This window comes from Polyergus mexicanus, unplaced genomic scaffold (assembly GCF_030449975.1).
Source record: "Polyergus mexicanus isolate NDT 795.1 unplaced genomic scaffold, iyPolMexi1.0 SCAF_16, whole genome shotgun sequence".
NCBI classification, from domain to species: Eukaryota; Metazoa; Arthropoda; class Insecta; order Hymenoptera; family Formicidae; genus Polyergus; species Polyergus mexicanus.
Window position 1 is genome coordinate 7,030,862 of NW_027223336.1, and position 129,813 is coordinate 7,160,674.

The 129,813-nt window shown below is 32.4% G+C and overlaps 11 protein-coding genes and 1 non-coding gene across 36 annotated transcripts in view; 7 read left to right on the forward strand and 5 right to left on the reverse strand.

Annotated features, from left to right (window-relative positions):
* LOC138940188 (uncharacterized) overlaps window positions 1-1,644 on the reverse strand; it is a 4,799-nt gene extending 3,155 nt beyond the window's left edge. The window contains exon 1 of one of the 4 annotated variants that reach the window (XM_070308807.1): window positions 1,554-1,644. The gene's annotated coding sequence lies outside the window, so the exon portion shown is untranslated. Of the gene's footprint in view, window positions 1-222; window positions 464-1,553 lie in introns of those variants that run through there. The other 3 variants (XM_070308806.1, XM_070308805.1, XM_070308808.1) reach the window with 3 other exon arrangements.
* Window positions 1,645-4,605: 2,961 nt separating this feature from the next.
* Window positions 4,606-33,647, forward strand: Mctp (multiple C2 domain and transmembrane region protein). Of its 15 annotated transcripts, XM_070309229.1 has the most exons (15): window positions 4,617-4,718; window positions 4,978-5,104; window positions 9,190-9,434; window positions 12,704-13,117; window positions 15,659-15,940; window positions 16,269-16,411; window positions 16,748-16,939; window positions 21,268-21,416; window positions 21,745-22,150; window positions 22,723-22,865; window positions 23,044-23,403; window positions 23,620-23,749; window positions 24,889-25,062; window positions 25,950-26,275; window positions 26,973-33,647. In XM_070309229.1, the coding sequence occupies exons 3-15, from the start codon at window positions 9,377-9,379 to the stop codon at window positions 27,070-27,072; spliced, it is 2,877 nt and encodes a 958-aa protein (XP_070165330.1). In that variant the 5' UTR covers window positions 4,617-4,718; window positions 4,978-5,104; window positions 9,190-9,376; the 3' UTR covers window positions 27,073-33,647. The 15 variants fall into 15 exon arrangements, with proteins under 15 accessions (XP_070165327.1, XP_070165326.1, XP_070165333.1 ...); XM_070309226.1 differs by having other exon boundaries at window positions 4,606-5,104; window positions 9,064-9,434; XM_070309225.1 differs by having other exon boundaries at window positions 4,606-5,104; window positions 9,108-9,434.
* A 17,290-nt stretch (window positions 33,648-50,937) lies between these two features.
* Window positions 50,938-66,004, forward strand: LOC138940367 (uncharacterized). The gene is made up of 11 exons (XM_070309204.1): window positions 50,938-51,026; window positions 51,701-51,767; window positions 56,116-56,460; window positions 56,817-57,209; window positions 57,849-59,689; window positions 60,100-60,352; window positions 60,479-61,204; window positions 61,486-61,962; window positions 62,765-63,202; window positions 63,435-64,052; window positions 64,359-66,004. Exons 1-11 carry the CDS (start codon window positions 50,938-50,940, stop codon window positions 65,838-65,840), a joined length of 6,729 nt encoding a protein of 2,242 aa, XP_070165305.1. The 3' UTR covers window positions 65,841-66,004.
* A 1,335-nt stretch (window positions 66,005-67,339) lies between these two features.
* On the forward strand, window positions 67,340-88,499 carry Wwk (white walker). 4 transcript variants are annotated; one of them, XM_070308603.1, is made up of 16 exons: window positions 67,340-67,822; window positions 74,400-74,485; window positions 77,809-77,969; window positions 78,053-78,329; window positions 78,485-78,673; window positions 78,834-79,019; window positions 79,252-79,404; window positions 79,858-79,993; window positions 80,428-80,483; window positions 81,580-81,654; window positions 81,719-82,036; window positions 83,849-84,046; window positions 84,524-84,815; window positions 85,091-85,387; window positions 85,525-85,786; window positions 86,005-88,499. In XM_070308603.1, exons 1-16 carry the CDS (start codon window positions 67,594-67,596, stop codon window positions 86,510-86,512), a joined length of 3,423 nt encoding a protein of 1,140 aa, XP_070164704.1. In that variant the 5' UTR covers window positions 67,340-67,593; the 3' UTR covers window positions 86,513-88,499. The 4 variants fall into 4 exon arrangements, with proteins under 4 accessions (XP_070164704.1, XP_070164706.1, XP_070164707.1 ...); XM_070308605.1 differs by having other exon boundaries at window positions 85,094-85,387; XM_070308606.1 differs by having other exon boundaries at window positions 81,719-81,991; window positions 85,070-85,387.
* A 2,421-nt stretch (window positions 88,500-90,920) lies between these two features.
* Window positions 90,921-92,268, forward strand: LOC138940078 (NADH-quinone oxidoreductase subunit B 2). The gene is made up of 3 exons (XM_070308611.1): window positions 90,921-90,975; window positions 91,368-91,919; window positions 92,027-92,268. The coding sequence occupies exons 1-3, from the start codon at window positions 90,957-90,959 to the stop codon at window positions 92,122-92,124; spliced, it is 669 nt and encodes a 222-aa protein (XP_070164712.1). The 5' UTR covers window positions 90,921-90,956; the 3' UTR covers window positions 92,125-92,268.
* Window positions 92,269-92,723: 455 nt separating this feature from the next.
* On the reverse strand, window positions 92,724-98,400 carry Mau2 (Mau2 sister chromatid cohesion factor). 3 transcript variants are annotated; one of them, XM_070308609.1, is made up of 9 exons: window positions 97,247-98,400; window positions 96,881-97,154; window positions 96,440-96,619; window positions 96,076-96,354; window positions 95,723-95,969; window positions 95,393-95,640; window positions 94,975-95,180; window positions 94,625-94,827; window positions 92,724-94,546 (listed from the first exon to the last, which is right to left on the reverse strand). In XM_070308609.1, exons 2-9 carry the CDS (start codon window positions 97,103-97,105, stop codon window positions 94,350-94,352), a joined length of 1,785 nt encoding a protein of 594 aa, XP_070164710.1. In that variant the 5' UTR covers window positions 97,106-97,154; window positions 97,247-98,400; the 3' UTR covers window positions 92,724-94,349. The 3 variants fall into 3 exon arrangements, with proteins under 3 accessions (XP_070164710.1, XP_070164709.1, XP_070164708.1); XM_070308608.1 differs by having other exon boundaries at window positions 96,881-97,167; window positions 97,247-98,384; XM_070308607.1 differs by having other exon boundaries at window positions 96,881-98,384.
* On the forward strand, window positions 97,474-115,562 carry LOC138940079 (proline-rich nuclear receptor coactivator 2 B). Of its 2 annotated transcripts, XR_011447941.1 has the most exons (3): window positions 97,474-98,540; window positions 100,310-100,918; window positions 114,099-115,562. XR_011447941.1 is itself a non-coding variant. In XM_070308612.1 (2 exons), the coding sequence occupies exon 2, from the start codon at window positions 100,390-100,392 to the stop codon at window positions 100,840-100,842; it is 453 nt and encodes a 150-aa protein (XP_070164713.1). In that variant the 5' UTR covers window positions 97,475-98,540; window positions 100,310-100,389; the 3' UTR covers window positions 100,843-105,910. The 2 variants fall into 2 exon arrangements, 1 of the variants encoding a protein (XP_070164713.1); XM_070308612.1 differs by lacking the exon at window positions 114,099-115,562 and having other exon boundaries at window positions 97,475-98,540; window positions 100,310-105,910.
* Window positions 114,194-118,436, reverse strand: LOC138940077 (cytoplasmic dynein 2 intermediate chain 2). Its single transcript, XM_070308610.1, has 9 exons — window positions 118,122-118,436; window positions 117,940-118,024; window positions 117,383-117,598; window positions 117,076-117,310; window positions 116,776-116,977; window positions 116,058-116,257; window positions 115,850-115,992; window positions 114,973-115,175; window positions 114,194-114,440 (listed from the first exon to the last, which is right to left on the reverse strand). The coding sequence occupies exons 1-9, from the start codon at window positions 118,178-118,180 to the stop codon at window positions 114,371-114,373; spliced, it is 1,413 nt and encodes a 470-aa protein (XP_070164711.1). The 5' UTR covers window positions 118,181-118,436; the 3' UTR covers window positions 114,194-114,370.
* An 809-nt stretch (window positions 118,437-119,245) lies between these two features.
* Window positions 119,246-121,179, reverse strand: LOC138940168 (astakine). Its single transcript, XM_070308755.1, has 3 exons — window positions 121,097-121,179; window positions 120,114-120,260; window positions 119,246-119,875 (listed from the first exon to the last, which is right to left on the reverse strand). The coding sequence occupies exons 1-3, from the start codon at window positions 121,128-121,130 to the stop codon at window positions 119,685-119,687; spliced, it is 372 nt and encodes a 123-aa protein (XP_070164856.1). The 5' UTR covers window positions 121,131-121,179; the 3' UTR covers window positions 119,246-119,684.
* A 1,899-nt stretch (window positions 121,180-123,078) lies between these two features.
* Window positions 123,079-126,757, forward strand: Emei (transmembrane protein 161-like emei). The gene is made up of 11 exons (XM_070308640.1): window positions 123,079-123,617; window positions 123,756-123,859; window positions 123,953-124,208; window positions 124,381-124,460; window positions 124,573-124,788; window positions 125,151-125,267; window positions 125,340-125,480; window positions 125,555-125,729; window positions 125,853-125,949; window positions 126,017-126,171; window positions 126,289-126,757. The coding sequence occupies exons 1-11, from the start codon at window positions 123,615-123,617 to the stop codon at window positions 126,406-126,408; spliced, it is 1,464 nt and encodes a 487-aa protein (XP_070164741.1). The 5' UTR covers window positions 123,079-123,614; the 3' UTR covers window positions 126,409-126,757.
* Window positions 126,758-127,720: 963 nt separating this feature from the next.
* LOC138940206 (uncharacterized) lies at window positions 127,721-129,646 on the forward strand. Of its 2 annotated transcripts, none has more exons than XM_070308837.1 (3): window positions 127,721-128,085; window positions 128,280-128,554; window positions 128,770-129,646. In XM_070308837.1, exons 1-3 carry the CDS (start codon window positions 127,779-127,781, stop codon window positions 128,905-128,907), a joined length of 720 nt encoding a protein of 239 aa, XP_070164938.1. In that variant the 5' UTR covers window positions 127,721-127,778; the 3' UTR covers window positions 128,908-129,646. The 2 variants fall into 2 exon arrangements, with proteins under 2 accessions (XP_070164938.1, XP_070164940.1); XM_070308839.1 differs by having other exon boundaries at window positions 128,757-128,846.
* Trnat-agu (transfer RNA threonine (anticodon AGU)) lies at window positions 129,295-129,368 on the reverse strand. The gene has a single exon. It is a non-coding gene; the product is annotated as a tRNA-Thr (tRNA).
* Window positions 129,647-129,813: the final 167 nt, after the last annotated feature.

Genomic DNA, 129,813 nt, shown 5'->3' on the forward strand with positions numbered 1-129,813 from the left:
AATAACATTAAAAAAAAGAAAATTTGATATAATTTCTGTTATACTTTTCATAAAAGAGTAATCGAATATAATCTTAATAAATACTTAATAAAAGTAGTAATTCTATAATTTTATCTTTCAGTGAGAGAATTACAGGAAAATATTTATATATATTTTTTATATGTGTATTTTATATGTGTATATATATGTTAAACATATTTTTTTTCGTTCTGTATACTACACCTTTCTCACAAGTATTTATACACACAATTTCAACATACGCTCAATAATTTTCGGTATAATAAAATATACGAGTTTGTTAACGTCTTTACTAGTCTTTACGAACTTTGTTTCTACTTCCTTTATCTCATCTCTCTCAATATAATACTACCGAATACTACATATATGTTTATATCCCACTCCTTTGTCTTCGAGCACAAACTGACGACTGACGACGTAACTAGTAATAAAGCGGGGAACACACACTTTTGCATAAGCGCATAATCATAAGCATAAGAAAATTGACCAATCAAATTTCTTATGCTTATGATTATGCGCTTATGCAAAAGTGTGTGCTCCCCGCTTTATGCTGTATTCCGATTCCCCACTTGGGTACACCTGATATTATAGTATATGTCACGTATACTATAATATCGGGTGCATCCGGGTGGGAAATCGGAACACAACCACACATGAATCACACGATGGATCTGGGAGTTGATTGTGTATTCTAAAATGATGTGAAAATTAGAAAAATGAGTAAATTCACTAGAGTATCTACGATTTCATTTGTCGAAATCTAGTAAATCTGTTCACTTTTGTAATTTTCATCTCGTTTCAACGAGAGAGAAGTCTGAGAGAGGCCACACTACTGTTTTTCGTGAGACCGTTTTCCTAGCTGGTACAGTGGCGCTAACTAGATCTATTTTAGAGCCAGCGAAACTGCAAGGCCAATTCCACTTTTTGAGGCCATAGAAAAACAACCGGTTGATGCATGTCCGTGTTAAACACATTGTAGATAAAAAATGCGGAGAAATATTATAAATTTATTAATGTTTTATTAGTTGCGCATGATGTTTTGTCATTCTAGTATATATTATAGCGATAATAAATTACAATTGAAGTATTTTTATGTATACAAGGTTTAGTAACTTTGTTATTTTATCTTTCAGTGAAAAAGTTACGGAAAAATATTTATATACAGGATGTTTTAAAGGGATGGGCAAAACTAACATTAACTCAGAAACTAATCATTTCCGGTCCTATATAATTGATATAACTTTTTCTTCTTCTTTAAGCATTAGAAATCCATTACTGAAGTTTTGTCCACAATTTATGAAACATCCTGTATATATGTTAACCATCTTATATATATGTTAAATATATAATATTTTTTCCGTTCCGTATACTATTATACCTTTTTCACAAATATTTATACGCACAATTACAACATACGCTCTTAGCAACAATTTCTGGTATAACAATAGTTATATCCGAGCCTATTACCATCTTTACTAGTCTTTACGAATTTTACTTCTACCTTTTTATCTAATCTCTCTCGATATAAATACTACCTATACGTGTTTCCCCTTTGTCTTTGGACACACAAACTGACGTAACTGCTAACTGGTAAATTCCACACAAATGACATATGAAGCATCTAATTATGGCTGCGTTCCATTATTAACTGCCAGTAGGTCAGTATGCTGAAAACGTATAGTTTACGTCACGTATACAATAGATTTTTAGTATGTGGCAGTGAATATCGGAACACAACCTACATCAGTACCAGTACCAGATCGACTAGAAATGCAGCGACCATGCAGCATGCATTTTCAATAATTTTACTAGCAGAGAAAAGATTGAGATTTGCATTTTTAAGACATTTACCTTAAGCCTTATATAATGTTCTATGAAAAACGCCGGAATGATCGCGGTTAGACATCTCTATTACTAATTTATACGCGATGTGTAGCATGGAAACATATATGTGCCTTAATATTTTGTTAACATAAAACATGAATTCTGTCAATGTATTAAAATAATTATTAGATATATCAGTAAAGCATCGTAGTCATGATCTACTCTCTTATGAATTATTCAGTTTATTCGTGCTGTGTTTGGGGAAATACAACAGAAGAATCTTAGCTTATTTTGTTAGAGGAATGGAAGAGAGAACAGAGCACACAATGCCTATATCGGTAAATTTTCTACTGTCGATAATAATGATACCTATATTATTGATCAATTAGGATAGTGTAGGAAATGTAGGAAATATAGGACATAAACTTAAATATAATTATGAATTTTATAACAGGATTTTATAAAATAATAAATTATATTTTATATATAGGAAATATGTGATGTGTCAATCTGTTTTCGTGAACGATCGCATTTATATGTATATTGATTATATTCTCTTATTTTTCACTCGATTCGATTGCTCTTAAGAATTTAAATCGAAAAAATTAATTTTAATTTCTTGGAATTATAAACAGTATCAGGAGAATATAATAATATAAGAGATGATTTATAAACTAGAATTTTCTCAAAATGCATTTTAAAAAATTCTAGAATTTCCTAGTCCGATTATACTACTTTATACATAGTTCATCGAGAAAATATAAAGGACGCACGCTCGATCTATATCGCTTTCTCAATTTTCCCATAAATGCTTTTTGTTAGTCGCAAATCTTTCTACGTAATTCAGTTTAATGTTATTCTGCCTTTTGGGTTGATATGCCTTTTAGGAATTGCATCACTGATATCTTGTTAATTGGTATCCAGGAAAACGGATGTTCACGTAGGCACAAGATTGCGATATCACACATCCGTTGATTAGGTACCAAGATATACGCATGCAGTTTTATATAAGAAATTTATCGAAGAATACTTTAAGCTTTAAGGAATAATTTTTTGACAAGTTTAAGTTGTTTTAAAGTTAAGTTTGAAGTTTCTTTTAACCAAAATATTGAAGCGCATACATCATTTTTACGTTGTATGTTACAATGACAAAACGTATTTACAAGGACAAAAAAATGCTACAAAAAAGAAACTAAATTAACAGGAATTATTGATACAAAAAAGATTAGACTTATCGTCTACATGCATATTTTACCCATATACTTATATATATATATATAAATGTGTGTGTGTGTGTGTGTGTGTGTGTGTGTGTGTGTGTGTGTGTGTGTGTGTGTGTGTGTGTGTGTGTGTGTGTGTGTGACTTTCAGACTTAAAAATATTTTTCTTGATAAAAAATAAATTTTTATTTTTATTAAAAAAAGATATATATGTGCGCAGTTATGAATGAAAGCAGTACGTTATGAAGTTTACAAGAAAAACCGAATTAAAATTTCAGACAAAATATTTTTGTCAAAATTTTTTAATATTTCGTTGTGATGTAATTTTTGTAATTTTATAATGTTTACGGATTTATTACGGAAGAGAAAAAGTAGATTTACGAAAAAATCGGGTCAGTTTGTAATCTTGAAAATAGAGTCTCGCGAGTTCTTACAAAGGAGTGGTTTTTACCAGTAATTATTTTAATGTGTTTCTCATTAATTAAAACATGTCACCCGTTCGCATCAGGAGTATCACGTGCTTTGGATAACTCCCTAATAGTCATGTTTAACTTTGTAATATTATTTGTAATGTCGCTTTATATTTACAAACTCACGATACAATTTAATTTATCCTAAAGCAAAATTATATTACGACTAATGGTTTTATTACGATTATATTACGATTGATGGTTTTATCATAACACGGCATATATAAAATTGATATAAAAGTGGTTTCTATATGGTATTGTAAGAGAAAATGATTCGATCTTGTTGATTATTGCGCTCTATATCGCAGAATTGCAAGGTATTGTTTTAGCTTTTTCGATTGTTTCGGAATCGATTTTTTCTCAATAAGAATATCGAGACATCTATAATGATTGAATAAAAAAATTAAGAATAAAAAATAATCGAATAAGCAAAACTTTAGAAATGACTCTGGCAAGCTGAACTTTAGAAATAATATCTCCAGGAGAATCCATTCTGTTGAAATTAATATATTATATAAAATTGAATAATTTTAGAAAGTATTGTATCATACACATCACTTTCTAAAATTCTTATTTTTAAAAAACAGAAAGGAACATCTATTTATATTAATATAAAACATTATTTTACGTTACGATGTATTACCATACCATTCTATGATTGTTTCTTTTGGAATAAAAGTGTTTTTATACATAAACCATAATTTAATTACTTCAAAAAATAATTTCTCCGCAATATAAAATTTCTCGATTGATTTTGATACTTTATATTTACTTTAATGTACCAAAAATTTGCCTAATCATTATCTAAAATAGTTCTAAAGAAGTTCTTCATCAGTTTCTTCTTCAGCAGTTCGCTCTTCTCATGAATTCTCCACTATTTGCCACTTCAAATGAAATCTCAATTTCCCGAAGCCACCAGGTTCCCTTCTCTTGACCGGCCCTGTTACGGGTCGATAAAGCCTCTCACTCTCTCCCGCTTCCACATCGCGCACCCTCTCCACGGCCTCCTTCCTGACACTCCGAATGAGAAAGAGGGAGACGGGGACGGCCGAGCAGGATGGAAGATTTCGGAGTTCTGTCAGTGGCCTCTCGGACACGGAAGCGTGAAAAGTGGAGAACGTCTGCGAGAACGTTTCTCCTCGTCCTGACATCCAGAGGCACCGCCGCGTGCGCGAAGATCCGCACGGTAAATTGATCATCGTGAACGTGGAGCGCTTGATGAACGACGTTGATGTGCGCGAAAAAATCGACGATGGCAAAAACGCATCCGATCCCAGCCACGCCGACGTCCCGCGACGTCGTCGTACATACGCGTTTACATAGGGACATTACGAAACGTCAAATCGAATATTCGATCGGTTTTCTTTATTAAAATGCTCTTCTTCTTGAACGAGAAAGACACAGTTTCCGTTTAATCCGCTTATGGGATGTTTCACTCCTTCCAGCTTCCTCGAGAAACATCCACGGAGATGATCGGCGTGTGATGAGATACATGACATGACAGATCACGAAGTATCATCTTTATCAAATTCAACGAGAGCATGACGAGCAATTTCCTCTCTGTTTGTCAATGTAAATCAATTTTCTGTATCCCTGTATAGTTCTTTATGTGTTCTCCAACATCCACCAAGTACCCTTGACGATAGTCAATATCAGACCGCTGAACGCATGAGAAAAATATGTTTAAGGCAGTTGTGGAACACCGTTGGCGCGATTCTCTTTACAAGTTTGTCTACAGCTGTTCTACACACGAAAGTGTTCTAAATTTCCCGTATTTTCTATCATCTTGAGAAATTCTTTGATCAATCTGCAGCAAATTTTTCTTTTTAACTACTGACTCAAGATGTTGATGATATTTCCATATAAATATGTGAAATTTCCATATAACAAAAAATCGGAATATTTCTAGTTTTAGAGATTCTTATACAAGCAATGGAAGAAGAGATCTTTTTTTAAATTAAAAAGCACGAGTAGATAATAAAGAATGGATAAATCTTTCGATTAGTTTTGGATAGAGATTTTATTATCTTATTCTTTATTTCTCTCTATCAGACTAAACGCATTATTTTCAAAGAAAAGATTGCTCGATTTGCAAACACTTGCAACTCTTTCAACGCAAACAAGATTAATATTTATCTGATGCCCTTTAAAAAATTTTATTACGGATTGATCTATGAATTCGTGAAATCATTAGAGAAATACACTGAATATTTGAATTTTCCTTGATAAGTTTTTTTTCTTTGGTCAATGATTCATGTTTATATATTTTTCCGATTTTTATTATAGTATATGTTTATAAATTCTTTCGCTTATTACCAAAGCTTTTGCCTTAAAAAAAATGATAATACGCTTCAAGAGTCATGGTGATAGTAATAAACTGTCGCAAAATATAGAATCGTAAAATATTGTGCTCGAACACATTATTAAAGATATAGGTATTTCATTTTCATGATAGTAACTGCAATTTTCTTTGACTAATTAAACAAAGCTCTAACTTAAACGGTCGCGTTTTAAATTGGCATATGAGGATAACTGCAAGGATAATTGTAAAACCAAATTAAATATATGCAAAAACATCTCTTTTCTTTTATCTTAAAACTTGGATTTTATCTCATTTGAAATTTTTACAAAATTTAGTTATATATGATATAAAAAATTTGATTGTTTACATAAAATCTTACATAAAATTATTGTAGCAAAATTGTTATTAAATATACATTTTTCAATATATATATATATTGATGTTATGAAAATACATACTAGTACTTAAAGGCTAAAATAGAGAAAAGCGTAATACAGTTAGATATGACGTATACGCGATCCATCTTTTTTCTTAATTTCGAGGACTAATTCATCTTTTATTATCTGTTATTACATCTTCAATATATAATAATAGTTGGAAAAATTTAACATTAAAAGATGATAGATGTGAGTATTTTTAGACAATTGAGAAAGTTTTTCAATCAAGACGCGCTATCGATCCCCTGGCTATCCGAAGATTCGTTTACGCGTTTCAACTTGCACTCGTTGACTTCACGGAAAAGTTTTATTAAATCCCTTGTCACACACTGAACAAAGCAAGATCGCTTTCACAAAAGCTAAATCTGACGAGGAGATTGTGCGCTGAGAGTTTTGGCATGTTGAAACTGATAGTTCTAAAACGAGAATGCACTTTATAGCCTGCATATGAAAGCCATCGCGCAAATATTACGAGTAATTATGCTATCACTAAAATAGTTCGTTCCAACACTTACATAGCGTATACAAGAAAGGATGATTTGAGAAATCAAGATTAAAAGAAACTTGTGTAGAGAGTGCGATCAAGATCGTGATACAACCGAGAAAGAGGTGATTTCTTGTGCGAAAATACGTCGAAATGGTAGAATAAATCTTCTTTTGAGACATTGTTTTAAAAAAGATCGTTTTTTCTTCATTATTGGAAAATTAATATCTTTTATTTTCTCTCACAAAAAAAATCTTTAATGATTTTTTAAGGCATAAAATATGGAAATACATTCAATAATTTTATAACATTCTGTATATAAACTAACCCAATTATTCTCTAAAATAATACAGACTATTTAAAATTATAATATATTCTTTGTCGAAACACACACATCCCGCATGTATTCTTGTTATCCAAAACTTTGATACTTGCATTTATAGCAAATTATTTTGTATTTTACACAATATCAAAAATTTCTAATTGTTTTTACCTTATACCACAAAATTAAGGGATTCTATGTAACATATCGGAATAATAATGTACCGGATAATAACGTATCATGTATAACGTAACATGCAATTGTGCGTGGAAAAGCGTAGTTAGTAGTGCGTGTTAACGATCGATGTGATTAGATTAGTGCGGCAGTGTGGCGTGTTCTCTATCGATGGTGCCGTTGCCGTATATGTATATCGATCTATGCGTTTCAACCCTCTAACGCATTTTACGATTTCAGTCCGTTACCTCTGGGAAATCTCTGAAATTTCTCGCGTGATGAAAAGTAATAAAAGAAAATATATATATATATATATATATATATATATATATATATATATATATTCAAAATAATTAATTGACAAATCTTTAAGTTACTGATACGCGCTATAATTTTGAAAGATGTTCTAAATATAAGATATCCTTTATAAATAAAATATATATATATATATATATATATATATATATATATATATATATATTTATAACAATGTTTCTATTCATCCCTATATATATATATATATATATATATATATATATATATATATAGGGATGAATAGAAACATTGTTTTTCTCTTTAACGGAAATATCGAAAAATTATAACAGTTCTTAAGTTATAAGCGATTAAACAAAATCTTTGCAAATTAAATTTTAAGAAAATATATACGTAACAGTCATTTTTTTGCAATTAATTTTAAGTTGATTTTATTTCAATAGAATTTTAACTTGTGGCTTAATTGTGCAAAAATATAATATTAAAAATTAAAAAACTACGCGATAAATAAAGACTTATTCTTATATTTTTGTAAGTAAAAATTGTAAGTTAGAAAATGTATTGTTAAAATTCGAATTGCAAATTGTAGAGCGCTGTCTACATATTATGTTATTTATTACACATCTGATTTTTTTATTTATTAAATTTCTACATGGAGTATATATATACGTCATAGATAATCTTCCGTAATTCTATCCCGTGTTATTACCATCCACCCAGCCAATAGGTTTCCTCAAAGTTCATCTCAAACGCCCTAATTGGATTCTACGACCATCCGACAAATATATCATCAAATATCACGAAAATCCTGGCTCGACTAATTATCATATATTCCGTATTTAATTGTAATCGTAAAATATCATTGCAAACTAAAGATAAACAAATAGCGGTTTCATTACAAATCTGAATTCAGCAAATAATAACACATTTGCTTAACAAATTAAACGATATTTGTTTATAAAAAGCAATTTCTATAATCGGAGCAAACTATTTGGAGAAATTATTTCATAAAATGAAAGGAGAACAAAAAAATATTTAAGTGTTTTTCATATAATTATTATTTTCTACCAATATATTTGTGTTAAATAAAATATACTTTTTATATAAAATGTTCTACAACTTATGATTTTAATTTTAATGCCGGATTTAAAATTTGTGATCATTACTCATTCATTATGATATTTAGCAGAAAATCAGTAAAAAGACCAAACTTAAAGAAGAACGCAAAAATATATATTATTAATTTTTTGATTTTCAAAATTCTTTGCGAAAATGAAATTTTGCACGAGAAAACTTTAATTTTCATTTTCTATTTATTGTTACGTGTAAATAGAATCATGTCCTCAGGATCAGTTACGAGACATTCTGTATTTTATCTAAAAATCTAAAGTTATTTATCCGTCGTTCCAAATAATTTTTTCAATTTACAATAGATTGCATTCTCCCAACATTCATTCGTATTTGTTCGAATGTACACATATATCTTCCTTATATACAACAATAGCAATTAATGGAAAATCTTTAACACCTGTATCTTAGAAGATAAACGTTAGAAAAGGAATTTTTTGAATCTCTAACTTTAGCTTTGTACTAAAACGGACGCTGTAAAACTGATTTACAACAATCTACAAGAAAAAAGAAAACACTGTGCTTATGGTGCTGCAGAAATCATCGAGCATCACGTGGACACTGCGAAGTCGGAATATGTGCGATTTGATCAATGTTGTTGAGATTCATTAATTCATCGACGGAATCATGCTATCGGAATGCGGCGGATTAATGCACTTCAAGAAGAGACTAAAGCCTTGCAAGCAACGGTCTCGAGAACTAATTCGCGTTTTCGGAGGATAAGATGAGCAAAAGTGTGGAGTTACTCGCTGGATCGGAGGACAGTGAGCCAACACCTGCAGGTAAGTAATGTTACAATATGTATATTACGTTAAATATGAATTTTTACGTTTTTATATACATATAATTGAAAATTATTTCTTTGAAAATTTTTGATTTTAATAACTCTGTTTTTATAGAAAATAAACTCGACACAGATTCCATTTATAAGAATTTAACAAAATATAATTTCTTTGTTATGGATTAATATAATAATTAATTAGTGAGAAATAATATATGCTTTTATTCCGTGAACATTTTTTCCAGATAAAAGATGCTCTTTTTATGCAATTAATTCTATATATAATATCCAAGTCTTAAAAAGGTCAAATAATAGGACTCACAGATTGTTTAAATTAAATAAGATCATAAGATGAAAAGATTGGGCCATCTTATTAACTTACCTAACTTTATCTTTTCTTTTCTAGATAGTTTACATAGTTTATTTTTTGATCTAAAATTTTTTGTGAACTCCAAATGGGATTATAAATCTTTATATCGTAAAACTGTAATCAGCGATATTTCTAACGTTAAATAAAATATATATCGTATTTCTTATTTGTTTGTAAATATCAATATCTCATGCAATATCCCAGTTAGATGATTGGAATACCCAGATTGATTTCCGCAATGCATTAACGTGTTAAGATCATTTCCGGAGAAAGGGAAATAAAATCCAATAAACGTTGAATGCATTTGCTCTCCGCACGTCCGGACATCATTCCCACATCCGGAATGTACACGTTCATTCTGCATTGTGCATTAGACTGCACAATATTTTTGGTAACGAAAAATAGACTTTCGTCTGAGAATGTTTCATTAAAACTAAAATTACGGATAGTTGAATTAGATACTCGTTATGTTAAATTTGTATCAAGATATTATAATTCCATTTTTATTGTTAAATAAAATATATATATATATATATATATACTCATTGTAATACAATAATTTATTTTTGTTGTGAGATAATTGAAGCAAATTAATTTAAAGGTTCCAATTTAAAAAAATGTTTAATTATTTTTAATATGAAAAATATGTATCTCAATAAATAAATATTGAGCCGATTGTTATAAGAGTCGGAAACATATATTAATTGCTCGACACGTGTCATCATTTCTGAAGTATAATGAAAAGCATGCTAAGTCTTTCAAAGTCAGATGCGTATTACACTATGTTTAATAATACAGACGGATCAATATGCTTACATGATATGCGAGTACATATAATGTACTTCCCTTGTCATTCTTTTAGAGACGTACATGTATTGTTTTATATCCATTCACAATCCAAGTTCACCCTATTTTTCCATCCTGTTACATCGATTTTCAATTCAGGTACTAGGGTAAAAAATATTTAGGTATGGGTCGAAATAGATCTAATTTTGTTGTTTCTTTTCCTATTATTTTTGGTATATTGCATAGATATTAGATGGAACAATCGTGTTATTAATAATTGCATTAATAATAGCATTAATGGCTAGCATGAATTTTTTCATTATATTGTAAATAAATTATATAATATATGTATAAGAATTAAAAATAGTTTATAAAAACAATTATATAAAAACTAGAGTTATAATTTTCCCAAAATAAATTGTTAGTGTATAGCTAAATGCAAAATAAAAACTAATATTAAAATATAAATTTAAGATTATTTATCTATAATACAGGAATGTTATTAAAATATTATAAGTATTTTGGCCAATAGGGGACTCAAACCACCAAATACCATAATAATTTAAAAATTCTCTAATAAAAATGTCATCTCTCTCTCTCTCTCTCTCTCTCTCTCTCTCTCTTTCTCTCTCTTTTTCTTGTACATATCTGATTATACATTAAAATATCTAAATATCTAATTAGTAAAAAAATAATCTAAATAAAGTAGGAAAATTATAGCAATAAGTTTCATCAAGTAAAAACTGTATAAAATATTCAACCCAATCGCGTACTAATATCTGCGACTAATATAATTTCATATTCTCGATATCTGTTTTCTCGATAAAAGATTTTACAACTTCCGTTGCTAGAAATGCTATTTAAAAATGTTTCGAACTCTGTTGGCATTTCGCAACATTTTATCGACTATAAAACTGTCATTTATTTTATTTATGATCGCGTAATATTTAGTCACATCTTGCTTTTCGGAATTCCGTTTTTTTTTTTTTTTTTTTAAGATATAAACTGTCAAAAAATCTGAGTTTAATATTTAATTTAAAAGAATAACAAAGAAAATTTTCTAGAGTTTTATAATAAAATAGAGGTCATTTTTATTCTCTAAAGATTTAGAACGGTTTGGGAATAAGCTTTTTAATTAAACACACAGACATTTAAATGACCGCGGAGAATCAAACAAATTTAAATGGACTTATTATTTAGAATTTAGGAGTTCGTTATACAACTACACTTATACGTTTCATTTAAGCTTAATAAAAAAAAGCGTGTTCAAGTGAGTTATCCAGATGCGTTAAAATTATTAAATTGCTATCTATACAAATATCAAAATACACATATATAAAGTTACTTTATTGTCTTTCTGAAATTAATTATATGTTTTTAATTTTACTTATCTAGATGTTGAGTAATTAACCGCTAGATTGAAATGTTGCTATAAAGATAGATTACATTATGGACATCATAATAGAACATAAAAAATGCAATATTAACCATGGATATGATTTTCTACTGTGCAAATTTTCTTGTTGTAAAAGCTTTGTTGAATTTTTAATTTAATAACCAAAAGAGAAAAACTGCAAAAAATTTGATTTTATCGTTTATTTTTCTTATAGAAATTGATTTCTTTCTTTCTTTACAATGTATTTTTATCTTTTAACAGAATTGGTCATAGCTGGCCGAAAAAATCTATCTGCAGCCATCAATAACAGCATATCAGTTTAGCGTTAATGCTGCGTTAATATTGTCTTTTCGGTATGAATTTTTCATATAATATCCATAACGGCATCAATTATTCATGTAATATTCATAAAGCATGCGTGTAATATTAATATATTGTTAATATCACTATTCATCCAGCTTGTTAAGAACGCGAACATGAACTGTTCTTTATTTATTGAAAAATTTGTTGTAAAAGAGTAGTTTTAATATTAAACTAAGAAGAGAAAAAGATTTAGAAATTAAAAAAAATCAAAGACACATCTCGTACTCTAGTAAAATGAGAAATTTTATTTTACATCTTTATGTCTACGATAGCATGAAATATTCTGTACCAATAAATTTTTCTATCTGCTTCGTAAACGCGAGTAACTGATCAAGACCCTTGTTTCGACTTGCAGGTAACACTTGCATCCAAGAGAGATCCAGACTGAATCTGAACGGAAGCCGTCAACTCTCGAAAAGCGCCACGGAGCTCCGGAACAACGAAATCACGAATAGCTCGCCATCGAGACGGGATGATGGATCGAGTGGATCCGGCATCATCCATCATCATCGGCATCATCGGCACCACGGTCCGGCATCGGTGGCACAGCGCACCCACACTTTCTTCGCGACTTTGAAAAGTCGTTGGGTGCGCAGCAGGAGCAAGGAGCGAAAAAAGTCAAAGGATGCCAGCAGCGTGCAGTCGCAGGATACGGGCCAGCTTAAGAATCCTGGCATCGAGTCCGATTATGCCGCCGATTACTCTTCCGAGCACAGCAGAAGTTCCTCGGCCACTCAAAGCCCGGCCAGGCATTGCCTCAATCGTCCAGGTGAGCGATATTCTTTTGAGTGACTTGTGCGAGATTTGTCTCTCTCTCTCTCTTTCTCTCTCTCTCTCTCTCTCTCTCTCTCTCTCTCTCTCTCTCTCTCTGTGATTCTATTTTAAATATAACTATTTTAAATAATAAAAAATATAATTTTGAAAAGTAAAAAGCAATAAAATGTTAAAAAACAATATGATGCTTTTGTATGCGCATTGATGACCCAGTTGCAAAGCTTCATCTACATATATACAATATTTATATATTGCTATATTTACTGGCGTATGGTCCGACTGTCAAATAGAACGCAAGCTTTGAACTGATATATAATCACGTACCATCCAGTTCAATCAAAAAATAAAAAAATTAACAAATATGTTAAACAATTATTTTTATTAATAAAACAGTTTCGTAAATATTTAGAGAAAGATCTGCAATTAAAATGAGTTATTAAATAAAAGCATAATCTAGTATTAAGAAATATATATCTGTGTTTAAAAAAATTTTAAATATATGTATATATAAATTTGTTGTATTATTACGAGTTGCGATAGAAAATTTTTAGAATTTACGAGCTATTTGATCTGTATACATGGCGGAAAAGTTCACGGTCGTGATGACATAATAATTGTGTACGGACAGTGTTATGACACGCTCGCTATGCATCGAATACACTCGAATACACAATGAATTGAATCACTGTTATGCAATGAAGCTCTAAGTGGCGTCTTTGCTTCCCGCTTCATCGCTTATAGTAGCGCTTTTCAAACTGTTTTATAAAATATCAGTTAAAAACTCATGCCAATTGCTTTATCCAATGTCGCGAGAGAAATTAAATCTTTTTTTATAAATATTCATATTTAAAGAAAAATAAAGAGAGAGAGAGAGAGAGAGAGAGAGACTATTTACTTTGTTTTTATATTAATCATTATTAATTTATTCCAATTTTTCAAGCATTCTCAATACTTTAAAAAATTCTGAACCATTTCTCTGAACCATATCTCTAAATTTTTAGAAGAAATGTGTGAGTGTGTGTGTGTAATTCATAAAAAAACTGGCTGTTCATTTATATTAATATCTTAGCAAATTTTGAATCTATGTTACGTTCAAGTATGCTTTTATGCAAGAATGCTATTTGTCATTTTTTCATTCCAAGTTATTTTACACAATAAAAGTCGAAGCGCATGTGTCTATGATGTGCAAATTATTCTATTAAAAAGTTAAAAAACTTGGCCTTTGCAATTTTCTGTGTGTGTGTATATCTAGGTTAAATGGATGCGATCTAGAGTATCGAAGAACTAATACTTATCAAACTCATTTAAATAACTGACTGCTTGGAAGTGAGTTTCTGAATTCTTCAGTGAATTAATTTATTGACAAACTACTCGACTTCATAATTAAACCATCTTGCAAAATAGTTATATCATGAGAATTACTTTTCGAGCAAAACATTAAAATAGGGTAAAAAATATAAATAAATACACATACTTTCGAAAGCAAACTGTCTATCATTGAAAATATTTTTATCATCCTATTATATATATATATATATAATAGGATGATATAAATATATATATATATATATATATATATATATATATATATATATATATATTGGGCAAATAACAATTGTGTTGCTGACAAGCAATAATTAAAAAATTAATTATACAATTAATAATTAAAGCAAAATCGCGAATAGTTCTGTGTTCATAATTGCAAGTGCAAGTAATTATGTTTCGAATAAAGTTTAGCATTATTTATCAAGCTTAGCATTTAATTATTAAGAGCGTGCGAATAAAAATATCGAGCGTGCGGTTTACATTTAATCCCGAAAGTCGATATGTGCAGCACGTTTAGACCTCATTATATCAATTGATCCAAAATGCTTCAGCACGAATGCCTGCCTGGCGTGTCTTGCTATACTTAGATAGATTAATCTGAAGGACTTTTCATGTGCTTACTTTATAATACAAGCGTCGGTATATAAAAGTTTTTTGATATATATGAAAGCTTCATCTACGAGAGAGATCATCGCGTAATTATATTTTCATTTAATTACAGTTTTATATTTGCTACATTTTTATTTTGCCTGAAACTTTTTTCATATAACTCGATTTTTTTTATTCAACTTTGCAATAATATAAGAAATTGAAAATATATTATGAATTCTAAGAATATTATGATGCTCGGCTATATATTCGATGTATCTCGTATAACAATTTTTGCACAATAATGTTTACATCAGTGCTTCGAAATTAAAAACGATATGAGTAATTAATTGATATAAGTAATTAATTAAGTGCAGTGTCAATGATTATATAATAAAATAGTATTATACATTATTTGAATTTTTCTTTAACAATTTTAGATTATTTTGTAAAAATACATCTCAAGGTTAACGGTTATTAACGGGAATCTTCTATTTTCTATAATCAAGTTTGTGGCAACATTATAGATATCGCTATTGTCAGGATCGAGACTAACCGAATATCAAAACTGATATATTGTAGATACATGGCACGTGCATTTTGGTACATTTTATATGCGCAGAATCTCCGTTGGCACGTGGTGGCCGAGAAAGAGTCATGACCATACAAGAGGACAACTTCGGAAAATGCGGCGAGGGATTTTCGAAAGGATCCGTAAACTTCCAGAGCCAAAAAGAAGGACACACGAGCGAAGGACCTCGGAACTCCATCAGCCAGGATGGAGGCGAGTTCCTTCAGGACGAGGTGACGCGAAAGAGAGAACTAGCATTGAGGCAACATGCCTTCTTCCAGCTTCGCTTGCATATAAGGAGAGGCGCGAATCTCGTTGCGATGGATAGAGGCGGTAAGAGATTTTTAACAATTTTAATATTTATTTTATCGAAGAAAAGATTTACAAAATATATATAGGATATAATATACATATACAATATTTGTATATGTATGTATATTTATAAAAGAATGCGCAAACAATTTTCACAATTATTTTATGAAGTAAATAAATTATAAAAAAATGTTATCTTAAAGTCTGTAAAATCATTTAAAATTATTTGAAAATGTCATTGTTTTTATATCGATACATAAAATATAGTTTGGGACGTTCAAGATCATTTGTGAGAACATAAAGTATCTTTTATATCCATCGATATAAAACTGTTAATTTCCTGTTTTAGGGGCCAGCGATCCTTATGTAAAAGTAAAATGTTCAGGACGACTATTACACAAATCGCGAACCGTTCATCGCGATTTAAATCCGGTTTGGGATGAAAGCGTGACCTTGCCCGTAGAAGATCCTTTTCAACCACTTACTATTAAGGTATATTACTATTTAGCGATTTTCTTATTACACAAATCAAAATTTCGAATTAGATAAAATATCGCAAAAAAACATAAATATAAATGTATCTCTTTAAAATAAACCAATTTTTATAAATACATATATACATATATAAAGTTTAAAAAAAAGAAACAAAATTTTTTGTCTTTAATTTAAATTAAAATAATTTAATTTGTTTAATAAATATTATGATATCTAAAACATAATATGTATTTTGGATATAAAATATTATCGAAGAATTAGATTAAAATATTAGAATCTGATAAAAATATTCTGACGAGAAATCATCAAAGAACTTCGTATATATTATAACAGGTTTTCGATTACGATTGGGGTCTGCAGGATGACTTTATGGGAGCTGCTCAATTGGATCTTACGCAACTCGACCTTGGACATTCTCAGGATATAATATTAGAACTTAAAGATCCGGGCAGACCGAAGCAACATTTAGGTGAAATCTATCTGACGGCTACATTGTGGCCAAGAAATCAACAAGAAAAGGAACAGGTATTTCTTCTTCAATGCGGAAAACTTTTAATTTATTCAAAACTTTTTAATATTTTAATTCATTTATAATTTCACGAGAAAAATGATTAGCTAAACATACGTAATGTCAGTGAATAATCGAGAATAGCATGTATCGGAGATGTATCAACTACGGTTCTATGAAGGATATAAGAAGAGATAATAAACTAACAATAAGCGATCGCGAGACGTCATGATTCTCGGTCGCGGTAAAGAGATAGATGTGCCGTGCGTATATTTATAGCGTATATATGAAGAATATGGAAACTAGGTTGTGAGGGAAGTATCCGCCCGTATTACGATATCGACTTGACGGCTTGTCGTTGAAAGTGGAGTGCAAGGCCTGGCCCTTATCACGGGAGTTCCACTTACATGTTAACTATTATTAAATGCCATGTCGCGATAAATAATTAAATGGAAACTTTGGTATTACATTATGCATGTCGAGCATTAAATCCGCTTTATTTAGGAATTCATAATTAATTTGTGCAAGAGTTCTACAGGCATAATAATGCAATATTTATTTCAGATGCGTTGCACTTCGCTCTTTTAAATTTTGCGCTGCCTAAGTTAATATTTATATCTGGATCTACCGTTTAATTTTTGTGCTACTTAGAATGTTAATATTTTAAAATATTTTTGATTTTATTATTAAATTTAACTGCGCTTTATTATTGTTTTAAAAATTTAATTTAATATATTATTATCGAAATATTTAATGTGTTCAATAAAAAGTTGAAAGATTAACAAATTATAATACATAGATATGAAAATGTTTCTGATTAATCTTCTTGTTACTCATATATAACGATATAAAATTATTTACAATAAATCATGGCACTTTATTTATTCTTGAGAGTCATATAAGTCGATTTTCGAAAACACAAGAAAGATACAAATAATATTATCTATATATAATTAGATGTACTTTGCTTTTTTAAATTGAGCAAATTTAATATTGTTCTATGTGATGTTTCTCTTTCTTTCTCTGTAAACGAAGAAACACCCACGCTAGAATATTGAAAGTGAATCGGGCACAAATTTCACATTGTGTTATGTGACACATCTCTGTCTCTATCTCTGTGAATTGAGAAACGTTCACGGCAGAATATCGTGCTGTGCGGTTATAACATCGTGTATATACTGTGTCTCAATATTTACCGACGTAACAGCAGTTTCCCAATGCGAATGGAGAGGGAAAGAAAGGCCAATTGGTCAACATATTATGCCAGTTGTCGACGAAGCATGCTTAATAGTCGGACGAGTTTAGCCATTCGACTTACGGGCGATAAGTGCATCGTCGCTTATCAATGCAAATACGATGGAACGATATTGGCGCGTGAGTGAATTTCATTATACAACAGATTTACCGTTGTTCATGATAAGAGACTTCCGATCGTTGCCCACGTGATTCACTTGGTTGCCCGTCTACATTTCTTATTATGACTCAGCGATGTTAATCAGCAATATCGAATATCGTTATCATTGTAAGTAGAAAGCCTAATATTTGCACTTTATGCGTTTCGTAAACGGATAAAAGTGAGTCAGCGCGTACAAGTGTTTCCTCGCGAACGGTTTCTTTCACATTCTTGTGTGCTAGCGTCAGTTGACATCAGTGTGTTAAGTGAGCTTCAGTGTATCAAACAGCTCTTTCGATTGTTTGTCGATAGATGTTTTGTTTTATATCGCGCGAGTACTTATTGCAAGAGACGTATAAAATGATATGATGCGTATAAAGTGTGTGATTAATATTCCAGATTATAATGTTTAAAAAAAATCATCAATTTGGAGGAAGACTATAGGATTTCTCAAGATCACGCGTGTCGGATCATCGCGTTGAAGTACGCTGTTCATTTCCACTGCATTATGCAATTCATCCAATGATCTTTTCATGCGAAAACTATTTGAATGCACTCATTAAGAACCGCGACAAGTTAAATGACGGTGCTCTGACGGATGAAAAACGGGGAGCAGAGGTGATATCGGACATCTGGTTCCGTTATGACGTGAGTCCATTAGCAGAATGAGAAGAATGCAAGTCAATCGGACGAAACGTGATAGCAATGACCTTGGATTAAGGAGCTTTTATGAAGAACATCGACGAAAATAACACGTTGCATACTGTTTTTCTCTTGACGCGGAATAGAGAATTTATAATTCTCATTGAGTTTATAATTCGTTCGGTGTACTTGCAGAAGATTGGAAAAATTTCAAAACTGAGCGTTACTCTTAAGAACAGTTTCTACGCAGAAGGAATGCTGTATTGTTGAACTTAGACGATATATTCAATCTAAAGTCAACGCACACACAAACTCGATACCACATCGAAAAGAACAGTGATAAATATAGTGATAAATCGTTGCGAAAGTTAATACCACGCAGGAGACCAATTTCGATCGAAATTGCAGTCGTCGCATCCAAGATGAATGTTATATCGGAAGATTTTTCATCTAAAGCGAATGTCACGAGCGACATTATCATCCCAGAGATCAATGTTACGTCGGAAATTGATGTCATATCCAAGATCACATGCGAAATAGATGACGTACCGGAAAAAAACCTCGATGATGACGTGTCTAAAGTCAACGATGTATCTGAGATTCACGTAATATCTAATACGGATATCGTTTCTAATAAAATAGAGAAGACGTCTATCGATAAATCATCTAATATTGCAGCGCCTCCCAGAAGATTGCGTCGAAAATTTTCCACGGATCAACGAGGATGTCATTCTCTTGCGGTATTAGATCCAACCGTACCAAAACAAAAATTCGAAAATGACGATACGGATGACACTAATACAGAGAGCGAAGCTGAAATTAGAAATGACGTCTCGGCGTTGGATGACAATTTTTTAGAAAATAATTTACACGAAGAGAATTCGAGAGAATCGAGCTCTCTCGCAGACGAGAAATTGAAAATCCAGCAAACTTCTACGAGTGAAGAATTATTTGCCAAAACAATTTCCGAAAAGGAGGCGGGATCGAATACTGTTGAAAACGAGAAATCGAAGTTAGAGCGAGCGTCTGCGATGATAGAAGCCTGGAAGGCGCGAATGGCTGAAGCATCGATCGAAAGGCGATCCGAGATCAAGAGAAGGAAGACAAAGCTAAAAAGTTCTGTGGAGCGAAAAATGGAATCGATAGAGAAAATACTGGAGGATCGTGTGGAGCGAATCTGGGAAGAGAACGTGGAGAAACATTCGTGGCTGCAACCAATTGACACATGGATCGTTGATCGTTGCAAACCTTCCTCCAGCTACACAGTGACGCATTGTCAACGAGATGTCAATGAAGACGTTGCGCCAGAACCCTCGTATGATTTCAAGTTCACGTCGGCGTCGGCGGCGACAGCGAACGAGCAGCCGAAAATCGAGAGCGGATCGATGGATAATCGACGGACGACGATAATCGACGAATCAAAAATCGAGAGAAGAGTGATTGAGCATTTGCGGAAACTGCGAAATCGAGCCGGTTCTCCGAAATCAAATCGATTTGAGCCCGCGAATCTAACCGCGCAGCTGAAGAAGCAAGAAACCATTCCCACGTACGAAGAAAATAAAGAGGAAAATCCCGATGTGTTAATCGATCCCGATGTTTTGGAAGTAAAGGAGGTCAAACGCCACGATCTTCTGGATAAGCTAAAGGATAACGTTAAAGAGAAAATGGAAGACATTCATAGGGTATAGAAAACGAATGTCTTTTTTATATCGGTAAAATTTATAACGAATTATAACGGAAGTTATATCTAATGTATCTTGTCAAAACGGGTTGCTTAAAGTTTAACTACTCTTTATACGTCAATTGTATAATATTTTACTGATATATCTTGGCTTTCTTATGTATATAAAAGTATGTAGTTAGAGCTATTCTCCTCGATTATTTAATTTAAATAACTTTTTTTTTAATTAATAAATAACTTCTTAGTTGTTTAAAAAATCAATAGATAATTTAATTTTATATTTACATATAAAAAAAAATTCTCAATAAATTCTCTTTTTAAATAAAGTTTTCTTAATAACAATATGTGAATTATATAATGGATATGTGTATTAAGCATAAGAATATCAGTAAAATTAAAAAGTTAAATAATCGATTTTATAAAGAATTATTTTTCACGTATTATTTCTCTTATTAAACTTGTCCTTTGTCCTTTAAGTCTATGAAAGCTTTTTTTATTTAATCATATGCGCGCAATCATTGATTATTATTTCCGATTTCCAATAATTACATACATTATATTAATATTATATTGCAACATATATAAGTTTTACAGTAGTTCTGGCAGTGAGAATTTATTTAACGTTGCAGTATTTCCAGAAGACCAATCGATTAGCGGACGTAAATAGACGTTTAAAATCACAAATATGGAGTTCGGTGGTTACAATTGTGCTCGTGGAAGCAAAGAGTTTATTGCCGATGGATATAGATGGTTTAGCGGATCCTTATGTGAAGTTTCGGTACGTAAATCCGTTATCACAAAATGGAACTACGTAAATTAAACATGATTATTTATTTTTGTTAGTGCAATTAATATAAATTTAATTTAATTTTTTCGGATAATTTACTTCAAAGAAGATATTCTATATGATAATTAATTCTGAAGTTGTCTATTAGCTTTGCTGTATTTACTGTAGATAAAAATGCAAAAATAAATTCTGCTCTCGATGTTACTGTAAAATTAAATTGACTGAAATTTTGAAAATATATTAGCAATTCAATCCGCGATTGTTCAAACAATAGAAAAGTTTGACTACAAAAACAGGAATTTCGCGTTTTAATTTGCAGACTCGGCACGGAGAAGTACAAGTCGAAAGTCGTTAATAAGACGTTGAATCCAATTTGGTTGGAACAATTCGATCTCCACCTGTACGAGGATCCGTATCTGGGGCAAGAATTGGAGGTGACGGTATGGGATCGGGACAAGGGTCATCAAGACGATCTGATGGGCAAAACGGTGATCGATCTGGCGATTCTCGAGCGAGAGACCACGCATCGGCTATGGCGCGAACTCGAGGACGGTTCGGGCAATATTTTTTTACTCTTAACGATAAGCGGCACCACGGCCAGCGAGACAATTAGCGATCTGGCCGTACACGAGGAAACGCCGATAGAGCGCACTCAATTAATCCAGCGCTATTCGATCTTGAATACTCTGCAGAGGATACGCGACGTAGGTCATCTGACAGTGAAGGTAATTAAAGACAATTAACATTCATTACTAATGTACTGCCATATTCTAGAGTGCTAATTTTCTCAGAATGTTATCTAGAAATGATAATTAATATACAGAGTGTCTCCGAAATAGATTGTTAAGATAGTCTGGTCATATTAATTTCTGGATTATTATTTAAAATTCTTTTATTCATGCAATTAGATTTATATTTTAGATTTATTTCTTTTTGAATAACTTTTTAATAAGTTTATACTTTTATTTTGTTAAACATATGTATATATATATATATATATATGTATATATGTATATACATGTGTGTATGTATATATGTATATATGTATATGTATATACATAGCCAGAAGTAATTATATATTCTGATTAATAAAAATTATATTTAAAAATTGTGTTGTTTTGTTTTTGTTATTTAAAAAAAAATATTTTTAAATATAATGAGCTACTTTATTTAAATTAAAAATTAAGTAAATTGATTTTTTTAATAAGATTTTTATAAATCAAAATAAAAGAAACAAATTTCCTTTGACAAATACTCATATTATGAGTATCTGCTACTAATTCAATTTTTTTTTCAGGTATATCGAGCACAGGGTCTCGCAGCGGCCGATCTCGGAGGTAAAAGCGATCCATTCTGTGTTTTGGAGCTTGTCAATTCCAGATTACAAACGCAGACAGAATATAAGACTCTGGCCCCAAATTGGCAGAAAATTTTTACTTTGTAAGTTAATTTAAATTTATATATAATTTAAATGCTCTGTTAAGCATTTAAAGATATTGAATTATCAAATACGTGTCATAATAATTGTCAAATACGAAATAGAAAAAGTTAGAATATGATCAGACAGTCCGTTTCGTTCGTATGTAATCGAAAACAAGTTTTGTTGTTGTTTCAATAGTAACGTAAAGGATATTAACTCCGTTTTGGAAGTGACAGTGTACGATGAAGATCGGGATCACAAAGTGGAGTTTCTTGGGAAAGTGGCGATACCATTATTAAAAATTCGTAACGGAGAGAAACGGTGGTACGCGTTGAAGGATAAGAAATTAAGGGGTCGCGCGAAGGGTAACTGCCCTCAGATTCTTTTGGAATTGACCATCGTGTGGAATATATTAAGGGCATGCATCAGAACGCTTAACCCGAAGGAAAAAAAGTACATGGAGCCGGAAATGAAATTCAAGAGACAAGTCTTTCTGCGGAACGTCCTCAGGCTCAAGGCTATTATCGTCGTATTTATTGACATAGGAAAATATATACAGTGAGTGGGCTCAATTTTTCGCATGATTTAATTTTTTTTTTATTTAGATGATAATAATGAAATATAAATTTTTCTATATTTGAAAAATTATAATCCTAAAAATTTGATATTATACTTTTTAGCAAAAGAATTGTGGATGAAATTGAAATAGATTTTTTCATTTTTTAAATTGTTGTATCATTTACGATACTATTTTTCGCTTTTTCCTACGGTTAGGAGTTGCTGGGAATGGGAAAGCAAGATGAGGAGCGTTATCGCTCTGGTCATTTTTGTTCTCGGATGTTACTATTTCGAACCATATATGATACCAGGTGTGGCATTATTGATTCTTCTAAAATATTACTTGGTAAGTATTTTTATTATTGACTTTATATATTCAAGTTTTAATCCCGCGCTCTTGCAGGTATTCTGTTTCTGTATATTCCAAATTAATATAATTATCTTGACACTATTTATATATGTAAAAGATAAAATATCATTATTTTATGAGATGACTTTAAAATTGTGATATTAAATTTATTTTTAGTATGCTATATATATATATATATATATATATATATATATATATATATATATATAAAATATGTTTTTAAGTTGACAAATCTAGAATCCAGAAAAGAAAAACTTAAAGTTTTTTATTGCAAAGGATTAAAACTTAACTTATATATATTGCCAGCACGATATATTGTATATTCTAAATCCTTCCAATTTTTAATTGTTATGCTAAAGCGCTTTACTATACTTTAATTAAACGTCTATTTTTGATTCTTTAGTCTTTATTCTTCGCTCCTTATTGCCTCCCGCAGAACCATTGATCAAGTATGTACAGTGATAAAAATCATTGATATCATCACATCCAGTGAATGGAGCATGCGCTTCTTAAATATCCATATATTAGTCAATAATTTTATTTTGAAATCTTACATATGTGAATGTGCTATGTGTTTGCGACTTAATTTTGGAAATTCTTTTAGCAGGTTTTTATAATAAAAGAATAAATAATTGAAATTATACATAAATCATATATATATTTTTGAGGCTTAATCCTGCCGAGTCATTTATTTCGAATTTAAATAGATCTAGAATAGGTATTTTAATGATTTCAAAGAAACATTTAATCGGTTTCTTTATCTCCAAATTTTATACAAATATTGAAGATATATTTACAAATTTCTTCATAGAGTTTAAAAATATCAAAAGCAAAATATTTTTGCAGAGTTATTGTGTCTTTAAAAAATTACACAATATACTTGATTTGAACGGGATAGTAGAATTAGAAATCAAACTAATAATCCACTATTATCTGAACAATTCTTTAAGATTTTATAAACAAAACAAAATATTTGACATTTTTTGTATTATAATTTATATATTTTGTATATTGTATTGTATTTTAAACTGATTCATTCTGCTTAAATGCAAGTTACATCCGCTTTGTTTCTTTATTGGCTATGTTGCATGTCGAATTTCTTTGCTACCTATCAGCTTAGCGGCGAGAGGAGCGGGTTCAATCATTGGGTTTGCGGACAGGTCGCTGTGGTGACAGGTGCACCTTTGACTTACGCAAATTCGCAGTTTCAAGATCATGCTGAAATAGGGTCCGACGATTGTCCGGCAACACCAGGGGACGATGACGATGACGAGGATGACAAGGATAAAGTAAGTCATTGTGTTTTCAAAAAATATGGAACTTAATTACGGCATAAACAACAAGAAAGTATTTTTTCGTGACAAAAATATATATACCATATACTATATATGTTTCATATACGAATTTTTCTTCATTAATATGGCTGTGTGTAAAAAGTAATGCAAGTAATATTGTTACTTGTTGTATACTAGATCTATTAGATATTCTTAGGGATCTCATCATAGATGATAATGATAGAAGATAAATATGGCAAATTCTCATTTGCGTACCGTATATCGTGCTCCATTTAATAAACTTAACACTATGACCTTCGACCTATGCAAATTAATCGGGTAGATTGCTCTCCCTCGTATTAGTAATAAGCTGAAGTGTTAAGAATTAAGTGCCTCCGTAAAATATTTTATATATCTCATTACGCTGTATGAATCGCAGTAATAGCCGGATAAAGATATTATCTTTATAACAGGTTATTTAAGCAACGGCATAAAGATTTAATAATATAAATTTAATTTATAACTGCGTTCGTATAGATTGCATAAAACTATCACTCAGCAGATACAGAAGTAATTAGTTTTACAAACATTAAATATGCAGAAAGCATATTCATTTTTCTGGAATATTTATTAGATTTTATATATTTGGTTAAAAAAAATGTTTTTTTCCACTTACATCTCAATTCTATTTTCCGCCTGTATCGATCTTTTATTTAATTCTAATTTTATAATCAGAGAATCTATTTATTGGTTTTAATAGGTTGGACAGAATAAAATAAATTTTTAAATAACATCTGAAGAATTAGAATATCTGAAAAATTCAGAAAAATTAATATGTCTTTTGAATGTTTAAGCAACACGAAATTAGAACATCTTATCTATTAAAATGCACGATTTTTCAGGAAGAGAAAAAAAGTCTGAAGGAGCGTTTACAAGCAATCCAAGAGGTGACACAAACAGTTCAGAACTCGATCGGCTACATAGCTAGTCTTTGCGAGAGAGTGAAAAATCTCTTCAATTTCACGATTCCTTATTTGAGCTATTTGGCGATCACCCTGACGATCGCCGGGGCAGTTGTGCTCTACTTTATTCCTGTCCGGTATCTGATCCTCGCCTGGGGAGTTAATAAATTTGCTAGAAAAATCTTCAGACCTCACTCCGTGCCCAACAACGAGGTCCTCGATCTTATATCTAGAGTGCCTGACGACGAAGAACTGCTTAATTATAGGTGGGTAATTAACGATAACCTACATTATCGTTATCTCTCAGGATTAATCGGATTTTTTCGCTTATAGATGTAAATGTAAAACATCAGTACAAATGTTTCGGGAAACTCAAGTATAATATAGTTTGATACTGTATCTTTGGTTTTACGACATTAAAAGATATATCATGAAAATTCAACTGGATTATATAATTTTATTATTTCATTCTAATATTATTATTACATTCTAATATTTTTATATCTTTAAAAGATAGAAAACAAATAAGTTAAAAATTCATAGTTTTTATGTTTATCTATATCATTATAAATAAAAATAATAAACTCTAGAAATCACAGATTATAAAGAAAATATATTGGAACAGAAGCTGTTAACACTAAATGATTTAAAGATTAGTAAGCTTGTATTAATATAAAAAAAATTGATGAAAATTATATGATTTTTATATATCTGCGTGAAATTCTGAATTTCTCTTTAAAAAATTTCTTCCGTTTCTTAAAGGGAGAGAGAAGGAGGGAATATACAAAATATAGTAAACATATAAACACAATAAAGTTTAATGTTCTTTAATAGTGCAGTGGATGTTTTCCTCGTAAATTATCATATCGAAGCTCTATATCATCTTCACGATATAACCGATTTTACGCTTGATGCTTTTAAGTCCGCAAAGGAACACGTCTTTCAACGCGTGTCCTTTTACAGAGAACTGAAACCTGTGCCGACAGCGGATTGCGAGAGAGCCTCGGGCAGTCCCGGTTCAAATGCGAGAAGAGAGCAGAGAAAGAGGCACAAAGCGGCGTAGCAGAATTACCCGCGGCCGGAAGTCGCGGGTCCAAGATCGTCCAGTATCCTTAAAACGGTCCTGCTGCGCCGGAAATTGCGACAGCGAAAAGGATCAGCGGAAAATATGGATGTGATTGATATAGACTGAATACACTTTCATTTTCTACTCTCCCTAAATCGTAAGAATCTTGTCTATCGTCGGTCGTTGGCGAAGGTATCGCACGTGATATTGCTTCGAAAGAGGCAAAAAGATTATTGACAATGAAAAATTTTAATGCTGAAAGAAGATAGCAAAGAAAATCAGGATGGATATTTGTTACGTGAATAATGAGAAAAAGATATTCTTACGCGGAAGATAGGATATTATGTACTGCGGTATAAAAATGATTGATGATCATATGATATATTTTAAGATATATATCACGTTAAATATAAGAAAGACTATAAAGAGACACAATATGCGTTGAAATATATGTCGTGAACAACATTATATAAAATACGTAATTGTAGAATATGTAGCGTATAATATATTAAAAAATGCCATTACCATTTTTTTAAATGTATTATATGATCATATCGTTTTTTCTTTCCGTAGTCGATAATAGATATCTATGAACTAAACAAAGATATTAATGTTATTTTTTAAAATGTATGGTGCATGTGGTCATTGACAATTTTCTTCCAATTAATTGAATAGATCAGAAGAAGTCAATTGAAAATAAAATTATATCTTATCATCTAATTCGTTTTAGATATAAATCCACGATAATAAATACTTGAAATACGGATTAAACTGGGTTTCTTTGTTAATGACAATGATATGTATAAAAATATAATTAGCGAAGAAGTTTGTTAATGTATTTTAAGATTTAAATTTAAAAGTTAAAGAAAATTTATATATTTAAGTATTTATAAAGATTTGAAAGCATAAAAATATAAGAGTATAAGCAAAAATGCAGATATAAAAACTTCAAAATTGCATAAATAACAAATGATAAAAAGTAAACAAACATCTCAAAAAGAGAAAAAAAAAATTTATTTTAAGATTCAGTATAATTTAAAAATACTTTATTGGAAGTTTTAGCTTTTTTTTAGATTTAACAATATTGAAATCAAGAAAAGAGCAGCTTCTTTTTTGGTCATTTGATTTAGACAAGAGAAGTGTGTAATGACTTCTTTACAATAATTTCTCAAGAAACAAAAAAGAATAGAAGAGAGGAATAGAGCCAGAGAAAGAGACAGAGAGGTAAAGCAATTTTGAAAGTATTTCGTGTTTAAAGAGAAAATCACGTTTTGAGCATATCAAAGGAAGCAAGAAACGTGTATTCTTAGAAATTCATTAGTTAACAAATTTGATAAATTAATGGAGATAAATATTTAAACAAAGCGCGACGACAGTTCCCTTATTATTAGAGGAACACATGTCGATCGTTTCGTCCATCGGTGTCATTAGCCATTAGATATCGTTACGAGGAATAGAGAGATATAAGAGCAATTAAATATTTTTCAGGACATAATCAAGTATTAGTATTCTCGCAAAAAGATTACGCATAACTGGGCTTTGCAAAAGAATATTATATAATTGATTTTAAATTAAATTTGGATGTTCTGCCGTGTTTATTCTTATCGATATTAAAATATTACTTCCAAAAGTTCTATATAAAATGTTAATTTTTTTAAATTGAGGAATTACGTTTTATAGTATATGTAACAGGGTTGCGATAGTTATTTTATAAAAGTAACTCGTTATCGTTACCGTTCTTTTTTCTAAAAAGTAACTCGTTACCGTTACCGTTACTCAAAAGATAACGAGTCGTTACAATTTCCGTTAGTTTTTTTATGTATAACACTAACTTTGCATACAATTTTTTTGAATACAAGATCAAATTAAATACTAAAAATTTTTGAACATTGTCTTACAAAGACACAAGATACCAAAATGAGCTTCCAGTAGTTTTCATGTAATGCTGCGTTCCAACACTCTTATCAATATGTTCTTTTGTATGAAAATTATATCAAATAAATTCGAAAAAAGTAACGATAAAAGTAACTGTTAAATTCGTTACTCGTTACCGAAAAATGTAACGAAGTTATTTTTTCCGTTACAGATAAAATTTGCCGTTACCGTTACAGTTACCGAAAAAAAGTAACTATAACGATAACGGCGTTACAAATAACGCGTTACTTCCCAACTCTGACTTGTAATTAATAATTTGATGCGGAAAAATGTAATTATTTCGTTATCATTTGAATAAGAAGTACACGGCAAAATTTCCGCATTAATATAATTCGCGCATGCGACTACGCGAAATTGTATACGCACGCTTATAAGTATAAGTTGCGCGCGATGATTCTCTTCTAAATCTAAAGCGTCTGACGTTATTTTAAGTCTTCGTTCCAACGCACAGTTTGTTGATTAAATAATGAGAGAGAGAGAGAGAGAGAGAGAGAGAGAAAGCGCGAAATTATTTTATTTGGGCATTTCTGTATTGTTGAGGAAATCGTTGCTATGCGAGAAAAGTTTTTCTTCTTCGACTGGGAATTATTCAGATCACGGTGCGTGTATTTTTACAACGATGTTTGCATTTGGATCTTTGATTAGATACATAATACTAATACCGAAAGTACGCAACACACTTTCTATGTGATAACTTTCTTATCACGTGGATAATAAGTTCGATGTACTGTTGGTGTTACCAATGGCTATTTTATCATGCCTTTTTAACACGATTATATAATCGCCGTGACATTTTCTGTCTAGCACGCATTCGTTTCCTTTTCATGTTGAATTTCACGTTGCAATTGTATAATATAAAAAATTTATAGAGCTATTGATTATATAAAACAATCGCGCAAAAATGCCTTTTGCATTATAATAGATAATCCTCAAATAAATAACAATTAAAAATATAATTTATACTTAAATTGAGAAGAAGAGAACGATCAAATCATTGAATAAATAATGATTAAATATATAATTTACAAATTGAGAAAAAAAGAATGATCGAGTCATATTTTTCAATTAACTTTAAGTAGATTTTCATAAAATTTCTATTTGAAACTTAATTGTACAATATTAAACATTAAAATATACATTGAAAAGTAACGACCTCCCTCGATATTTTTATTAAGAGAAGATCGTTTTCGGATAATTTGATCAAGAAAGGTGTAATTAAAAGGATAATCGATGGTTTCAAAACACGTATGTGTTTTACGTTACCCGTCAATAATGTGTGAAGTCATTAACTAATTAAAAAATATACAATAGAGATGTAATTTCTTCGCGAAAGGAGGAGGAAATGTCACGCGCGACGATTACAAATGCAGGCTCGTTACGTAAAAATGCACTCGCTTGAGAGAAGGCGGATAGTATCTATAAATATTTATTTCTAGCCACGATTTTACTGATTCGTGGCCAATAGAGAGAGTGGAAGAAGAAGAAGAAGAGAGAAAGAGAAAGAGAGAGAGAGAGAGTGTTTGAAAGAGAGAGAGAGAAAGAGAAAAAGTAGTATCGCTGATCCATTTTTCGCTTTTCTAATTATTATATACTATAATCGTTATATACACCGTGCATACGTCTTTTTGCAATCTTTTATCCTCAATTTACTCATTCTCATCCTCTATACTCTATGTATAAAAGCGTCTCGATGATCCTTCCGGCACAATATTTTAAACAATCTCTTATGGAGCACTTTCACACGCGAGGCGTATTTACCCAAATACATATAAACACTTACACGTAAATAACATAACAGACTAGATATTTTACGACTATCGGATTCTTTTCAAATCTTTTACTTTTTACAGATTCTTGGATCAATTTGTAATGTCTTTTTTTTTCTATTGACAAAAATATCGGCTTATCTATAATTTTTATATGATAGTACATAATATTAGTGATTGAAAAAAAAAGTCTGTGTCAAATAAAAGTTAGGCATGAAAAATATAAATAACAAAATTATATTTTCAACTTTCTTAAGTCAAATTTCAAGTTAATTTTGATAGAATTTTAATTTAGAGTTTAGCTACAGAGATACATTAAATTAAAAATTATAGTGCGTGCAATATAAATATATAACGATTTTTCTTGACATTTTTGTTAAGAGAGAAATTTTCAAATGCATCGCTGAAGCTGTAGTTATATATTTAATTATGGAACACATACACATACACACGTATAATGTGTTATTTCTTTTGTTATTAAAGGCCTAAGGGGCGAGGTAAAACAAATCACATCACACGCACACGGATACATTTTCAGAGCTTTATATCATCTAGTCAACGAATTTACTTAGACGCTCGTTCCAATGCGTTTCTGGGACTTTCCAGTTCTCTCTGCTTAATTTTTAATGTTTATAATTTTATCTACTCCTCTCTGCTTAATTTTTAATGTTTATAATTTTATCTACTTTTAACAAACATATTGCCAAATATTTCAATATTGTATAACATATCGAGTCAAGAATACATTGCGCTTTTTTATGTTTTCTTTATTTGAAAAAAATATCTTAAATATATATCTGACAATAAGTTTATAGTTACTTAGAAATTAAAGTTTAATATTTTCTTTGTCGTATTAGTCTCTATCTTAAATAATAGAAGACAGTATCATCTTCATGAAATCGAATCTGTATACCGTCAAGTCGATAAAATTCCTCTATTGCTATCAAAATACAATAATTAGTTTCTAAAGTATATTTTTCTCTACCTATAAAATGTAATGAAGGGACAATAGTCTGAGAGATTGAATAGAAAATTCAATTAATTGTGAAAAAGCTTTAATTGTTCGGAAACGCTTTCTTAAAAACTCATTAAAGCTTAACTACAGCTTACGTAGTATTGAAGAAATTATACATTGATAAAGGAACCTGTGTTTTAAGTCCTGATTGTAAATATATTATTTTGCACATTTTATTTACATACCAGATACGATATAATAATATATTTTCATACATTAATTTATATCAATTTTACTCAAATATACACTTATATACTTTACTCGGATTATATAAATATATAGAAAGTTATTCCAAATACTTTTTAAATATTTCATCGAATGTTTCTCTATAAAATTAAATTCTACTTACGTTTGCAAGTAGCTATGTTGTGTTTATTCAAATCTACAATAAATGCCAGAATTAAAAGGCAATTCTAATTATCGAGACAAAAGTACCTGCTATTAAAACCAAGCATCAGTATTAATGAATAGAAACGTTGCAAAGACACGGTAGATACGTGTAGGTTTTAAACTCGTTTTTAACTACTCCTAGTCCTTTTCTACTCTTCCAGTTTTGTACTTCGATAAAATTGTGTCTATCTTCTGCAATCGACACAATTTATATTTCTTTCCCATTTTATTGTCTTCACTATTTTCGAGAATACGCGTCAACTTTATACGCATAACATACATACATAACACACATATAATATATACAATATGCCTTAGATTAGTGTTAGAGCTCTATTCTTGAAGAAATCCAAGATTCAAAACTTTCATCTTTAATACAAATGTAACTTATATGTATGCTTAATTGGTATACTTAATTGTTATTAAATCTCGATGAGATCTATTGATTCTGAAATTAAATATTCAAAGAAAGAAAGATTTAAATGCTGAATTGCTAAATTTCCAGCTGTCAATTCTAAAGTTCAAATATTTAAGAGTTTATTTTCACAGATTGCTTTATATTCATAATTTAAAAAAAAAATAAAAATTCGATATATGTACATACCACATAATAAAATTGTGAAAATTTTTGTAATACTGCATAAAATAATAATTTTTATAGTTTTTTGTGTAAAATTTAATTTTTACATTTTAAATGAACTTATGATAATTCGAAAAAACAAGCTTTTCTCACACACACACACACACACACACACACACAATTCTCTAGTTTCTTTTACAAGAAAATGGACTTCCTTATATGAGCTTCGAGAAAACACTTGAACGATACGCACCGATACGCATCTTTTAGTAGAACAGTCTGTAGCGGACACGCCTGTACACATATACACACACATACGCACGTTTAAAATTTGCATGCTCCAGTTTCTTCGTGTGTTATTCGGATCTTCATTCGAGTGTTTAATCGTTAAGAGAAAAATGCGAGTGTCGCAAACATTTATGAGAACCGCGTGCGTTTTTCTCGATTACATCGGCCGCTGATCTAAATCATTTAGATCAGTCAAAACGCTTCGCACACATTTGTCTACTTCCTAATTGATAAGAGAGAGAGAGAGAGAGAGAGAGAGAGAGAGAGAGAGAGAGAATTTAGATAGAGAACGCAAATGTGATTCAATCAGTCGATCGTTAACAAGAGAGAGAAAGGAACACCTTTCTGTAACAACATATCGAGGTGAAAGGTTTGAGTTCACCGGAGGATTTCGATCGATGTGTATGTAAAACTCGCACTACAGTGGAATTTAGCAAAAAAAACGCGGATATCGTTGATCGAGCTCACTCTAGTATCCTCGACCAACATTCTCGATATTTCAATGATAAGATGTACTTACGACAAAGCGTGATAAGAATCGTTATTATATTCATAATATATGAAAAGAGATGAAATATTGAGAAATAAACGAAGCTTTTAATATCCACATCTATTGTTTTCCCTTATTTCCTCTTTCATATATTTTTTCTTTCCATTTGATTCTTCTCAAACTTCGAGCATTATTTTTCAAATTTTTTCCTACAACAACAAAAATTGTTAATTTTAAGTGTGCATGTTTTTTCCAAAGAGAGAGAGAGAGAGAGAGAGAGAGAGAGAGAGAGAGAGAGAGAGAAAGCGTTCCTACAATACTTCAAAGTTTAAATCTTTGAAGTCAAATATAAATTTAGATTTGTGCAAAAAAAGAGCAGAAATTTGCAAAACTGATAAGATAATATAATCATAATGTATTTTGCAATTTTGCGCCAATATCGCTTGATTACAGCCTATGTAGATGATTAAAAAAAAATCGAAAAGTCATTTAACTTTGCACACGTCATCGTTAACTCGCTTTGCGATAAAACGGTTAATTCCCTTTCTGTCTTGAACAAAGAAAATTCTTTCACACGCGAGTTGCACGGTTACAAATAATTCGCTTTTCTTCCCGGAACGCGTCTATTATAAACGTATCACGCATTCATAAACTACGTCATATCCGTATTATGCACCTGCAAGACTCGCGGATTTTTCGCAACCGAGAGATTACACAAATAGGAAACGTCATGTTATCCTTGACGGCCGTTTACGCTTATTTCGCAGTATCCCTTTGTAACCTTTTTGCGACCCCGATGTGTCAAACGCGGTTTACCTTCCATAGCCGGCTTGAAGGAAGAGAGACAAGAAAGGTGCACGCGCGCCTCTATTAAAGAATGCCACCGTCTCGAATGGTGAAAGTAAATCCCGCCCGCGTCGGAACAAAATTGAAATGCGTCGAGCCATGATAGTCTCTTTTCGTACTTGACGTTCGCTTAATGACACATCATTGTATGATATAAAAGTAATTGTATACTTGTAAGAAACATAAAGAGAAATCACAAAAGTAGCGAGATCACAAAAAAATTTTTTTGTCGAGTTAAATTTTATTCAATATGATTTATGCTTACCAAATGATGTATACTTATAGCATACGTCCCTCTTCTGTATGTGATATCAATTTTTACTAATTTACTTTTTTTATAAACTTCTTTAAAAATTATTTTTTTTCCTTAATTAGTAGAGATATAAGAAACTTGAAACATTTGCAAAGTTCACCGAAATTTCTTCGCTAATAATTGAATTTTCTTAATTATCTGATTTCAAATTGAAGTGCCTTTCTTACATTTCATATAAGATTATCTCTTTGAAGTTCTAGAAAAGAAAAATGTTTGTTCTGTCAACGAACGGGAAGAATAATAATCATAAGAGACGTCCTAGACCTTGTACGAGGGTGAAAGTCGAGGTCATGTTTAACCGATCGGATTTGGGTCCTCCTCGGGAGAACATGGATGACCAGGCATCAGAGGATCGATAAACAACCACTTTCTCGTAAAACAAGCATCGTTTAAAGAATTTAAGCGTTCATTGGCCCGACATACATAATCCAATGAAATATCTCTTTTCATGAATTTATCTTTCGATTTTACTTTAAGTAAGCAAATTTTTGAACAAAATTAAATAACAGAAAAGATTAGAAAATCGTTTGGAAAAAATGTTTTCAGCGATCTTAATTGCCGAATTATGTGAGATAAAACACGATAAATAATATTCACAAATATGTGTGTATAAATTGAATAATATAATTAATAATGGTTGATCCTGTACATTACAAGAAAATGACGATCACAGAAAAGCTGAAAGCTATGTATTAAGTTTGAGAAAAAACGGTGACAGGTGACCATGTAGAAAGGTCTGGTTTGTCTCGATACGCATACTCTCTCGATCTGGATCCATCGGTTAGAATTGTGAAAACTGGATGGACCGGCTATAACCATTATACATTAACTTTCCAGTGCCCACGTGAAAATTTCAGTTGTCCGGGTCAAAGGATCCGGTTTCTGGTATTCTCGATGTAAAATATATTCCAGTCTATACAGTTCTTTCTCTTTCTCTCTTTAATCGAATGATAAACGCAAATTTTACTTAAGTTATTAATGCAGATATGAAAAAATGTAGTATAATTCGTAAAGCTTCGAAATAGAAATGAAATTAACCTACATTTGCCTTAATTTACATAAATGATAAAAAAAAGGTCAAAAAGAATCTAGAAAAGTAAATTAATAATTATCAATAAAAAACAATATAGTCGCATTAGTTATTTTTCTCAAGTCTTTTTTAATATTTCTTTCCTTTAACTCTTAATTCTTCTTTTTATTGCTGATCATTACTCGAATATATAATTCGATCAAATAATAGAAAGTTCATTTTAAACTCAAAATAATATAAAATAAAAATAAAATGAAAAATAAAATAAGAATATTTAACGATTGAGCTCTAAAATCTAAAACAATCTATCATCTTTAAGAAAAAGAACAAGTAATAATTATACTTATTACACCTGATTTTAAAACTTTGTTTGTCACTATCCTAGCAATATTGTCCTATTGTCTGTTATAAACGAAAGTGTAATGTCTCTTGAAGTTTAGAAAATTATGGGAGAAAAAGATCGTATAATGCTCCATGACATTGAAACGAAGCTCCTGGACCAGTGCGGTCAGAGATCCAAATGTGAAAGTAAGATATTTCGTTACTCTCTCCTTACTTATTCATATTCATCGTCACGTATATGCATATTTTTGTATACACGCAGGCGGATTGTCTACTTACATCAACATAATGTGATCGAATCTACAATGGCGGTCAAAAACTTCCCATGAAAATAATTCGAAGACTTTCTTTTTTGACCGTGACCCTAATAAATATTGCGTTTTGATAATTAAATATACGCAAGAGAAATGAATTGTAAAATAGAAATATTCTATCTAGAGTATAATTTTTCATCATCAAAAATATAATATAACGACGCGTTAATTATTTATTCTTACCATTCCTGAAACACTGTTGTCGCATGTTGGGATCCATACACTTCGAGACATTTCTAACTTTATTACGGATTCCCTGAGACCAATAACTTTAAATAACGTAAAATATAGTTGGCGATCGCCGAAGTGAATTGGAAGAAGGTGAGATAAATCATGCGCGAGTCACATAAAAGTTTTCCACAGGGAAATGATAGCTACAATCTTATAGCTGCATTTCCTTTTTTGATGATGTAACGCAAAGCAATTTTTCTCTGTATGTAGCAGTTGATGTTACAACCATGCACATTCGCATTATATAATCTCTGCGGTATTACATTTAATACTCGTGACCGACGAGAAGCATCATATATTGACCGAAGCGTATCGACATTTCAAGAAACGCTTGTTTTCCCATTCTCGTAACGCTTGGATAACGTTATTCACGGGAGGATACAATATGTTACACAATTCTATAAAATATATAATAAAATAATGTAAGCTCGGTGTGTTTTCTCTGAATAATTATTTGAAAAATTTTATATTCAAATAGAGTATCTGATAAATAATAATAATAATTTTATTATATTGCGTTATATGTTATTACAGTACTCTTTTTGTATGTGATCTACATTATATATTATATATTTTCTTTCTCTTTTTCTCTCAAAATATTTATTTCATTGTTTTGTTTTTTATAACAAATATTAATTCTTTTATAGCCGAATTACAGAGATTAAAAAATTTATAAATGTAATCACATTGCGTATTGCTACAAAATTAAAACACAATGAAAATTTACATCTACGTCGAAGTAAAAGTGTGTGTCCTGCTTTTATTAAATGACCCTGATCACGCAGTTGCTGAATATGATAATTAATCTTTGAACTACAGTACTACGTAAATTAAGTAAAAAGTAGTCTATTGTATATTATAACCATTATTTTAGATCACAAGTAGACGGCAAGTCTTAGATGACAAGTAGACACAGCGGTGAACTGATTTAAAAGTTTTTAATTTTTATCCGTATCTCCAAATTTTAATTTTACTATAAGATAAAATTGTAATGAATATTTAAGAAAGAGAGAGAGAGAGAGAGAGAATACGGAATAGAAACTTCATATATTTTTGTTTTTTGATAAAAAATTAGTTAAAAAACTATTTCTTTAATCTTAATTTTAAGAATAAATATGTTTATTACTAATTTTTTCATAAAAATATCTAATGTACTGAATATCTTACGTGGCAAGCAAGGGAAAGTTCCAATTAAAGATGAGATAAAATCGATACCATGACTTTGATCCGTGAGAAAATCCAAAGAAGGAAAAGGCGAATTCCCGATTGATTCTAAAGGTCATTCATGCAATAATGGATTCGTCGGTTCCGTATATAATCGATTGCGGCTGCACCCTTTTCAATAAAAGAATTAAGACGCTGATATATTATATCAGGTACAATCGCCATAGGCGTTGTCTGCGAATTCGTACGCGCATTTGAAAATAGGCTGCAAACAGAGCGAATTTAAACTCGACCTAGAAAACATCTAATTTATATACATTGCGACATGAGTTACGTGGGTAAGAAGTTATTATCGTAAGCACATCTATCCTATGTGAATCGGGTATAAAGTAGTATTGAAATTCTATTGAAAAGAAACGCAAAAGTATGGACCGAAAATAAAATAATAATAAAAGTATTATATATATATTCCGATAATTTTGACAATTAAAGAGCGAAATGTTTTTATTGAAAATTGATTCAGAATCTAATGTAAAAAGATTTATTATTCTTTCAAAGAAAAAAATTATCTGAAGTGACCAAAAGGATTAAGGAAGATTCCCTGCACGTCAATTACATGCGGTTACTCGTATTACCGTAACGTGTCTGAAAGTGATTTCATAATACACAATAGCGAATCAAGTCACATTCAAAATTCTGTCTGCGGTCTACCGATTTGTCAATCCCTTAAAAACTTTTATTTCTCCTCGTGAACGTCCTCGCTGTCGTGCATCATTAATTAAACAGGGGAAAGCTGTCCTCCTCCACAAATTCAATCATCACGGAGTTAATTTCTTCGTCTATTCAGAGACAGATTGTTGTGGAAGAGAATACAGTATACAGAAATTACTTGTTCCGCATCGCGATGTTTTCTGTGCAACGATTCTACCTGTTAGAGATTATTACGTTTCTAATTCACCTTACGTCGGAAAACGAAAATTGGTATGACGTGGCTGTGTCAGCCAGTTATGCAAGATTTGCATTAAATCTGCACCATATAACAAGAAGATTGAATATCATTTGCTATTTTCGTGAGATTTCTATGAAACTTTTGTACTGTTAATATAACGAGACTATATTTAATGCAATTGAGATGCTTTAATTTAATGTTTGTAGATTATTCCGAATTAGCATAGTATTTAGAGAATAATTTTCATACAATATTACAAATGTCAATTTAATAATGTTATGATATAATATGCTTTTATATAATATTTTTTGCATTAAATATTATACAGAGAAATAATTCTGTGTATGTGTGTGTATATGAATCAAGCGATATTTTTTATACATTACATGAAAAAATATACTAAAAATGAAAATATAGTTAAAAGATAAAACATTACTTTTATATAACATTTCTTTTTTCATGCATTCAAATCATCTGTATAATTAGTTGTAAGTGGTGATATATCCCGTATACCAACACTTTCAAAATTATTTTTAAATTTTGCAGCACGATTTACGTATAATAGTCGAGTTTTAGAAAAATTTTTAAAATGTGATATGTGTTCTAGATATTTGTCAAGAAAAAGCTTAGTACAATTCTACTAAAAAATTCGTAAATATTTATTCGAGAAATTCTTAAATAATCCGTCGTGCTCCAGAACTCACATAGAGGAATAGTCACCATGCTCGAACAAGGCTCACCCTGACCTACTTCCGATCAAGTTCATTGCTCATCCGCCATAGGAGTTGTTGCACTCACCTTCCTTTCGTCTCATACTTTTAAATGGTAATTCTCTGGTGCGATTCTCTTTTTGTCTCATGCTTTCAATACGTTATGAATATTTTATCAGAAAGACAATAATTATAAAAGAATGATATTTAAACTTTATGTCAAAATATATGATAAATGTTATATAGGAAGTTAATATATATCATGGAAAAATATATTTATTATGTATATATATATGGTATATGCATACAGTTTGTATTATTATACACATATATATATATATATATATATGCATACAGTTTGCATTATATATATGTATATATTGTATATATATTGCTTAGAATAAGAAAAACTAATTTTATTAATTCTATCAATTTTGCAAAGAGATGATAAAAAATGATAAAATTTAATTTTATACAACAGAAAATAATTTTTCTATAAGACAAATATAAATTGTTTATAGTATCAAAACTGATAAAACAGTATCGATAAGATATCAATATTAACATAACATCGCGCGACGGTAAAACATTGATATACCAAGGATATCGATATTTTTCTTTATTTCTAGCTTTTGCATATTATTATTAGATTCTGTAGAATAAGTAAACGGCTACCATAATACAGAAATAGAAACTTGTCGAAATAGAAATTGAAACTTTAGACAATCTGTTGACTCTTTATTTTGCAAGCGATTGGATTGTTGAGAGTAGTATAGAAATGCGATTGCATCTTGCCTAGTATCAAAATGAAAAGAACCCGGTTGCTCGTTTAACAGAGAAACGAGTTCTTATTGTTAGAATAGTACGAATATTACGACATTGTTGCGTTGTGATTAATCAACTCACAATGTTGCGTTGCCAAAATCAAGCAAATTAATAAAGAGAAGGAGAAAAAGAAAAACAGAGAGAGAGAGAGAGAGAGAGAGAGAGAGAGAGAGAGAGAGAGAGAAAAGAGAAAGAAAGAGAGAAAGAGGGAAAAAGAGAAGGAAAAAAAGAAAGAAGAAATACTAAATTACAATTAATTTTATTCGACCTATATCGATTAATTACGCCGCTTGTCATTTATCCTATATTATATTTCTAGTTGCAGATTAAAGATTATTGAAAATCAATCATCAAATCGATTTATAGCGATCGGAAAGACGTTCACTTCTCCGTCCGCGTAATCCTTTTGCAAGAAGCAAATGGAATGAAATCATTGTAAATTGAGCCGCCACAATATCCGTCGTTGCGACCACGAGACAAGGGGAAAAGACGTTTGCGACAGTGGAAAAACGGTGATACGGCGGCGGTGGATTATTAAGATAATTACGGATAGGAGAAGCACGAGATGAGGGGGCCGGCCATGAGATAGGAATGCATTTTGCTTTACAGGCGGACCGCTTTCACCTGCAGCGATTCTGAAGGCACGAGACCACGGGATAAAATCTTATTGTTCCTACTATCAATTAGCGTTGCTCGTGATGACAATCTCGTTTTTCTAGTACTCCTCCGCACGTCTTCAGGCTAACTTTGACCGAATGAAACTTTGATCGATTATTCAAACAATCCGGCTCGAAGGAAGACCGATAATTTATTACTATCGAGAGATATATTTTTGTAAGATATTCCGCAACAAATTTTTTCAAGGATGATCCCAACCGACTATTTACAAGATATTGTCAATTATTTTCTTAAAAAATAGGCAGCCTAGAGAAACTTTTTGTAAAAGTGTTTGTTCTTAGAAATATCAATTACCGTGAAAATTTTTACGCTAATTTCCCTTAGTAATATATATATTTTACAGATTTATTCCCTGCGGCGTTTCACGAAGATTCTAATCACCCAACATTTTGCGAGGTGGTTACAAGCTTTGTAAAAGATTGTCTTTCGTAAAAAGTCTACGACAAATACACACGCGGAAAATCTCGCATAAGCTAGCACTAACTTATATAAATCGTTACAGTGAAAGGAAAGAGGTGAAGGTCTAAATGCGTAAAAATAAATATATAGAGTGTTCACAAAAAAGGGATTGTTTCTTTTTTTTTATAAATTTGTTTAAATAAATCTTGTATAAAAGAGATGTAATATTTTTTTGAGGTTGTTATGTATAACTAAAACTGTGCAACATTGAAATTTATTATATAAATACTGTTTATTTTTATTATTCGAGCCGAAATTTTGCTCCTATTTTTTTATGTTTATGGATTCTGGAGGATATTATTTGATTATTGTTTTTAATCTGTATAAAAATTATTGATGCATAACAATGGAGTTGACTTCTGGAGTAGATTAGGTTGGTTTATAACATACGAACATAAGGTCTAAATTATAGCAAGGTTCAAAATAAATAATTCTCAAAAATTTATTATTGTATGCATTGAATTTTGTATTCAATGTATATAATAATAAACAGATAATTAATGGAGAATAGTTATATAATTTATATAATAATTTTAAAAAAAATTATTCTTCTTAAATACTTAAGCTTTTATATATAAAATCCTATATATAAAAACGCAATTAAGAAAAAATAATATCCATATAATAAAATAAATTACGACGCCTCTAGACTTCCTCCTCTTCTCAGATTGGCTTCCTCTAAAGTTCGTTGTACTCCTGCACTGCATTCATTTACAAAAAGATGACCGTTAATGAGAGTCATGTTCGAGCGGCCCGTGACATAATAAAAACAAACGCGCGAAATCAGCATGGCATTCTCGAATATCGCCATCGTTAGTGCGAATTACTCACGGCACAATAAAAATAAACGCGCGACACTTTCATGGAATTTCCCAACTCGGATGCGTGGTTTTTTGCACAGCATTCTCGAATTAATTAAGGTGCGACGGCTTGGTTTTTTCTTCAAAACCTTCCAGGTTTTTTTAGACCCTTCCACGAATGTCAAGATGTATCCGGTCGGAAGGTTTTATTGTGCAAATCTCCATTACAAAATAAATATGCTATAAAAAACGAGTATCAATCACTGTCAATACGATTCGTCGTTACAAAATATTTTCCAGTTCAAATAAATAACAAACTATAATATTGTATATTATATTACTATGAATTTTGGAGTTAATTAACTATACAAGTTAATAATTGTAGAGAACGTCACACTTTTCAAAGAAAGACTAATAAAGTATAGAGCGGATCGTGCCATTACTCGCCACTACTTGCTCGACCAGGTCGAGTTCGTCGTGCGCATACCATATTACGCACATACTTAGCGTAGAAAAACACTAAAGCGCCAATAACAAAATTTTTAAGTTACAGGATCAAATAGCGTAAGAATTGTTCACATCATTTTTCTAAGATTTACTTAATAAATGAATCTCTATCTTTATAAATATTCTAATGTTTCGTATATGAAAATCTAGGTAACTGTGATTACTTACATAGATATCGTACATTTTTTTTTATACTTATTAAAGTTCCCTCTACATTAGCATATAGCTCTCAGTTATTATTCTAAAAAATATTATAACAGCAGTCGTAATATGTGTCTGTCCACGCTCGATTTCTCTGTATGTCTCTTTCTTGTTCTTTCTCTACTTGTTAATCAATTTCCGACTATTATGTTTAGCCTCTCCACTATAACTATTTTCTAGTAATAACGAATATATTGTACAATAAAACTAATATATTGGCTAAACACATTTTACTTTCACAGCTTTTTCATTCCTCGCAGATATGAATACTTTCTATAAAAAGTAAAGAGAAATTATTTTTTTTCAATTAGTACAAATTGCGCTTCGTATTCGTGTTTCAAGGTTGCTTACAACGTACGCTTATGCAAATCGATTAACGGCCATTTTATGCGACAGCGACACAATGTAAAGAGTGCTTTGAGTGCTCTTGTTTGTCACAAGTTTACGTATATCGACCGAACGAGCTATGGATTTCTCTTACTTTCACTCTTGTAACATTGATTTGTTTACTTTATGCACTTACAATACATTAATCGAGCGAATTTTACTCAGTAAGAGAAGCCGAATGTCCTTGCGCGGAACTAAATCAAGAAATGTGAAAGGTACCTCTATGTTGTGTGCTCAAATTTCAATAGTTATATAATAAGTTTAAAAATATGATTCAAAATTTAATTAAGATAACATTTCTAAATTGTCAAAACTTGCTATAAAATATATTATACACCATATGCCTAATGTGAAAATCGACTTGCTATATTAATTTAATTGATCGGCTACTGTACTTTTGATCATTCTATACAGGACAACGTGAAATGTGTCCGGCGTTGGGGGGGCCGTGCGAATGTTGAAGGCATGCAATCATCAGCGCCCCGTATATCCGGGCATTCAATTTGACAATTCACCTCGTCCTTCTACCTCTCTTGCTCGTCCTTGTTTTACGCCACTTAAAAGAAGATCCATTGAATGGACATGTTTCCAAAGAGTGCTATGCCTTTGTGACTTTTACGTAAAATTGAACGAAAGTATCTTTATGTCAAAATTCCAGAAATAAATTCTAGACAAATTCCAGGGATTATACCAGAACTTTCATACAACAAAAGATTCTAAATTATTTTTATATTGAGTGAGATATTATTATATTGTATTTAATTATATATTCTTAATAATATGCTGATATGATTTTTAAATTTCTGATATTATAGTCTGAGATTTGTCAAATTATCAAATTCCAATTTACAAACTTGAAAGTTATAGATTATTAAAGTATTAAATCTTAGTATTAAAGTATTAAAATCTTAGATTTTCAGATTTATAAAATTTGAGTTTCAGATTATTAAAATCTGGATCTGGATTTTAAAACTTTTAAATTTTTTTATAAAACCCTCATCAAAACCTTTTGCTTCTCTTCCTCAATTTTCTATATTAATTTTAATAATTGTAACAAAACAATTCTTCTATAGACAACGAGCAACACAGAAACATAAAAACGTAAAAGATTTTGATAATTTGAAAAGTGAGAGAGAATTAATGTATAATAAATAATAATTAAAAGATATATTAAACAATGTAAACGCTAAAAGTATTATTCCAGTAATGTAACATAAAAGAGAACAAGACTTTAATCGACATATCAATAAAAAGAGCGAAGAGAATCAGAATTCATTACGTACAAAAGTTTGATAGAAACATGACATACGAGATATTTCTAAATCATTAACGTCAATATGGAATAACGATGAGTGATGAATGAACGGAGCATGAATAATGTGACGGTTTACATTACTTTCCCATCAACTAATTTGAGTTTGATTAGAAAGACGAAGTAAGAAATCGATGTTGGCGGAAAATTACGAAAGTTACATGGAATTGTGCTTATTTCCTCCGATCGGACTTCTATTCAGAGACGGCGAAATAACGGATGCAATATCCTGAGAGCAGCAGCGCGCGGATCATGACAAGAGGACCAACGTATACTACGTTCTAGGCGCGGCCGATGCGTTTCTTAATCCTGGCGTCCCGATTTCCTTCCTGCGAGCGAGAGGATCGTAACAGCGCATATTTCCGTAAAACTCGACGAACTGACCGACTCACGATTCCAATCAGATGTTGCATAAGAACGAGTAACACGCGCACACGTCTCGCGTTCGCCTCTCACTTCTCTCGCTCGCCTTGTGAACTCCCCGGCCAAAGTAAAGCGGCTCTCTCATAAAGTCTATTCTAAACTATTCATAATTAGCGATAGAATTTTAAACAAAATTTTACATCTAACTTGATATGTCTTTATAAATATGGAAAACATATTTATAAAAATTAAAATTATAAAATTGAAACGTATCTTTTTCTATCGTTTAAAATGAATTTAATATTTTGTATATCATTTAAGAAAAAATATTTATTCATTGCAATAGACTAGGTATTTTGAAATTTTATATCAATATAATACAAAGAAAAATTGATAAAATAATATTAAATCGATCAGATCGATTCGTCTAATGTCTAATACATTATACTGTCAGCATGTAACGTGCCTCATACAGAAAACATGCTTCAAGTTTCAAACACGACATACTGCATGCAATCGAATCACTATGCAAAAGAAATCAGAACACGCATGATAAATGTCGCGGAACGCAATTGTGTATGCGTGTAATAAATTATTGTTTCTAATAAAAAAGGCGATATTTTTCTTAATATTTTTACACAATAAAGAGTTTTATTTATTAGAAAATTTTTAATCTTGAGTGAAAAATTAATCAATAAAATAAAAGTAGCTTCAATTATTGTAACACAATTCTTTCTAATCAGTTCTGTGTATGATATAAAACAAAGATAATAAAAAAATATCTGAACAGATTGAATCTTGTCTCTTTTAGAGTATAATATCCAGTGTGCAACGATACCATGGGGCCAACCGAAAGAGAGGCTTTCTCCTGGATCACGGTCCGCCGGTCGTATCCACGAGTTCCTCGTCTGGAGGGGATATCTATATAGCCTGTCCATTCTGGGACAGGCCGTTCAAACTGCTCGTGTTCCTAAGACCGCACGTGTACTACCGTGTTGACGAAAAAGCACGCGTACGTTGACGTTTTTGCTCCAAGCACGCGGAGAATAAACGGAGACAAATACGAAGTGACGAGAGAGAATTAAGCTCCGATAAGCTCGGAATACAGCACGGGGAACATGTGCTAGTGGTGCGATGTGAGCGAGTGCAAAGGACGCGATCAGTAAACAAAGCGAAAATCGTCCCGGGTGAGAGGGAGAGACGAAAGGGCGCGAGAAGAACGGACGATAGGTCGACGAGGGTGGTGCTGCGGTGACCCAGTACGGAAGTACAGCACACCCTGCACGATGGTGAGTTCGTGGATATTGTTGGGGTTGCGGTAGACCGCGTGCGTGAAAGCCTGCGTTCGAAATCTTCGAGTCCTACATTAGCACGAATCGCAGCTATTAGCATAAATAATTTATACACTTGACTTTAATCGATGTAGAATAAAATACTAGACGTAGAATATTTTTGAAAAAAATTGTGCTAATATGTGCGTGTGTGTATGGAGATAAATTATATGTTTCATTTCGGCGAATGAATTTTGATATGCGCTGATAGACAATAATCCGACATTACGCATGAGAGAAACGTCGAACTCGAAAAGAATTTCTTGAAACAGCTTATAGAAATTTTTCTAAAATATAAATCCGGATAAAAACACATTGATCATTTTTCTTCACTTCACATAATACGCAAAGTAAGATTAATTTGATATAATTCTTATCGTTTATCTTTCGTAATGAAGTAAATCGCTATGCAATTAAAAAAAATTTTTGAACGAAAAAACTAGAATTTTAATTCTGTAAATTAATAAATTTTATTCATTTGCAATGAATGTCTCGCGTTGAATCGTAGCCGTTCATTAACAGAATGTATACATTATCAATAATAGAAAGTAACGTTTCTTGTCGATATGTTTAGCCTATCTAAAAAAATAAAACGAGCAACTGTACCATATAAGCTCCGCGCGCGCGTGCGAGTTGATTATTCTATTCATTACAGTAAATATATTTATTACATTTTATTACAGAGTTACACATAACTTAAATCTCTACTTGATATTATTTATATACTTTCATAATATATGAATGTTAATATTTAAAAAAGTGAAAAAAATAATATAAATAAATTCTTCTTTTTATAAATTCTTTTTATAATTGTGCGTAAGTTTGTTTAAAAAATTATTTCATCAGTTTTACTCTAAGAAAAAGTTTATATCATTTTTGAAGAAAATATTGTAAAGAAAAAAATAATATAAAAATGTAAAATTAAATTATTTATACAATAGTATAATTTTATAGTAAAATTTTAATATAAAATTTCATATATATTTCTCTGGGATTTTTTTTTTCAGACTCTAGTCATGATTCCATATTCTCCAATAAAATAACATATACAATTCGTGAATGTTTATAAATTTACGTAAAATCTCTTTTGATATACATAAAAGTAATTCGAAACATTCAGAATATCGGCGATGCATTCCTTTATCTCGGACGGCGAGATAATTGTAAAATAGACCAGTGTGTCGATGCGTCTCCCATGTTACTACGCTTTCTAATTTGCGCTCTGTGTGCCGATACTGTAAAATTTCACAGTACATAATTTACGACTATATTAAACAACTTAAGAAATACTTCATCAAGTATTTAACGGTGCACGATAATGTTCGAGACTTGAAAACATTTCTCTATATGCATAGTTAATAAATTATTTCCCCCCTTACAGGTAATATTAATAAAACGCTCCACTTTTTGTTTAAAATTTATGCATATAAAGATATAAGCACTGTTTCGTTCAATCAATTATAATTGAGTCGTAATACTATGCGTGCAATTTATGATTCTTTTTCCGCGTAGTAATCATCGTGACTGTAGCCTATATTCAGGCTTTCATGCTTAAATGCAAAATTTATTATTTAAAGAGAATGAGAGAATACCGTGCAAAATGAAATAACTGATCATGTACAATGCGGCACAAAAATTGCTTGAAGGACATATCAAATTTTAATTAGCGTTTCAAAGAGAACGGCGAGCTAATATAGAAGCATTAAGAATCACCAAATTCATTACACAAAAAATGGAAAGAGAAAGTAGTGCGACTTCTTACATGAAATATCATTTCGCACATATCGATAATGATCGTCGACGCCTTTCCTTAGGAAAGCACGTTTTACGAGTATCAGAACCTCGTTCCAGCTTTCGCAAAGATAGGATAGAGATTGTAAAATTTTGATTAACTGTCCTTTATATATTGTAATATAAAGGTGAAAAGTACCTAACACATAGGGAGAGAAAGAGAGAGGAAGAGAGAATCTCTTCACACAAGATTCATAATTTAATTTATAAAGATTAAGAATAATCTTTATAAGATTATTCTTAACTCTAAGAATACAGTTACAAGAATGATCTTGTGCAGATTATTAACTCTAAGAATAGAGTTCTATGTTCGATATGTAATGACCTTTGTCATTCTTATATTAAAAATTCATACTCTAATAGAAGATAATTGTTTCTTCAAATTTTCGTAGTTTTCGTATTTTAAAAAATACACTTAAAATATAAAGAGCATTTGTGATCACTTTGGGGGGGAATAATAACTGATAAGAATATCTAACCACCAAGTGCTGAAAAAAAAAATGGAGATATTTGCACATATATTTCTTCATCATCGAGAGAAAAATAAGGTGAATCGAGAGAAAAGAACGGTCGGGGACGTGACCGAGAGGATCAAGAGAGGAGGACGGTCGTCGACCTCCTGAATTGCGACATAAAGAGCGAAGAGCTGTTCACATACTGACCTGCATTTCGTTCGCCATCGGCGAACTAAACCCGCGACTTTTTGCCTATTATTCGATTTTCTGCTGCGAGAAGATGACTACACGAGCGGTTCCTTTCTCCTATGTCATCTCGACAGGGTATCCGAATAAAATCTGAATTCGTGTTCGATCATCCCGATCATGTGATTTAAAACTAGAGTTATAAATTCGCGGTTCGCTTACACTTGTCATGCAATATAAGATTTGTCGAACCCAGGCGGACAAAAATATTTGATCGTACAGAGACATATTCTTTCTGCATCTAATAATTAAATATATAAAATTTACCATTTGTATTTTTTAAATTAGCATAGAATTAAACATTACTTACAACGCCTATACTTATACGCAATTAAGTCAAATGGCTAGCTCTTAAATTAGATTCATTTCATGTTTTGCATCAAATCCATTATATGTGCATGACATCGTTTAATTTGCTAATTGTACGTTTGTACGTTTAATTAATGAAAATATAAATGGATATATTGGTCATTAAATAATTAAACACATTCGATCTCGAGAGAGTTTGTTGTCATATTTAAAGCCAATATATGTAGAATGCTTTTTAGCCTAATAGTTTCAGAATAAAATATGATTATCCTGTTTCGCTAATATATAATAAATATATTCAATGTATTCTGCAGATAAATATTTTTGATATCATTCCCAGAAATTTAATTTCATACTTTAAATCATGTCAGGGTAATAATTAATATAATTATAATTCTAAGATGTCTCAATAATGTTAAGGTTTTCTAAACAGTTAATGACACATATAGAAAAAAATGCTCTAACAATAACACAAGGCATTACTAAAGTAAAGCTTGTAAAGTTGCAAAAGTATTTGAAAAGTTTCACAAAATAGGGTATAATGTTGGATAGAGAAAAGATCCTCCTACGCCGAAAGGTCAGGCGTAGGCGGAAGTCTTTGCTGACAAAAGTCTAAGTTAAGTGGCACGTAACCAGACAAAGAAAAGGAATCCCCGCCTCCGGTTTATTAATATCTCTATCGCGTGCTGCTCTCGCGAGCGAAATGAAACTAGGAAAAATTTGCGATCTCTAGTACTCTAATTAACGCGTTTTGCCGCGATCAAGTTGCGCGTCACGCTGCCGACATTCAACTGAATAAATATTATTTGGTCTTGCAAAAAAAGAAAAATTCTTTCCAGAAAGAGAGAGAGATATGAGAAATATTAATTTATTTTTACTATAAATTAAATTTGATCATTTAGCACGTGTGCACAGAGGAAAAATTTCTCAAATGTACATCCTTTAGACAACCAACATATTATCTTAATTCTTCTGCAAACAAACGTTGCAGAGATACAAAGAAAACTCATTTGCCGAAGTTAAAATTTGTTACGTCATAATACTTCCCTATGGCTTCTTCCATACGCCGTATCAATCATCATCGTAGATTGTAGAAGCTCGCATCGCGGCGTGCGAACGATACTCACGCAATCGCGATTCACGTACGATTAATTCCGCAATCATCCTCCATGCGAATCTCACGATCGCATCCTGCTCAACGATCTCGCGATGTCATTATCTAAGATCTAAGCGATACGTCTTGAGAACGACGACGCAATCTCTTCGGTCTAATTAATATTCGAATTAATTCTGAATTTCAGATTTGTTCAAATAAAAGAAAATGCAGAATATTTTTATACAATCAGGTAAAAGATCTTTGTCTTCTCACATTTGTGCGACGTTGTTCTTCCGTTGGGCGTAACTCGTACATTCCCTTCATTTCCGGCAGGATGCTATTTAATTTCTTTTTATGGTAGGAAGTCGCACCGAGTAAGCGATCTTCCGCGATAGTTAGACAACCTAACCGTTGCGAATGAGTCTCGTTGCAACGCGCTCGAGTGAGAGCCGAAAAAGTTTGAAGGCGAAAGTAAAGGTAGAGTATATGCCGCGAAGAAAGTCGGTGACAATAAGTGGCACGCCGACGAGGCGTTGACCATCCGATCGGATCGAGCATGTGAAACCTGTCAATGATCTCCCGATGATAGAAACTAATCGAGTAGATCGATCCCTATCTGAGAAAGATGTTACATTTATACAATATTTATTCGCGTCAAATAAAAGGATAAATCCATATTTCTTAGAGATATAAACGTCTGCAAAACATTAGAATGCGTGATTGTTCAACCGTAGAGAAGATGAATCCATATAGTATACCCGGATGTCCAGGTATCGGTTTTCTCAAAGAAAACAATCGCCTTATTTGTTGCCTTTGCATATTGCATCTGTGAGTCTTCATCAGATAAATTCGCTGTAGCTGATTATATGCAGAAAGAACAATAGCCTGCAGAAATTATAATGAGATTGAACAATGTCGTGATTTGAGAGGTATAGCATATTTTTAGAGAGAGAGAGAGAGAGAGAGAGAGAGAGAGAGAGAGAGAGAGAGAGAGAAATATCAGTAACAGATATAATAATATTCTTAAATAATTCAATAAGTTTGAAATAAGTATAAAATTTTATTTTTTTTTTATTTTTTCTAGGTAAGAATTTAATTTTTTCGCCCACGCTTTAATAAGTTCATGCTTGCAATAAGTTATTTAATATAAGGAATATGAGAGACTACCACAAATTAAATTTTTACAAAAACAAATTGTTTTGTTTTAAAAATCAATTTATAAAGATATGTATTTATCAAATTATGCTACATATTTGCATTTTTATGAATAATTTTACGCTCAAAGTTAAAAATTATAGATTGAAAAAATTTTCTTTGTGCAGTAATCAAGCATAGAGCGTAACACGCTCGTGTATAATTTTCACAACGAGATATTCTACGGTAGGTCACGATTGCGAGATACAATGATGAAGTATAATGCTATTTCCGAGTTCGCGTGTAAAGATTATCTGGAAGAAACACTCGATCGAAACTTACATAGTTCGCTAGTATATTTCTTTTAGACGCGGCGGGCACCCTCTCGAAATCCAAGAAACGAAAGTTCGCGACCAAGTGGAGAATAGTGTAAACGTACGTAGTAGAGCGTGAAATTCCGAAGGCCGCGAATATAGCATTTTTACGGTACATTCGATTCGATTATGCACACTCGTTCGAGTTACTATGTATATGCCGCTTTCGAGGCTTCCAGGACTTAGATAATACTTAAAGAAAGAAACACACCCGGATATGAATAAAAAGAATGTCGGTCTTTCTAATCTCTTTTTCATCGATATTATTTACGCGAATAAAAAAAATTCAATCATTTTTTATTATAATTACTCTTTCAGAAAGTATAAAATTAAAAATTGGTACAATATATCCCTTTGTTCCCTATCGTCTTTTCAGGTGTACCACTGAAATTCACATTAAAACACATATTTTTTAGTTTTCAAATTGATATATTAAATTTCCCAAGTGACAATATTAATTGGACTTTTCGTACCAATGGATTATTTAATCCTTTGATGCAACATTAATCACTTTTTATCAGCCAATCTTTGTATGTTACATATTTTTAAGGGATTTTTTAAAAATAAACATTTAAAAATACAATAAAGTGTGAAAGCTCTCCTGATTTTCTAGCAATGTAGTAATCTTTAACCTTATCGCGAAGTTCTTTCAACTGTTAAAAGTAACGATTATGTTGGACCAAAGTGACGATATTGAGACCGCGCCTTTTTCCGAAGATACGAGCTAGCTTCTCCTCGCGCGTTGAGAGAAAGGTGTTCGACCTCCTTTTTAACGCCGTCCCCGGATCCGGTATGCAGCGATTGATAATTGCACACATTACCGGCGGAATTGGCTGGGCGATGTTACAAGCGAAATTCAAACGAGACCGGGGAATATCGCCTCATGCTTTACGCGCTCCACCGTTGAGAGAAAGTCATTTCTTTCGACGGCCACACAACGATCAGATCATTTCAGTCGCACCCGGGGCTGGGAGCGCGTGGGATATCGACTAGGATTGAAAACGGAATTGCGATATGATGCTACTATCATCACGACATACTTTCAACCGTATAGTTGGAAAAATGCCACTCGAGAAATTTCTCGAGATAGCACTTTTTCCAGATATGCATTTTTCAACAATTGTCTATTTTACAGTCGAATAAATATCAAATGATCAAGAATATATTCATGAACATGTTTTAATATTTAAAATATTATAGAATATTGTATTAATAAAACTTGGAGGAGATGTACTTAGCTATGATGTCAGCGTACATTGATCGATAAACTGCAATGACTGTTCTCAACATATTTATTGTATATTGATAATTGCTACGCATTCTTGAAATTACTCGTTGCTTCCGTCAAACACGATCGAAGTATATGTATAATTCTCTGTTGGAATTTCGTTGCTACGCGCAGAATACGCGAACAAACGTTCCAGGGACGGGATCGATTTCTTTTCTTCTCGACGAGAACTGTCTGCGCGAATAGCATCATTATTTTACACTCGATGGATTCGTTTCTAAAACGACCGGTCGGAATGCGCCTGAAAAGAATCGCGAAGAAAGCAGAAAAATCGCGCGCTGTATCCGACACGCAACTTCCGTAATGAAAATTGCATTGCGCCTCGTGTATGCATCGCGGATCGTAATCAAAATCATGTCAGTGAGGCACGCAGAGTTGATGCTCGTTCGAAAATTGCCATCATTCAGAAAACTCGCGAATTGTTCACATCGCTTACATTCACCCCACGGATGATATCATCGTTCTCGATGATATCATTACACAGACGTTACACCGATAATATCAAAATGAGATAGTATCGATAAAATGCTTTCTTCAAGATTGTCGATGACTGTACGTCATATTGAAAATTCAAATATATATTAAAGTAAAATCGATACGCGCACATAGATGTATCAAATATAAGTTTCGTAAGTCATTGGATGATTTCATACATTATAACTAACATTAATGAATTATTACGATTATTTCTAAGACCATTTCTCTATTAAACACATTTTTTAAATCTGAAAAGCGGGTTTGCAAATAAGTTTTTCGATTATACGATAGAAAGTGTACGTAAGTACTCATTTTTTTACTGTACTTCTACAGTATTTTTAAAATATTTTTAAATCAAGTTTACACGATAAAAAACATTTTAATGTTAATATAGATAGATTTAGTATGTTATGAATCTAATTGATAAATTTATTCATTTTTTCGTTATGCGTTTTTGCTTTCTACATAACTGCTCGTATAATCCATTAATTTTCGTAAAAGCTTCGCTTCGTAATTTACGATCTCGTAAGATCCGGTAAAGAATCTTTAAACCATTTATTAGAAATCGTATGCTATTTGATACGATTCACCACAGTTCGTTAGCTTCGTCGTACTCCAGAAGCTTCAGAAGATTCGCAGGCAATGTACGATAACAATACCAGATCTGAGTATTGAGAATTGCAACGATAACGATAACAATAATCCGCGACAATCGAGATAGTAATATTAATAGAATAATTCGGCCATTGTTATCCGAATAATCACATTAATGGCACTGCTTATAATATTGCAAAATTTCAAATCATGTAACAGAAAGCTTTGGATCTTTTTTCCACATATCTACTTACATGTCGTGACACTCTTATTGATACACTCAAAGATGTAAGATAAGTTCAAGACAGCAGACCGTATGCGTGTACATTTTCCGTGTTCATGTAACTAGAAGGCCGACTACATTCACTGGAGCACCATATCACCCGATATCGCCCACAGATATTTCCTGAAAAATAGAACATATACAATATCAGAAACTAGATATTGAAAATATACAATTATAATGATGTATATTCTAATTAAGGTCATACATATGATTGAAGCAAATTAATCCTTATCGTCTTTTCCAATAGAAATCTTTAAATTTATTTATTTAAATAGAAATTTTTAAATTTCTTTATTTTTGCGCGAATAAAAACTCCAATTATCTATATCTAATAAATTACATAAAATCTATAACTAATAAATTACATGAAATTAACAATTTCCTTAATATATAGGCATGCCTATATACAGATCGCGTGAAGATATAAATATAGATGACAACTTTAGTGAAAGTTGTCCTTATAATTCGAAAGACACTCAAATGTATCTAATGAGCTCAATGTAACTAATAATCTCATGTGCTCACAGTACTATTATTATATTTTAATCGCAATTTAATTTCATATTATTTATTCGCAAGTCGATTAAAAATCGGACATCGTGATGGAGCTATCATATGTATATTATCATATCGCTTGTCATTGATTTATTTCTTGTAACGATTTTTCTGACAAAAATGTGCAAAATCGCGTGCGATAAATTAAGTAGAAGTGAAACGGAAAATTTTGTATCGAAAACAGATATCGGAACAATTCTAAATCGCTATATATTGTTTCGATATAACAATATACGTCACTTGCATCTTCATTGAAGATGAACGATCGTACATGGAACAAGTCAATCGCGAATTGTATCAGAAATCAGAAAGTCTTCATTTGTATTGACATTAGCACAAATTACTCAATAATGAATAACAATAATGAATACGTGTATTACTAGACATAATAGTATTTCGATATTCTTATCATTGAAGATTTAACCGTAAAAGAAACGGAATCATTTTACACAATGAGGAAATAATTTATTCAAAGATTTTTAATCGTTATAAGTTTACGAAATGCGTGATGAATGTGGGCAATAATATCGGAAATAATTAATAGTATTATTTCTTCATCGTAGCTTTGTTATATTATCAAACCACAGATTCCATTAAAAGCGACAAAACCGAGTCGCTGCCATTTCATTGGCTTATGATAAATACTTTACTTACTTATTCGCATCATTATAGACGCGGTGAGATTGCGGTTAGTTTCTTGTTATTTTCTGCACAAGCCGTTACCGCATTTTGTCTCTCTCTCCGTTGCTCTCTAATGTATTAGTATTCTATTCTTTAATGTATAAAATAATACAATATTCTTTTATTTTTATTGAATTTTTTTACTTTTACTGACTCTTTTATTATTATCCAAGCAGAACAATATTTAGTTTTTTTGATTATTAAGCCCGTCTTAAACAATCTAATATTCTAATATTCAAATGCAATTTGCGACAGAATTCAATTTAATTTATAATTCTACATACTGTATACCGATAACGTAATTCACGATTCCGCCTGCGCTTCAAAATTGCATTTATACCTGCTATAACGAATGGTTTATTTTTAAAATATGAATTACACATACACAAACGTAGAAGTGTCGATGTTGACCTAAATCCATCGTGAAAAGTCAATCAAAGCAATTTTACGCTGTCAATATAGCGTATGTGCCGTCGACGGAGTTAATTATTTGGCGCACGATCAATTAATCGATGATGTTGATTTTAGATTGTGCGGAGATGTTTCGCATCGACCGCGGTGTTCGTCGTCCTAACATTATTAGGCGGATTCGACGGAAGTACAGCCGAGCGATGGTCACGACAAATCTCCAATAGCGAATGGATTCCCCTAGCTAATCCGAGGACCGCTCAATTGTCACAGAGCAATGCAGGAAGCAGCCTTTTACCAGCCAGCGACACGCATTTATCGAATCCGATTCAATCACTCGCGTTACCGCCCGCTCTTCAGCAGCAATACCAAGAACAGCTGATTCAGCTGCAAAAGACACAAGAGAGTATTCAAAAGCTCTTACTTCTGCAACAGCAACTCAGAGCTCAGCAGCAACTTCTTCAGGTAAAACGTCTTAGTTTCGATTATATCAACAATCATTATAAGAAAGACTTGATATCATTTACAATTTGTTTATTTTTATATAAATTATTCATTGCTCATTTAGTCTACTTTTCTCTTACAATGTATAAGAAAGGCTATATAGTATATCAGTTATATAGTAAAAAAAAATATACTTCGCTAAAGCTTTTTACACGAGAAACAATTAAAAAATAATAAAGATTTCTTCATTAAGCGCATTTTCTTCGAACTGTGAATTATTGATTAAATTTAACAATTATTAAAAAAATTTTACAGAGAATGTCAGTCGGTTATCCCTTGCTTAATTTTTCAAATTGATTTTATTTTCGTTTATATAGTCCCAGACGTTCTTGCCCGGCGCCGAAGATGATAAACAAGCGCTGCCGCCGAGTTCCTTAGGCAACTCGCAAACGGCACCCGAATCCATAGCACCGGAAGTTTTAGTCCCGCCACATCCATCCTCGGAAGCACTTCCACCGTTATATCCTGCTCAAAATTTCCTTCCTCGAAGACCGGGGCAAGTCCATCAGAATCTGAACGATAATCAAGAACTATCAAATTTGCCTGCTCAGGGTCAAGTTGTACTGCAACATGGTGATGATACGCAAGAGGGACCTCATACTTATGTGACGAAACACGGAAGTCAAAGACCTGACGGAAAAGGTCTGAAAGAACGACCGAATCCAGGATTATCGCAATCTCCTTTGATCGAAAACGATGAGGAAGAGGAGGTTTGTAAAAGTAAAAAAATAAAACAAGATGAATGAAATCAACAACGATTCGCTCTCTTTTCAAATGCGTAATTTAACAAGTTTTATTTAGTCCAATTTCCCTATTTGTATATTTTTGCAATATTATCACTCGTCGGATCAAACAGAATTAGAGCATAGGTAAAATATACAAGATGCGCACATTATAACAGAGCAAAGCAGAACTAAGTAAAGCGATAAATCAATCTGGTTTCTTATTGTTAGATAAAAGTTGGATAAAAGTTAGATAAAATTACAATAATAGTAATTAATTTTAGCAAATTCTGGAGTTAGTAAAAAAATAAGTAGATGAAATCTTGATTTTGATTTAAATCGTATATGTAATTACTTACATACACTTTGATTTATATAATTGATATAATTTTAATATAATCATTGTGCAACGAAACAAATATAACACAATAAAAATTAACTTTAATTGAGTCAATGTTTACGATGTTATTAAATAATAATACACAATAATATAAATTAATGAATATTATACCAAAAAATTGCTAAGCTTCTAATTCGTCAAATTCAATATTAATTATTTAATTTTATAATCTGTAAACCAAGGATTAGATACATACATTTTAACAGCAACAGCGTGACATTTCGTAGGTTCAACTGGTGTATGTTCCGGCGGAAACCTTAGCGCAAACAGGCCAACTAAAAAGGGGCCGCGGGAGAAAGCAATATCCCATTCGCCAACAATATCATCAACGAGAGAACCACAGAAATGTCGAACAAACTTCGCTCTCTCCCGATCAAGAAACTTACGCGCGACAGGTGTTGCAGCAGATTCAGAAAGAACATGAAGAGAAGGCGCAATTCCTAAAGGAGGAGCGCATAAAAGAATTCACCAGATTAAATGAGGAGCAGAAGGCACTCGAGCGAAAGACGCGATTGCAACAGGAGGCTTTTCAGAGAGAACAAGAACTGTTGCGGCAGAAGGAAGCCGAGAAGAAACGGAAGGAGCTGGAAAAATTGGAAGAAATAGCGAAGCAACGAGAATTGGAACGAATCCGTGAAGCAAGAGAAAAGCAAAGGCAGGAGGAACTCGAACGACGACGACTCGCTGAACTTCGCGCTAAAGAAGAGAAACGCCGTGAGGAAGAAGCCAGAGAACGCGAAGAGAGACAAAAGCAATTGGAACATCAGAGGATCTTGGAAGGCACCGGTCTCCAGCATAACCCTCAGGCTCTGTTTCGTGAACAAGTACATCGCCAGCATCTCGCGGACGGCACCAGGCTCAAGAAAATTCGTGGCAGACAACGTCAACGGGTCAATCAATACCAGGAACAGTCGAACTATCGCGAAGTTACGACCACGCCGTCGCCTAATCAGCCTCCCCTCTCTGTTTACATGGGCAGTTCCGATTCCAGATTAGAATCCGTCAAAGTCACCGACGTTCTGAAGATCTTGAAAGACGCGAAAACCATCGCCGTTCTAGACAACGTCGGCCCCAGTTCCCCGCAGGTCTTCGTTGGTCCGTCAAATCTAGATCCTCCTTACGGTTACGCCAAGTTCGATCTTCCCTATCTGTCATCGATCGATCACAATAGAGTGGAGCGCAAGGTCGACAAACTACCTTTCTTCGTGGCTCCGTTGAGTTTCGATCCGCCACCGGGTTATGCCAAGATCCCCTTCCCTGCGCCGCATATCGGTTCGGTCGTCGTTAACACGCTATCGGAAACATCCCCGGAGCCGAATGCACAATTAGACGAACAGAATTCTAGTCCGACGTCGTTAATCGAGCCGAATTCTTACAACAATGCCGATCAAAGCGAACTTATCACTACTACCGCGTCTTACGCATCCTCGACTGCTCAGAACTTTTCGCCAGAATCCAGTAGTGCGAAATACGAGTCGCCGCCGTCAGGTTCCAGATTTAGATTCAGACAGTATTACGATAATAAGCCGACCTCCGTAATCAGCTCGTCATATTACGGTGAACAATCGACCACGAAGACGACGCCGAAACAGTCTTACTACGAGCAGGAATCCAAATCGAATACTCAACCTCCCAAATTCGAAACGACGGATAACTATAGACAGGAGATATCTTATTCTAATACGCCAAGTTTTCAGGACGAGACGGTAAATCCGCATAATCCTTCCACGAAGAAACAAGACCTGGCAGCTCATCAATTGGCGCTCATCAATCAGGAGCTTGCTCAGCAAATAGAGACACAGAAATATAACGCCGCCGAACAATATCAGGCTAATCTAGGTGAATCGTACGACGCCAATGACGTCAGAGCGCCAGTTGGACCAACGCAATTCAATTTTCCAGCGGAATTACCGTCAATTTCCCCGCATCTGCCGGGCTTAATAAACTCACTGCTGGATAAACAAGAGGAGAATCTTCCTGTCACTTCGACGCCGTCACCAACAACAACCACGCCGTTAACGACAACAACTACTCGTGTAAGTTCTACGACCTACAGGCCCCGAGGAAGGTAAGCACATATATTTAGATGTGTATATGTGTGTGATACTAAAAATATATCATTGATTTTATATCATTAATTTATAACTTTCTGCATAAAAGCTTTTGTAAAAATAATAATTTTTCTCTATAAAATATTTCTTTACCTTTACTTAAATTATTCAGGTTTTGTCGTACACATTTATTGTTTTTATATTTTTTTATATTAATGCGAAATAATGCACATTATCATATATCAGAGATAAGATTTTCTCATATAAAAATTTCACGTAAAATTCTCTTTTATGCTATCTACATATAAATAAAGCGTCTAAAACGTCTGTACAGCATCAATGAAAATTTTTCGATTTTATCATTCGAATTTCAACATAACATTAATAGAAATATATAATAGAAATATATCATATCGTATTTGTACAGAGGTAGAATCATACCTACGAGACCCAAAACGACTCAGACACCTAGTAATAAAACCGATAGAACACGAAGACCGTCGTACAACAGATCTAAATCTAGATTTTCGACTACTACGGAGGATTATCGCGAGACCTCTTACGAGCCCACGAAGGGAAAGATACCGGAGACCACACAGAAATATAACGCGGTAGAACACAGGAGACCAACGTCTAGACCGCAGAAATACAGAAATCGAGATAGAGCGAATTCTCAGTCGGTACGATTAATCTTTAATCTCATTCTCTCTCTCTCTCTCTCTCTCTCTTTTACCTCTAAATTTTAGAGATAGAAAAAAAAACATAAAATAAATTAATACCTAACATTATCTTTTAAATTTATTCAGACTCAAACTCACCAAGCGGCCAACTACGAAAACTATCCAACGCAAGGCGATTCGCAAAGTAATGCATCTCCCGATGTGTACTCGCCGACGAGCGAATCCATCTCCAATCTCCATCAAAAGGAAACTTCTCCATCGGGAGTAAGCGGTTATACTCGTGAGAATTATCCGTCAACTACTCCCACGCAGACCGAAAATTACCCGCCGTTGCGCGAGATACAGCACAGCTCAGCCTTGATGTCTGACGATTACAAGAGTCAAAATTATCCGCAAAATCGCCCTCAAGATGCGCGCTATCATCAAGAAGCCACGTACGATCAGAACGGCGCCTTCGAGCAACCGAGACTCGAACAGGCTCCGGTAAACGGATTCAATTATCAAGTTACAAACGAGAATTCGCAAGACCAGACGAATATTCCCCAAAGACACAAAGAATATTCGCGTTATCAGGAAAATGCCAACTATAATCACGCTATCACGGAAGATCCGCGAGTCAGACCCGGCGAGGAACATCGATATTCCCCGATTTACCAAATCAACGTGGCGCAAACTCAGTCGGATTATAACATCGGTGGACAGAATTCGTTCCGCAATATTGATGACGGCAAGATCGAGGACGGCCCAATAGAGGCTGATCCGAATGCGTCACCGATTTTCATTCCGCTCCAGCAGAGCAAACAAGAAGACTACGAGCTGCAGGTTCCCTCTACAGAGGCATCGATTATCGAAGTATATATGCTTAATTGATATTATTAATGATGTTTTGCGCATTTCAATTAAATGCATTTTTTTTAGGCATTATTATATATATAAAATAAAATTTTATTTTAATTTTATAAAACATGTAATAAATAAAAATTAATTGTTAAAATTTTACATTAAAAAAAAAATTATTATTGACACACATAAAAAAAATGACATGTCACATTGAAATAATATAATATTTATATATAATATAATATTACATCTCATATAATATTTAAGTATCATCTTAATTGTTTTTATCTCAGATCGCTACGACCAGTACGACCACTCCGGCGCCTGTAATAATACGTCAGCGAGTTCGAGGTCGATTAAGTGGTCGCACTCATCAGGATTCCGCGATTCAAACGCGACCTCGGGGTTCTCAGGACGAATATGTTCGTTTTAGCGTCGTAAATCACGATTCCAGCCGCGGTACGAGTCACAGAAATCGCGATGGATCGAGGACAAAGACACGCGTGCGCCCGCAAAATCACGGATCGCAAGTGCATACCAACGGCAACGAATACATAAAGATACACGCTATTCAGCAGCAGAAGTTAATTGCCACTACTACACCGTCAACAACGACAACGACAACCACCACTACCACGACCGCCCGCGCTGAGGAAGAAGACGTCGATTACGGATTTATAAGAGCGCCGAACTTCCGCCCTGTGCAATCGGTGCATCCGATGGATAACAGATTCCAAGCACCCGTTACATATAGACCCGCTTTATCTGAGGTACGTTTCGCATGACATATAGAGAAAAAAAATGCGTAGTTTTTAGAACGCAAGTTGGTTTTAGCGTCTAATTATAATAGTTTCAATTAAATTTCGAGGAACTGTCATATTTCAATCAGAATCTGTACTAATTGCATAGAATATTTGCTTTGCTCATCAATAGTAAAGGTTTTCATCAAAAAACAATAGCTTTTTACAAAAAAAAAATATATATATATATATATATGAAAAATTTACGTTTTACAGATTTTATCTTTTTCTTTATAACATAAATGATAATTTTATAACATAAATAATAATTTTGTAATTTCGAATGAATAAAGACTCGTTCTTGTAATACATTTCAATTGGCTGTGAAAAATTCTCATATTAAAAAGGTAGATGTAATTGATATTTTTGCAGATTTCTATTATAATTTATAATGGCACATTATATGTATATATGTATATACATTCAGTTAACAAAACATACATTTTTATGATTTTATTTATCGTATTCTATCAAAATTGTATTGCATCTGTTAATTGTTTATTTTTTATTAAGGAGAATATAAAATTTTTTGATTTCCTTTTTCCTTTTTAATATTACATCTCTCTTCAGATGAAGTGAGACTGTGGTGTAACCCATCAATCTTTTTCTCGGCAATCATCTAAAATTTTTCAATGTGTTTTCAATATTACACCACAAAGTCACTTTCACTAAACACATTATAAAACTTTTGTGTGAAATACTCCATCAATCTTCCCTTCAACGTACTGTATCGCGCAGGAAACATTAATGAATGCAAATAAACTCGTTGCAGATAATATCCAACGATGAGGCAGCGGTGGAATCGAGCCCGGCACACATTTTAAAGAATCGTCCGAAATACAATCAGATCTCGACTCGCCAGCCGACCACGAAAATATTCACGACAACGACGGAAACTGTACCTGTTGCAACGGTGATGCCGGATAACACCGTATATACGGTGAAACCAAAAACGAAACCGGACGAACCGAAGCAAACGAGGATACGAGGAAGAATTCGCCGACCGGGAAAGAAACGTCCGATGACGAACACGGAATCCGGTCTCGAGGCAAACAACGAGCTGCCGTTGGACGAGAACTATTCGAGAATAACGCCGCAACAACTGCCGGTGACAAGACAGCAACCTCTCTACGATGACAATCTCGACGTGCCGCAATTCATACCGAATCAGAATCGACCGACGCAGTTCTACGAGGAGAATAGCGAACATGTAAATAAATTCTTTAATCATGGCATACTTAAAAAAAAAAAAAAAAATATTATTAATAGAGGGAATTGCAATCTGAGAAAAATGTAATCAATTTTTTTTTTCATTCAAAATTTATGATACGAAAATTGCAGTATTAATTTTAATTGGCTATTCAAATTATTCTTTAATATTTTTTTAAAAGATTTACTTCTTTCTGAACGCTCAAATGTAACACGCGTGCGTATGTTTCCAGGATCCATCTCAGGAATTTATTTTAAACTTTGGCAATCTGCCGGAGCAGATGTCACAACGAGAGGAATACGATCAGACCCAATTGGCCAGTATTCCATCAAGCAAGTATAGTCATTCGGATCGCGTGAACGAACACTTCAGCGGTGACATTTACGGCGCCGAGAGTCAATGGTCCACGAAGCTGTCAAAAACGTCGTTCCAGCCGAGCTTCGCCTCGAATCGCATGACCGACGAGTCGAAGAGGGAACGGAGCAGGATTCGCGACGATCAGAAGAACGAAAACGCGCTCGAGATTATTACGGTCGGGCCGGAAGTGCCTTCGGGGGTGACGGTGGTTGTTTCCTCCGACTATCAGAAATCACCGAACAATGCCGCTGGCACGGACGCAATAATTGATAGTGCTGTTTTCGGAATGAAGACAAATGCGCAAGATCACACGGAGAAATTGAATGCCACAACGGCTGTAACGACGATGGTACTTCAGGATCGAATCGAAAGCGATAAGGAAACGTCATTTGAAGCGCAGGCCTGGATAAGAGACAAGGAAGATAGCTCTGTGGAACAGGCAACCGATGACACGAAGATGAAAAAAATCGTCGATCCTCTTACCGATAGAAAGGTAAAATATTATATTCGAAAATATAAATTTTTCGTGCATCTTATCATTATTAAAATAATATATATTTTTATATGACAAATTTTTTCAATCTATCTATGTAAGATCAATTTTATATAAATTTGTATAATAATTCAATTTCAATAAAAAATTCAAATTTATATAGATATAAAAATATTTCGATCTTCGATCGGTGATTATTTTGGCCGTCAGATTGAAATTTATTGTTGTAATTAAAATCATATGAGTCTTCTTTCATGTGATATATGCAAGAAATAATAAAAAATAAGTTGAAACTTTATATTTCAGACTCGAAGAAGAAGAGTCCGCGTGCGGGTAAGGCCCGTGATTAAAGACGATTTTGTCACTGCCGAATCCCAACACTTCAATTCCGCAATGAACAGCCTGGTTCAAGATCATTATAAGTATAATTCGGCGCGTGAATCGATGTTTACCACTATCCAACCGACAACTGTCATCGCAACCACCACAATTGCCACAGAGACGACGCGAAAGTCTTTGCTACAGGATTTCTTGGAAGAGATGCTGAAGAATGACGAGGTTTCCATCCCAACACGTGTCACATCAGTCAGCACGGAAATACCTGATTGGACGATATTGACGCCGACGACGACACCGTACGTCACTTCCGATAATGGCGAAGTGACGACTTTGAAGGAAGATTACACACAGACTAGTGCAACGCTGACATCGAGTACTGACGAAGAACGCGTTACGATGGCAAATAAAAGTTTAACCGGATGGAGAAACGATATTAAAGAAACGACATCGTCTGAACAAACTGTTCATTTGTCACAGGAAGAAACTAAAATGCAAAAAGAAGAAAACTCGAAAGAATACTGGGACGAGAATTCTCAAGAAAACAAAAGTGAACAGAATAATTTAGAAAATGTCGAAATATTCAGTCAGAAGTATAATCTGCCATCGAATTATCCTGATGGATCAGGAACTTCAAAAGAGATCGAGGATACTATATCGGAACTGACTAACCCTCCGACTGCAAAAGAAGAGATACAAAAATTGAATGCCATCGATAAAGGGAAGGAACATATAATGACGTTAAAGAGGCATGAAAAAAATGATGAAGAAAATCACGCGCACCCGAAAAATCATAGAATTAAATGGAGCGAAGTGAAATACCCGTTAACCCTCGACAAGTCGCAATCTACGTTAAAACTGCAGTTAACGACGCCCATTCCCGGTGTTGTCACGCGAAACGAGGGTGATTCCAGCGTAAAAACACTCTCCGATTATGTGAAAGCCATCTTCAACAGCATGAAGAATGCCGAGAACCAGGAGGAGGTAGAAGAAATCGCGAAAGCAGTCGAAGCTAAAAATGAGACTCTTGGAAAAGCAGATCAAATAATCGGTACGACTGACTCTTCGCGAGACATTTTTACAACGCAACATATCAATATCGAAGAGAAGGCGACTAATTTCGAAGAAACACAGGGTATTACAGAGACGACGACGAAAGAGAATACGATTTTTGAAACAACTACATTGATCCTAGATACGATCGCGAACACGGCGATATCATCCGAAGAAACTATAATAACAGAGCCTTCCACGACCACGTCGCCCACGAAAACAACGGCACCAATTAGACGAGATACAGGCACGATGATTAGGGCAAACTCTGCCCAGACGATGTTGGGCAAGGTTCTCAGAACCTCGACCACCACGAAGGTATCTCACATGACAGAAATTTGCTATAGAGGTCGATGCGTGATGACGAGACCCAAGATGGATGATACTATGGAAAGATGAGAAAAACTTGACGTATTGAGCTACGTCAAAAACGTCGATTCAACCAATTGTAAAATCGTCTTTAGCACTTTTCTATTCGGTTATTAAAGCAGATAATAATGTGGCCGAAGGCAATTTTTAAAATGACAATCTATCTTTATTAGATGCCTATCGTTGTTGAAAAAATCCAGCAAGATGAATTAAATAATGTTTAAAATAATTTAATAATATTTCTATATCAATAGGTTTAGGAATATATGCGTGTATTTATTTTTACATAAATATAAGATTTATGAAAAACATAAAAACAAGAATTATGCAAAAATATTAAAACCGAACAGAAAAGTGTTAACATTTGGTACATTTCCCAAATTATTTTTTTATGTATCGATATATATATTGTACTTATGAATCGAATTTTCAAAAGCTATATTCATCAGTTCGCGAAATTACAGTTACGTTTTCGCATTTTTTTACATTCTATTGTACATTCTCTCTCATGCAATACAGAAAATGATCTTAATTTTATATTAAATTATTCTATTATTTTAATCACGTACTCAAGATTATTAAAAAAAAATGGATATTTTTTGCCATTAGAATAAATTAACATTTTATTTAAAATATCGGCCGCGAATTAAGATTCAGCGCGATAACAGAACATGAATTGAGTACACGACTAAATTACTTTATATGTTGTACGAAAACATGTAGAGAATGATCAATGTTCTTCAGCTTCATTTAAGAAAGGATGTTCCATTGCTGGGAGATAAGATATCGTTCAAGATGTCGTGACAAATTATGTATATCGGGATTAAAGACGAAATACCAACATGATATTAACCGTGAAAAGGGACTTCCCCTTCTAAAAAGGAAATTCCGCATCGCTGACGGCAAATCGATCATTCATCGCGACGCGTGCTTATAAAAAGGACGCCGAGCGCGTCCTTCCAGCGAGATCGAAGCGCGAAAGCTCGACTTGAACGAGTAATCGTATCGCTTGAAAAAATATATAGAGAGTTAAGTCTATTTAATTTAATTACATACACCTGTGTAAGTATACGTGTAAGTTAAGCGTGTAAGTATTTTAATAAAGATGCGAGAATGCAAAAAATTATATATTCTCTTTCTCATTTTTCTCCCAGCGAAATGTACAATATATATTTTCATCCCTTCGAGACTGGATTCTCTTTTATTTATTGGAAAAAAAGATCTTTGTGAAATTTTTGTAAATCACTTTCAAATGAATACAAATATCTCAAAATTTTTTGAGCGTGTTTATAAATAAAAACTAGTTTTTAGATGTGCTGCGCGCTATCGTGTATTCTAGTAACTTTTCCTTCAAGTCCAAGTTAGCTTTATCTCTCGCGTCGACTAAAACTCACCCTTACGACGCCATCGATCGGTAAGGTACAACCCTACTCGTGCAGATGGTGCCACGTCACGAAGGGGCGGCATTTCGGCGCCGGTAGCGCAATAGGGGATGCTCGGAGGGGTCTCACCCGATATGTACACGTCGTCATCGTGCGAGTCGACGACTATGTGGCATAAGTGGCCACGTAGGCGGCGAAGGGTTAGAGATGGTGAGTGGTGAGACGTAAGGAGGGTAATATACAACAGGAGCGGGATACGAGGAGTAAGACGAGGACGCGAGAGCGAGAGCGCGGCAAAGAGAGAGGGTGGGCGAGAACGACGTAGCGAGACAAGTCACAGTCCAGTTGAGGCGCAAGAGTCCTCCGGCCAAGGACTACGATCCCTGGCAGTCCGGGACATTATGCCAGGCGGCGAGGGGTCCTCGATCAATCTTCTCGACCACCATCATCACCATCGCGCGTCGACCGCCGGCACCACGTCCACGACGGACGAGTGCGCGAACGGCGATGATGTCAAAACCGGGACGAGCACCGGCGCGACCTTCACCAATACGATGACAAGCGCCCTACCGGGCGACGGTCTCCGGCGTAGAAAGGTCATACACGCGGCCCGAGAGACCCTCGACAAGGGTAAGTCAGGCGCCCTTCGTCGCCCCCTTTGTCGACCTCTTTCGCGGTACCATCGCGTTCCTTGCTTACGAAACCTCGCGCAACCGTTGCTGTCGTCGCGGGTACCAACCCCGAGTACCCCGTCGATTCTCGACCACACGGATATCGGGGCATCGATCCTCCTTTCTCAACATGATACCGCCTGCCACCCGATAAGGCGGAACGTTCTACGATCCGTTCCTGACTTCGTTTAATGAGGTGATCGCGAAGAATCGAGTCAACGTGCGTTAATTGCGCCGATTTACGAGCCGACTTAGCTATCTCTCTCGATCGCGTATGCATTTCATGTCTCTGATATTACGATCAGTGTGTGACTTACAGAATATTAATTTAGTTGTCGTAAATCAAAAATCTTTTGCCACGTTGATTCATTACCAAGTTTTCTTAAGAAAGTATTATATGAACAAAACTTAAACTTAAACTTTTTATATCTCTATATGTTTTATTCGTATTTACATTGACTTTTATTACGCATGTCCTGATTTGTTCTGTCCTGACATGTGCTGATTTAACATTTAATTATTGGTGAATAATACAAAATAATAGATTTAATGAATTTGTGCTATATTATTCTCTCGTTATTGAATTATTGATGGTATCATTGATACATCTACTACTATAGTATGCTAGATGTATCTACGAACATGTTGAGAGCCATAAATAATACATAAGCTGGAGTTCAATGAATTTATGCGACCTTTGATAAAATGATGAAATAACATCATACTCGATTTACAATGACGAACATCCTTGCAAAAGAAACATGTTTTATGTCATCCTAATCTTTTTTGACAATCGATGTGTTCAGACCGCCATGTTGCAGCTGCATTTTCGAAATGGTTGCTATTATGAAATTTATATGGATATTATTGTATACAGTATACATCATCAAGATTTTTTCGAGATCGAAACGTCAAATGCAGATGTATAGTGTTAATCTCCTGTCTCGACATTTTTTTTAGTAATGTATATCAATTGTATATAGCAATCTAAATCTCCTATTAATCGTTTACATATTATATATGTGTGTAATCGAGATTCGGTGCCGGATATAAACTCGTACCATTTATCTCATTCGAAATTATAAAATGAATAAAACAGATGAAAATTTGAAAATGCGAAAATAATAGTATAAATTTATAAAATTCATAATAATATTCATCATAAAATTCATAATATTCATAATAATTCAAATAATAATAAAATCTTGAAGGTGTTCAAAGTTATATAACCGGTTTATCTCATGAAAATCCAGTCTCTCGGAAATATCTGCAATCCGCGAAACGCTGCAGTTCGACATTTTCAAATCATTGTCGATTCTCCTACACTTCGCTTATTTTAACATTCGGCGTATCACAGAAGTTACGTAAGAATACCTTGCACGTGGACGGAATAAGTTATGTATAGCCGAAAACGATTCGAGCGAACACTACTCCCTAAATGCTTTCTTACGAAATAATTCATATACATATAATTCTCCATGATAATAATAAAATCTCAATAAAATCTCAATAATGATTGGTGATTTAATTTCACGATAGCACGAAAACCGTGATGAATCATAGCTAGCTTGTAGTAAACGTCGAATTTTAGCATTTACTAAAGTTGTTCGCAAACACTTCTTATTAACTAGCCGAATTTGATTAGCGCGAAATACACGCGAGAAACCAGCTACAAATTTCAAACCCAACTCCATCGAAAACAACGTTAACCCAAATTCGTTTGATGCATAGTAGAAAGACGAAAATATTCTATCTGATTATATGCACATATTCTATATTTTTATTTTTTTTTTTATTTTAAGATTATTTAATTTCAACAAATCAATCTAAAGTTTATATGTATCTCAGTTTAATTAATTCAAATTAATTACTATAGAAGGAAATTTTGCATTGAGCCAACTTTGGAATTGTTGCATTTTGAAAACATTCAAAGGGGACAACTTTAACGGTTACAAAGTTGAAAAGGCATGGAGGATCGCCAGTGTTCTCAGGAAGTGCAGCTCTTAAAAAACATAAAGCGAAGAGGAACGCTTAGCGTTTGTTAACATCGGTTGCGCTATTCGAATACTCGACCTGCTTTTATGTCATATCACAATTGCGCATTGAACCAAATGATGCGGCGTATTGTGCATTTCCTACGTTGTATGTTATCCACTGATTGTCGGCAATTTGAAGTAACATTTACATTAACTTTGAGATGAGAATGATTGCCATTACCACGATTTTATATCGCCATTTCAATTTCTGTGAATTTCTGTGATTATCGTTATCTAAGAAATTTCATCATGTGTCAAAATTTTATCGAGCTCTATATATACATAATATCGGATCTCGTTCTTTCATTTACGCAACTGCAATATTATATAATTTTCTCTTTCTTGTCTCATTCCAGAAGTCTTAATAAAGATATGAACTTCCAACGTTTTATATACGCGATTAAGTTAAATTATATCTATAAGATAGATAAAAAAATTTATATATTCTGTTAAAGTATACCTGCGGTAATTACATTATCGTTAAAAAAATTGCAAAAGAAAATGCTTCTACAACGTATTCTAAACAAGAGTATAATATAATATACACCATAATATAATCGATTTTCGATTAGCAGTTGTGAGTTATGATACAAACATGGTCGTAAAAATACTTTTATATAGAATGTTATATAGTTTAGTAGGGAAGGATAACCCTTTAAACCATATATATTGCGCTCTTTTTATATTGAACAAGACTTTAAATAACGCTAATATTATTTTGATAAAATTGCATTATTTTATTATCACATTAATGTTGTATTACAGCAAACTCTAAAAAAAAAGCTAAATTGAGTTTATTGCAATTTTTTGCACGAAATTTTATTATAGTGTGCATATTAATATCATATTTGTTACTACATCCTTTTTTAACGAAGCTTTCGCTCAAAAAATGTCATTTAAAAAAGCTTTTATAATGATTGCACTGACGCCTCCATACCGTTCACTATTCGATGTCATCGAACTGCAAATGTAGACGAAGAAAAAAATGTAGACATTCTCGTGCACTGACCTTATTCCGAGTATACCGAGTCGATGAAGTATGATTATTCCGTAAAAAAATTCTTGTATGTCTCACGATGCAGTTGTTTACATGCATCGTCGGCTTCGAAGAACGCCACGAATCCGTGATCATATGCCTGCGAAAAAATACAGAGTATATTAAAGCTAATACGTACACATATATATTAATGTGGACGAAGAATATATATTAATAGATTAAAAACGCAAAGTTTAAACAATAAAAGATGTAAATAAAATAAATCTCAATTTATTTTTGAGTTACAAATGTTGTCTCTATAGCTTTTCATTGACATTTTTTTGGAGATTCTATGAGGCGAAAAATTTACACAGAAATTAAAGAATTTTTGAAAATTTTCCTCAAAGTTTGAGGAGAACGAAGCTCCTTCGATCATTTCATGCAGCTCTACAGTATGCATGATACACACCTCGATGTTAAACGCGACGATATATAACGACGACGTTATATAATATCCTAACGGTAATGCGTGATTTTCTCGTTCGCGAAACGATCGTAATTTCCGTATTTTGTACTGCATGTCCGAGATGTAGATAGCGTGCATCTCGCGTGAGAGAATATATCTATATATACATAGCGGGCGGCTGTGTGACGTAAAAGGGATTCTCGGTCCCCCTTTTCATCTCCCTTCTCCAAAATGAGATGCGATGGTAGCATTTCAACAACGGTTCATCCCAGTTTATTCGGGAAGGGATTTGAAATGAAGACCTTCTGAGGCAGCTTAACCGCGGCGTATATTCTAGATGCACAGAGGTGCGAATTTCTGACCTGATGGTGCTCGCGAGTTATTAATTATTCAAATAGTTCCGCGCGAACGTGACGATGGTGTTACTAGAGTTTAGTAGTCGACAGATTAATAAAATTAACAAAATTTGTTAATTATTTTTAGCACCAAATCTTTGTCACCATTAGTTTCTACATACGATATAATATATACATACTTTGGAATTTCAATTTTAAAATATTCTTGAACAAATAATTCTTTTTTTTTTTTTTACAGATTCAGAAGAACTACTCTTTGCGTATATATTATGTGTTACATATTAAATTAGTATCCTTTTTTCCTAATATTAATTTATCTTTATTGTTTAATATACTGTTCTTTTCTGAACTATAATCATATAAATATATACATTCTTTATATGATTATAGTTCAGAAAAAAATAAAGAGAGAAAGAGAGAGAGAGAGAGAGAGAGAGAGAGAGAGAGAGAAATATTTTATTAATATAAAAATCCAAAAAGAATAAAAAATATTATGTAAGAAGATAAATTTTTTCTTGACACAAAATGGGATGACTTAATTGTTTATTATTATACATGAAAATCGCAGCTGATGCTAACGATTCGAATTGCGTCTTTGAATTCGGAAATAAAATGGAGTAACTTTGTTTATATTAGCAATCTTTTTGATTCATAACTTCTGTTGGAATTCTGCCATTATTTGCATTGTCTTCCTACATTGTTTGGGAATACTCCAAAAGCAATAATATAGTGGAACAACGGTTCAGAGTTTATATTCTTTGTGTACAGTGCTACTATTTTTTAAGTCCGACAATTTTAGAAGAAAAAATTCTGTGAGCAGAAAATTTAATAATTAAAAGAATGACGATAAAATATCAGCATTTCATAAATACTATAATTTGTAGAAATAGAATAATATAAGAAAACATCAAGACGATTGTGTACATATGTGTGTATTATATTTTATCCATAGAAAAAATCCTATTATTACATATATTAGTAAGTTTACGTTTCATAACAATATATCTAGATAAGAATTTAAAGTTTTGCGGACGACATAGATGGATGCCTATGTTCACATTTACCCTAGATACTTTCGGGTCCATCCGGAGTAATCACGTATCCTACTTTATCTTGTTGAGGGATTTTTAGTCATTATATGTTTTCGTGTACATGAGATTAATGATCGCATCTCTACACGACAATGTAATATATCGCTTGGCTTCCGTTACATATGTTTGGAGAAACCGATTCTTACAATGTCGATTAACTTTAACCGTACTTTAATTGTTTTTCCATCCCTTTCTGGAAACTGTACAAGCAATCAAACTACAACTAAAATTATATATCTATATAATATATCATAACAGATAGCAACTTTATAATTTTTATTTTATTACATTTTTATTAATTAATTAAAAAATTTGAATATTACGTATATTTCTTTTTTGTTTCTTTCTCTCTCTCTCTCTTTCTTTCTTACCAATGTAAAAAAATTATTATTACTTATTTACCATTATATTAATATTTCGTAGTAATATATTGCTTAGATATAAGAAAATATAAAAAAAAAAAAGAAAATGTAAGAAAAAATACAATATAAACTTATAATAAAAATATAAATTTAGACGCAACAAATTAAAATATAAACACACTAAAAGCTTCAATATATACAGATATAATAAAAAATGTTTTAACGAGCGATAAAGAGCTGGCACAGTAAACAAGGCGCAAAAGAATAAATTGTCAAAAATTCGTTTATAGTTTAAAATCGTATCATTTAATTTTATTGTATCGTTATAAAATTGTATCATTTAATTTTATAATAAATGAATGTTGGACAATTTATTCTTTTGCGTCTTGTTTACTGCGCCGGCTCTTCCTATCGCCCGTTAAAACATTTTTTTATTGTGTTTTTAAATTTAGACATAAAATTTTCATAATTGACATATGCTTCAGATAACATTTATAAAAGAACGGAATCGATGTTCTTTTTTTCTATTAAAAATACGCGCATGCTCGTTTATCATTGTAACGATTTGTAAAATTTTTAATGCATTTTACCGATAAATGTGTAATAAATGCTAGTCTATTCCAGGACCGCCGTTTAATATTGCAATATGCATAAATCTATTTTCTTGAGAAAGAGATCATCGTTTAGTTTACGATAATTCAAGTCGATTTTTAAAATAAATATGCACCTACACTAAGTTAAGGCAACTTATGTCAATTAATATAAAATATTACATGTGTCATATTATTTATAAACGATTGGAAAAGCTAAATTTTAATGGCGTAGATTAAAAATTGATATTAATTTTGCTAATATTCAATTGTTAATTGAACAATATACAAAATAACCAAACATTAAAAATACACAAGCATTTAATTTCTTCTAAAATAACTAAAAAATCCATATTCGGATACTCTGGAATTCTACATAAAAAATTTATTAATTTAAAATAAAATAATGCAACGCATTATATTTTGCATTGCTGAAAATTATTGTAAAATATTATCTTTATATTTTGGTGAAAAGTGGAAATTCATGGCAATTGACATAAGACATATTGTATCATTTTTGCATATATCTATAGCATCAAATATTTAATTTAGAAAAACATTGCTTTAGGATTTTCAATCTCTAGTACAAACAATATAATATATCTCTCTAATATGAGTTTAATATATCTCAATGGTTACATATGTATTTTTCTTTGCAGCATCCCGTCTTTTAAGACGAAAAATACCATGTACAGGCCATCTAATGACCCCCCGCCGCCTATGGATACAAAAGGTTCCTACTCAGGTATGTATTTAAAATTATATATATGTTATTTCAAATAAATTATTATATATACCTATATATATATTATATATACGGTGTATATATATATATATATATATATATATATATATATATATAATTAGCACTTTTATATACATACTGCAACAACTATTTACATAAATCAATCATCGAATTCAAATATTGAAATATAAGTTATACGTTATATACATTTTATTCTGATCATCCTTATACAAGTTTATAATACGCGAATGTGTTTCGTGATAAAAAGTAATGCTGCCTTCTCGACTTGTAACATATATAAAATCACGTAAAATCACTGGATTGTTACGATCACAGAGATAACGGTAGTTCTATGTGCTTGTATTAACAACATCTACTAAAGTATTTCTATTTTTTCTCCGTATGCGTGACTATCTTGCATCAATTGTAATATATAATGTAATGCGATGATATCATCGCATAAATAATTAATCCGAAAAAGAAAGCAAAGAAATTAATACAAACAGAATACTGAGATTTTTTTATAAATAAATATGAATTTATATTCTAAATTGATTCACGATGAATTGATTATATAAATGTGAGCAACGGTCATTAAAGAATGTTTTATGGAAGTAATAATATCGACTTTACACACATTAAGCCATTAGTGGATATCGAAGAAGTCCGCGTGTATTGCGACGTTTACTTCGAAGTTATATTGTTGATTTTGTGCTATTCTGTTTGTCTTTTACTATTCTGTCTCGAATTGCGCGAATTCGATTCTTGTCGTGTTAGCAGAACGTGAGGTAAATTTATCTTGAATATGCTATTTTATACGTAACATAAGACGTTCAGAATGTAATTGTATTAAATTATATGTAATTTATAGTAAAAAGTATTATATATAAATTCTATATTCGCAATAGTTATATAACTATTTATGTAAAAAAATCAAAATATTATTAATGTTTCAACAAATTGACAAGTTTAAAATATAAAATAACTTTTTAACAAAACAAAACAAAAGACTTAAATTTAAATAAAAATTTTAATTTTACAATAACATTGTTTATACCACAATAATTCTCTCAATCAAGTAATTATTTACATGTATTTATTTTAACGTTATCGGTGGGCTATTTTAAATATCTCGAAATATAATAATCTAAAGAATTTAACTTTAAAAATGTTGAAAACGCAGCGCAAAACGTCAATGTCAAACTTTCGAATTTAAAAAGCGCGTATTCTGAGAAGAAAAAATGTGTATAGTGTAAGAAATAAATAATATTATTTCTATTTAAGTATTTTATTTTATTGTTTCAAGAGTCACTTGAGATAATAAACGAGTTTGTAATAATATTTATGATAATGAGTTTGTATGTTTTAATATTATAACACTAAAATAAAACTTTTCTTGGAATTATATAACTATCTAAATCTATAGAGCACAATATCTAATATCTTATAATATAGATAATATTTTTTACTTTTGATATAATCTTCTCAACAAATTATCAAAGTTGTTGATACTCGTTATAAGGTATCCTATATATAAGTACCGTATTGTCTCTCTGCACGATTTCCTCTTATTGTCTTTTCAAGTAGGTCATCACCGTATAACAATTGTAATACATTGAAGCCTCAATGATTATGATGAGAGTATCTTATCACGTAACGCCAGAAATGCCCACTTATTGCGTGCAAGATATAATCATTTGCTTTATTGGTGCTATTAAGTACTGATTTCATGTAACTTTGCCAACAAAAATGCGTATCTCTTACATGAAACAAACGTTGTTTATCTCTTACAAGGATTCTCAAGGATTCAGAAATTATATTTTACGATATATTAATGCCAAATTTTTCTAGCTCTCATTACAATGTTTTTTGCTTTCATGTAAGAAAAAATACTGATTCTCTTAAAACCGACGATATCGTTTATGTTGACTCTGATGCTTGTTTAATAAATTATTATTAAATAATTATATTCTTCCAAAAATATCTTGTAAAGTAATTTAATTAATTTTCAAGAGAAAATATGCAAATGCAACAGGTATCGTTACACGCAATGTTGATTAAAGTATTCGCATATTATGCATCACTTGCGAGCTAATGATTTTTGTAACGATATCCGTTTCTATCATTCGTAAAAATAAGTATTTAAATATGAACAGAAATCATGCGTATTCATCATCAATCATATATATTCTTGAATACTTTAATTATAATGCACTTCTTATAATAAATAGGTAACACAATGTATCGTAAATTTTTTTCGATTGAGTAAAGTGAGAGAAATTATTACGCCATTACATAGTCTCCCCCCCTATTCTTGATAATTACATGTAATACTGTTTAAATATTAAGGTAACAAGTTTTTGTGCATAGGATTGATTAATTGTACATATATAACTATTTCTTTTTCCGATAGTGTCAATTTTCTCAGTTAACAATAGTTTCTACATGTAATTTTTGCACTCGAATCAGCATAAGTTGGCCAAATAGTTATAACACCCAAATAGTTGCATAGCACTTGGTATTGCCAATTCACGTACGATACCCCGATAACACGGCTGACCTAGTAATATACGTAACTACTTGGCCACGTCAAGTAAACCTTCGAGCCGTCCGTTTTCTTGATCGTTTGAGATCATTAATATTTCACGAAACGACGTAAAGGATCATTGAACTATTTCTTAAGAAGCGTATACGAATCTAATCAATCTATATGATGCAATAAAAACTCAAATCTTTTTTGTGATTCTTTCTACATCATTCATCGCTCAGTATACATATAAATGCAATCTAAAATTTAAAATAAAATCAGTTAAAATTGTGAAATTTTGAACTTTTGAAATTTTACTACGTATTTCAGTCGCATTATATGGCATTTATAAAATTATGATGATGTCAAATTTAATTTCGGGATTTCACAAATGATAATATAAGAACGAATGCTATATGAAATCAATAATGAGAACTTCAGTATGAAAAATATTGAAATATAGAAATATTGAAATATTTAACAATATAGTTTAAAGAAAAATTAAATAGAAATTTCAACATACACATATTTGTAATAAATATTATTTTAGTAGTAGTATTTTTTTTAGAATATAATATTGATTATAATTCTATTATAGTTATATTCTATTATAGTATAGATATAGAAATAAAATATAATTTTCGAGAGAAATATTAATAACCTATTGTAATAATTTATATAAAATTTCATATATTTTAATTTATATTCCCTTTTCCAGATTACAGATTTCAAATGTAATTATATTTTTAGTGTGCCAACTGCGTACAAAGAAGCTTAATAATTCGACTTTTTCTAGGAATGCGACGTAGTCATGATGTTCCCTAGCGGGGCAAATGACGAGACCTTGATGTGGTTTTTAGGACGGCTTCGGGCTGGAACCCCGGGGTTAATAGTTCACGTGCGACATCATGCCTCATCGGACAGTTACGGGTTTTACATTACAGCACCTTTCGGAATGTAAGTATCCGATTGTCAGGTCAAACTTTAGATGAAAACGACAGATCATACGATCGAATAGTTTTAACTCCATTGGCTCGCAGTCTGCTCAAGGCTGCCGAGGAAGTGCATCTACCGAAAGCCCTGCGACAGGAATTTGGCGGTGGACTCAAGGAATTTGTCGGCTCTGAGATCAATTGTTTCGAGGGCAGCGACGATGAGATCCGCTTCTTCAGTACCCAAGAAAGACAGTCTTTAGTACTGCATCTGCTTCACACCTTGAGAGCGGGGCCACACGATCTCCATAGTCTCTCTGGTCTTAAGCTAGTGGAGGGTCAAGCGATCATTCCAAAGTGCATTTCTTCTGGTATTATTTCTCAGGTGCGATATATATATATATATATATATATATATATATATATATATATATAAATAATAATTTACATGCTTCATCCGTATCTCCTCGAATCTCTTCTTCGTCAAAAGTGTAATTTGTCACACTTTCGTCACTTTATTCTCTTTCTTTTTCTCGTCAGGTCTTCCCTCTTCATGAATTGCCCGCATTAGAAAAATTGCAACGAAACTGGGTTCGCGCGTTTCTTAGCCCACAGCCTTTGGACGACATTTGTAAATATTTCGGGGTGAAAATTACCATGTACTTTGCCTGGCTCGGCCACTACACTACCGCTTTAATCGTTCCAGCTGCAGTTGGTGTCATATACTGGGTATATATGCATTTCGCATATTAATATTTATTGATATTTAAACAAAACAAAGCAAAATTTAATGACGAATTTAAACACAGAGATAAATTGATTCTCAGTCAATAATATATTTTGAGATCCGAAAATAAAAGAAATTTAGCGTTGCATCCCGACTGTTTAGGTCGGCATCATCGGCAGGAACCAAGCGGTAGAAGACGTGGCCTACGTTCTGTTTTCGGTGTTCAACGTGATATGGGCTACCGTATACTTGGAAACGTGGAAAAGGAGAGGCGCGGAATTGGCGTACAGATGGGGCACTTTGGATCAGAGGGACGATTTATTGGTCGAGCCTAGACCTCTGTTTACAGTAAGAACCTTTCGAACATTCTTAAGCACTCCGATATCGGCATGGTGATGCCGTAGCGTGTTAATTCAGCGTCTCCAACTGCACAGTGCTATGAGAATATAGATACGCTTTTGCTACACTATTTTAACTGAGAATACAGGGAATACCACAGAGGGATTGTAACAAACAACAAAATATATTTGTAAAACTCGTTTGAAGTTTGGTATTCAATTACAATTCTAACTTTGTTAAGGGAACTTTGGAGATCTCACCAGTTACGGGAAGACTAGAACCAACGTATCCCAGATGGCGTAGGAATATGTTTCGGTATTTTGTGAGCGTTCCTATCATCGCAATCTGTTTACTCTTTGTCTTCATCGTTATGATATTGAGTTTTCAAATACAGGTACATAATTACACAGAATCATATTGTAAATTAAATTGTACATTATTGTACATTAATTTGTACATTAAATATTTTTTTAATTACTCTTTAAATATATAATAATAGATATAATTGTCATAATAATATTATAATCTTAGTAATGTTTTATTAATATATTAATGAATATTTAAATAATATTTCATTAATTCATTAATAAAGTATTATTAAAACTACTAAGATCATTTATAAAAATCCCGATTTAGATACAGAGAAGCAATATAAACATAAAAAAAAATTGTTCTATTTTAAAATTTACAAGTCTAAAGGATAAATATATATATATATATATATATATATATATATATATATATATATATATGGTTTATATAAAGATCTGGTATATATAAAGAAGAAAATGTATATAAAATTGTGCTAGTATAAATCCTTTAATTTTTCTTTTTTACGAAATCACAGGATTGGTGGGATGCACATCTTGAATCTGGAGGTTACGGATTCTGGCTTAGTTACGTGCCAAAGGTTTTGCTCGCAGTAGTCATCGCACTAATGGATGAGGCGTACTTCAAGGTCGCGGTGTGGTTAAACGATTTGGGTATGTATGCCGATAATACTCGACTCCCTACACTTCAACACACATCTTTCTCCATCTCTCTCTTCTTCTCTACCTATCTCTCTCACTTTTTACATAATCGTATTTCCATTTCCGACTCAAAATACGAACAATCGCCATTTGCCGACTTCTCCGCATCGATTTGTGTATTTTATATACGGTACACTATGCACGTCTAGTTCAAGAGCATAGCATATACTTGCGATAATTTTCCACGGCTTAGCTTCTTCTAGAGAATAATTGGAAGACTATGTAACAAAAATATTTATATTAAAAATTGTTGTTCTGTTTTTTTTTTTTTTTTTTTGTGTAACTAAACTTGTGAGATATAATATAGGTACAGTTTCATTTTCATTTAAATCTTGGAGAGAGATTTATGGTAGATAGTATTTGTAATTTTTGTGTGTTGGACGCAGAAAACTATCGACTAGACACCGAGTACGAGAATCATCTGATCTACAAAGTGGCACTGGTAATAAGATGAACTCTCCATTCTCAATGAATAGAATATCAATGTTGTGTTAGACATTGTACGTATGTTCTTCTCTAATTAAACACAGTAAATAACATTAGATCTAGTGTAAAACTTTACCATTTTCCTTATATTATAACGAAAATATAATGCATTAGTCATATATCAAGTCAAAAAATATTTGTAACAATTATCTGTAATCGATAAAATTATACAATGATATTATAATCTGCTTGAGACGCTTAACTTAATAATTTATTAAAATATATATATGTATATATGTATATATATATATATATATATATATATATATATATATATTTTTTTTTTTTTTTTTAATCAATTTATTTTATATATTTTACTGATTTTATTATTATATAGTTATAATTAGATGCCATTCTTTATCTGTCATTTTCATGATCACTTTATATTGGTTGCATCATGATTAACTGAATATTTTATATAACATTGTTAAATATGATTAATTAAAATAATTTTACTTTACACTCATATTTATTTTCTTTTATTTTTTTTAGTAAATTAGATATCTTTATATATTTGAATTTTATCAGAAGCGCAATGAATTTTCTCTTTGCGAAATATAATTATAAAAAATGCGATATTTACAAAACAAAGTCAAAAAGTTTTATAATACTTGTTCAGCAAAATTTTAATGCAATATAGAAATTGTTGAAGTACTTATGAAGGTAGAAACAATTTTGCTAATGCAGTTTTGCAATTTGATCTAACGCGATTTGCGACTCAGGCAAACATGCATAGTGTAAATTAAAATCAACAACAGTATTTTGCTAATTTTAATAATATTTAAAAATCATTTATATATATTTAGAGATGGACATATGAAAGAATACAATATAGATTTTAAGCTTTCTGTTTTAATGCCTGCTCTGGCTGTCTCTGTCGCTGCATGAACATTCTATTCGCAAAAGAACACTTTTTTGCTTAATTATTTTACGTCATAGATCATTCGTATAATTGTGTTTTTATGTGAATTTGTATTACAACATATAATGTGTATGTCAAAATGCCGTATTGCGATCTCCATATAATCTACAACACCCATCCTATATTTCAGTTTCAGTTTGTAAACTCCTTCCTATCGCTGTTTTACATCGCCTTCTATCTCCAAGATCAAGAGAGACTCAAAGAGGTGATAATCCAATTATTTCTCTTGCTAAGCATAATCACATTGAGTATATAAACATTCGTTTTAGCAATTGGCAGCTCTACTCATAGCTCGCCAGGTGATCGGCAATCTAAAGGAATCCGCGATACCGTATTTAATCGAGCAACTACGATTGGCACGTCTAAGTTTCGAGCTGTTCGGGGCCTTGAGTCCCAGCGAAGCAAGGCCGCCCCCGAGTCAAGAAAGTGAAGATGTACAGGACGGTAAAAACAACGAGGAGAAGGAGGATCGGCCCGATAGCGGCAAATCGAAGCAACCGCGAAATGTCAGCCAGGCAGAACTGGAGAGTTCCCTCTACAGAGTAGGGCATCCCACTAATTCTCTACTTAGTGACGTTACGTTCAAGGTTTGATCTAGATTTAGCCAATTTAGTTTTTTCTTTTCTCTTAGAGCACTCCGCTACACATGTTTATTAACCTTGAAGTATTCGCAAGCAAAACAGAAGGCCATCGATATATTCGTTTATTGTTTATTGAACTATCGATGTTTAATGAGTGCTTCAGCCACCCCGTCAAGGTTTCTGCTCCTTGAGCAGGTTCCCGTTCTCGACGTTGCGAGTGACTTAAATACTTGACATCATAAATCGAATTATCCCGCCCTTAAGATTTTTTCGTTCGTTCTCTTCGATCAGACTGCACTCTGCGCACTCAATTGCATGACGACAAAGCCGAATTATTGATAGTAATATCAATGTCACATTGCGTTTGTCGATCGTTTCTTTTTTTGCAGAATTTTAATGATTTCTTTCCTGTTTTACACCCATTCCATCGACGACGCACAGGTATCGACTACAAAGGTAATATCATATTCATCCTATCATTAAACCTCAATCTCTTCTGTCACGAACAATCATCATTTGTCCCACATATATATTGTATATTATATAATTTTGACTATTTGTTTTTGAAATACAGATCAATAATGTAATAATATAACAATCAAAATATTATTGAATAATTTTCAATAAAATTAAATCTTATTAAATATGTATATAAAATATTTGATTTCTTCTGTGCAATATTATAGAAGGAAAGTTAATTTGGCTTCAAATATTTGTGTATGTACTTCTTTTATAAAATAATGCCGTAATAGAAATCTTTGCAAACACGGCAAGTTACGTGACCGAAAGATATAAACAGAATTCTTACCGCTTATCATACAGATCCTGTTTTTACAATTTGTGTTTCGCTAAAGTTTGATTTTCTTTAATATATGCACGAACTTTGATAATCTATGCCCAAGACACGATATAGATATAATCTCTAGTGTTTCAATTATCTAAAGACAAGCACTGGAGAGATATGTTTTTTGTATTTTTAGCAGGTATTTATAACAGATAAATTTTTTATTAGTATCGTGTTAATCGTGTTATTCTATAATATGAACTAAATTTTTATTACTTTTTTTATACTGTCAATATTGTCAAATTAAAGTCTTTTTAGACTATCTATAATTTGCAACAAAATTTAAAATAGAATTAATAATTATTATTATAATTATGTATAATCACGTTTTAATGTATACATATATGTATTTTACGTGTTTAAATGTGTTTTCTGTAATATACAACACATGAAATTTATAAACATAATTCTATCTTCACAATTTTATCATAAATTATACTTATACCGTCTAAAGAGGTCTTTAATCTAAATATTCTTTTATGTTTATTAATTTTTAATACGTATATGCAATAAACGGAAAAAAATCAACAGATTATATTAAATGAAAAAGAGAGTAATAGGCAATTTATATACAGATATATAAATAAATTTATTTATATATTTATATAAAGTCTAAAGATAAAATATTTAATTACCTGTTTTATTTTTAACAGAGTAATCGAATATATAAAACAGATTATTAATATATATATATTGTATATAACGCCAACTCACAGCTTAGTTAGATCAAATTGTCTTTAATGTAATATACGATGTTCAACGACCATTAAACAACATGAAATGTTCATTGATGATCAAACTGTCAGTTTTGCAATAGATATTTTTGCGCGACTCTTTATTTTTATTTTTATATATAAAAAATATATATATAATATATGTAATTATAAGATAGGCAATTCAGAGAAAATACTTATGATAATTATTAAAATTGCTTGTCTGTACAAGCTTAATAAATAATTATTGTTAATTTACAGTACGACGGGGCGTTTTCGGAGCATTTGGAAATGCTATCGCAACTGGGATATGTGTGTCTCTTCTCTTCGGCCTTTCCTTTAGCTGCGATGGCTGCTTTACTTGGAAATTTACTAGAATTACGCGGTGACGCATTTAAATTATGTTTCGTGCTTCAACGACCTTTCGGGCGTAGAGTCTCGAATATCGGCACATGGCAAGTAAGTGAAGAAAAGTTTTTATGTACATAAGCATATAAATTTGAAAATGAATTCAACTTTGCGAAAATAATAGAAAAAGGTTTACATAATTATTTACCGTAAATCTGATCTTTTTCTCTCTCTTATTTACAAATATATTATTAATTTTTTTATTGCGTTATAGTTGCTCATCCGCCTTTACAGAAAGTGCTTGAAATAATCTTTTTACGCTTGATAAAATTTTTAATATGATGTTGTCAAATCGTATTTAAAAATTATTATTACAATTATTAAAACAAAAATAAAATATATAATGACAAAAATAGCTGCGATTTAGAGATAACAAGATTAGAGAAAATAAACATCTCCATAAATTTTCATTGTTATTTTCGTACACGTCAAATTCATCTATAAAGTTATGCTCGTATATTAGATATAAATTATAAGTAAAATTATATAAATGCAAATGATGTGAGTTCAATTTTGCAAATTTGATAGAATGCCATGGAGGCGATGGGTCTAGTGGCTATTTTAGTGAATTGCGCTCTGATTGGATTAAGCGGACAAGTACAACGAATGTTCCCAGAGATGTCGGCAACGCAAACGATCTTATTAATCGTAGCATTGGAGCATATAATGTTCGCCATTCGATTTGTGATTATTTGCGCGATTCCCGACATACCTCATTGGGTCGCTACCGAAATGGCTAAAGTTGAATTTTTACGACGCGAGGCAGTTCGAAGATTATCCTCGACCCCGTCACCGGAACAACAACCAGCAACAGTGATAGGTACATAATTCATCTTCATATAATATTCGTTCATATATGCGGATTGTTTAATATATGAAACATATAACATGATTTCACGTGACTTTATGAAAATCATCGTATCCTATTTTCGTCTCTCCCGATTCGATAACTGTTTCTAACTACCAGCCTATCCAGTGCCAGTTCACGAATAATCCACTCTATCAGCAAGAAAGTGCTAATTGCTTTACCTGTCGCGTTACATCCTCCCTCCTATTAATCTCGCTCGAACTCAGGGAGATTCGTGGTGAGTCCAGCAGACGGAGAAAGCGAAGAGCAGAACTTGCTTTCCGATCGTACCGGTTACGCGACTACGTCGAGTCAAGCGGATACCACGACCTTGGCTTCGACCACCCACACACCCAGTGGACCGACAACGCCTAGCGCCGCGTCGGTGCCGAGGATCGCGGAAACACCACCCACGGCTGAGACACCTGGCAGCGGCGGAAGCAGCAGCGAGACCAGTAGTCCATTTTTACCAGAGAACAATTCCAGCAATGTCACCCGTGATATTCGTAATACGCCGAGGTGTTCCATACCCGGAGGCGAACGAGGTTCGATTTGAGCAATTAATTTTATATTTAAAAAAACTATAAACTGCCAAAATTATTCTAATTAGAATTGTTAATGTATCGTAGACTCTATTAATTGGATAAATAACTCCATTATATTGACGAGAGATCTTTCGTAGGACGACGCTCGAGGGAATGGTTGACCAACGAGCCAGAAGCATCCGGTGCAACCGATTACGGCCATCATCTAACTATTGGACCGCATGGCGTTGACTGGGTACGTCGATTAGGTCTAGAAGCCGGTGGGAGGAAATCGAGCGATTCCGAAATTAGCGGTGCCGGTGCAGTAAGCGGACGGGAGGAGGAATTAACTTTGCACAGGTCGACCGACTGCATCGTTTCCAAAGAGCTCGCTTCTTCCTCAGATAGCGATCTTCTCAGGTACATGTGGAAGGAGAAATCTGGATATATATGTAACACAATTTTTTTTACTAGATTACATAAAGCGTTTCTTTTATCACACAATTAAATTTTTTTTTTTTTTTTTTTTATTATTATTTCTCACGATTATATTGTAGAAATGTCTGTAAAGTTTTATATTTTTATGTTTTTCATTGCTTTTATATTTTTGCATCAATATGTCAATTTTGTGTTTAAAGATCGGCACCACCGTGGGCGATTGCTCACAGAAACCAGAAGTTCCGCTTCTCGCCAGAGAAGGAGAAAGAACGTGAGAGGACGGGATTACAGCAATACCAGCAGCATCATCCGCGAGAAACGACGCACGATCGAGATCGCGATCGCGATCGCGAACGGCAATCTCATCTTACCGAGAAGGAGAAGGACTCGAGCGGTCTGTCAGACTCCAGCAAGACAATCTCGAGTCAGGAAGAGGAGAAACCGACGACCAAGGAGGACCGGGAGGCGAAAAAGACACGCGTCAAGCAAAGCCTGATGAAGCGGGCGCGCTCGGTAGCGATCTTTTCGTTGAAGTTAAAGGAACGCCGCGCACGGGAGGCCGAGCTTAAGGCTAAGGAAGCGGAAAGGGAGGCTAGGTGGCAACAACCGCAATCCTGCGTCGGCGGCGAGCTCTCGTGCATCCCCATAGAAAAGCTTATTTCCGTGGACGACATTGCGTCCATGGAAATGCGTCGGATGAATCATTAGCTGCTTGACTTGTCTTTCTCGCACATTTTCATTTTCGCGCTACGTAGAGAGCCGTTCGTGTGCCGCGAATGCATCGATATCTTGTCAACTCGATGGCAAAATTTAGACGCGAGAAAAAAAATCGCAACGGAGATAGAGGAGACAATGTAGTCGCGAAGCAAAAACTCGCGATCGGAAGAAAGAAAAGGCGCACAATTTAAGAATCATCACAGACACAAGATCTTAGACATTTCATTTAGAAAATACTTCCGATATACCGTTCCCGAAGCTCAGGGCATCGAACCGCGGCTCGGTTCGGTTTCAAAATGAAGCAGATAAACAGATACGGGATATTTTTAAAGGATTTATGATAGTATTCCACAATGAGAGCGCTAAAAATTCTCAAAAACCATTTGTGTTCCTTTAAATTATTTAAAAGATGTTACAAATGATTACGAAAAGAGAAGAAGGAATAAAAATACAAATTTTGCTAATTTGGGCGAATAATTTTACAAAATGAAAAATTGCAGAGATTATATTGGTCTTTAAATAGAAAAATGAGAATATAACTTTTGTCAATTTCAGAAATTTAATAATATCATTTTACAGAAGGGAAGAGATTGTATGTCTGAACTATTATTTCTTCAGTAAATAAATGAAAATATGTTTTTCTTGGTTTTAAAGACTTTGATTAATCAATTATGATGGTTTTAAATAATTAATCGTAAATAGTTTGTCAAAACACATCGACGGCTTGGTCTGCGCAACAGGTTGTACAATTTTTATATTATAAATTCTTTTCGAAGTGCACTTTCGAACGTATCCATCGCAATAATTTTAATTTTACGTCGATTTAATGCCCTACTAAATGGCATATTTTCCTAGTTTAAATAGCGAGACGTAAATGTGTGTGTAAATTATTGAGCCGTAAAAAAAAGAGCAAAGAAAATGTTCCGTTCGTACCGTCAGCATTTTATGCCAAAATTGAATTATCCTCAACTGCTCCATAATGGAATCCGGATGGCATAGTCGCACGCGATCTGATCATCGCGAAAAAAAGAGAGAACCAAAATACTCTCAACAACCGCGAGATTCTCTTAGAGCAACAGTCGAGAAGATTGTAAAATATCCAGTTACTTGCTGAATAGCAAGCATTAGGGCATGAAATTCAACGAAAATGGAGGAGAAAACTTTGTTGTTGTTGCGGTATATATATATATAATAAATATATAATAAGTTGTTAATTAATCTATAAAAATTCTAGACATTAATGGGTTGACAAACCTTTTGCTGAATAGATCTCTACGAAGGCATATCATGGTGTCGAGACCATTCGCGTCATCACCGCCGCCTCTCACGTCGTTTCGTATCCTCAGTAAGATCGTCCTTCCAAGATCGGACATGTGGATGCACTGCAGATGCAGGACGAGTTCTCGCGATCGCGCGATACTTATTGACGATGAGATAGAGCCCAATGGCACACACAAAGCTGTCCTTCGTCCTGTTCGAAAAAAGAAAAAGATGAATGAAATGATCTAGAAACCGTTTTTGTATATAGTGAAAAATGTTTTACGCAGATTGTAAAATCGGTTATCATGGCCTAGTCACACGTCCCCGTCCGCGGCTGAACTTTAGCGCAGAGTTGTTAAATATTACACACACGTACAAGAAAAAACATACACATGCATACATACATACATATACACAGATAAATATATCACATTTTATTACATTCACGAATATATTGTTAGCCTTAGATTAACTATTAGTAGCATCCACATTGAGCACCGTTGACGCAAACCGATAATCGCATTGTATTTAGCGTATCCTTCGGAAATTTGCGAGACTCACGAGTGCATTAGATGCGAAATCGATAGATTAGCCGCTTTCGTAAAGACAGGTCGAAGTAAATTCAGCCGGAAGCATCTGTGTTTGTTAGATGTTTTGTATAAAACAGAAAAATTGAGCCAATAAAAAAATATTCTACAAAAACCATCGCGAGAAAGCACGATTTCCCCTTTCTTCGGTTCAAAAAATAATGTATATAAAGAAGAAAAGTTTTATTGTTTGGATACGATGTGAAAATAATAAAAATGTATTTTTTTAATGCACGAAAGAATTCAAGAAAATTTCAAATATATTTTCAACAAATCTCTTATTTTTATTTAATCTTAATCATTTTTTCTTAGAAAGGGAACGCGCGCGGGAATGGACGAGTCCAATATTTATGCTTTACATATATCGAATATATATCATCCGCGCAAATCTACGTTATATTACACATGTAATTGTTTAAATATGATGAAAACATTGAAAATTTTTAAATGCGCGAAAATCCAAGAAAGTTTCAAATATATCCGCAACAAATTTTTCAATTTTATTTAGTCTTGAATTTCTTTTTCGTACGAAAAGTACGTAGAAATAGGCGAGTCCAATATTTATATGCTTTGAGTATATCAAATATATCACATCCGTGCAAATCTGTGTTATATTATATTACACGTGTAATTGTTTAAATATGATGGAAACATTAAAAATAGATTTTCAAATGCGCAAAAATCCAAGATAGTTTTAAATATATATTGCCAACAAATTTTTCAATTTTATTTAGTCTTAAATTCCTTTCTTGTACGAACAGTACGCAGAAGTGGACGAGTCCAATATTTATATGCTTTGAGTATATCAAATATATCATCCGTGCAAATCTGTGTTATATTATATTACACGTGTAATTGTTTAAATATGATGGAAACATTAAAAATAGATTTTCAAATGCGCGAAAATCCAAGAAAGTTTCAAATATATTTGCAAGAAATTTTTCAGTTTTATTTAGTCTTGAATTTCTTTCTCGTACGAAAAGTACGTAGAAATAGGCGAGTCCAATATTTATATGCTTTGAGTATATCAAATATATCATCCGTGCAAATCTATGTTATATTATATTACACGTGTAACTGTTTAAATATGATGGAAACATTAAAAATAGATTTTCAAATGCGCAAAAATCCAAGATAGTTTTAAATATATATTTCCAACAAATTTTTCAATTTTATTTAGTCTTGAATTCCTTTCTTGTACGAACAGTACGCAGAAGTGGACGAGTCCAATATTTATATGCTTTGAGTATATCAAATATATAATCCGTGCAAATTTATGTTATATTATATTACACGTGTAACTGTTTAAATATGATGGAAACATTAAAAATAGATTTTCAAATGCGCAAAAATCCAAGATAGTTTTAAATATATATTTCCAACAAATTTTTCAATTTTATTTAGTCTTAAATTCCTTTCTTGTACGAACAGTACGCAGAAGTGGACGAGTCCAATATTTATATGCTTTGAGTATATCAAATATATCATCCTTGCAAATCTATGTTATATTATATTACACGTGTAATTGTTTAAATATGATGGAAACATTAAAAATAGATTTTCAAATACGCAAAAATCCAAGATAGTTTTAAATATATATTTCCAACAAATTTTTCAATTTTATTTAGTCTTGAATTCCTTTCTTGTACGAACAGTACGCAGAAGTGGACGAGTCCAATATTTATATGCTTTGAGTATATCAAATATATCATCCGTGCAAATCTATGTTATATTATATTACACGAGTAATTGTTTAAATATGATGGAAACATTAAAAATAGATTTTCAAATGTGCAAAAATTCAAGAAAGTTTCAAATATATTTCTAACAAATCTTTCAATTTTATTTAGTCTTGAATTTCTTTCTCGTACGAAAAGTACGTAGAAATGGGCGAGTCCAATATTTATATGTAATTATTTAGATATAATATAAATTATATTATATTACACATGTGTAATTATTTAGATATAATAAAAACAGTAAAAATAGATTTTCCAAATGCGCGAAGGTTCAAGAAAGTTTCGAAATATATTTTCAACAAATTTTTCAATTTGATTTAAGTCTTCCTTTCTCGCAACTCGCAAGGAGATAACGCGAGAATGAACGAATCCAATACGCATATTTCAAAGATATCAAATATATCATCCGTATCTATATAAGTTTTGTATCGTATTACATATAAGATATGTATATTATATGAATTCATTGTATTATTTTATATTAAACATACCATTAAAACGTATTTTTTTCCGCAGTTTTCGTCCCGTGTATATGATGCGGCCGGCTAGCACTTACTTCGACTTCTTAGTTCTTACCGCTCTGGCAATATTCTTCCAGAGGGCGCTAGTGCGCGGCGAATTTCTCAATTACGTCACTTTCGTAAAGCCCACTGTCACACTGTGCATCGAAAAGTAATATGTCGCACAATCGCATCGGAAATGCATTGAACCAATCAGAAAGAAGAAATGCACTGATCTCTTTATCCCGATTGGAGGAACGACAAACGTATTAATCGTAATTTACGCATGCGCTCGCATGTCAATTGCGATGTAGCGAACAGTGAACGTCTCCGTGACGTGAAGTCGAAAATGTTTCGTTCTATTACACGTGAGTTTTTTATTTTAAATTATATAAATACTTATCAATTAAATATTTTTACATTCTATTCTGATGCATTATTAAACATAATATATAATGTGTATTTAATCTTATATTGAACAAAATGCTACGTTGATTTAAATGGTGAATGACTGATAATTTTGGAGTAAATTTCAATTTTCAAACACTTTTCGTACTGTTTTAGTACTGTGTTATTGCATAAGTTTATATCCTGACATATGTCATAAAACTTACTGCGTATTTGTTTATTTATATAATTATGATTCATTTTCTCAAAATACTTTTATAACATTCCATAAACGCAGCTTACTCAAATTTAGTATGTAAACATGTAGTGATATACTGACCTTATTTTATTTTTCTTTGATTCTTTTTTACAGATAACGTCCCACAGGGACTGCTGTCCCTAGTGCGCAACAATGTAGCATCATCAGGATGCGTAGCTGCTACTGCAAAGATTCAAACTAAAGATATGGCTACAGAGTCATCCGTGCAGGAGGCAAAGACTCCGTTGCCAGAGAAATCTAAAGTCGAGCCCTATAGTCCATTTCGACCCAATAATATGGCAGAGTATGCCTTAGCTAGAGTGGACGATCTGTTAAATTGGGGTCGCAAGGGATCAATATGGCCAATGACTTTTGGTTTAGCCTGCTGTGCTGTAGAGATGATGCATATTGCAGCGCCTAGATATGACATGGACAGGTTCGGCGTTGTATTCCGTGCTTCTCCTCGACAATCAGATGTTATTATAGTTGCTGGTACTCTGACGAATAAAATGGCGCCTGCCTTAAGAAAGATCTATGATCAAATGCCTGAACCACGATGGGTTATTTCTATGGGAAGTTGCGCGAATGGAGGCGGATATTATCATTATAGTTATTCTGTGGTCAGAGGTTGCGATAGAATTATACCTGTGGACATTTATGTACCTGGTAAACTTATATCTATTTGCTTAATTGTATTGATCATAGGTGCTGTTTATTTTATTTATTTATTTACTATTATTTCGTTTATTATTTTAAAAATTTTAATGTTGCAGGTTGTCCCCCAACAGCTGAAGCATTGTTATATGGTATCTTACAGTTACAGAAAAAGATAAAGCGTATGCAAACTACACAAATTTGGTACAGGAAATAAAGTATAATATCTGTGACATCTATAGTTATGTGTGTATAATAAATGTATAAATAATTTAAAAGTTATAAGATAATTGATATATATATAATTAAATAATAGAAAAATTATATGTCCAAAAATGTGGTTGATAAAATAAAATCACATTTTAGTAAAGATATTTCTTATTATACCAATTCTTCTTATTTTGGAGGACATGTAAATAAAAAAAGGGATATATATCTAATATTCTAATAATCTAATATAATAAATCAAATGTTTTAATTTGCTAAATATAAGAGAAACTATACAATTGAGGAAAATATGATATATACTTTAAAAATGTTTTTTTTTTTATTTTATCTAAGATTTTATAACTATATAAAATTTTGTAAAAAATATATCGAATTTTTTTTTAAATAATGTAATATAAAATCAAATATATTCAGTTTATTGTACATAATTGTGTAAGAAGATAACGAGTAATCAAACAATTTTGATAATTTTTTAAAAATATTATATAATAAGAAGAGACATGTACAACTGTACATATAATTAAACTTGTATGCAACGTGCAAAATTTTATTTCTTTATTTTGTCAAAAAAGATCTCCATTATAGACTGATGTCTATATCCTTTATTTTGTCCAAAAGAAAGCAATATATAATCTCAGGGACTCTAATTATATAAATGATCTGTCTAATTATATAAATGAACAGTAGCACCACCTATACATTATTAATATAGTATTTAATCTTAATATATAAAGAAACAAACTACAAAACGTGAGATTTGTACTGTCTTTATGTTGCGACAACAGTGAAATATTTAATAAAGAAAGTTGTATTTTTATTACAATCTTTTTTTCCATTGGATTTGCATATGTATTTTTTACTTTTAAAAATATGTACAAAATATGTTCTGAGTAATTTAAACAAAGCAAAGAATTTTAAGTAAAAATTCTTTGCTGTTTAAGTTACATTTTTTTCTAAGGCCCCTTTTTTTATTTACTGTAACTAATACTAATAACAATTACATTTTTATTACATATTCGTACTATATATATAATTTTAATAAAATACATATACTGAAACATCTCAGATGTATAATAGGTAAAAAAATTGCTTCATCAATTTGCAAGTTTTTGTACCTATCATTCTCTATTATGCCATTTAATAAACGTGCTGTTATTCTGTTGCGTCCACAGCTAAATTATATTAATGTTTACTTTGGTCATTAAAAAAAAAAAATGTAGAAAGAACCAGTAAAATCATTTTAATAATTCATTCAAATAATCTATCAAATCTGAAAGTTTAACATAGTTTCATCCTCCTTTTATACCTATAAATTATAATTCAATATATACAAAATTAATCTAAATTTTGATATTTGTTCCCCATCTCCTTTACTCGCAAGAATTTAAAAGTTGATTGTGTTTCATCCAGCAAGATTTTCATTTTTATGATATCGTAATTATAAATTTAAAGAATAATAAATTTTATATAGACATTCCCCGTCTCTTAATTTGAAAACTTAACATATTAATCTTTATTTGCTACAATCCTAACGTGCTAAACACAGTAGATTGACAGTATACAGAGAAAATTTTGCAAGTCCATATTAGAATCTGAAATTGATGAAACTTTTAAACAAAAATAAAAGTTTTTATTCTATATTTTTGTATGAGCTATACTTTTTATATGTGCAGTACAAATCTTATTTAAACACATTGTGCGGCAGAACGAGTCATATAATTTTAAAAACGCTTCTGATCCATATGTTGATAATCATCACTTGTATCCCTCTCTTATAGAGAGTATAAATCCATAAAAAAATATAATGTAAAAATTAAATTATATAAGCTTGAAGTAAATAAAATATATCAATGATCTAAATGTAATAATCAGTCCCTGCCATATAATTTTGATAACTGAAATACTATTACGAGCAAGCTATCACACAAGCTCTGCAGCTATAATTAGTTGCCTCATGTTCTTGCAAAGATCGTATTTAAAAAAATGGATATTATATCAAATACCCAATAATCCTTTCATTTCTTCATCATTCACAATTAAATCTGATGTTTTGAAATTACTCATTATAATTATCTTAATATCTGAAATTGAATGATGCTGAAACAAATTTCACACTTTACAACCCAATAAATAAGTAATACAAATGTATACGGCTTCAGCAGATAATCTGAACAGTTTAAGTAAATAAACACACTTAAATATTTTTTTATGTTATTAGAGAATTGCTTGCGACGTAGACGGTGGTGGATTGGTTGGTAACGCAGGCACCGGACCGTCTGTCCAATGAATAAGCGAATGCTCACTCATTTGAGTACTCTGAAAATGGTCCTTCAAAAGAGTTTGGGAAAATGTACAATGCATTTGATACGCTTCGCTTTCACGAGTAGGATCACCGCAAATTCTATACAAATCTGTAACATCAATTATGTGTATATAATTAATTGTAGAAGATTGAATTGTTTCAATGCACAAAACATGTAAATACATACCTTTAAGAATGGCAGTAGCCCACAATTGTACATGTACATCAGGTATTTTAGAAGCTAATTGCATCGCAGGTGTAACCATATTCATTGATTCTCTACTATTACCCAATGAAAGAAATATGTGTCCCAAAAGCACAAGACTACACGAAGTGAGTCTATTCAAGTCTTCCGAATTTGCCATTTTTAATGTTTCTCTAAGATACCGTCTAAAAATCATATTTACATATTGATACATAAACTGTTTTACATATTGCTCCAGATTGTTTTATCTACATTTCTCTACTTTTCAAGAAATTAAATTTTTATATATATTATCTATAAGATATGAAAATAAATGTAGAAAAAGATTTTACTTTGCTTCATTATATCTAGCACCAAAGAAGGCTTGGAGTCCTTGTACATAATATGCAGCTGCCCTCAAGGAATGAGAATGTGATGGTAGAGATTCTGGATTTATCCTTTCTAATAACGCTCCTAGTTCGGCATCTCTTTTTGTTCTGAGATATACTATTGCTAAATTCAAATTCGCGAATGTCCAAAGTTCCCTCTCTTGTGATGTCTGAAATGAAGGTAAAATAATCTCTTTTACAATGTCGCATTTAATATAGATATAGATACTTTGTCAACTTAATTTAAAATTAAGTTGTTCAATCTGTGACAGTAACCGAAACAATAAAAATAAAAAAATATATGGGTTAGTTTTAAGTACAATAAGACCTTACAAATCAACTTGTACAATTTATTAAAGATAGATAACACATTTTTTCTTACTCTGAGTGCAGCGGTAAATTGAGCCTCTGCAGCTTCCATACAATTCATAGACATTGCATATAAACCTAGTAACGCATGTAATTGCGGTCTATGGCCTTGAAGTAATCTAGGCTGTCGCCTGCAAAGCTGACAAGCTTGAGAAATTTCCGCGAGAGCCACGCTTTTATTTCCCATTACAAGCCGACACATAACTATATGCTCCAAAAGCATTAATTGAAATACAGACAAGATGGGCTTATTATCGACAACTGTAAGATAATAAAAATTTTTAATTTTTTGAGCCAAACATTAAATTGATACAAGGGAGCAAAAGATATAATGCATATTTACTTTTCAGTTTTTCAATTTGAGTAAGGGCTTTATCGGTATATTTCTGAGCTTTATCCATATATCCAGCTTGCATAGAATGCATGACAGTTACTAAATAAACCAAAACATATAGATGATCTTTTGGCATCCATATAAACATATCTCCTATATTGGAACCTGTAACTACATCATCAGTCGGCCAACTAGGAGACATTATAGTCTGTATACTTTGTTGCAATTGTTTTAAACAAGGTTTCACACTTTTCACCTAATTTGAAAACATATAAGAAAATCAATTATATTAATAATAAATAATAGTTTCACATATTATATTTACTATATACAGATTATAATACTCATAAGTATATTCGTACCTGACCTGCCATGAGGTAGTGACATACTTGGAGAACTAAAAAGTAGACTTTCAGATATTCCTTTTGATGTGGACTACCTTGCCAATTTTCTACATGATGTCCCGCTGAATTTAAAAGAGGGTGAACCTCTGTGAATTTTTTGTCTATTAAAAGGAGCATGCACCGAGATAGAAGAAAGAGTACTCTGGTGTAACTGGCGTTGCTTATGTGAGAATAATCCACGCCCACTGCAAGTAGACTGCTCGCTGCGACAAAGTCCTTCTCCGAAGCATGAATTTGCTATAAATCATAAATTACCATTTTCTAGAAACACTACTTCTAGACACTATTTCCAGAAATGCAAAATAATCTTTGTTGAATTTACTGCGAGTTGAAAGATAAGCCTGCAATGCCAGTAAACATTGTGCTGAGATAATTCTATCGCCTTCCTTAATATCGGTTTACTTAGATTTGGCTGTTGTTGTTGTTCGTACAGTTCCGCAACCACACTGGCCGCCTCAAACTTCACATCGTCGAACGTATTTATGTTCTGACTCAATCGCCACTAATGAGAATAAACGAGAATCATTAGTAAAATCGTTGATAGTTCTAATTAAGGCTGATTATAGTACAATCGATCTGATTCCAAGTCACTTATACATATCATATATTTGTTATGTTATCGACAGTGCAAGGAGAGGTTAGAACGAAAGAGAAACAATGTCTGGGAGTCGTTTGAATTAGGAGAGAGGAATGGAACGGGAAAGGAACAGAGATTAACACATGGATCTCGACGCACAATCGTGCGAACGAAATAACGACTAACCGCTTGATCTAAGTGAGATCGCGCCAAATCGATGTTTTTCGTATGCGTGAGCAGGATGTTGCCAAGCTGAAGATGAGTGCGCGCCTCGACGCGCGGTGGTGGCTTGAAGTGGAAAACTGCCTGTAGACACTGAATGCACGATTTGACATTTGGTGGATTTGACGTACGAAAGTTCTCGGCCAAACCCAGCAACGAGAGATACCAAGCGTCCTGAGAAGACGCCATTTTGACATTTCACATACGACGGATGGACGGATGGACGGCTGGACGAACCCTATCGTAGGAAACTACGAGCATATTACGAGCCTGTTCTAACCTGATCATGCGCACAACAATATTTTCATTCGTAATAACATGTATATGCACCTATCTTCACTTTATAAATATAATGTAAAGAAAGTCTCCTCTTATTATTGCATATACTATGCCGGTGTGAATCTATCTGTACGTGTCTTCCACCGATCATTATAAACAATATCGATTATTTAGCGATACTTGAGAGTTTCATAGTATACGAGCATCGTAATGTCAGTGCAAAAAAAGAAAAAAACATCTGTGTCATCTTGTCCCGTTTCGAAAGCATAAAGAAAAAAAATCATCGATCAACATGAGATATTGTTCGCGATGCGTACATACGCGCTTGCTCTTCGATCATCTTCGATACTAAATTCGCTTAAAAACACGTCGCACGTCGCACGTCGCACACCGCACACACACTTTCTATCGTCAGTAAACACGGAATTGTACGGAAGTTCGTCGGTGGGGAATGACATGCGCAGATTGGCTGGACGGTAGTGGGGACTCCCATCTTTCCGTTGCGAGCAAAGGCAAAGGAGAAGGAGATCTATAAAACTGCAGGCAGCAGAAAGCAGAAGGCGAGAGGTAGTGTTAGAGGATCGTCGTAAGGAGATGTAGATATATACGAGAGCACGAGTTTGATTTTTCCTCGGTTGCAGTGACTGTTATTTGTGTGTGCGATTTCGGAGTCAACGGGTAGAACGAGATCGACGCGGCGCACGAGAAGACAAAGAAAGAGACGGAGCGAAGAAAAAAAAAAGCAGGGCGAGCATACGGTGAGAGTCCGAGACGTAACAGGGCGTGTGTAACGAGAAACGGGACTTCGCTTAGCGAGGTGAAATTCGGAGGGACGGGTGCTACGCGCTCGAGCGATCGGCATATTTGCAGCTGGGATCTGGCAGCGCCAGGGATTCCTGCCCATCGCGAAGCCAAACAACTCGCGTCCGCCATTTTGCGATAGAAGCCGTTGTTGTGCTCGGCAAGCGAGGGGAACGCGCGTTCTCTGTGTCAGAGAATAGGCCGCGCGAAAGCGGCGGGAAAGAGGCAGGAGGAAGGAGACGCTAAGGTGGCGAACGGTCACCGGATGTGGTCGAATTTGCGAGGAACGCGCACTGGGAGGACCGCGAGAGAAGAGGAACACGAAGCGAGGTAGCATCACGCTAACAGGTTTTCAGAGTGCCCCGCCGCATATTATTCTTTCGCATCGTCATCATCATCGTCGTCGTCTCGTCGTCGTAGTCGTCGTCCCCACCATTGCTCTATCCTGACCACTGTGATTATTGCGCAGTTGGAAAACTTGCTGAGCACTGACGCCGAGGAACGTGGGATATCGCCTCCGAGAGGCAATCCGCGAAAATTAACGGTGAGAGAAACGCATTGCGATCTCCTTTCTACGATACTTGTTTATAATAGTTTCTCGAATGGTATATACTATATCGCTCGAGAATAATCTTGAAATGCGTCCAGGAAACCGATGCCTCAAGAAGGCCGGAAGAGGCCGGCTTATTCTAAAACGTAGAAATAAGATAAGGAACAAAGAACGAGTCATTCTAAAGCGTAGATATAAGATAAGAACAAATATTGTGTCCGTGTGTATGTGTGCACGGACTCGGCCTTGATAACGTAAACAATGTTTTATTAATACGAATATCTTTATATTCTTTCTATAAATCTCAATAGATGTAAAGTTTTGATTTAACTTCTAGCCATCATGTCTCTTGTAAATATTGTTTTTTATAGTGCTTTCCTTAATTTTCAATAAGCATAAATAGAGAATTAAATCAAGGATCGAATAATTTTTATGATAATTATTTATATCAAAATCTTTCACACAACATTGAGATTTATGGAAAATAACAAAGTTTGAACAGATATTCGTATAAACTATAAACGCAACGAAATAGTGTTTATTTAAATTTTTGCATGTACACATATTCCTTTTGCTTTTTTCTTTTTTTACGTTTTATTATGATTCGGGATCTTCCTTGGGTTTCTTGGATGCTTGCCTATAAATGTACTTACTATAATTCTATTTTATACAATATATATGACGATAATTAACAATGAAACTAATATTGAAATGAAATTGATTTCGTCCTTATGAAAAGTATCCATTCAGATGTGTATCCTTAAAACGAGAAGGGTATCTTAAACGCATCACAATGCTTTGAGAAAAATGTTCTTTTTTAAAAAACATAAATATATAAATATTCGAAATACGAAATAATTATTATTGTACATATCGCAAATTGTTAGATAGCAATTTCAAATAATATCTTATTACGATATATAATAATAGAGTTGTAATATAAATTTTACATTTTTATCTTTGCACCTTACACATTAATAAGCGTAAGTACACATTTTTCGTTGCGATAAAATGCTGCAGTCCATAATATTTACGTAGAGATAAATGCACGTCTTATCGAGAATTGTTACAACGCTTTTCATTGTTATGTAAACACGTAAATCGTCAGCGTACAAATACTTTTACGCTGAAATTATGTCCTATAGAAGAACTCGTTACAATGTCGAAATGAATGAAGTTTGTAATATGATGCATTATTTCGTTTTTCATCGCATTATAAATATACATGTATATCTGTGTCTCTATTTCAATGTAAGTATTCAATGTCTTAATAATCGTGCAATAATACAATCGGGTATAATTTCTGTCTCTGTTTATATATTTAATATCTTAACAAAATATTGAATATACGATACATACATATTCATTATTATAATTTATCATTTTTAGTGATAAAAAATGAAAATGAAAATGTTAATGCAAATAAAAAATATTTATCTTACAAAAGCTATCCAATTTCGGTTTTCGGTATATTTGCAAATGTAACATTTGAAACTTGAGAAGTTTTGTGTTTTTTCTTCGTATAAGTAAAAGAGGAAATGCAATAGAAGAAAAAATTTTATTTTAGAAAGTTGCATTAAAAGAGCTCTTTGAAATATTTTCTTTTTACCTGGAGTTTTTAATTAAAAATACCTGGAAGATAAGAAAATTTTCAGGGAATTTTTTCACAAGTTTTGAGTAGACACCCTGTTATAAATAAACAGAATCAGAGGATATAAAAAATGCAAGTCGTATGTTTTGATAAATCTCTTTTCCTATTGTAGGCCGACGGATTGGTCGGTCTCGTGAGGAGGGTGAGTGACGAGGATACGAAGACGAGGAAAAAGAGACAAACATCCGAGCCATGACGAATTCCGCGCCCAAGTTAGATAATGCCAAGGTGGACCGACAGGCCTCGCCAAAGGTCGGGTATCAATACCAGTACAATCATCACCATCAGCATCGTTCCAACAGTAAATCATCGCCATTCCTCTACAAGAACAGTCGCCATGCCGCCAAAAACACCAAAGACGGCCGGCAGAGCTGCAGCCCATATAGCTCGTCATCCAAAAGTCCGAGAAACTCGCCGCAACAACAGCAGCAACGCTGTGAGCAGCGCAGTCCAAGCAGCAGCCCGACCAACAACAGTTTCTACGCGGGCGCTAAGTTCTCCGAAACACCATCGCCCGCGAGTGTGCCCAAACCGCCAAGCCATTGGATGAGCACGGTGACTGGACTGATGGATGGCTGTCATCAATCGAACAATGCGAGCGACTATTCGAGGCAACTACGTATAATGCTGAAAGTTCAGGCTTGATACCCAAAAACTAACAACGCGTCCACCACCATCGTTCAAGAAGAGAGGCGATCGTCAGCAGCTTCTAGAGAATCAGGTACGGTAGGAAATCATCGATAAGTCATCGGCCAAGAAGATAGCGGGAATAATAAAAATAATAACGATGATAACGACAGATGATGATGGTGACACCGTGTGCAGGTCGTACACACGGTTTTTCGATTTTATCCCGCGAGTGGATACCGTAATCCGTTCTTTACGCTAAGATACACATCCAGCATACAGACTTTAACCGTAGACTATACACACGGCGGGATTACGACGCGATGCATCGGTGCGCCCCGATGTCGCGATCGATGTGTGTGTGTGTACGCGCGCGTGCGTGCGCGCGCGCGATAGAGATACATGCATTATATATGTATATTGCGTTCTCTGGAACTCTCATCACGCGCCATCATACGCTGTGACAAAATGTAAGTAATACTGTATTTTAGATTATCGTAGAATATCGCTAAACTTTCAACACAAGGAGAGCCCTACGTACGTGCATACATATATTATCTATACAACATCGGAACACACAGAAAGAGAAAGTACATTCTCAGTCTGACGATACGATAAGCGGACGAGCGAAGTTGCGCTTCGCGATTTTGTCATACGAGATGTGCTTCAATATTAACGCGTTGAAAAGAAACAAGAAAAGGTGTCTGATAACTCTTTGCGAGAACTCTTTTCAAAGCAGCTTTGAAAGATCGCGTTTCGCATTGCTCTCAAGACACCCAATGTTTTCGCGCGCGTTTTTATCTCGTCAAACTCTAATCATCCTAGCAGCAACATTGGAAACGTCACGGCGCGTACAATTTGCTGTTTCATAGCACGGAGATGCTGGACAAATGATTATTCGTTTAATAGCCGCCCGACTAATGATCGTTATCAGTATATTTCTTTATTAACAGTTTCTTTATCATTTTGATACAGATTAATTTCGAGTAGCCCTTTTTAGTTTCAGTTTATTTTTCCTTTTTGTTTTTTTGTTGGGTATATTTTTATTTTTTTGCTATTCTGCTAGACTGTTTAAACGTGAAATAAATATATAAGATGTAAGTTTTGAGTTTTATAGTGCATTTAAGGAGAGTGGTAGTTAAATGTATGAATGACGTAGTAGACAGAAAGGATTAATACAACAGAGAAAATCTGAATGATAGACGAAAATTCACGAATGATTACGAATGAATACTTCGATTGTATGAATGTTTCGGATATATCATAATAATCATTACGACATTGCATCAAATCCAAATTTTGATCAAATTTTTCGTGCTTGTCTCTCGGCATATTACAATAAAATCACTAATATAATTGCACATAAATTTAAATTTTATTTTTATTATAGCAAGGAAGAGTGATAGTAGAGACGGACAGACAAAGTGAGATAAGAAATATTGTCAGATTCGACCGTTACAAAGACGAAATATTTTTCTTATTCATAATCGATTTATAATAGATTCAATTTGTTATAAATCTCTCTTAATGTAATACTATTAATGTGATTGTCGTGATGATCGTTCTGTTGTTTTTGTAAAATTCAAGTACTAACATATTATTATAATACTTTAGACGAGAAGGATAAAGGACAAGAGTTTTTTAAGGGAAAGAGAACAATATTAGCGTCGCCGTTACCTAGTAGCCTTGGTTAACTAACGTTTGATTAAGTGATTGTCTATTTTTTCTTAGATCGTAATCATAGCTGTAACAGAGAAATAGGACTTGATAACAACGGTTAAAGAGTAATACTGTGTCCCTATCAACGGATGCAAATTCATAAATAGATAAAAGCCGGAACAAGGTTTAATAATGACCGACATTGACTCAACCGTCCTTAAAGCGTTCTTTGTGCGAGTTTACGGAAAGTTCTGTTATGCTAACAGATTTAGGAAATAGGACGATGCACTAAAGTTTTTCGTTGTTTATAATACTTTACAATTGTCATATCAAACTCGCATCACTTCTATCTATATTGGACAAGTAAATAGACTTAATCTATTATAATACACAATAACGATAACAATAATATTAAGGATAAATAATAACAATGATAGTAGTAAAATAAGGCCTTAACGATACAACAGCGTGGAGAATACGATCGTGATTTAAGTTTTTAAAAAATTCGTGTTATCTCTCTCTCTCTCTCTCTCTCTCTCTCTCTCTCTCTTTCTCTTTCTTCATAATAAGCAAAATTATTTCTAGCCACATACTGAGCAACATTATTTAATGTAGTATTTTAATTAATGTTTTTTTTTGGGGGGGGGGGTAAGTTTTCTGATAACTTGCAATAATTTTCTTGCAACATTTATTTATATACATTTATTTTTCTTCTTACGTTAATTCTTTCTTCGATAAGCGATTAATCTTAAATAAGATGAGTTTATGGAACGGTTGTGAATGTGAGATATGAAAAAATAGACTCGCATAAATATGGAGGATGCAAGATTAATAGAAAGTTAAAGAAATGATATCAAAATATGCAATTTCGATTTTTCGATATTGCTCGCTCCGTATATTTATAGTTTTGTAAGACAAAATTTGAAAAATATGACGCGCGCGCACGCGGTATCTATAGCAGTTGACACATAATCGTGCGTTGAGCTAACAATCGATCGATTTGATTTATGATGTCGGAGATTATTGAAAGGAAGTATATATTTCTATATACAGATAGACAACGGATACTTGTCGATTGTAAATTTGATTGTAGATTGTGAGATTTTTTTTTCGGTGTTAAGCACCGTGCTCAATGGCTCGAGAGAGAAAATCGATATCCCGGGATACGCGCGAGGAGAAAGTTTAGAACTTGTTTCCTTTTGCCTTCGGACTTTGATTTATATGCGCGAAGAATTGCCAGTCCAGAGATTATTTTTATATGATTGGGACGCACTTTCACGTTCGGAATTTATTTTGTTTATCGTCACACAAAACGCCGATAATGAATCTAAATACATGTCTTTACACGAGAATCAGTCGAAAAAAATAAAATTACCACATCGAAATTTAATTATGTGGTAGATTACGAAGAATTAAAAGAAATAATAGTAATAAAAATGCAATCATTTTGCATTATATATATTCTTTTTTTTCGTTTCTTGTCTTATTCTTCCGCGAGTTTTACAACGACATACGGAATAGTACTGGTTAACATCTCGGGGCCCTTCTTAAATTTATGCTTTATTTCTCAATGAAACAAATTGCACATCCGGTTACTGTACATATTAATGCATAACTCGATTATATTAAACGTCTAATATCTAAATCCGTACCGTTTTTTGAAGACATTTAATTTATTCTTTTCTTTATACTAATTATTATTTTTCGCGAATCATATACATTTTTCGCGAACAATACTGATCGTATCTCTTACAAAAGCCGACGAATCAATTTAGTCATTTAGTCCGATCGTTAGATGTAAAAAAATGCGAAACTGCGTCTCGAAACACATTGTGATATTTAATGGCCCATAAGAGTCTTCGAACCAGTATGCTTCAAGGTTGTCAAGGTCTCAGAATTCGCGGTAGATTCATTGCACGAGAGAGAAACAAATTAAACACTGCCGTCCGGTGAAAGAGAGAAAAAGAGGATAAATTAAGCGGAAACATACGTATTTATTATTATAAAGACGCGCATGCCAATCAGTCTCACGATCCCGGAATAATAATGTGTAAATATCAGCTGTATAAACAGAAATTGTATAATTTCGATTGTATAAATTTTCCTCTGTAAAATTAATGTACATATGCACGCGCGAATCGTCTGATCGCGGTCGATAGTAGTAACAATTTTTGTTTTATTTCTTGTCGAGAACGCGAGAATTACGAATTGAACATTCTTGTGAAAAGCACGCGCACATGTAATTGGCATTTCTAGAGGTCTGTATGATTGGCGCCAGGCTCGATTTTTCCTTATCGATTTTACGGCGCAAACGTACAACCGGAAAAAAATACGCGGATAACGAACTAGATGGATGGGGTTGGAAAGAGAAAGAAGCAGAACAATAAAAAAAAATCAATCGTTTTTAACGAGAAGAATCGATGAGAAATTAGCTGTGATGATGATTCAATAGATACCATTAATTTAAAAACTACAAAAACACTAATCAATACAATACATATGTATGTATGTGCGTGTGTGTGTATGTATGTATGTGCGCGCACGGGTTTGTGTATGTATGTACACATATGTACATGTATATTATATATGATAAACCAATTTAGAGAAAGAAAACAGAAGTAACTTTTAAGTACGATAATTATGAGAATAATGATGTTAATAGTTGGATAAAAATATTATGATAAAAAAACGAGCGAATAGGAAGAAGAGAGAGAGAGGGGGGAGAAGCACCTTCTTTCTCTCTGTATCTTTCTCTCGCTCTTTCTTATAAGAGAGGGCATAACATCTCCGTATTCTTCACGCTTTAATATTAATTAAACGTAAATTTTTGACAGTTCGATAGTACTATCAATACGGACGCGCTCGGAAGCTCGAGAGTGCTTTGGGCGCGATCGAGAGAAAAGAACAAAAAAAAAAGAAAGAGAGGGGCACAATAATCCGAGCGTATCTAGCTCGTGGCTTTAAAACGCGATTCAATTGTCGTGATTATAAGACATACACACACAAATATAGCTGATAATTATAGTTTATAATTGAACGTGCCGACGTGTGGTTGGGTCGTCCCGAAAAACGTGGATCGACGAAAAGCGAATTTTCAAATGAGCAATCGTTGCTGCTGCGGCGATCCTTGATTAAGATAGCATGCATTTTAGGAGATACTTTAAGCGTTTTTTTGACGCGTATCTACGTGTAACACTTGATTAGATTTGCTTCGTTTCTGGGCAAAGAAAATAACATCGAGTGTAATCATGTACGATCTCTCTTTAAAGAGAACTCGGCAGAGAAACGCCAAAAGTCCGAGCAAAATCATGATCTTCTTTTTTCATTTAAGGGAAAATGTGCAGACGGGGGACGACCCATTTATCGGTCAACATACAATTGTGATATTGTAATGTACAAAATCGCAATATAAGCTTGGGCTTAAGTGCGCGAGGTTTCGAGAGTCGGTAAGCGCGAAAAAGGATAGAAGGACCGTTTTCAAGGGGATCGCGATAAGTTTAGGAAAGCTTTGCGTCGCACCTATCGAAACATCGATAAGGCTGATCGTATATTGGGATCTATTAATGCTTTCGATAAATCCTCAAGATTTCTCTAGTGATTGATACTTAATTACTTGCTTTTACAAAGCGGATTTTTGAGCGAAAGAACTATACTAACAAAAGTCGTTTCACTGAAGCGGTATAAATTATACTCGATAAATATGCAATTTTTCCATGGCAAAGAAACGTACAGTGATAAAATAAGCATCGTTTTATTTACAAAGTCAAATCAGATTCCGTCGCAAATAATTTTGACTCGAGGTGCATTTAAGCGTTTCACTTTCTAGATTTTCAATAGCCATATTTTTCAGCGAATACAAGATATATAATTAATCTCAATTAGTAACTTGAGAATTTTATTTGTTCTGAAAATAGAAAATTTCGATTGCGTATATGTATCCTGCCTTCGCTGTTTTTGTCCAAATTATTAATGTATCTCGTTTCGTTAGTTACATTTTGCTTTTCGCTCGTATTCTATTGGCATATAATTAAAAAAAAAAATAGATAGTTCAACATTTTGTTCGTGCTTTCTCTCATAATAATAATAGTAGTAGTAGCAGTAGTAGTAATAGTAGTAGTAGTATATAGTAGTAATAGAGTAACAGGAAAAGAAAGAGAGAAGGAAGAAATGCTGTTAAAATTTTACGATGCTTTTTAGAGATTTTTCCTAAACTTTCTTACAAATACTTTTTAAAAAAGTATGCAGTATAAAGATAAAGAAAATCATTTTGGTACTTTCACTAGGAATTCTTTGATATAAAGTTGATGGTTTTTTTAATTTTAGATTAGGTTCCTTCGTAATCTTTCTCTGTGAGAGGAACTTGTTTTTTTCTTGAACAAGTATAAAGTATGACATGGAATGGAGTGGTTTCTGATGAACATTCGTGAATGGAATAGAATGCTAAATTCGCATATAGTTTTTTTAACAAATAATAAGTTTTTGCATAAGAAAAAGAGTCACGGTATTAGTTTTTTTAATGCCTCTTTTATTTGTAATGGAGTATACACACAGTACGTTTTTTAAGAAAAATCTTTGTAGATACGTGGACGAACAATTGATATAATTTTTCATTTTTTCATGTAACGCAATAGTTAGGCGGTCCTTTTTTTATTCATTTCGCATTATTGACAAAAATTTAAAAATGTTTTTATGAATGATGAAATAAATGGATTATTTGAAGCATGCATGCACATTTTCAAACTTTACGAACATCCATCGTTGTAGAGAGCAATGCGGACTACTTGAATACGTAAGCGAAGATATTGAAGCTCATCGAGAAAAAAACCAACGTGTTCGAACAGATTGACGAGCTTTCTCACGATTGCGCCTCGAATTTTCTGCTTTTCGTTCGATCGACAAAGAGGGAAATTCTAGGAGAAGCGTTCTGCGAGAAAAATTTGAAACTCTTAGTGTCCAAACTCGCATACGCTCGCGTCTTATCATATCGAGCACTGATCATAACAGGGACACAAACACACAGTCACACGAAACACTATGTCGATTAATTACATAAGCCTTAATTTTAGGATTAAGTTTACAGAACGAAACGAAGGAGAAAAGGAGAGAGGAAAAGAAAGAGAGCGAGAGAGTATAATTGTTGTACCGAAGCACTTTTTTATGATTTAATGTTATAAATTATTCAGAATCAGTTTTAGAACCGCGACAAGCGACGCATAACTTTTTTTTTCCACGATATCATTTAATTTTTAATATACTCTTCGACGAGAGATATAATACATTCCTTCGACTTTTTTCTTCTCTCCGCGAATTTATATCATTTGCGTTTGACGCTAAATTTTGTCTTTCGTGCCTTTTTTCGTATCGCTCACCGTCTTATTCGTTATTGATTTCTCTTTTTTTTTAAATTAAATTTTAAGCTTTATTATTAAAAATTGTCGAGGCATGAATTTCGATCTCAATCGTTTCATCTCGCCAAATATGATTTATTAGAATCGTATAAGCGCGTGTGTGACATAGCGCATCTGCATATTTACACTCTGGAAAAGCATTGCATATATATGTAGAAGAGAATGGATAAAATTTGGCGTATGTAATTGGGTGTATAGGCCATTATAGATCATTGATTATCGATCAACATTTCTAATGTATAATACTTGATTCTTTTAATTCAGATAAAGCTGCAGGCTGCATCGGAAAGACAAATAGATCATGCATTAGAAATTGTTCATTGTCTTCTGCACACCTTTGTAAATGTGCGATGTGTTTCTGGTGCGAAGCCGCATTAAATGCGTACACGCGCCTATACGCATAACCCGGTGAACATTTGATTTAAAAGACATTTCGAGGCGCTAGGTAGTTTGTTTACAAGTATGTGGTCGGATATAACGTTTGTTAACAACGGCGGAAGGAAGAAGTTTCTTCGCTGCTTTGCAAAGCATTTCGCGCACATCCTCCTCGACGGAGGATCGACCCGTCGACGACAATATTTTTTATCCTTCCTTCTGCCGCCGTTTACATGGCTGCGTGACGCGACGATGCGAGAGAGAGAGAGAGAAAGAGATACGTCGGATAATTTATATGTACACGAGAGGATGCGATACTTCGAGGTGACGCGTCTCGCAAGAGATAGGATCGTATTTCTCAAAATACGGAAAATATACGAAATGTCCTGTTTCTCGTATCGTGGCGATCGTATTGCCGATAACGAAAAAAAGATTGTTCGCCAGTACGGCGAGAAAATGCATTGACTATTTGAGCGAATCGAAAGACCATGTACCTTGATATATATACAATATATATAAATATAGTTTAGCGTATTTCCAGAGAGAGACGATGAATGTGTATGTGTGAGTATATGCGAATGAATATGATAGAATGAGTGTCTGCCAAAATCGGGGAGAGAAAGAATGAAAAAGAGTGTTGAGAGTAAAAAGAATACAAAATATATATAGAAATATATATATCTACTGAGAGAGAAATAGAGAATATATATGTATGTATGAGCAAAAGAGCTTCCTTCTCCAAGAAGGACACATTTATTCTTTTGATCCATCATCGAATTTTTTAATAAGATATTGATACCAAGGGTTTAATAAAAGAGAGAGAGAAAAATAAAGGATAATAGGTGGACGTATACTATTAAAAGTATATTATTAAGTAAGCGTTAAATGTACTTTTTCATGCCATCACACGTACGCTTGATCCATATTAACCTTTATTTATCTCTTAATAAATATTTGGCTTTATAGAAGCTGGTAACGTAATGATAAATATATAAATACATGGCGCAGTAATTGGAAAAATTATTCGGAGAAGGATCACTGGAAAAAATGTGTCATTTTAGATTAAAATTGTTTTCGCGCGCGCATGGCACAAATTTATATTGTAAGATATTTGGTCGTCGTTGCAAACGGCATACGAAACACGTATTTTCTTCAGCGCGCGTGTGAAAGCAACTTTCTCATTCGATAAATAAGCATGTTTGTAAGGTTTTATTTTTCCTCTTAATTTCTTGATACATGGAGGAAGGAGGAATATTTATGCGCACAATCTGACTATTGATAAAGAGATCTCGCTATCATTAAGATAAGAATGATATTGAATTCTTAAAATTTCGATATTGTCTGATAATGATTTGAACTGATAATTAATCTATCGCATCTTATGTTTAAGAAGATATACCATCATATGTTTGAAACATATGGACAAGAGATTATGTTCTTCGTCCTTTTTTTGATTCTTTTTCTTTATTTACCGAACAATCCTCTTTAGATATGTTGGCATGATTTTTTTTAAAAAGCTATCGTCGATTTATTTTACCGAATACGCAAGAATAAAACGAGTATTATATGTAATATAAACATTTTAAAAATGTATATATTTTTATTTGAATTACTTGAGAATTATATTTATTTTAAAAATTTATATATAATATTTATATTTTTATATTTAAATGTTAGCGCTGGATTCGCATACATTTTCCGTACTAATCTTACAAAGACGAGAAAATTCGATACACGATTTAGCGCTAAATGAACATGTATTTTCAAAGTTAAATTGATGGCGTCATATCGAAAATTTTGTGGCATTTTGCGAAACAGAGATCATTCTCTGCGCACATGCATATTCCTCCCTCGTTCGTACACAACCTTGTTTCTTTGCATCTATTTTTTCTTCTACATTTGTTCTTAAGTTTACACTTTATACTTGAGCATCGCTGAATTATTTCCCGAAACTCTGGTCTGCTTTAATGGAACAATGATAGAAATACATAATATCGCGAGAGATAGAGAAAGAGAATGTGTTCGATATTACGCGAGTTGTTTCTCTTAAAAGTGGGTATGTGAGAGCGCAATCTCGAAAAACTATGAATATAAATGAGACGCGGGAACCAATTGATTTGGCACGTGTATTTTTAAGAGAAGTAAACGCTTTTGAAAGAAATTCCTCGCGTATGTGTAGTGGATACATTTTGTATTTGCAAAACTTTTAAAAGCGATGGTAATTCAACAATGCAAGCGTGTACGATCTTGAAGAATAATAATGTACGAATGATGTTATGATTATCATAATACGATCGCGCAGGTTGACGCGAAATTGTTATAAAAAAAACTTTCATGAATAATGATGTTGTCTTTTTGTCGATACAAGATGTATGCCTATATAAGATTGCGAGAAGATAACGGTATCGTTCCGTTGTCTCGAGAGAGAGAGAGAGAGAGAGAGAGAGAGAGAGAGAGAGTGTGTGTGTGTGTGTGTGTGTGTGCGCGCGCGCGCGTGTGTATGTGTGAGGAAGAGATAAAGAACTGCGAATCTAGAGGAAGTTAATAATAGTTAGTAAGAAAATTGAGTCGCGATCTCTGTGATGATGATAGCAACGTTGACGATAACAATGATGAAGATTTTCCCTGCTCCGTGTTTCTCTGACAATTTCTGTCGTAAACATGTGATGAGATGCAATTAACCTTCGAGGTTTTTAGAGTACATAAGATATAGAGTCGTAATCTACTATGTAGCAATGTAAAAGAAAAAACAAAAAGTTAATACTTTTAAGGTCTGACTGGAGCGTAATAGACATCATGTATTATATCGCGATTAAAGTTCAAGCTGTTTACACACGAGGAAGGATCATCGATCGACGATGATTGTGACAGAATAGTAATATGGACGATGATACACATTTAAATAGATGTAAATAAGCGAAATGAAAACGCGTATGAAGAGGGTGGATACTCTCAAAAACAAACAGAGAGGGAGATAATTATTTTGCTACGCGAGAAGAAAGGAAGACTTCCGGAAGCTGTGCAAAGTGTGATTCCTATTGGCAACTCGGTTCAAGCGGTTCAAGATCCAAATACCATTGCGACCGATTGTAGAGATCGCTCTTAACTTTGGGCAATATCTGCAAATGCGACAAGACAGAAGAGGGCGAAAAGGAAAGACAACGGAGAGAAACAAAGTGGCGAAGGAAGGAAAGAAGACTCGTCGTTCGCGCAAAAACGAGATCTATCGATCGTCTGTCCATCCAATAACAATTCATATCAGATATTTGCATTCCCAATCCGTACCGGACAACTTTTGCAAAAGAGTCACTTTCGCGATATGCATTCGCGAGGACAATACCGAGTGCCGCAAGAATCATGGTTTTCAACAGAGAAGGAAAAAAGTTATCTTCGATTCAGAAGTATTCCAACCAATGATCTAGAACGAATAATTTACAGCCAAGAAACAAAACTTTTATCTGCTCTTGAAGCAGGTGATTCAAAGGAGAAGGGATGCTATACTGAAATCGTGGCAATGGCATCATCGTGATTGCGCGGGAGGCGAGGAAGGTCATGTGGATAATCAGCTGATCGCCACCTTTCGACGCGCATCTCATTGTTTTCACCGCGGAACAATCGTCTCGTGCTTGCGCGTCCGACGAGAAGAATGAAGATTTGGCAAGAAAGAGAGAAAGAAAAGTGGAATGGAAGATTGACGGATGCTAATTTCGCTGTTACGTTCGAGAAGCTGTGCGCCATGAATCATCATAACTTTCTTTGTCTTTATTCTTGACATATATAAGAAAAATATATGAAGATCGATGGAGATTAAAAGAATTAGGAGATGGAAATAATTAAAGAAATCGAAGACCGAGATCGAAAGACGAAAACCATGGCGTTTTGAAAAGAACAACGTATAGACATACTAAATAAAGTTGGAGGCTTTCCGAAAGTTATTCGCTTAATACGCTCAGCAAGAAAGTGGAAGAGTCTTGCTTATGAGCGTAACTGTTTATACCATACTTTGCTTTGCACGTTTATAATGCCGGTGCGTTTCTCGAGGAAGAAACAAAACGAGAAGTATATAAGCAGAGATTCGACATAGAAGAGTGACGCAATGAAATGGAAAAGAAAGTGAAAGAAGTAGGAAGAAGAGTAAGAAAATGCAAGTTTTTCGGGTGTGAATGATTATCAAGACATGGAGCAAAGAGCGGGGCAGCAAGTATATATGAAAAAAGCTCTCCGTTCGTTAGCAGAACGATATCTTGAGTCTGAATGAATGGTTGAAGCGAATGTCAAGATCTCCAAGAAAAAAAACGGACCAAAAAATGTCTTTTTGAATACAAAAGGCACCAAAAAAATTATAAATGTAAAGGTGAAATCAGAGAGAGAGAGAGAGAGAGAGAGAGAGAGAGAGAGAGAGAGGGGAGTTGAATGTACGAGAGATGAAAGAAAGAATCAAAGGAAAAGATATGAAAGAGCTTGACGATGAAAAGAAGCGGAAAAAATTGAGAGCCAAAGAACAGTCAAGAAATTGGCGTGCAATAATATCCGATAAATTGATTCCGGTTGATGATAACCAGAGAAATAAACGTCGATTCTTCAATCACGCGAAGAAATCTAAGGAATCTTTATGCAACAGTCGAGTAGGCGGAGTAAATCGTAGCGAGTTTTACTAGAACTTTCCATTCCCGAGAATATATGATGACTTCCAGAGTATATTTCAGCACAACATGATTATACAACTACTTATAGGGGACGGAGTTCATATATTTCAAAATGTTTATGTGAATCATGTGTGACACACATATTCATATTATTGTTAAACAAAAAGAGAAAGAAAGAGGAGCAAAAGAGAGAGAGAAGAACAGAAGAAGAGGAGACGAGTTGCGGACTTGTCTGATGAATTTTGCGTAAAAAAATGCTGTCATTTTTTTAAGACATGATAAAAGAACCTTTGAAGTTTATACGTGTCGAAAAGAATAGAGCCAACATCTTTCCGTGACAAGCAAAGAAGGAAATCATTAAGATGGAGTAGAAGAAATTTTCAATTATCTCCCATTCGTTCTCCCTTTCCTTATTTTCCCTTTCCTTAAAAAAAGAATTATTTTACATCAAAATACTGAAAGAAAAAAATTAGCATGCAACTTTTGAACGTCTTCAAGATTCGCAAGATATTTCACGAGAGAATCACCTTTATTTTTGTTTGCCTATTATTTCCCTACCTTGTTACATTCCATTTTAACCCAGATTCTCCCGCATAATCCTTTCATTTTTTTAGGGTCCCTTCCGGGGACCCGCAAATGCATCACAAACGGTGCTGCATTCTCGGTCAAAGCAATAAACATATGCACGAATGTGCGATTAAGCATCCAAACTGTCCTTATCAGGACAAACTTTATAAAACTGTCCTTTTAAGGGCAAGGAACACTAAAGCATCTGCAATATATAAAACTGTCCTTTTTAGGACAAATCTTCATCGTACCTGAAATATAATAAAGTATTTTGTCCTTATACAATACATAATTTCCCATTATGTTATCTTTTTTCAGATCGCAGTTATATAATCGTATAAATAGAGGTAATAAATTTAGTTATATAATATTGCATAATTTATAGAGTGTATAATATTAGATTTTTCTCTATCAATATTCTGATTCTTTTTTAATAGCCAAATAGCCCAAATGTGAACATAGATTTATTATTAAAATAATCTATACCTATTCCTCAGTAAAATTGCAAAGTATATTCGTTATTAAATTGTTTTAATAATTTATTTTGCATGAAACAAATGTGTGTGTATATATATATATATATATAAATAATGTTTCTGAATTATCATCTTTGTTTCAGGGACGATCCTTGAATTTGGTGGGTATTTTCAACCTTAAAATAACGATGCTCCTAATCTGAGAAACGTGTTGCCAAGAATTATATATGCGTCATTGTTCCTTATCTATTGAGGAATAAAAAACACGCTATGACGTATAAGGAAAGAAAAAAATCAATGTTTTGTAATAGTTTATTTGCATAAAAACGTGGATATATACATGCAATATAGAGTATATGTAATATCAGTCCATTCAGCAAATATTGCAAGTAACCGGCGTTGATCAGAGTTATATTCAAAACAAGTGACGTGGAAATTTCCATATTTCAACGTTTGCCCGAACATCTCCAACAGCCAGAATATCTCTAAAATAAGTAAAATAAATATTAATTTCTATAGTATATAATTTTTTATCTCGATACTTTTTTTTAAATCTCTTGCGTTGGAATTATGGATACTTGCGTTACATTATTGTGCAATCACATTTGACGTGATAAATGGGAGACATTTTTTATATGTAAGTATGTATAAAAAATAAGTAAAGAACAGTGTATGTACTAGTTCTTGTTCTGTTATCTTCATATTAATAGTTATTTAGACATTAAAAAATGCGGAAATTAAATATACATATTCCAATGCAATCAATTAAAATATTCAAATTTTATTCTAGACCTTTTAATTAATTTATATTTTATATATATATAACTGTACACTGCCAAACTGTACACTATATTTTTTAAATAAAAATTAAAAAGTATTTCTCTTTATAAAGAAAAATACATATGCCAAGAAAACAAATAAACAAGGTATAAACATCGTAATCATTGAATCTAAAATTAGAAAGAGAAAGGAGTTTTCGGACGATGAATCATCCGAATTTAATTATCTTACGTATACCTCTTAGAATTTACGCGTAAGCTGCTGATGCTTTGTTTACTAGTAATTTCGAATTTCGGACACGTCATGGATTTAGCATCCGTGACATTGTAGAATTTTATATACGCATCCGCTCCGTACGCCGCAAATATGTCCTGATTGCCAATCATCCATGTTAATCCCACAACTGTATTATCCACAGAAATGGTTTGCTGACTGATGTGCTACAGAAGTATGCCCATATAACAAACAATTGCACAATAATGTACAAAATATAAAAAATTAAAATTGATAATACATAATAGATTTTAATTGTCTTTAAAAATTTATCTATCATACATTAATTATGTTATTGCGTTTGTTAGCGAAATACTTTAAAGGTTTTCATCTCTGACCTTGAATGATAAGTGAATCATCCATAAAAGATCGAACACATCACGTTTTACAAACAATTGTACATTCTTACACTGATATTGCGTCTATTAATGTCATGGTATGCTCTTGCATAAAAATAGTACATTCATATGCGTCGCTCGAATACTTTTGTAATTATATGCAATATTTATAGAAAATGATTAATATTTTCACAGTAAAAAATTCTATATATTTCAGTTTTTCATTTCTTTTTTTTAACCTTTTATGCAGAGAATTATATGTATCAGAAAATTTTTTAAATATATGATGCAATACATGGCATATGACTCATTTTTTAAGCTTAATGTGTGTGTGCGTGTATTTCAAATATTAACAATTTATTGAATTGATTGAAATTTGAAGTGGAACAGATTCCTTTTAAAAAAATACATGCATAAAGTATTGCTCTTTATTTCCATAGGTCCAAAATCGTGATTATAGCTATGGTAATATTAAAAAAAAAAAGGGAAATAGAATGATTTACCTCGTCAAGATTATATATACGAATTTCTTTATCTGTAGTACTGCTGACAAATAAATTATGTAACGGCGAGCATTTGATACAGGTAATGCTACCTTCGTGTCTTTCATATTCGTCGATTACGGGATCTATGAGCGTGGTATCTCCTGAAAAAGTGATAAGAATAAATTTTGTTTATAATGAAAATTTCACGTTTTTAACAGGCACAAACCTTCGATGGAAGTTACACTGTCTAAACTACATTTATAGATTCCACCACATAGTGTTCCAACGACAAATATACTAGGATGTCGTGGAGAAAAATCAAAACTCGTAATGCACAATCCTGCTTCCGCAGCGCGCTCGCGAGTACCTCCGGCGCTACGTGGTCTAGCATTTTCCACTGGATTACGTTCTTTGACTATCTTGAATCTAAAATACGATAGACATTTGCAATTTATTAAAAAACATCCCAGCAAGCAAATGATGCAAACTTTGCAGCAAACTCGAGTGTGTCCGCAAAAAGCTTAGCTTTTGCTGGCAATGTTTGTCGCAATAGTATGATGCACATTTTATGCAAATAATTGCTCTATTCTTGTCGCAAATTTGCTATTATAGCGCGTATAACAAGATTTGCTACTAATTGACGTAAAGTTTGTGTTACACCGTGAATAGCATCATATGTGTTCTTCTATGCGTAAAATTTACGAGCAAGCCATTTTCTATTATTTACAGCATTGTGAGACGAAAAATTTTGCCGTCCATTTGCTTCAAACTTTTTGACAAACCAAAACAAGACAAATGTTTGCTAGACAATTGTTGTCAAAATAAAGCACACCTTGTCGCAAAGCTTTGGCAAAACGTGATTTTAACATTCTTGGCTATCTGGGATCATATCTCTAAATATATTTAAAAAAAAAAAGAGAGGGAAAGGATATAGCTTATAATACCGTTTATGCAATTGGACGGTAGTAAAGTTGGTTGTCAATTTGTGAATCAGTATATATCCATCTCTGCTGGAACTTAATAATAGGGACACGTCATTCACTGATCTCGGTCTCCAACATACTTGAGATACACAATCGTTATGTGTATATACATGTGTGGGTGTAATAGAATCATCATTTCTAAGATTCCAGACCAATACATCCCCTTAAAGAAAAAGATAAAAATTATGTAAAAATGTATTAAATGTAACAAAATTTAAACTTTCCTTAATATCGTTTTTAATTCAGATTGAAGAAACTCACAATTAAACAATCCAGCTGCAAGAATAGAGGGTTCTGTTGAATGATAACATAATGTTGTAATACATCCATTTGTCTCTAAAGTTTTGGTAGGTTCATCAGTGAGATTATCCTCTATTGTTAAATTATATAATTGAATTGTAGAAAGATGATCACACCATGCTTCATGATAGATATGGCTGAGGCCTACTGCTAATGTACCACCAACTGTGCTCCATGATAGGTCACTTACTTTGATCTATAAAATGTTTGACATTAAATAGTTTATGTATATGATGTGATCATTTAATTTTATTAAAAATAGACATACCTGAGTGTCTGATTTTTTCAATGTGCTTATTTTTTTCATTATCTCTACATTAGCAGAGGAAGTTTCTGTAACATTAGGATTATAATCATCAAAAGCATTGCTACCATAAGCTTCGTCAAGGACTTCCAGGATTCCCGGTGTAACTTTTTTTAGAAATTCTGCCAATTTGTCATAATCTACTTGCATGTCTGTGTTCTGTTTATTTATTGTCTGAATCTAAAAATATAAAAAGTAATATTGCATAAAGAATCACAAAATGCAACAATATAACAATAAAAATATAACAATAATAGTATTTGATATAAAATTAGTAGTATTGAAGTATTAAAATAAGTAGTATTGAAGCAATAATAATTTAGAAGTCTTTGATATGTAAAAATTAAGTACACAAGATATGAATAAACACTTTTATAGTATTTAATAATGTTTTATTCACAAACTTTTTACCATTCACAATATTCATAATTTATAAAGCATTTTTTATTTATTAAATATATATAAGTTGAATAAAACTCTGAAATTCAATAAAATATAGCATTTTTTATAACAAGAGATACCCCAATACTCCTCGTATCTATAGTTTGCGTATCATCAACAGTATAAACTATTTCTGTAGTTTGAACATTTGCGGATGTTTCCAATCTGGAAAAATAAATGTATATAATATGTTTAATTATCAATTAAAACAAGAGAAAGTGTTAAAGTGATTGAAAATAATACAAATGGTAAAATAACATACTTTGTTGTAGACAATTCCGAACTGAAACTCACAACATCAAAGGACTTGGTATTAAACATTTTTCAATAGAATAAATCTTTTCACACTTGTCTCTTTTGTTTTAAAATTTAAATATGCAAGAAATAAAAGTAATTCAGATTACACTTTACGATTGATTATTTCAGCTGTCTTTAGGCTACTCTGAGTTCTGAGTTCTGGGACTTCAAACTGCTTGAAACACTGTGCTGAATTATATAGTACATTTAGGCTGCGGTCGAGAAAACGCTAGAGATGCTTCGAAGCATTGCATTAACCAATCAGAATAAAGAAATTTTTACTCTTTTTGTCCTGATTGGTCAATCAAATGCTTCGAAGTATTTCTAGCATCTTCCCGACCGCAGCCTTAAACAGATTATCAGCTGAGAGATGTGGGATCTAGTTAAATAACTAGACTTCGAATATAATACAAAATATTTAATATTCACAAGAACGATGTACAGAATGATGGACAATAAACGAATGAATAAATGTTGAAAAGTTTCACAATTTGTTGTATGTTTTTAATGTTGTTAAGTAAAATATTTAATCAATAAAAGGGATGTGTGAAAATAGTTACAAATGCATTTTATGAAGTTGGTAACAAAATGATCTTGAATTTAGCCGTAGAACGCCACAGAGATATTGTAGAACTGCTCTCGCCATCTATGCATTAAAGATAATAACTATTTGATACATAAATTCTACATTCTACAAAGTAATGTTTTTCTTTAGCAAATAATATAGATTATGAAAACAATTATATTATTAGACTCCATTGATATTTGAACATCAATGAAATATTATTAAAAAGTAGTTTCGAACTAAATCTTTTAAACTTAAAACTATATAATTTTCTTTTTTTTAGATCATTGAAAAATTAACATATATATATATATTGTATATATACCTCTTACAGTGTAAATTAATTATAAAAAGTAGTTTTATTATTTAAAAGAGGGATGAAATTTATATTTGTGTATGTTTGTGTCAATTATATTGTATATCAATTCAAAGAATCTATTTATTAGCTTTTACATTTATGATTTTTAGATTATTGCACAATATATCAAATACATAATCAAATACAATGGTATTTATATTATATTTATATAAAGATAGATGTGTTCATTTAATATTATTTGAAAAGAAATGATTTATATTTTTTATATGATTTATATATTTTTTATTGCAAATAATATATTTATTTTTATGTAACAATAAATGTATAATAAAATAATATTTCGCTGATGTCCAAGAGAATTATTTTTTTAAATATTTATTAATTACTTAATCATATATATGTATATAAGCTTATATAAGATCTTCGGTAAAATGAAATGATTAACGCGTGACGTACGTACATCGTATACGACAGAGAATCTTATTTCAAATTATTAGCCGTAACTATAATTAATACTTGACTATTTTGTGTTTAAATATTAATTTTTTGTTATTTGATTATGACGGACAAATGTTTTAAATCTATGCAACTAAGCTATTTCACCACGATATATTTCTCCCTGAGCAATTCGCCTTTTACAATATTTATTTACAGATACCGCGCTTGCAGAATAATCCGTTTGCGCAAGAACATAAAATGAAATGGACATCCTTAAGTTCTAATTGCATATCATTTGGATAAGTATAATTAGCCGTAATAGTATCAGCATTTACTCGGCATTGTTCGTTCTTCTGTTGAAACGGCATACAGTACGGTACCGAGTACCTTGAAGGTCCTAAAAATACATAACATTGAATACATTGCTGTTAAGATCTTGGAAAAAATGTTGTCGATCTTTAACTAAAAGTATATATCTAAGTATAATAATATAGGCACTTACGAATTTTCAACTATTATAATTTTTTTTTATAAAGCTATCTTATGTGATTGAATGTACAGATATTAACGTAAAAAATACGCCCCTATGAATTTGGAAAGCATCTTTTAATACAAGAAAGAAAGAAGACACAAACCTAATAAACAGCAATGACTTGATGGACATTCCGAATTAGTTGTACATGTTTGAGTAGATAGATAGTCGGTAGGAATAGCCGGAACTATCCCTGCTAAGATGACGAATAAAAGTGTATTTAACACCAGCGACATAATTGCTTGATAAACTGTGAAAAATAGAAAATTATGGTAAAATAGTTCTTCAAATTAAACTTACAAGAAAAATACAAGAGAAAGAGAAAGATGCTTATCGATCATTGTATTACCTATTGCACATTGTCAAGGATTTTTAATATAATAATAAATATATAATAGTAAAATATATATATAATGTAAAATATAAAGTGCATTTAGAATATAAATAATAAAGTTTTATAGAATTATGCATTTTTAGATTATGTTTTTGTATAATAATTATTAATTATTGGTTCAGAAAAGAATATCCGGAAATGTAATGCGCATGCAATAAGTAGGTCGAATTTGTATCTGATTTAGATGTTACTCATAGTACTCGAGCGGCCATGAAATTCTACATACACTTTTCTGTACAGCATTGTCATTTCTGATTAATGATACTTATTTTTGATTCGAAAAACAGATAAATTATAATACTATATTACAAATAAAAACTTTTACATATTTATTAACACAACTAGTTTGTTTTTCGATTAATGATTGTTATGAAGTAAAGAAAACTTAAAAAAAAATAATTAAACTGTTATTTAAATAATAAAGTTGAGTAATATTTTTTAAAAATCTTTCTTTATCGAACTATTATTTAATAGTAAATAAATAAATGCGAAATTATTATATTGTTGAATTGAATTAAATTAAAAAAGCTATTATCAAAAAATTGGTGACAATGTTAGATAAAAATCTTTCGTGGAATTTTTTCCTGAATTTTCACACAAATCGATCATGATTTTTCCTTATGCACGTTCATGAATTTTTGATTGTATTCACATTATTTGTATTATCGCGAAAAAAAAGGAATATCGCTCACCAATATTTTCAAACACGGAAACAAGCACTAACATATATATTACAAATATGTTGTTATTTCACGATCCACACTTATCGCGCACTGCACAGCATATGATCTCATGAACTGTGAGCGCATTGTTTTATACCTCCGGCTTGGCGTTCAAATTGTTAAGAACGTTATTTCCGCAAGTTAAGTTGATAGCAATGACAAACCTAGAACCAAATTTTTGAAACTTTATTATTATCGGCGTAATACATATATTAATAAAATAATAAAATAATAGTTATTTCTTAGATAGTTTGTTGTGAAAGAAAAGGAACAAAAATGACACGAGAGATGATCAAGCAAATATGTAAATAAGAGATAAAATTAGTCTTAAGAGGAAAAACAAGGATCTTAATAAATTTCTTACATTATCGTAATGTTTTTTTATCTTTAAATTCTTTCTCTCTCTCTCTCTCTCTCTCTCTCTCTCTCTCTCTCTCTCTCTCTACGGTTTTTCTCTAATATGTTATTATAAATATAAAATGCAATAACTAATACTTTCGCGTTATACAAGTGAAAAGGTAACTTTTCTATGCATCTATCACGCATCTACCGGTATTGAAATAAATGTTATAAATGAATAAAAAATGTTTACATTTCAAATTGAAAGTTTGCTTAATCGATTATCGGAAATAAATTAAACGTATACTTTCACTTTATTTACAACAACTTTTAGAAATTGCCAATATAAAAATAATATCACAACAATGTGTGTGCGTGCGTGTGTGTAATATTTTTTTTAATCAAAATACAATATTTATTGTTAACTTTTATAAAGTGTAAAATATATGTCAAAATGTGTGTGATAAATAATTAACAGAAATTAATATATATTTTTATAATATTGATTATATAATTGTGTTAATGACGACTCTTTATTAAATTATATCATGGTAATAGATGATGATGTATTCCTAGAAGATAAAAGTGGTTGCTTGATCGTCGATTAAGATAATAAATAATTTTTCCAACCGCTACGTCATATTATTATAAATATACTTAATAATGAACAGCTAATTGGACAATTCGAAGCCTATTTACAAGACATTGAAGAATCACATATTGACCATTACGTAATCAAGGATTCGGAATTTCCAAGATGCAAATAAATTCATTAATGCATGGAAAATGCGTTTCTGGGAAATTTCATGATCTGTTGAGTATTTTTTTGCAACATAAATTATGTTCTCCTGTAGCATTCTATTATTAAAATTAAGTGTAATTATAATTTGTATCAAAATGATATTGCCATCAGTTTTTCCTTATCATGTATATAATGTGTATACTTTTTAACTGTACTGTTACTTATTTTTGATCTACAATAAAAGCATATTAAGATATCATAAAGATAAATATTTCTTCATCTATCACTTTCTATTAAATTTAGAAAAAAGAAAAGAAGTTTATATATTTATATTTGATTATATATATAGATTTTTTTCCGGGGCTTCCGGCGTTATCAGATGTGACCAAATATGAACTACGCAATGAGTATTATTACTACTATTATTGTTTGTATGTATGTATTGTATATACATATATGTATACTTGTGGGCAGAGCGCGATAATTGTACAGGAAACATCAGCCACGACATAAATATGTATATTACATTAATTGCCAAACATTTATTTTTATTTATGTAATTATGTAATTTTGTGACCTAGAAATTATTTTATATTATATATATTAGATATTAAAATTTTATATAATAACTATATAATAACAACTTTAATATATTTCCCCATGCATTCAAGTATAATTAGAAAAATAATTTTTAATTAATGTGCGTTTTATAAAATATTCTAGTTTAAATAAAAAAATTTCGTTCAATTTTATATCATATATATTTGATCAGATGGTAATATCATTTAACTTTTTGATATTTTTAGATATTATAGATGTGACATTATATGTATATATGTTCTGTGTTCTTCGCTGCAGAGGAGCAGAGGTACAATCTGCTTGGGATCTGTCATACTCCAAGTAAAAAATCTACTTGCGATCTGACAAGATCCCAAGTAAAAAATCTATTTGGAGTGTCTGTTAGATTCCGATAATATATCATCTGTTCTTTTCTGCTATCCGAAGTTAGCCTAAACATCGAGCTCACGCGGTTTTTGCTTGTGTGCGTTATCCCCTCTACTATAGCTGCGTATTGCTTGACTTTGAGTTGTCTCCATTCTGGGCATTCTGGCATTACTGGCATTGGCTACAGAGCGACGATAACTGGAAATAACCTCGCATCCGCATGCGAGGCAATTTGATGCATTCGTTCGGTATTATGTAGTCGCCAGACTATAACTATTTATAAAACCAGCTCGCGGATGGAGCATGTCCTTTAAAATGGTAGAGCAAACATTACTCGCGGCAAATCGGATATATTTGGTCATTGTCTCTTTTAGAATCTGTTAAAATTTTCGAAACATTGTTTCTCCAATGGAGCAATCTTGTTCGTGAGAATTTGACAACAGCCAGAACGTCTGATTGAACATGGTAATCTTAAAACATTAATTCATTTACAGTATATTTTATGTATTTCTTAAAGTTATGCTCTTTGTTATGTCTGTTTTTTACTTACTCTGTATATAATAACAGAGTGTTATACATATATGACCTGTATATTTCTTTCAGGCTTTGTTAGGAGCACAATTAGTCATCACTCTTGTAATGGTCAGTATCATACAAAAATTAAGTCCACATTTTTCTTTCGCGAGATGGATCTTGTGTTCTACTGGGTATGTATTTGCATGCATTTAGATACAAAAAACAAGTTATGGACACGATAGTAATGTACTAAAATCTATCATCACTTTTTTTCATTTGTACAGATTGATACGATATCTGTATCCGACAGATCAACAACTTAGAACATTGGCTGGCGTGCCAAAGGAGAAACCAAAGAGAGGAAAACACAATGAAAACGGCAAAGTGGGAGATGTGTTTCATATTCCTAGAAATCTAGGTATTCAGCTCGAAAGTGCAAAAGTGACAGCGCTTGATATTGTGCACTTAAAATATTATACAGAATATCAATGGCTACTGGATTTCTCTCTATATGCTTCTATTGTTTATATATTGACAGAGGTTAGTGTGCTTGCTAATTACTGCTCATCTAATACATGGATACTTATGTATGTGTGTGTATATGAATATATCTTTTTCTATATAATTAGTTTATTAATTAATGTTATATTTATAACTTGTATAGTGTATATTTTGTAATATTATCTACATTCTTTTTTTTTATTGTTTACAGGCATACAATTACTTATATCCGATCAAAGATGAGATTAATCTCAGTGTACTGTGGTGTTTGGTAGTTCTGGGTTTTGCATTGTATCCTTTGGATTAAAATCTCTATTAGAGAATCTTAAATGTTTTATATTTAACATAAAAAGTTATAGGAGATAGAAAATGTGTAGCTTTGCTTTCCTTATGTAATTTATAGTAAAGTACTACTTTCCCTCTGGGTACAATATTTCAGAGGAGAGGAAAGTGTAGGTGAAAGATCTACATGTATTGTTACTGGATTTGCATATCTTCTCATTGCTATGATGGTGCTTATAGTTGATGAAAATAAATTGGAAATTGGCTTGGAAAAGGCATATACAAGTTTCAATCATAGCGCTTCTCGATTTTTAGATACTCAAGGACTTTCTTCCACGTGAGTTGATTACATAATTCATTATTACTAATGATCTTATTGGAGCTTTATTGATTATTTGTATAATAAATAGAATATTCTTAATGATAGGATACTCTAGTAACAGATTTTTATTTTTCTTGTAATTACATATGTATTTATTAATAGTAAATAACATAACTATACGTTTAATACAGTATATACATATAGTTTAATATAACACTAGCTTCTATTTATTAACTTATTCAATAAGAATAGATGTTGAAGATTATATAACAATTATTTTTAACCTTATTAATAATTATTTGATCTTTTTTTTTATAATGTTATTTAATAAATATGGAAGACTTATATTATAATATTAATTATTATATTTAATATAGGGGGCCAGCTTCAAAAATAGTTGTAAAGTTCTTCCTTGCCATATGGTGTGGTTTATTGGGATCGTTATTCACTTTCCCAGGATTAAGGGTATCAAAGATGCATTGGGATACATTGAGGTTACGATAAACTTTATTCAATTCAATCAATATTGAATGCTGATTATATATTATATATGAAAATAATTACAGGTATTATAAAGACTACAAATTATTGTTGTTAATAGCGAATATCAGCTATGTTTCACCATTGCTACTGGTGAGCTTATGGATTACACCTATCAGCAGGGATTATTTGACTGTTCGAATATTTAGTGGTATGACTAGTCCACTGTAAGTCAATATATATTATATATCTAAATCAAATTAGATGAATATAAAAATTAATTAAAGATTTTTTATTATAGAATGACAGCTGCAAGTTTTGACAGTATGAGATTGATTATTATCGTCGTTGCTGTTTTATTAAAGATTGTACTAATGCCAATATATTTGCAATCTTACTTAAATCTTGCAATTCAAAAATTAGAAATTCAGAAAAAAGAAGCTGGTAGAATAACTAATGTTGACTTACAGAAAAAGGTATATCATAATGGTTGTATAACTTACAATGTCATATAATAAGACTAATAATTATATTAAAAAAGAGAGTTTTCTCTCCTATAAATATCTAATAAAAAACGAGTTTTATTTTATATATTACAGATTGCAGCTGTATATTATTATCTATGTGTAGTTGCGCTACAGTTTGTTGTTCCAATAATTATGTGTTTATTTTTTACATTTCTCTACAAAACGCTCGGTAAGAAAAATGTTTTTTATGAAATATACAACATGCAATAATGCCTCTGTATTTCTTGTTGAATTAGGTGGTTTTACTTGGGAAGGTATCTTAAAAGGGACGCTAGAGGAAGAGTGTCCAGCGGATGAATTACCGAAGTTACACTTATCTACAATTAGCAATGATAAGACTGTTGTACAAACTGCTGAAGAACTTCAACTTGCATTAAGTTCGTTGAAGCAGGTGATATATCTCAATATATTCGAGAAAAATATTAATGATATAATGTTTCTAAAAAATTTGATAATATTAAATCTGCGATGTTTTATAATGTAAAAGAATATATCTCTTTTGTTACAGATCTTTACCACAGATGTTTACAGAGGTATCTTAGGATTGGCAACATGGTGGAGTTGTTTTGCATTATTTGCGACTAGCGCTATGGGCATGTTTTATCAATCATATTTTTCCAGCATATGAAGATATCTAAGAGAAAATCCAGACATCGCACAAATCTCCATTATTTCACAAATCAGTCATTCATTATTAGAATCATAGCATTGTCCATTCAAATACATATTTTCAGACTACCAATTTTAACATATGCCTATGGTCAAATAATTAGGATGACAGCTATGACGTATAATGTACGATTTTGTAATACATATATGGCAATAAATATAATATTGCAGTTGTATTATAAATAAGGACTTGAAACTTAAAATCTTGCTCGTATTAAAAATGTTATTAGTATATTAACATGCTATTTATACAGTATACAGGTAAAACAGTGCTAAATTAGTAATGTTCGTGTTTTTTTGTAGTACAAACAATCACTGTAATGATTCTATTTCACGAATTTCATGTAATACAGAGAAATAAAACCGTTACCAGTGAAATACTTAACACTATTGTCTACTGTCTACTTGATTGTATTTAATACTCATCGTACGACTACATTGTTGTCGTGTTAAGCATTTTGAAAGCAACTTTCTCCATTATCAACGATCTTAATCTCAGTGAAAATAGTTTTCGAACTTGAAATTCCTGTTTACACTTATATAACGTAAAAACGATTAATTTTCTGTTTTACATAAAGCTTTTATCGTTCCATGATTTTTGTCTATCATATTTTGAGAAAACTGTTATTTGTCATCTGATCGCGATTCACGAATTGTTTAATATCGGTATCTTGGAGAAAGTATCCGCTACAACGATGTCGATCAGATGCTACTCACGTTTCATGCCAATTGCTTCCGTAGTATATAGCTCCCCACAGAATTTCTTGGCACCGTAATACCATCGTGATTCTCGCCGACGATAATACTGTGCTTCTATTATACGAATATCACATTAAGAGATAATTTGTATAGTTTTTCATAATGTTGGTGAGTAACGAATAGCAGATTATGATGTAAAGAAAATTTAAGAGTATATTGTTTTGTATCATAAATCAAATATATTAAAATATTAGCTCTACGTGTTCTTCATAAGTTTTATAAGATTTAAGTTTACAAGATTTTATAATAATTTTATAGTCAGTTTTTAATATTTTATAAAGTGTTGCTACTTTTATCAATTAAAATCAATGAGAATAATTGTGACATATTCGGGAGAAAAATATATATACATTAATTAAATGAAAAATATATTACATTTTTAAAATGATAATTGATAAAAGTGTCAGAGCGCTCTCTCTCTCTCTCTCTCTCTCTCTCTCTCTCTCTCTCTCTCTCTCTCTCTCTCTCTCTCTGTTACATAAGCTACCCTTTTTTAAAGATTTTATAATTGGTTATTACTTTTATTACACGTTCAATGTTAAGGAATAATTAAATACCGTATTTATCCTCATGTCACAATTATCTCGATTGATCTTACAAAATTATAATTTGCAGAAACACGCGATTGTTGTCAGTGCATTGTATTATCTCGTCATAGCTGAGCCACCCGTTCAAGCTGTAAAGCCAAACATAATAGGAAGTTCCGAACAACATACCTCTTTCAGTTTTATCCGACCGGGATTAACGCAAACGTCGTTCGCATTCAACGGGCCGAGCTCCCATCAATCTTTCGCATCTAGCATCGGCAATCCTCAGTTAGCGCAAAAAGTTTTGCCAAGTTTAGCGCATGCTCTCGCCTACAGAAATCCTGGCTTAGGTTTGTGTTTAAAAAATACTATACCCAATTCTTTTTTTATTACGATGATGATATAACTTTGTACAAAAGGTATATTAAAGATATATATAATTTTTACATATGAAATTCTATACAAATCAAAGATGGGAAAAAATAACGAAAAATTAATTTTTGAATAAATTTGCGACGAGTTGACGGAAATTTTTTAATTATAGGATATTATCCATTTGGTTCTATCGCGAATGGTGCGGTTCCGCAACAACCGAGTTTTGCAGCATCCGCAACTGGACCATTAGCTTATCAGGCCGTTGCAGATCCCGCTACTACATTAGCGTACATGCAGCAATTGCAGCAGCCACAACAAGCATATTTGCATGCATATCAACCGAATACTGTTTATCAATTGCAATTAGCGCAATTGCTTGCTCTTAGACAGGCACAGCTTGCGCAAGGTCAACAAGGACAATTACAAGCGGTTCAGTCAGAGCAGGTAATTTTTATATTATATATAAAAATAAAAATGGAAATTTTAAAATAATTGTTACACAATATTAGTGACAATATCGGATTTTTCTGTCTCTATTTAAATTATAAATAAAATTGTCTATTGCTGTTAAATTATTTTGCATAGAGAAAAATAATAATTATCGTATGTATGTGTGCGATGTATTAAGTATGATTTTTGTTAATAGTAACTGTACACAGGTACCTGAACAAATTCAGTTACAACGACAAGAGCAGCAACCAGAACGACAGCAAAATTTATTAGGAATCGCTTACTCATCTTCCCCATCTGTAGCGCATGTAAAGGTTTCTGGGAATGGATACAAGTTCAACTTTTAATGCTATAATATTTATTGTTTCGTACTGTATATAACACTAAAATAATTCTTATTTATATAATTTCTAAAACATATACACGAGCGCATTGATATTTCTTGTAAAAAGATGTTACAAATAAGAGAATTCACACATATATTTCGCATACTCAAGTACTTCGTATAGCGATCAAGCATATTAATATTTAACAATCACTCACTATAACTATTTCATAGGAATAAAATTAATTAACTTATACAAAATTTATAGATTTTTTTCTTCGCTCTTAATAAGATTTTCAAGCTCTCTATAGGTAAAATAAAATTCTTATAGGCGTATATTATCAATTGAATATTTCTACAAAAGTATATGTATCATTACTGATTCGAAATGACAAAAATTATCCCCGAAAGGCCCCGGGGGGATTCGAACCCCCGATCTCCTGTTTACTAGACAGGCGCTTTAACCAACTAAGCCACGGCGCCTTTAAATTTCCCCTGAAAATATTAATTTCTTCAGAAGTTGCTTCATATTTAAACTTTTAATTATGTATCGATTGTCTTTATAATGTATTATAATTATATTATTAATATTATATATGTAATTGAATCAGGATTATTGTTAACTGGATAATTTATGATTAATAACGGACATAATTACAAGGATTATAAAAGATTCTCAAAACATATAAACAGGGGATTGCAATTGTATGGACGAATTGTATTATCGAAGCACATATTAGAAATAACACAAATAAGATAATATAATTGTATATTATAAAACTTAAGTGAAATATTCTTAAATACAGAATATTAATAAATGGAAAGAAAAATAACAAAGTACTCTGCGTTGATACCTCCCCGACGGGGAATCGAACCCCGGTCTCCCGCGTGACAGGCGGGGAAGTACTCTGCGTTGATACCACTGCTT

Bases quoted from the DNA above. Each gene is read 5' to 3' on its own strand.
- Mau2 (XM_070308609.1), bottom strand. From the start codon at position 97,105: ATGGCGTCTTCTCAGGACGCTTGGTATCTCTCGTTGCTGGGTTTGGCC. The intron at 95,641-95,722 runs GTAAATATGCAT...ATTATCTTACAG, and splicing joins TCAAATTGAAAAACTGAAAA to TTGTCGATAATAAGCCCATC. The intron at 94,828-94,974 runs GTAAAATCTTTT...TATGATTTTTAG, and splicing joins GCTAGATATAATGAAGCAAA to ACGGTATCTTAGAGAAACAT.
- Mctp (XM_070309235.1), top strand. From the start codon at position 19,380: ATGAATGTTATATCGGAAGATTTTTCATCTAAAGCGAATGTCACGAGC. The intron at 21,417-21,744 runs GTACGTAAATCC...TTTAATTTGCAG, and splicing joins GATCCTTATGTGAAGTTTCG to ACTCGGCACGGAGAAGTACA. The intron at 25,063-25,949 runs GTAAGTCATTGT...ACGATTTTTCAG, and splicing joins ACGAGGATGACAAGGATAAA to GAAGAGAAAAAAAGTCTGAA.
- LOC138940206 (XM_070308837.1), top strand. From the start codon at position 127,779: ATGTCACAATTATCTCGATTGATCTTACAAAATTATAATTTGCAGAAA. The intron at 128,086-128,279 runs GTTTGTGTTTAA...TTTTAATTATAG, and splicing joins CTACAGAAATCCTGGCTTAG to GATATTATCCATTTGGTTCT. The intron at 128,555-128,769 runs GTAATTTTTATA...AACTGTACACAG, and splicing joins AAGCGGTTCAGTCAGAGCAG to GTACCTGAACAAATTCAGTT.
- Emei (XM_070308640.1), top strand. The intron at 124,209-124,380 runs GTTAGTGTGCTT...TATTGTTTACAG, and splicing joins TTGTTTATATATTGACAGAG to GCATACAATTACTTATATCC. The intron at 124,789-125,150 runs GTGAGTTGATTA...TATTTAATATAG, and splicing joins ACTCAAGGACTTTCTTCCAC to GGGGCCAGCTTCAAAAATAG.
- LOC138940078 (XM_070308611.1), top strand. The intron at 91,920-92,026 runs GTAAACTTATAT...TTAATGTTGCAG, and splicing joins TGTGGACATTTATGTACCTG to GTTGTCCCCCAACAGCTGAA.
- Wwk (XM_070308602.1), top strand. From the start codon at position 67,594: ATGCCAGGCGGCGAGGGGTCCTCGATCAATCTTCTCGACCACCATCAT. The intron at 77,970-78,052 runs GTAAGTATCCGA...ATTGGCTCGCAG, and splicing joins ATTACAGCACCTTTCGGAAT to TCTGCTCAAGGCTGCCGAGG. The intron at 80,484-81,579 runs GTAATAAGATGA...CCTATATTTCAG, and splicing joins TGATCTACAAAGTGGCACTG to TTTCAGTTTGTAAACTCCTT.
- LOC138940077 (XM_070308610.1), bottom strand. From the start codon at position 118,180: ATGTTTAATACCAAGTCCTTTGATGTTGTGAGTTTCAGTTCGGAATTG. The intron at 117,599-117,939 runs GTATCTCTTGTT...TTATATTTTTAG, and splicing joins TAGATACGAGGAGTATTGGG to ATTCAGACAATAAATAAACA. The intron at 116,978-117,075 runs GTGAGTTTCTTC...TTTTTCTTTAAG, and splicing joins TGCAGCTGGATTGTTTAATT to GGGATGTATTGGTCTGGAAT.
- LOC138940168 (XM_070308755.1), bottom strand. From the start codon at position 121,130: ATGTTAGTGCTTGTTTCCGTGTTTGAAAATATTG. The intron at 120,261-121,096 runs GTGAGCGATATT...TATTTTTCACAG, and splicing joins TTCCGTGTTTGAAAATATTG to TTTATCAAGCAATTATGTCG. The intron at 119,876-120,113 runs GTTTGTGTCTTC...ATGTATTTTTAG, and splicing joins AAGTCATTGCTGTTTATTAG to GACCTTCAAGGTACTCGGTA.
- LOC138940079 (XM_070308612.1), top strand. From the start codon at position 100,390: ATGACGAATTCCGCGCCCAAGTTAGATAATGCCAAGGTGGACCGACAG.
- LOC138940367 (XM_070309204.1), top strand. From the start codon at position 50,938: ATGAATCCATATAGTATACCCGGATGTCCAGGTATCGGTTTTCTCAAA. The intron at 59,690-60,099 runs GTAAGCACATAT...GTATTTGTACAG, and splicing joins ACCTACAGGCCCCGAGGAAG to AGGTAGAATCATACCTACGA. The intron at 63,203-63,434 runs GTAAATAAATTC...GTATGTTTCCAG, and splicing joins ACGAGGAGAATAGCGAACAT to GATCCATCTCAGGAATTTAT.